Raw genomic sequence first — 115,803 nt, 5'->3', positions numbered from 1 at the left:
CATCCAAACTGACAAAAAGTCAATGAAGAGGAGACATAAAAAAGAGAGATAAAGATTAATTTCTTTATTTGACATGTTTAATTTTCTTTTGTGATTTAAAGAGCATTAGTTACAAAATAAAACAATCTTCTTTATTTTGCCCAATGAATTGTAATCTCTTCAGAAACCTGCCCTGCACAGATCCACCTTTGCACTTCTACTCTAAGGATTACCGTCGGAATCCATCAAGGTGATGCATTCAAGTCTTTAAGATTAAGTTAAATCATAAAATATATTTCACTGCAAAAAGGAAGTTAAATGATTTAGTAAATAATATTCTGTATTTGAATTAAACATTTTTGGAAATACCTCAAGCATCACTTCACTATAACAAAACTGCTTGTTTATATTTGGTTTTATGGCATTCTATTGAGTTTTACTAAAAAAGATGTGAAAGATATATTTGACTTAAAAATCTATTGACACGGTGACATTCACTAATTGGGTATAGCGCCTTTGCGCTCTGCTGCACTTACTGTTCTTACTGTACTGCTGCCTCTTGGCCAGGTCTCCCTCGAAAAAGAGATTTCATCTGAAGGGACTTCCTGGTAAAATAAAGGTTAAATAAAATAAAATAAACTTACCTAGTTGTATCAATAAACATTCTGCAAACAATTAATATGAATAAGCACTAATATCTACATACATTCCAAGTTGGAAAAATACAGTTGGAATTTCCAACTATATTTTTACTTCAACTTTGTTATTTAGTGAACGAGCTGTCTTTGAATGCACCACAATGTTGTTTACCGTGGCCATTAAACGTCTTCTGTGCGCACAATGGCGAGACGGCGGAGAACTTTACGGCTGCGCTCGATTTAGATAAACATCGGATTATTTGATGCTCTTCTATCCTGGCCTGATTCAAATTGATCGTTTCTGTCAAAGAAAGTAAGACCGAAAACGATGTAAATCATTAAATCGGTATTTGTTCCACATGCTTTCACAGTTAATATTTTCTTATATATATATATGTGTTGTCTTGAATCGTGAACTGTAACGCGTGGTGCAATGAAGGGGGCTGTGGGGCTGTGGTTTGCTAAAACTAGTGCGCTCTTATTAGAAACATTGTGGTATGTGTTTGATCTGCTCTGATCAGTTGCCTGTTTTTTCAGATGAAGCTGATCTGCTGCTGCGGGGTTTTGCTCCTCCTCATCCTCGCTCCCAGCTCCTGCAAAGGAGGAAACATCTTGGTCCTCCCTATCGAGGGCAGCCACTGGATAAACATGGAGTTTTTAATAAAGTCTCTGCACTCCAGAGGACACAACCTGACTGTTATGCGCCCCAGCAACAGCTGGTACATCAGGGAAAACTCATCCTATTACAGCACCTTCACAGTTCCTGTTAAGAGGAGCTTTTATCAGGAGTTCATCACCAAAATCATATTTGACATCATCCAGTTTGAGCGGGGAGCTTTACCTCTGACCAGCTTCTTTGGTGCTTCGTTTGGCATGTTCAGCACAGCCCTGGAGATTCACAGGGCTGTGAGTGAATTTGTTTCAGCCATGCTGGACGATGCAGAGTTGATCAGAACCCTGAACAACACCAAGTATGATGTGGTTCTAACTGACCCATGCTGGGGTAGTGGAGCCATTTTGGCCAAATATTTAAACCTCCCTTTAGTCTTTAATGTTCGCTGGATAATATCTGAAGAAGGTCATTTTGGCATTGCTCCTTCTCCATTATCATATGTTCCCATCACAGGATCTGGCAACACTGATAAGATGACCTTCTTTCAGAGAGTTAAAAACAACCTTTTATATTCTATCGTCCGAATGAACGATCTGTCGATCACTAAGCGAGTATACCAGCCCCTTTGTGAGAAATATCTAGGACCCGATTGTGATTTTGATATTTTGAAGATAAATGCTGATATTTGGCTGATGAGAACCGATTTTGTGTTCGATTACCCTCGTCCCACAATGCCCAATGTTGTGTACATAGGAGGGTTCCAGTGCAAACCTGCAGAGTCCCTCCCCGTCTCTATGGAGGAGTTTGTGCAGAGTTCTGGAGATCATGGAGTCATAATCATGTCTTTAGGGACTTTCGTGCCTGAGCTTCCAGAAGATCTGGCAAATGAGATTGCTGCAGCTTTTTCTAAGCTCCCACAGAAAGTCATCTGGAGCTATAAAGGCAACAAACCGTCCACTCTGGGTAACAACACTTTAGTTGTCGACTGGATGCTGCAAAAAGACCTCTTAGGACATCCTAAAGTAAAGCTTTTTGTGGCTCACGGAGGAACAAACGGACTCCTAGAAGCCATTTATCATGGTGTCCCAGTTGTGGGGTTACCCTTGTTTTTTGATCAATATGACAATCTGCTCCGCCTGGAAGTAAAAGGAGCGGCTAAAATTCTTACGCTGAGTACAGTAGATAAAGATGACAACTTCCTGAAAGCGATACAGGAAGTCCTGAATGAACCTTCCTACAGGCTGAACATGCAGAGACTCTCCAGGCTGCACAGAGATCAGCCGATGAAGCCCATTGAAACCGCCATCTTCTGGATGGAGTTTGTAATGAGACACAAAGGTGCTGCTCACCTGAAAGCTCAATCCTACAGAATGCCCTGGTATATCTACCACTCTGTAGACGTAGTCCTCTTCCTGTCAGCAGCAGTGCTGCTCATGCTCACAGCTACCGTCATGTTTATCAGGTGTTTATGGAAAGCTGTCTGTAGACGTAAAGTTAAAGCTGACTAAGTATTTACTCTATGTAGAGGTAGCGTTCCAATAACTATTTTTTTATATATTTTTTTACACTTTACAAGCATTATTTCATGCTTATACTCATAAACTCTACTGCAACCTGGTTTTGGTCATATATTGGTAAATAAGAAAATGTATCTTTTTTTAAGTTGCTTATTGTAATCTAAAATGCCACACACTGAATCTGTATTTATTTCATGGAAGTTATTAATTATTTTGTCCAATAAACATGTTTAGCTATTTATATAATACATCCTAAGCTGCTTTTTTAATTTGTTTAAAAAAAAAACTGCATTGATCATCTGTAGCTCAATAGTAATCAAAACATTTTAGCACAGAAAAATATATTTTACTATCTACTTATTTAGTCATTATGTGCAGGTTATGAATGTCACCCATCACATTTTAATTTGGGCAGTGTTTATTCTTTTTTCTTTTGCATTAGAAATGTATTTAATAAAACTATACCAGATTAACATTGAGATGCAAATGCAAGGTTTTCCCCAAGCTTTTTACCATTTTTTCACATTACAACCCCAGATGTACATTTATTTCAAATGCATTTAAATTGATATGTCAACACAAAGTAATACATAATTATGAAGTAGAGGAAAAATTACAAAAAAATTGGAGCTAATTAGAGTAAAGGCCTGATTATATTTCTGCTAAAACCACAGAACAAGGGAAGGCGGAGCTACATTTTTGTCTGAGAGAGCAGGGAAACAGATTGACAGCCAAAGTCAGATTCAATCTGTGAAAATATCCATTTCAGTAAGTCAAAACAGAGTGACAGTATTACTAATAAATTATAATTTATAATTGTTTTATAAGAGGACAAAACAATCTTTTCCAGCAAGCCTTGTCTAATTATTCACTGGGCTGCCATAAAATAAGTTTTGCACCCAATCATTTCAGTGACAACAGATTACCTTATCTTAAAACAGCTACTACACCTTTGCTCGAGTGCAGGAAACGCTCCAAAGTCAAAGTTGAAGTAATCAGCTGAGCTTCTTTAAATAGGGAGTTTTCATCTAACTGGTTTGAAAAGCTCAGCTGACTTTAGCTGTCCTGCATTGTACGGTAAGCAGTGAATCCGAATGATGATCAGTTAATCAGAACCAATTGGGTTGTAATAAATCTGGTTGCTATGCACTGTAATCGGTCCAGATTGTATCCTATATAATCATATGCAACTATTTGTAAAGTACTTTAAGAGGAAACATTGCGCTGTATTATTAAACTGCATATGCTCCTAGTTTTTCTAGCTATTGGATGGAACGCATTTCACCAATGATCACATAAATCTCACTGATACAGAATAATTAAATAATCAAAAAGAAATTCTTGTGGCATGTTAAACTAATGCATATGAATATGGTTGCTCGTCCCTTTCATTTATTACTGGATGCTACAAATATGCCCATCTTTTTTCCACTGAAATGTTGTTCCCTTTTTTTGTAAAATATTCACAATCTCGCTAAATTAAGGCGCGTCCTGCAGTTTTATCCGCCACTAACTGTGTTGAACTCTTGCACAGTTGTGCAATCATTGCTGCACTTCTTTTCTCTGACACTAGGTGTCGCCATGGAACGCAGTATTATCGCTCCTCAGCAGGAACTGGTGCAAAGATCCTAAACTTTCTCCCAATTTTGTGTTATCTGCTGTTCTTCTTTCGTTGCATTTTCACGTTTCATTGACTAGTTGGACCGAACGGATATTTTAAAACAAATCTCTTAAAACAGATTACCTTCCTAAATTCGACAGGAGTCTGTTAATTGTCACATCCCTGGGTCTGTTAGTGCTTTTGCTGTCACACACAGGGTTATGCTTTCCAGAAAGTGACTGGAATAAAGACTTAAATACGTCTTCCTTATGTATTTAACGAGAATTTTGATGTAGCACACTGGTAACAACTTTAATTTGATCCGGACAAACAAGACTAAATGTAAGTATTATATCTAATTATCTTATATTTGTATATACTGCATAGAACCAGGAAAACATTATCGAGCATGTGCAGATCCCCTTCCTGCCTAACAGCCATGCATGTTAGAACTGATCCATGCGGTGCCAAACCCAGTTATGTGTCAACATGTGTTTCCACACCTGGTCACTGCTGAAGAATACGGAGCCCCTCTGATGACATGGTAAAAAAAAAAATTTAATTGTGGCCACGAAGTAGTATTTCGTGCGCACGAAGTAGTATTTCGTGGCCACGCAATAAGTTTAACGTGCGCACGAAATACTTATTAATAATATTAATATCATTCTGGACAACTGGACAACAATTAATATCATTCTGGACAATTAATATCAATATCTGGACAACTGGGTAAGCAAATCGAGCGCGCCTTCTCTAAGGTCTAAGGCGCGCTCGATTTGCTTACCCAGTCGGTCTCCGCCAGTCACGTGACATTTGTTGCTATGACGCTATTTTATGTGGAAAAGGCGTAGTGTAAACTACGGTGGCTGAGAAGTGCAAAACACATTTACAATTCAAAAACACATTAACAAATAAAAAACAAAATAACATTTGAAGAAACAAAATTATATTTTATGAAACAAATGTATTTTTGAAAAAAAAGTTAAAATTTTTAAAAACACATTTACATTTTAGCATACAAATTTACATTAACAAATAAACACAATAACATTTGAAGAAGCAAAATTATATTTTATGAAACAAATGTATTTTTGAAAAAAAAGTTAAAATTTTTAAAAACACATTTACAATTCAAAAACACATTAACAAATAAACACAATAACATTTGAAGAAGCAAAATTATATTTTATGAAACAATTTATTTTTGAAAAAAAAAGTTTAAATTTTTAAAAACACATTTACATTTAAGGAAACAAATTTACATTTTAAATAAGTTAGATTTTAGGTGAGAGAAAGTTTCATTTTAGAGAAAAAAAAAATACATTATAGGGAAACAAATTTACATCAAAAAAAAAATTGACCGTTCGGAAACACTTGTACAAGTGCAAAGACAAAACTGCAAGTGGCAAAACACATTTACATAGCCAAAAACAAATTAACAAAAGACGGCTACACGGAAAGGGAATGTCCCAGTGGCCGGATGTGACGTCACGATTACCCTGACTTGTAGTACAAACAGCTCAATCTGTAGTCCTCCTGCTTCACGTGAAAAGTCAGCGGCGATTTTAGATGGAAAGAATTGCACTGAAGCTGTTTTTCTTAAGTTTACGCTAACCAAACAATGTTTTCAGCCAATTTACACCATTTTGTTCTTCATGCGGACGGTCTCTGGAACTTTTACGGGACAAGGACCAGGTGGCAGGACCAAGCAGCAGGACCGGGCGTATTACTGGCCGGAGCCACTATTATTTTGTCATGTAGTTTTTTTATTACTTTTCTTTGGTATTTAATTATTTTTTGGGTATTTTTCCTGCCGTTTTTCGGCAAATGCCTTATTTATAGTACTTCTAACTAGATTGTTTTATATAGATATATATATATATATATATATGCTATATATTGTGATGTTATCGCTTAATAACCTGTATCAAAATGTATTCTTTATGGGTTTCTTTTTATTGTGATGTTATTGCTTAATAAACTGCATTAAAACTTTTATAATATCACATTTACTTGATGGAACGGAGTATTTTATCTGCGAATAAGTGGCCTCGGCCGGCAGCGGCCACTATCGGCCTCTCAGATGGCAAGCTCTGCCGGCAGCGGCTCTGCCGGCAGCGGCCACCATCGGCCTCTCCGATGGCAAGCTCTGCCGGCAGCGGCCACCATCGGCCTCTCCGATGGCAGTCTCTGCCGGCAGCGGCCACCATCGGCCTCTCTGATGGCAGGCTCTGCCGGCAGCGGGCAACAACGGCCACTCCGATGGCAGGCTCTGCCGCAGCCACTGCCATGAATTGAGCTCGGCCCTGCTGCTTGGTCCTGCCACCTTGTACCGTGTCCCGTAAAAGTTCCAGAGACCGTCCGCACGAAGAACAAAATGGTGTAAATTGGCTGAAATTTGCTCCACAATATAGGCAAAACATTGTTCGGTTAGCGTAAACTTAAGAAAAACAGCTTCAGTGCAATTCTTTCCATCTAAAATCGCAGCTGACTTTTCACGTGAAGCAGGAGGACTACTACAAGTCAGGGTAATCGTGACGTCACATCCGGCCACTGGGACATTCCCTTTCCGTGTAGCCGTCTTTTGTTAATTTGTTTTTGGCTATGTAAATGTGTTTTGCCACTTGCAGTTTTGTCTTTGCACTTGTACAAGTGTTTCCGAACGGTCAATTTTTTTTTAGATGTAAATTTGTTTCCCTATAATGTATTTTTTTTTCTCTAAAATGAAACTTTCTCTCACCTAAAATCTAACTTATTTTAAATGTGAATTTGTTTCCTAAAATGTAAATTTGTTTGCTAAAATGTAAATTTGTTTTTAAAAATTTTAACTTTTTTTTTCAAAAATACATTTGTTTCATAAAATATAATTTTGTTTCTTCAAATGTTATTTTGTTTTTTATTTGTTAATGTGTTTTTGAATTGTAAATGTGTTTTTAAAAATTTAAACTTTTTTTTCAAAAATACATTTGTTTCATAAAATATAATTTTGTTTCTTACAATGTTATTTTGTTTATTTGTTAATGTAAATTTGTATGCTAAAATGTAAATGTGTTTTTAAAAATGTAAACTTTTTTTTCAAAAATAAATTTGTTTCATAAAATATAATTTTGTTTCTTCAAATGTTATTTTGTTTTTTATTTGTTAATGTGTTTTTGAATTGTAAATGTGTTTTGCACTTCTCAGCCACCGTAGTAAACAACCGCAGCATAGCTAAACGAAGGACTAAAGGCCCGTTTACATAGCAGCCTGTCCAAGATAAGTCATTACAGTTAACATAATACGGAGCCCCTCTGATGATATGGTAAAAAAAAAATTTTAATTGTGGCCACGAAGTAGTATTTCGTGGCCACGCAATAAGTATAACGTGCGCACGAAATACTACTTCGTGGCCACGCAATAAGTTTATCGTGCGCACGAAAAACTATTTCGTGGCCACGCAATAAGTTTAACGTGTGCACGAAATACTTATTAATAATATTAATATCATTCCTGGACAACTGGGTAAGCAAATCGAGCGCGCCTTCTCTAAGGTCTAAGGCGCGCTCGATTTGCTTACCCAGTCGGTCTCCGCCAGTCACGTGACATTTGTTGCTAAGACGCTATTTTAGGTGGAAAAGGCGCAGTGTAAACAACCGCAGCATAGCTAAACGAAGGACTAAAGGCCCGTTTACATAGCAGCCTGTCCAAGATAAGCCATTACAGTTAACATAAACCTGAAAACGGGCGGATTTATTGATATTATTAATAAGTATTTCGTGCGCACGTTAAACTTATTGCGTGGCCACGAAATAGTATTTCGTGCGCACTTTAAACTTATTGCGTGGCCACGAAGTAGTATTTCGTGCGCACGAAATACTACTTCGTGGCCACAATTAAACATTTTTTTGACCATGTCATCAGAGGGGCTCCGTAATGGAAGCAAATCGTTACCATATTTAAAAAGCATTTTCAGAAATGCTTTTTCATTTTAACAATGTGGCTGCATTGTTTGACTCCTAAATGAAATTAGTCATCAATAATCCTGTTTGCATTTTCATTTTCTTCTTCAACACTGCTCATCATTTTACTTAATTAAAATGAAAAAGAAAAAGACATTTGAGATTTATTTTTCAAAATGTACCCCAGCAAATACATACCAAAATTCAATTTTAAATGTAAAATTTGAAAATGAAAAAGCATTTCCAGAAATGCTTTTTCATTTTAAGAATGTGGCTGCATTGTTTGACTCATAAATTAAATTAGTAATCAATCATCCGATTTGCATTTGTATTTTCTTCTTTAAGACTGCACAATTTATGCCATAAACAAAGAGAAAACACGGCAGACATTGCTTTTTCGTTTTCATGGTCTGCCTGCAAAGTACTGTCCATAACTCGAAAATGAAAAAGCATTCTGAGCGGCGGGCGCAGCAGAGTGACGTCAGCAGCCGCTCTTCCTCAGGTCCTTGCTGACCGGAACACTGAAGTTATAAAAAAACAAAACAAGAAACAAGTAATCTAGCCTGTCTTCCTCAGGCTAACTTTAAATTACAAAAAAGTGTATATGTAGTTTTTTATCTAAGAGAATTAGAGTAATTACCTTGCTTCTTTGATAATTATACTTGTTTATTTGCTCATCAATGTCTTACCCTATTCATGACAAAAGCTGATAAATATGAGACAGTAAACCATTTTCTATAACCTTAAGTAAAACGTTAGATTTCACCTATTTTTAAAATGATATCATGAAACTAGAAAATCTCGTCATGGGTTAAGATGGGATTTAAACCAAGTCTCTACCACTTAAGACCAGCTGCTATGGAATGTAAGCACCATGTGAAGGCTGAATGCAAAGTTTAGGCTCAGTTACATTTAGTAACGGTTGTGAATTACCTTCTGTTTCAACTCAGAAGCTCTGTTATAGTGCTTGCATGCAAACCTCAACATTTCTATAAATATAATTGTGAAAAACAGACTAGGATTTACAGCTTATTCAAGTCAGATGATCAGATGCAGAGATCAGCTATTAAGGATCGATTAATAATAAAGTTACTTTGTTTCTTTACATAAAAAAAAAAACATAAACCCTGGTTAGCTGGACCCTGACCACTGCTGGCAGCTCTGCGCTGTTGCAAAAAGAAACTGTTTGCCATCCTTTTGTTTTAATATCATAGCAGACACCTTAGAATTGAGTTCATGGAGTTAAAGAAAAGGCCACATTCACCTATCTAGATTAAATCCAACATAAAAATATAAATAAAAAATATCTGATCAGTTATCATACTATGGTTTGTTGCCTAAGAACAGCTAAGTTGACCTTAGACTGTTTAAAGTGTATATATCTCATTCAATGATGGATCCAACCCAGAAGTTACTTGCCAGGGTTTCCACACTGACCTGAAGAATCATTTGATATATCTCAAATTAAGCTGATAATAGGGGTCAAATTTACACTGTGCTACTTCAATGAAGCAAAGAGTAATGCAGTATATACTAGCTAACAGGTTCTTTTTATTTTTAATTTTATGTATATGTCCCATGTTCTCATTTCAGATGAATGCAGTATATAGCTGCGGGGCGTTGCTCTTGCTCGTCCTCCTTCCCTGCAGTTGTGAGGGTGGCAACATCTTGGTCTTTCCTACTGAAGGAAGCCACTGGATAAACATGGAAATCCTTCTGCAAGCTCTTCACTCCAAAGGACACAATGTCACTATTTTATATCCCAGCAAAAGCTGGTACATCAAGGAGAACTCCATACATTATAGCACAATATCAGTCCCACTGGAAAAGAGCCTAATAGATAAGGAGTTTTTAAAAAAAATCTTTAATGAGTTCATCAAATTTGAGCGGGGGGACTTATCTTTCATCAGTTTTCTCTACATCAATCTAGGCATTCTTGACAAAATTATTGAAATTCACACTTCTATTAGCGCATTTGTTTCAACCCTGCTGGATGACACAGAGCTGATGAGGAAATTAAATGAGACCAAGTTTGATCTGGTTCTAACTGACCCATGCTGGGGTAATGGAGCTATTTTGGCCAAATATATGAACCTCCCTTTAGTTTATAATGTTCGCTGGTTAATGCCAGAAGAAGCTCATTTTGCCATTGCTCCTTCCCCCTTATCCTACATTCCAACCACAGGATCTGGCAACACTGATATAATGACATTTTTTCAGAGAGTTAAAAACACCATTCTTCATTTAATGACATATATGCAAAGCAGGCAGATCATTAAGGGAGTATACCAGCCCCTTTGTGAAAAATACCTCGGACCTGATTGTGACTTTGATATGATAAGGAATGATGCTGATATTTGGCTGATGAGAAGCGACTTTGTGTTCGATTACACTCGTCCCACAATGCCTAATGTTGTCTACATGGGAGGGTTCCACTGTAAACCTGCAGAGCCACTTCCTGACTATATGGAGGAGTTTGTGCAGAGTTCTGGAGATCATGGAGTCATAATTATGTCCCTCTCAACATTCGTGGAAGAACTTCCAGAAGATCTGGTAAATGAGATTGCTGCAGCTTTTTCTAAGCTCCCACAGAAAGTCATCTGGAGCTATAAAGGCACCAAACCGTCCACTCTGGGTAACAACACTTTAGTTGTCGACTGGATGCCACAAAAAGACCTCTTAGGACATCCTAAAGTAAAGCTTTTTGTGGCTCATGGAGGAACAAATGGAGTCCAGGAGGCGCTGTGTCATGGAGTTCCATTGGTGGGTTTCCCAATGGTTTTTGATCAATATGACAATCTGCTCCGCCTGGAAGTAAAAGGAGCGGCTAAAATTCTTACGCTGAGTACAGTAGATAAAGATGACAACTTCCTGAAAGCGATACAGGAAGTCCTGAATGAACCTTCCTACAGGCTGAACATGCAGAGACTCTCCAGGCTGCACAGAGATCAGCCGATGAAGCCCATTGAAACCGCCATCTTCTGGATGGAGTTTGTAATGAGACACAAAGGTGCTGCTCACCTGAAAGCTCAATCCTACAGAATGCCCTGGTATATCTACCACTCTGTAGACGTAGTCCTCTTCCTGTCAGCAGCAGTGCTGCTCATGCTCACAGCTACCGTCATGTTTATCAGGTGTTTATGGAAAGCTGTCTGTAGACGTAAAGTTAAAGCTGACTAAGGAGTAAGGAAATGTATGTATAAAGATGTTGCCTATAGGTAAAGCTCAACATAAAGGAATATTTTGAATTTTGTAATTCAAATTTGGCTTTTGTTCTAATAATATTTAAACACGTTAATTTTTTTTTTTTTTTTTTTCACTTATATTGTAAATAGAAATACCCTTCAATCAAGTGAGTATCCTTTTGGTAATGTTCAATTTACAAACTTTCAAATCTGCAAATCATGCATGTTTTTAAAGGGATTGCCATACACAGTTATACAAGTTATCAATACAACAGTTAACAATGCAAACTGTGAAATATGTGGTAAATTTGTGCATTATGTGTTTAATCTCAATACGGTCACTAATGTACAACCATACTCAGCAAATAAAACAAGTTCCAATCAGACTGATGTGCTTTATGGGGATCTGTTGACATTTTGTTAACCTCCAGAGTGGTTTGGAGTCTAAGCAACCAAGATGACAGTAAGCTTCTATGAATTAAAAAATAAAAGGCAGAAAACCTCTTCCTTCTGATCAGAGGTTGGTTTCTACCTCAAAAAGATTTCAAGATCGTTGCTGTCTTGTTTACATGCACAGGTAGATGGTTTACTTTAAAAGTACAAAATGCTTTAAGCTTGCAGAACACATCATTGTATGAAGTACAACATGTTCATTGAAATGGTTATCCTGGAAACTCTCCACACATATTAGCAAATCCTACTGCTATAATAATTCCACCCTGGCTTCCACTTCTCACTCCTCTGCATCGCAAATAACCAGGGTTACCTTCAAGCAATTCAGACAAACTTTTTGTATTCAAAATAAATGCATTATTAGTATTTATTTTGAGTAAGTATACGTTATTAATATGAAATACATAAACTTGCATTAGTAAAGCTTGTTTAATAGATTTTATGCTAAAATTATCTTTAAAAAAGTAAATAGCAATTTGTTTTGTAATAAAATCCCATAAATGTTCTAATTTTGAAGAAATATTTTTGTGAGTGTTGGGATAGTCCGAGATGTTCAGGAGTCATCAGGAGACTCTCCAGCATGTCTGGGTCCGCGCTTAGGGTGTTTTACCGGATATTTACTGAAAACCTACACATACAGAAGATACCTTCATTTTGAATCACTTCATCTGCTGTAGCATTAACTTCATGTTATCAGAACTGTGAGTTACCAGGCTGACAATATGCCCTAAATTACAGAGGAAGTGGGTGCCACCCAAATTTTAATAAACTGGCCTCAATTTGAATAAAGTTCTCAAAAAAAAAAGAAAAATAAAATATGAAAAGAACATAAACATGTTAGGAAATTCCAGTCAAAAAAAGAAATAGCAAAATTTCTGAGCAATTTAGAAGGATTTTATCCAAACAAAACATACCAGTCAATTTCAAACACAACAACACACTCAGAAAAAAAATGGTTAATTTAAAAAAAAAAGGACTGCCAAACCTAAACTGAGCTGATTGTTTTATGCCATCCAAAGCATTGAGCAATGTTCAGCCTCCTAGATTGGAGAAGCCAAACAATGACAATACATGGCATTGGAAGCATGGAAGAGCAAGAAACTCTGGGACACACTTTTAAACACCAAAGTGTTTAGATTTTGGACAGAGAGGACAAACAGTTTGAAAGAGGAGTGAAAACAGCCTTCTTTATTAAAAGAGGAGAGAGGGGGGAGGATTACGGTTTCAGCTTCCAACATGAAACTCATTCCAAGAAAATTATAAAAGCACTCCCAATATGATTTAAAAGACCAAGGATATAGCCCATATGTAGAACAAAAGGCGCATATTTGATTTACTTCTGACTTGCAATGTGTGCATGAGAATGGACCTCCAAGCAGTTTACATCAGCGCTCAAACCACATATTGCTCTGGTGCGAGCCAACAGATTTACAAAACTGCTATGTCAGTGTCGAAACATCTTCAAAAAACTGAGCGAGAAGCTCATTGCCTTCCAATTTGAACCTGTTTGTGGTTGACATGACTCGGATGACTAAGAACTTACACATGTCCATTATGATTTGCACTTTTTTTTTTTAAACATGACCAGAAGCGTGACAGAAAAATTTAATAATCATGACCCTGATTATCATCTCAAAATACATTACTTAGAATTACAGCTTCGACCAAACTGCCAACAGCCACAACTTACTCTTTAATTAGGGTGGATAAACCGGTTTTGCACATCTTATCCATTGCACATTCAATCCTTGCAGATCACCCACAACACGCCCACTCATTGCAGGTGCTTACATGCAGTTTAGCACTCCATATTTGGCTTCTTTAAAGGTCAGTCCCTATGTGCGTACGTTTTAGCACCAAGTTTTTATCTGCAGTGCACAACAAGCCCTCCCCCTTCCTTTTTAGTTATTTTTAAAAGCTTTTCTTGACAAGGTTCCTGTATTTCAAGACCTGCCAATATTATACAGAGTAAATATTTATTGGCTTTATTTTTACATTTTGCAAAATATTCATATCTGCTGCACTGAAAAAAGGGACTTTTCGTTCCTGTAAATATCATTTTGCAAAATGACACCTTTTATTTAATGTGTTACTTAGAATTCATTTGTAATTCTTTATCCACAGAGAGACAAGTAAATTTAATAAATCTTACCAAATATAAATAGTATTAACAAAGCAATTTAAATAAGTCCCTAACTTAACAGATATAAGTAAAATGTACTTTGATATTAGGAGTAAACTTGACATTTCTTTGGTAGGCTTAAAACTTTCCTTTTTGATAAAGCTTATAGTTAAAGAGGCTCAGGTTATCCTGAGCTATCTCTATAGTTATGCTGCTATAGGCTTAGACTGTTGGAGGACATAGGGACCCCTATTTCATCATTCTGCTTCATTCTATGTCTATTCTTCCACTCTGCAGAATCTGTTAGTTCAATCTCTAACATTATGCTCTCTCTGCTTTTTCTCATAGTAGCTTCGCCTCATCTGTTCCTATTTGGCTGTGACACCATCCTGGAGAGAAATATCAGCTGTGCTGCTGCTGTCAACACCTTTGTTCATAGATGTTGGAGATCAGCCTGTTTTTCCAGTGTAGCCCTGTTTCTCTGACTGGCGGGATGTGCTCTCTTCTCCCTCTGACATGGGAGTTGATTCAGAGCTCGTCTGCCTGGCTGTGTGTTTACTGGACGGGGCCGCCTTTTACAGTTGCTTTTTGTATCTCTGCCTATGTCTCCTTGAACCCGAGTCGGCCTCGGCAGATGGCCGCTCACACCGAGCCTGGTTCTGCTGGAGGTTGCTTCCCGTTAAAGGGGAGTTTTTCCTCTCCACTGTTGCTACAAGCATGCTTAGTGTGAGGGATTGCATCCAAGTCAATGAGTCGATGCAATCAACTGGTTTTCCTTGATAGAAAATGTTGAATCAATTTGACTGTACGATCTGGTGAACTGTAAAGTGCCTTGAGATGACATGTGTTGTGATTCGGTACTTTATAGATAAGCTGAATTGAATTGAATTTTCTTACTTGTCCATGTTTAGGTCAGAAATTGTTGGCTGCATGGTGGTGTAGTTTACAGTATTGTTGCCTTGCAGCGAAAAGGTTCTTGGTTTTAAATCAAGGTAAAAAAAAAACTACTTTATTTGTTTGGAGTTACTAGACTGCTCTATGTAAACAATATTCAGAGAGAACATTGCTTTCATGGTTGTTGTCTAACTCTTTTCTACCTGCATCTATTACAGGTGCTGGTCATAAAATTAGAATATCATGAAAAAGTAGATTGATTTCAGTAATTCCATTTAAAAAGTGAAACTTGTATATTATATTCATACATTACATACACACTCATATATTTCAGATGTTTATTTTGTTTAATTTTGATGATTACAAATGACAACAAATGAAAATCTCAAATTCATCATATCAGAAAATTAGAATATTGTGAAAAGGTTAAAAATTGATGGCCCCTGGTGCCACACTCTAATCAGCTAATTAACTCAAACCACCTGCAAAAGCCTTTAAATGGTCTTTCAGTCTAGTTCTATAGGCTACACAATCATGGGGAAGACTGCTGACTTGACAGTTGTCCAAAAGACGACCATCGACACCTTGCACAAGGAGGGCAAGACACAAAAGGTCATCGCTAAAGAGGCTGGCTGTTCACAGAGCTCAGTGTCCAAGCACATTAATAGAGAGGCGAAGGGAAGGAAAAGATGTGGTCGAAAAAAGTGTACAAGCAAGAGAGATAACCGCACCCTGGAGAGGATTGTGAAACAAAACCCATTCAAAAATGTGGGGGAGATTCACAAAGAGTGGACTGCAGCTGGAGTGAGTGCTTCAAGAACCACCACACACAGACGTATGAAAGACATGGGTTTCTGCTGTCACATTCCTTGTGTCAAGCCACTCTTGAACCACAGACAGCGTCAGAAGCGTCTTGCCTGGGCTAAAGAGAAACAGGACTGGACTGCTGGTGAGTGGTCCAAAGTCATGTTCTATGATGAAAGTAAATTTTGCATTTCCTTTGGAAATCAAGGTCCCAGAGTCTGGAGGAAAAGAAGAGAGGCACTTCATCCACGTTGCTTGAAGTCCAGTGTAAAGTTTCCACAGTCAGTGATGGTTTGGGGTGCCATGTCATCTGCTGGTGTTGGTCCATTGTGTTTTCTGAGGTCCAGGGTCAACGCAGCCAATACCAGGAAGTTTTAGAGCACTTCATGCTTCCTGCAGCTGACCAACTTTTTGGAGATGCAGATTTCATTTTCCAACAGGACTTGGCACCTGCACACAGTGCCAAAGCTACCAGTACCTGGTTGAAGGACCATGGTATCCCTGTTCTTAATTGGCCAGCAAACTCTCCTGACCTTAACCCCATAGAAAATCTATGGGGTATTGTGAAGAAGAAGATGCAATACACCAGACCCAACAATTCAGAAGAGCTAAAAGCCACTATTAGAGCAACCTGGGCTATCATAACACCTGAGCAGTGCCACAGACTGATCGACTCCATGCCACGCCGCATTGCTGCAGTAATACAGGCCAAAGGAGGCCCAACTAAATACTGAGTGCTGTACATGCTCATACTTTTCATGTTCATACTTTTCAGTTGGCCAACATTTCTATAAATCCTTTGTTTTTATTGGTCTTCAGTAATATTCTAATTTTCTGATATGATGAATTTGGGATTTTGGGTAATCATCAAAATTAAACAAAATAAACATCTGAAATATATGAGTTTGTATGTAATGTATGAATATAATATACAAGTTTCACTTTTTAAATGGAATTACTGAAATCAATCTACTTTTTCATGATATTCTAATTTTATGACCAGCACCTGTATATTAAACTTTTCTCTGTTCTTATGCTCTGTTCAAGTACAATATGTTGAACTGTGAGCTTACAAGGTTGTGTAATACAAACAAACCTGATTTGCCTTAAACATACTTTGTGTTGGCATTACAAAACATGACTGGCTTGCGCAATTGCCCTCATTCAGGCTGTTAAGAAACTCAGAGAAGTCAGCTTCTGCAGATCAGTTTCAAAAGTTTTCTAAACACATACATGTACTCTTCCGACAATAAAAACTACTTGCCCCGGGCGATGGTTAACATCAAGCCCTGATACATATATACACACACACATATGGTAAATGGTAATGGTAAATGGCATGTACTTATATAGCGCCTTTATTCAAGTTAGGAGACTTGACCAAGGCACTTTACACTACATTCATTCACCCATTCACACACACACTCACACACTGATGTTGGCAAGCTACATTGTAGCCACAGCTGCCCTGGGGCTCACTGACAGAAGCGGGGCTGCCGTACACTGGCGCCACCGGGCCCTCTGACCACCATCAGTAGACAATGCAGGTGAAGTGTCTTGCCCAAGGACACAACGACAATGAAAGTCGGAGTCGGGGCTTGAACCGTCAACCCTTCGATTTCATATATACATATATATATGTGTGTGTGTATACATATACAAAAGTATACACATACACATATATACTGTACATACACACAGCAGAGACACAAGTGGCAGCATGGCTTGTTAATGGTAGACATTCAACTAATGCTGATGCTTTTTGTATAGTGTACAGTATGTTGTAAGTGTATGTTGTAATTTCTCTGATTCTCTGAGGGACAGAGTTCCGTTCCTGAGATGCTGTAACTCTTCTCACATATAAAGCCTTAAATGGCCAAGCTCCATCTTATATAAGAGATCTGATGTTCAGTATGTCCCTAACAGAGCACTTCGCTCTTAATCTGCAGGTTTACTAGTGGTTCCTAAAATTTCTAAAAGTAGAATGGGAGGCAGATCTTTTAGTTATCAGGCTCCTCTCCTGTGCAACCAACTAGTTTTAGTCCGTAAGGCAGACACCCTGTGTACTTTTAAGGGTAGGCTTAAAACTTTTCTTTTTGATAAAGCTTATAGTTAGAATGGCTCATGTTATCCCTAGCTATCTCTATAGTTATGCTGCTATAGGCTTAGACTGCTGGAGAACATAGGGACCCCCATTTCATCATTCTGCTTCATTCTATCTCTATTCTTCCAGTCAGCAGATTCTGTTAGTTCGATCTCTAACGTTCTGCTCTCTCTGCTTTTTCTCATAGTAGCTTTGCCTCTTCTGTTCCTGTTTGGCTGTGATGCCATCCTGGAGAGAAATATCAGCTGTGCTGCTTCCATCAACACCCTTGTTTATAGATGCTGGAGATCAGCCTGTTTTCCAGTGTAGTCCTGTTTCTCTGACTGTGACTGGCTGGATGTGCCCTCTTCATCCTCTGACATGGGAGCCGGCTCGGTGCTTGTCTGCCTGGCTGTGTGTTTCCTGGACAGGGCCGCCTTTTATATCTGCTTTTTGTATTTCTGCTTCTGTCTCCTTGAACCCCAGTCGGCCTCGGCAGATGGCAGCTCACACTGAGCCTGGTTCTGCTGGAGGTTTCTTTCTGTTAAAAGGGAGATTTCCTCTCCACTGTGAATTGGCGCTATATAAATAAACTGAATTGAAAAAATTGAATAGCAGTGTGTGCCGAGCAGCCAGCATTTTTTACCTGTTATATTATCTTTATAGCACAGGGTACGAGGCTGCAAAATAGGGGGTGGTTTCTGTTCTTTGTGGTGGGAATAATTACTCATTGCCTGAGCCAAGACCTGGTGTGTGGAAGCATAGGTCAGAGAGGAGCGCTGCGGCTATAGATTCTTAGGACTCTTCTGAATCGGATATGGGAAAAGGGGATCAACACAAGAGGGCAACATATTAAACATTTAAAAGATGTGTAAGGTCTGTTATGAAGTAATACAGTAAGATTCTCAAGAAGAGCATCCACCCTTCTCCAGTTTATACTTTGGTGCTTTTTTAACCAAACACTCTAAACTTAAATCATATAGGCAGCTCTGTAAAAATTTGTCTTAGCAGAAATTAAATGCACCCTTAGTCATTTTAATTAATTTTTTTAGGGAAAAACCAGATCACCTGGAGAAAACCCACATGACAATTTTATACAAAAAGATTAAGAAAAGATTAAGGGGGGATAACATTAATGGAGAAAGGTAGAAGGGATGAGGATTAAGGAGAGAGAAAGGGAGAGCAGAACAGAATTAAGGAGGAGATAAAGGGAGAGAGGGATGGAGGGTAAAACAGAGAGGAAAAAATTGCGAAAAAAAGAAAGAATTCAACTGTATACTGAGTTAGAAGGGACGAGGTGATGCGTATACAGGGTAGCAGTACTGTTGTAGCAGCTGGTAGAAGGCCTCGGTCATATCGAAATCTTGGCCAATATGCATAAATATATATCTGATTAGAATACTGAAGCCAACTGCCACAATAATCTTTGTCAAGACTTTAACTGAAAAAGAAGGCACATCATCATCTTCCTCAGTCTCAATTTGATAATCTATATTAAGTACTTCATTGTCACATTGAGATTCCGGTGCAGTATTTAAAGAACAAGGTTCAAAAGATATGCCAGGATTTTGCTCAAGTGTATCCCCCAAACAATCAAAAAATGTATCTTCATCAGACTCTGGTGACGAAATGTCCAATAATGGTCTACCTGTTGACTGTTCAAGTACTATCAAATTATCAGATGTGCCAGGATTTTGCTCAAGTGTATCCCCCAAACAATCAAAAAATGTATCTTCATCAGACTCTGGTGACGGATTGTCAAATAATGGTCTACCTGTTGACTGTTCAAGTACTGTCAAATAATCAGATGTGCCAGGATTTTGCTCAAGTGTATCTCCCAAACAATCAAAAAATGTATCTTCATCAGACTCTGGTGACGGAATGTCCAGTAATGGTCTACCTGTTGACTGTTCAAGTTCTATCAAATTATCAGATGGTGTATCCAAGATTATCAAAGCTTGTGGCTCATGGTTTTCAGCCACACTGGGAAAAGTCTCCTCTTCTGGGATCTCCATTTCTGTTGCAACATTTTGCTGATGTTCCTTAATTAATTTATCATACAGGTTTTTGTAATATTCTTTTTCGTGCTTTTCATTCAGTAGCTTTGCCTCAACATCAGCAATTTTATGTACAAAAGAAATCAACTTAGAAAATATGTTGTTTGCCTCTTCTAGTGAAAGTACATTTTTTGCATTCACATCATCCTTTTTGTCATTTGTAGCTAAAACTGCAGGTTTATCTGATTGGTTTTTCACTTGAACTGTCAACTTATGTGTATCTAAAGCTTTATGTGCACCTTTGGTGGTTTCATTTATGGAGGATCTTACATTTTCAGCTAAAGTTGTCCTTGGATCTTGTTTCTGCTTGAGGTTCTCCAGCTTTGTACGTAATTCAAAGAAATCCGCTTGTAATTGATCATATAGGTTTTTGTAATACTCTGATTCGCTCTTTTCATGCAGTAACTCTGCCTGAACATTAGGAATTTTATGTAGAAAAGAAATCAACTTAGAAAATATCTCGTCTGCTTCTTCTGCTGAAATTACAGTTTTAAAATTCACATCATCCTTTTTGTCATTTGTAGCTGAAACTGCAGATTTAGCTGATTGGTTATTCACCTGAACTGTCAACTGTTGTGTATATAAAGCTTTAGGTGCACTTTTTGTGGTTTTATTCACAGCACAGCTTTTAATGGTAGATGATCTTGAATTTTCAGGCAGAGTTGCCTCTCCAAATTTAATATTTAAAGGAATATTATCTGAATTTAACAGATTCTGTTCCTGCGTTCTGTTCTGTTTAAAATTTTGCAGTTGAATTTCAAATTCAGTTAAAGCTGAGCTTAGTTTATCAATCGCCCTCCCTAAATTGACACAGTCATTACTGCCAAATGAGCTCTCATCTTGATATTTAGATAATTTGCTTTCAAACTGTGTTTTGAAGTTATTACACCTCTTGTGCATCTTCAAAATTGCAGCTTCAATTTGAAGCAAATGGTCTAAGAAATATTCCATTTTAAACGTGACCTTAAAAACCGAATCTGAACGTTAATATGAACTAAATTCAAATTATCACAGCTGACTTTGAAATTAATCTGCTACAATATGGTTCAGATGGCTTAGCTTTTAAGCAAAGGTATCGCCTTGTAAAACTCCCTTTTGGCTACTTCTTTAAATAAATGTGTCTTATAATCACAAACTTTCTGAAGCAAAAAAATGCCTGAATCGTTTCTAATTCTTTCTAATGAATCCTTGAAGTTGTTGTTACCTGTACAAACTCTTACACAGAAGTGAAGGGCTTATATTTCCTATGCTGATGATGTCACAAAGAGTCACATTCTCACCCCGCCCATAGAATTCTTTTCCCCGCCCACAATTCCTTTTTCTATCCGCCCACGCCTTTTCATGGATATGCCTCAGAAAAGCCCTGCCATTTAAATCCCATATCAAAGAGGTTTCTAGAATTTTCTTCTTTCATCTCCAATTATTGCAATCATCAGGAAGTCCACAAACTGTAGTTAAAAGCCTTCAGCTGATCCAAATTGCTGCAGCCAGAGTTCTGATGAAAATTAAGAGAGATCATATATCTGTTATCCTAGCTTATCTTAATTGGCTTTCTGCTTTCTGTTTGATCCAGAATAGAATTAAAAATCCTCCTTAATTTAATTAATTTATTTATTTGACAGGGACATTGTACATTAAAAAGCATTCCTGCAAATGCACTAGAATTAGCCAAAAGGCTGTTTTCCATCTCTTGTCCCTGGACAGATCTTAAAATTATCTACCTAAAAAAAACAAAGCATTCTACAATGAAAAATACAAAAATAAAAAAATAAAAACAGCTATAACTCCTCAAAAATGATTTAAAAGTACAGAATAAGTGTTCCCTGGACTACAGAGGTTCATAAAATAGAAAAAAACATTGAAACTATGTATATATACATATATACACAGGGGTTGACGTTAAGGATTTTCGGGCAAGTGGCTTTCACATATCATTTGCCCAGAAACAATTTTTACTTGCCCAGTATAATGTTTAATAAATATAGTTCGGAATATTAGTTTTTGTATATATATCAATGAAACATGTTTGTTTTTTAAATGTTTTTTTGTAATTCAGTAAGTTTCCAGGTTCCTGGTGTGTATGTGCATGCGTCAGATAATGAACTCAAGCCTACATTACCGTGTTAACATGCTTTTCAATCCTTCCTGCACATTCTTTTCAAACTAAACTTTGCTTTAAACTGTTGTGTGCTTGGAAAAATATAAATTGTAATGTTAAAAATCTAAAAAAAAACTTGACAGGTTAAAAACTTACACTAATACTACTCACCAATTTAACATGTTTAGCTCTATAACATTTAAATGCACCACTCCAATGTCTAAGAGAAAATAATGTAATGAAATTTTTTTAATGCATGACCACTGTACAGAAGATTGCCATATGATAGAAATATTTACACTGTGCGCATACAATTATTATTATTATTTTCCTAATCCCTTACTGATCATTTTTAATCTAGCGTGTATTATAGTATAGATTAAATTCATCATCCAGCTGCTGCTCTGCAGAATTCTCTCCCCAAGAGCTGAATCACGCCATCTAGCGGAAAATCACGCAGCTTTTTCAAATCACGCGAGAATGTGTACATAACAACAAAAATGGAGCCAGCAATGCTTGTGGGTCGTTTTCAGCGAATGTCGGTAATTCTAAAGTAATTTTGAGTGATAAATAATTTTTTTGCAATCATTGCACTTGACCGGCGGGCAAATGCAATGAAATTTGTACTGTACAGTCATGCATTATCATGCTCATATATTTGTGAACATTCTCACATTTTTTCTCTGTAGGGGCTTCTGGTAATTAGTGGCTATTACCAGGCTAGGTTTTGGATCCTGAGAGCAAAGGCACCCAGGAGGGGCCAACCCAGGAAATCTGTCCCCCACCGAGGGATGAGGAGAGACCCGAGGAATTCCCCCAGCTGCCACAATGCCGAAGCCCCCAGGAACCGCGGGGATAAGCAGGCAGCCAGCCACCCCGCAGCGGAACCGGCCATGGGCCCCGGGACCTGAGGCCCCAGGGGCACCGTGCCCCCTGGTGGCAGCCCCGACCGGGCCCCGGGGGCCAGGCCCTGTGAAGCAGCTGCCAGGAACAAGCAAGCACCTGCCCGGGCATCTACCCCCAAACACTGAGCACCACCAATGCACTGGCGGGCCAAAGCGCCAGCCAGCGAGGGGAGAAGGCTCCCCTCGCTGGCTGGCGAAAAAGAGTAATGTAGTATTAACTGGCAAACAGATTCTTTTTATTTAAAAAAAAAATAGCGGAGACTTGAGAGAAGACTTAGCGTAGACTTGAGAGGGAGCTGTTCAGACCCAAACCTGACAAATAACAAAAAAACACATTAAAATACAGTCTCAATCACGCCGTCCCACCCTAGTGCTCCCAATTGAAACAGACAGACTCTTCAAAAAAAAAAAAAAAAAAAGCACGGATGCACATTCACACATAACATTCACATCCAATATTCCCAGGACCAAGGACCCGGCAGTGCTGGTGCCTGTTCCTGGGATTACCAGATGACCCACTAGGTGAATAATTTACCTCAACTTAACACAGCAATGAATTAATAACAACAAGAGTGAGCACAGATTTGGGAACTAGCCAATACACAGAAATATAACTGGATGTATTACTAATGTGCATCTAATGAAATATAGTCAATTAGGATTTATTCATAAAGTTTTTGAATAAATTTTAGCTGCTTATATTTACTTTGACTACATTTATTATATACATAAAGTAGAGGGGAGTGGCAGCCTAGAGGAGGGGAGTGGAGGCCTAGTGGTTAGGGCATTGTGATTGGTATCCTGAGGATGAACAAAATGAATGTCACAATTTATTCTGGCAGTTGATTTTTTTTCTGTCTGAATGTACATTTAAACTTTCAACACAACTCTATGTGTAATACCTCAACAACAAATAGGTTTCTAAAATGTGTCAAAGTCAAACTTGGCAATTGAAGCATTACTGAAAATGATAAACTTTCTGTCAACTCTCAGTTGAATACATGGTTTGGGAACAAGAAATGTTTTTGAACTATGAACTTTATGAACTTTTGTGGCCTGTCTGAGTTGTCAAGCGTGAATGTTTGCTAGACAACTGTGTATTCAGCAATCTTCCTTTTGACTGTGCAGGCCATAATATAACATTTTTGTTAAAGTAGAAAATAATTCCAGTTTTATTGGTTTGTTTTAATTTTCTAATAAACGGATCTGAGATCTTTATCAGTCAATCATCAAAAGTAACACAAATAATGTCTTGATGTCTCTCTGTTTGGTTACTTTTATAGTATATGTTTAACCTTCAAATTACATTTATGAAATAAATGCACTTCTAGTTATATTGGTTCTACTTTCTGGAGATGCAGCTTAAAGGATTTTAATCATTTGTAGCTCTGAATAAAAAAACAAACAGAAGAAGATAGTTATTTTATTCTTTAATTTTCTAGATGCAAGGTTGGTGCATTTTTTTTCTGTGTGTGTGGGAGTATGTGTGTTTTAAAAACCCTTCTATCTGGTTTTGGTAACTGTAAACAGCAGCGTTAAATAAACAGGAAGCTTCTGAAAGAAGGGCAGCAACAGATACACTATTAAAAGAATTCAAAGCAATTACTGGAGCAAACTGTTGAAGAAAATATTAACACATTTTTTACATTTACGTTACATTTTTAAAATAAAAAAGTGTCTCAGAGACTGCTTACATTTTTCTTTTGAAATATGATAAATACATTTTCTTACAGAGTTTCTATATTGAGACACTGATAGGACAGTTCCTGCTGTTAGGCAGTGACTTCTTTTAGCATGACTCACCTGAATAGATAAACATGAGAGGTAGAGAATTATTGTTTAGGGTGTGACCAGACCTGTTTGGGTACCATCATTTTCAGTCACCTTAGATAATGCTGGTTCCTTACAACTGAGTCTAAGCCTCAGTAGGTCTCAATAGGTGTTCAGCATGGCATCTTTTTCTTTCTTTTCCTGTTTATCATTTTAAGCTGGGTGAGTTCTGCTCATTCTTCAGATATTTTTCTACATCTGTTGCTGCCATGAATGTTTGAAATTAGTAGTTGCAGCTACTGCCTTGAGGTTTTCCTGTCTGAACGTACTTCCCTTTAAGAGGCAGGAACTTTATATTACAACTCATGCTCAGACAAAGGAAGTCTTTTTTTTCTGATCTGCTGGTGTGAATGTTATCCTTCACAGCCATGTCCTATGCTATGACTCAAGCTGAATTACTGATGTTTTGACAGTAAGTTTTGACTTTTTCTTGCATTGTGTAGCTTAAGTATGAAATATCATGAAGCTCAGTTTATTCTCTGCTCTGCATCATGCAGTACATTTATGATCAGTGTTTTTACGGAGTGTTTCTATTCAGCGCTAGTGTTTGAACTGTTAAACTATTAAACATAGGCAGCTGTTCACATTTGCATTCTTTATGTCACATGCCGTGCAGTGTTATGGAAGAACATTCCTATGCTGCAGCATGTTTAAACTTAAAATTGCATGTAGACTGCTTCACTGACTGTGCAAAGTAAAAACAGGATGGGACAGCATAGTCCCAGTGCTCTGTCGTGACTAATGTTCCCTGGAATAACTTGAATATGTCAACATAAAGTTAATGAGTGTGGGGTAACAGCGAAGTATTATGCAGTGGTGTTTGACTGCAGTGCATTAGAGCTTGTATCGTCTTGTTTAATTCTCAAATCTGATGCAAAATCCTTTGGATTGGACGGAAGTCAAATACAATTGAACTTTTGTTTCAGCTTCACGTTTGAAATCTTCTTAAAGGTGCTTTTTTGTCCCAACATGTTTTCGTATGGAAACAAACTCCTGACATAGTTAAATGTTTGACTAATGTGCAAACTGTGTCCTCGGACAAACATTTTGAAAGATACTTTAGCATTATGTAGCAAAGCACTTCACAAGGATTTAAATTTATTTTTTTCATGGCACACATCTGTTGCAGGGCTTTTTCTTTTTTTTTGTAAGTTTGTTTTTATAGTTTCTGCGCATCATATATAAAAAAAAAAAGGCTTTACCACATGTGCCAAATTATTTAGTTCTACCAAAATACAAAAAGTTGGAATCCTATTGACTTTATTAGATTAAGACTCTATCTGATATCAAAGTGACAAATTGACCATTTGTGATTTGGGATTGTGTAAATGTCACAGTAAATGGGTTTGTGCTGAATGGATAGGTTTCTCACTTAGGGCTGTACATTTGATAGGTTTATTAGAACAGAAAGCCTGCTAAAATAGTACCCCAGAACAAGCAAAGGTCAAGTGGAAAATGCTGCAGATGCTTCTGGCAGTCACAGCCCTGCATATATGTAGGTGATCATTGAACCAGAGCAGTAGATCCCAGGCTAAAGAGGCACAGGGTGAGAAGAAGGGCACTGACCCCATTCGACTAAGGCATGCTGCAATCTCCCACCTTGTTTGCCAAACTCTTGCAGTTTCTTGGCTCAGCAAGGAATGCTGTGAGAGGCTCCATGTGCTACATACGTACACTTAAAGGTTGTCCAAGAGAACTCCCCTGTACAAATAAAGCATATTCAGTGAAACTGCAGGACATTTTTGCTCAAATTTCCAGGGATAACAACAGCTCTGTAATTTTTGTTCCTCTGTTTTCTTTCCTTTTAGGTTGCGTTGATTTTAGAAGATTTCAGGATGTATTTCCAGCTGGCTTCCTTCGTTTATCTGTTCTATGTGATCCCTAAAATTACATATGCTGGCAAAGTTCTGGTGTTCCCACATGATGGCAGCCACTGGGTGAACATGAAGGTACTTGTGGAGGAGCTGCATTCAAGAGGACATCATGTGACCATCATCCGGGCTGGAGACAGCTGGTACATCAGTGAAACATCTCCACATTACAAGGCCATCACAGTGAATGTCGAGGCTGGGGGAAACGAGGATTTTTATCGTCTCTTTGTCTCTGAAGTTATAAGAATTAAAAGAAGCAATGGGTCTGCATGGACCCGTTTGGCTTTAGACATGGAGTTGAAAGACCGGTTCTTTGAATTACACAAAAAGGTATGCGAGATGCTCCTTCATATTTTTGAAAATAAAGAGTTGATGAAGACTCTTCAGGAAGCCAAATATGACGCAGTTTTAACCGATCCTGTAAATGGAGGAGGTGTGTTTCTGGCTCGCTACCTTGGCCTGCCGATGGTGTTCAATGCCCGCTGGACTGTTCATGGTGAGGCACATTTTGCTATTGCGCCTTCTCCTCTTTCCTATGTTCCTCTTCCACCATCAGAGCTTACAGATCAAATGACTTTCTTTGAAAGGGTGAAAAACATGATTTTCTACAACATGAGAATGCATCTGTACAAGCAGGTGACTGCACCACATTATTCTCCTTTGTCTAAGCGCTATTTTGGCCCAGATGTGAACTACTTCTCTCTATTCCAAGCTGCAGACCTGTGGCTCATGAGAGTGGACTTTGTGTTTGAGTTCCCTCGTCCGACCATGCCAAATGTTGTCTATATGGGAGGGTTCCAATGTAAACCTGCAAGACCTCTGCCTCAGCACTTGGAGGAGTTTGTGCAAAGTTCAGGGGAGGAAGGAGTCATCATCATGTCTCTGGGGACTTTAATTGGAGAGCTTCCCCATGACTTGGCAGATGAAATTGCTGCTGGCTTTGCAAATTTACCCCAAAAAGTTATCTGGAGGTATAAAGGTACCAAACCACCCTCTTTAGGGAATAATACAATAATGGTAGACTGGATGCCACAGAATGATCTCTTAGGGCATCCGAACACTAAACTTTTTGTAAGTCATGGAGGAACAAATGGAATATACGAGGCTATCTATCATGGGGTTCCAATCGTGGGCATTCCTTTTGTGTTCGATCAAGCTGACAATCTCTCAAGACTCAAAGCTAAGGGAGTCGCTAAGATTTTGGATGTGTCGGATTTAAATACAGAAATATTTAAGAAAACCGTGCAGGAAGTTCTGAATGAGCCATCTTACAAAATGAACATGCAGAGATTATCTGAACTACACAGAGATCAGCAGGTGAAGCCATTGGATCGAGCCATCTTTTGGATTGAGTTTGTCATGAGACACAAAGGTGCTCCGCACCTCAGAACAGAGTCCTACAGAATGCCCTGGTACTCCTACTACTCTGTAGATGTCATATTGTTTTTGATAGCAATTTCTCTACTTGTGTTGTTGGTTTTCTCTTGGTTGTTGAGGCACTGCTTCACGTTATGTTGTAAAAGAAAAGTGAAATCTGACTGAGTAGGGCACATATCACCAGGGGGGATTTAAAATGAGGCAAAACTAGGCAGTTGCCTAGGGGTACCAAGTTCCTGGGGGGGCATAAAACTCTGTTTACATGTAAGGTTAATACTAGTGTTGCACCGATACCGATACCAGTATCGGACGGGGCCCCGTTACTGCCCTAAAATGGTGGTATTGGTATCGGCGAGTACCAACAAATAGGGCTTCGATACCATTTTGAGAGCCATAAGTTTATTCAACTATTGTCACCCACTCCTGGTAGGCAAGAAAAAATTCTACTGGATTCACTTTGTATTAGATTTTTTCCTGCTTCACAAAGGTAGGCAGCAGCTTGACAAAGCCATAATGGCAATTATTTTACATTATTATGGTATCGGTATCGGCCGATACCACACAACCAGGTATCGGTATCGGGGCCAAAAAATGGCATCGGTGCAACACTAGTTAATACAACTATTCCTTATTTGTGAACATTAATTATGTTTTTGATAAAAAAATCCTTTCGCTAAAATGCCAGCAGAAGGCTTACAATATTTAGTGTGTGCCCCCCCCCACCTCAGAAAGGTCCAACCAAACACATAGCAGCAAACTATTTGAAAACAAACAGTGTTGCCAACTTAGGGCTTTTATTCACTATAATTAGTGACTTTTCAGACCCCTCTTGCACTTATATTTCAAAAAAGTGCCTAGTGCAAAATCTAGTAACTTTTTTCTGCTACTGGAGACTTTGGCAACAACATATAAAAGCGCAGAACTCTGCTCTCCAGAGCAAGTAGATACGTAACCCTGCCTCCTGCTCTCCTCTATTTTGTCTGCTGCAATGATTAATGCAGCTATTATTTAATCCTAATGGAAAATGGAGAACATATCAGGAGATCATGTCTTGTCTACAGTGAAAAGAAGGACTGTGTTATTTACTTTTGCAGTCACCTTTTTGGAAAAACAGGAAGGAGCAATCAGCTAAGTGAGCTTAGTGCTTGAAAAAAATTCTTTTGTTCCTTTTGAGACAGCATGAAAAGTCAGCTGAATACAAAAATTAGAGAGGAAAACAACAAGAAAAGGGACAAGAAGAGAGGGACAAAACGCAGAACATGTGAGAAGACAACATTATGTGTTGTCGTCTCAATTCAGAGGGCCTCCTGCCTGTCTTTGTCTAGGGCCCCAAATTTCCTAAATCCATCTCTGCCAATTAGGCATAACATTTTGTCAAATGACTGGTTCTATACCCTCTCGTTCTTTTTAAAATGTGACTTAAAAGAACCAAGCATTTTCCAAGATAAGCCTGTATTAAGTGTCATCGCCTGAGGTCAGTTTTCTTTATGAAAAACCTCTTTACATGAAATGGCAACGTTGATTGGGTGGTTAAGCCTAGGATCAGTTGTAGCATGTATGAATGTGAAGTTGACTTGTATGCTCAGTTATATTATCTGGCTCCATCTGTTACAAATGATCAAATTAAAGAACTACATTGAACTGATGTCAAGACTGTGGCCAGCTAAGGCTCAAAGATGCATGTGCAAATATATACGTGGGTATAGGGGATGAGTTACTGCTGTAGTATAAGGTTTGAACTTCTACATGGAGCTATTGTTATCAAAAGTTACCTTACCTGTAGTACAGACAGATTTCAACTCACTCAGAGTTTTAAGAAAAAATAAACAAAAAATTATGGCAATGGAAAAAAATTCCCTTGTTTTGGCTGATTTCCAACTGTACATGTAAATATATGTGGAATACAAATATGTGGAGTCGCTAAGATTTTTGATGTGTCGGATTTAAATACAGAAATATTTAAGAAAACCGTGCAGGAAGTTCTGAATGAGCCATCTTACAAAATGAACATGCAGAGATTATCTGAACTACACAGAGATCAGCAGGTGAAGCCATTGGATCGAGTCATCTGTTGGATCGAGCGCCTTTGTGTCATGAGACACAAAGGTGCTCCGCACCTCAGAACAGATTCCTACAGAATGACCTGGTACTCCTACTACTCTGAAGATGTCATATTGTTTTACACAGAGTTTTGAGAAAAAAAAAAATAAAAAATTATGGCAATGGAAAAAAAATGTCCCTTGTTTTGGCTGATTTCCAACTGTAAATGTCAATATATTTAGAATACAACTGTATATTAGAGATAATAAATGTATGAACCTTAACAAGAAACAGTTGTTTATTTTGTTTTTCATTTCTTAGTTTAACAATTTTTGTGTGCTATAAGATGTCCTAACTTATCTACCACCCCACTGTAAAATTACATCTCTCTATTACATTTGTGGAAACAACTGATTATTACTCAAAGGATCTCACATTTGGAACTAGTGTTTTCATATAGAGAGGTGTCAGAATCCACATGGCATCAAAGTTTGCTGCCTCAGACATTCATAAAGAAGCAGTACTCTCTAATGGCTTTGGTTTCTTCCAGAAGCCTACCGCATCCTGTTAAAAACTGAAAGTGGTTCAGAAAGGGCATGAGGAGCGCAACAATTAGTTAGTGGTATTATCCTGGTCTGTAAATTCCCATGATCCCTGTTCAATAATTGTGAATGTGCTGGACAGACAAATCCAAACATGGTGGCCCTACCACAAAATTTAGAGGACTGAAATGATCTACTGGTAAAATTTTAGTGAACGACATCAGGGCACACCTTCAGGGGTTCAAAGTATTAGGCAGTTGGCCATGATAGTATGTCTGATTATTGTATGTATCTGCTTATTCTTGTCTTATCTTATGTTTTACTGCAATGTGTTGACCAACATACATTTGTGTTTATTAGCTTGGCTATCTGGTGCAATAAAATTACACTGCAGGACAAAGTCTGTCTTTAATATGAATGAATGCTCATTTTTATTTGACCATGAAATTCAAATGTGAAATTATCAGTAAAGGTTACATTAACTGCAGGGTCATGGTTCAAGGTAGCTAATATGCCAGTAGGTGGTGCTCTTTACCAACCCATCTGTTTCTGATACTGGTAGTAGTTGTATTCAAATCAAATTTCGATTTGGCAACATGCATTTTTTTTTTACCTACTTTGAAAAAAAATTGTTGGTATCAGACATTTCTTTTTTACCATGCTTCAACGGAATGGTTTTAAGATTAAAATCATGAAACAGCCCTGGCAAAAATGATGAAACCCTTAACTTAATATTATATTGAACAAACTTTTGGGGTAATAACTGCAATCAAATGCTCTTTGCAAAGATGCTCAATAGGCTTTAGGTCAGGGCTCATAGAAGGCCACCTTGTATTAGTTCAATGTTTTCCTCTTAGACATTCATGGATGTTTTTAGCTGTGTGTTTAGAGTCATTATCCTGCTGACCTGAGACTGGGCAGCACATTTCTCTCTGGAATCCACTGATAGTCTGGAGATTTCAATGACCACTGCAGAGATTGAAGACACCCTTTACCAGATGAAGCAAAGCAACCACAGAACATAACAGAACCTTGTTCATGTTTCACAGCAGGGGCTCTATTCTTTTCTTGATATGCTTCATTTTTTCAGCTGTGAACGTAGAGCTTTTTGTCTTGGCAAAAAGTTCCTTTTGTATCTCATCTGTCCATAGGATATTCTACCAGAAGCATTGTGGCTTATCAACATGTAGTTTGGCAAATTCTTTGGTAGTCTTCAATTTTGTCCACGTTTGCTCAAACAACGACGGATGGTGAGATCTGACAGTAATGTTCCTTTAGCTTGAAGTTCACCTTTAATCTCTTTATTACCATTCACGTTATCTGTCTCTTTGATTTATGTTCATATGTCCTCCTGCTCCCACGACCAGGCTGGTTGGTTGCAGACCTTTAGACCTTATATTTCTAAATAATATGTGCAACAGGTCACAGGAACATCAAGCTGCTTGGAGATGCAGTTTGATCTTTATCATGCTAGTCCATATCTTATTTCTAATCTCCTGAGACAACACTTTCCTTCGCTTCCTCCGGTCCATGTTTAATGTGGTACACACCATGTCACTAAACAGCACAGTGACTACCTGTTGCCCCGTATTTAGTCCCACTGACTGATTACAGGATTCTAGAAATGTGCGATTCTAATAAGTGGACAAACCTTGATTTGACATGTCCCTTTGGAGGTATTATTTTCAGTGTTTTCTAGGGGTACTGTCATTTCTATCCAGGCCCGTTTCATTGGATTTTTGTTTTTATAATTGTGTTGAAGCAAAGTTGAAAAGCAATGTCTGAGTTTCATTTGTTCATTTTAATAGAATTTATATTTATCCTTAATTTTGTCAGAGTCAAGTAATTTATTTGACCATTGTTGGTTTTCTTTCAATAATTGAGGGTACCAACAATTTTGCACACGTGTGCATAACAAGAAATATAACTGTTAGGGATTTCTTTTTTGTCTGCCTTTTGTCAGATTGTGTTTTAAATTATGCAACTAACAAAATATAAGACACAGCCCAGACTATTATGTACAGTTTGGGAATAATTATATTATCTAAGAAAAAAAAGACAGAAAGCAACATTTTTGTTCTTTGTAGAATGTAGACCAACTTTGAAGTTGGTATTATATAAACTTTGAGCGAATGAGGGCTTCTGTTCTATTCCATTAGTGACATAGACAATGTATTTAGTTTGGTCAACTTTGAACTGTCTTATCACTTACACATGAACCTGTAAAGAACCTATAAATAGACCTGCACAGAGTCCTTTTCGTTGTTGGACCTGAAACAACGAGCTCCAGTACAAAAGCTGTATTTTGAAAAATACATTTTCACGGGCAGCCAAGTAGGTAAACTTTTTCATCTTTGTGAGTATACTTTTGCTAACTTTATGTGATGTATTCTAGTTGATTCGAAGTGAATCAGACTGCTGAACTGAGACATCTGAGCAACAACTGAGTTAATATTTTGCAGCCAGAGTAATAGAGCAGTAAAGACTTTGTTAAAAATTGCAATTCTTAAACATTGTCATGAATCACAAATTATTTTTTATATATTGATTTTTAGTTTTTGAAAGTTCAAATGTAAGTATATGCTAAATTGTGAGATGTTTATGTTTTTGCAGCTTTAGAGAAAAACATGAATTGGATCTGGATTAGTCTAATCTGGTTCTGTCCACTGGTGGTTCATAGTGGGAAAGTGCTGGTGTTCCCGGTTGACGGGAGCCACTGGGTGAACATGAAAGTCATACTTAAAGAGCTGCATTCAAGGGGACACCAGATTGCTGTTGTGCGACAGGTAGACAGCTGGTATATTGAGGAATCCTCTTCCCTCTACACTTCAATTAATGTCAACATTAAGTCTGGATTTGATGAAGACTTCATAACATCATTTGTGACAAAGCTGCTGAAAATCCAGCGAGAGGGAAAGTCTGCCTGGACTCGTTTTAAACTGGAACTGGAACAAGCCCAGTGGATCTCACAGTTTCATGTACAATCTTCCAAAGGTCTTGAGCAATTTTTTGAGACCAAAGGGCTGATAAAGTCACTACAAGAAGGAAACTATGACCTAGTTCTTACAGATCCTGCTTTTCCAACAGGCGTCATACTTGCTCATTACCTCAAACTGCCTCTTGTTTTTAATGCAAGATGGACCAGTCACAATGAAGGCCACTTTGCAATTGCACCTTCTCCTCTCTCTTATATTCCAATGTTTGGCACAGAGTTTTCAGATAAAATGTCCTTTATTGAGAGAGTCTTAAATGTAATGGCATTTGCTTTAAATGAATGCCTCTCTGCATGGACTATTATACCACATTATAAAGCCTTAATTGCAAAGTACTTGGATTCAGATGTAGATTACATATCCATGTTTCAAGCTGCAGACCTGTGGCTCATGAGAGTGGACTTTGTGTTTGAGTTTCCTCGTCCCACCATGCCAAATGTAATCTATATGGGCGGGTTCCAGTGTAAACCTGCAAAGCCTCTGCCTCAACACTTGGAGGAGTTTGTTCAGAGCTCTGGAGAGCATGGAGTCCTCATCATGTCTCTGGGGACTTTAATAGAAGATTTACCACGTGATTTAATTGAAGTGATTGCCAAAGTCTTCGCAAAATTACCTCAGAAAGTCATTTGGAGGTATAAAGGCTCCAGGCCGGACAATCTGGGAAACAACACTTTACTGGTGGACTGGATGCCGCAGAACGACCTTCTAGGACATCCTAAGATTAAGCTGTTTGTGGCCCATGGTGGAACAAATGGTGTTCAGGAGGTTCTTTATCATGGAGTTCCTATATTGGGCATTCCTTTGATTTTTGACCAACTTGATAATCTGTTCAGAATCGAAGTTAGAGGAGCTGGGAAGAATATTCCACTCTCTACTCTGAATGAAGACACTTTCTTGCAGGGTATACAGGAGGTCCTAAGTGAACCCTCCTACAGGTTGAACATGCAGAAACTGTCCAGTCTGCACAGGGATCAACTAATGGGACCACTGGACACAGCAGTTTGGTGGATAGAGTTTGTTATAAGGCACAAGGGTGCTGCTCACTTGAGAACTGAGTCCTTCAGACTTCCCTGGTACTCCTACCACTGTATAGATGTGATGTTGACCTTAGGAGGGGCTGTGCTGGTTAGTTTTGGTATCTTTGTAGTTCTACTAAAATCTATTTGGAATTTATGTCAGAAAAAAAAGAAGAAACAAGAATGATAAGAAGTGCAGTTAAATAATAATCAGACCGAACAAAATACTTTTAAATTTAGAATTACAGAGTTTTAATCATAATGACCTAGATTATGTCATTTTTGTTTTTAATGGAGCGTTGTTTTTTTTCAAATGATTTGAAGAAACCTGGTCTGGTCTGAATAAATTACCTTCTTTTCCTAAACCATCTTAAAATCAGTTTTGTTTTGTTGTTTCTCTTTACCTCATAGGTAGTTTTAAAAGATGAATTTCTATGGAATACCATAGATAATCCCCTTGAATAATAAAAGATTCTTCTTCTTGTACAATATTAAAGGAATAGTACACCCAAAACATGATTAGCCTTCATTTTCTACTCACCTCCATGCTGAACAACACTCTGGAGTACTTTTTTGATATCTCAAATGCATCTGGAGATCTGGGAGACTTCTTGCTGTCTGCTGACATTCAAATAATGGAGGTCTATGGCGCCCGAGACAGAAAGGTCCACAAAAGTCCACAAAAACTTGTCAATATTCCTCCATACTGCTCGTCCAATGTAATCCAAGTGTCCTGAGTGGGTAGCATCCAGAATTTACTCGAAACGAAGTCATTTAGAACGTTTTAGAGCCTAAACAGTAGTGTATAGGATTTCCTAATAGCGCCCCCATGCGCGCTCACGATTCTACGGAAGCCGGCAGACCAAACCAGCGCATTCAGCTCGGCAAAGAACTCATGCTCTTCCTCAACACTGAAGTCCTCAGACATTTTTCTTTCGTTGTTTCTTTCTTTGCACAGGTAAACAGCACATTTCTTCTTCTACGCTTGCATTATCGGCAGACCAGACGCTGAATGCGCACTTCCTTCCGGTTTGGTCTGCCGGCTTCCGTAGAATCGTGAGCGCGCATGGGGGCGCTATTAGGAAATCCTATACACTACTGTTTATGCTCTAAAAACATTCTAAATGACTTCGTTTCGAGTAAATTCTGGATGCTACCCACTCAGGACACTTGGATTACATTGGACGAGCAGTATGGAGGAATATTGACACGTTTTTGTGGACTTTTATGGACCTTTCTGTCTCGGGCGCCATGGACCTCCATTATTTGAATGTCAGCAGACAGCAAGAAGCCTCCCAGATCTCCAGATGCATTTGAGATATCAAAAAAGTACTCCAGAGTGTTGTTCAGCATGGAGGTGAGTAGAAAATGAAGGCTAATCATGTTTTGGGTGTACTATTCCTTTAAGAATTAGCAGGGCATTGTAGACAAAAATATTCACACACCCAAAAAAAAGCAACACAAATACTTTATCATAAAGAAAATGTTTATTTCTTTTGTCCTTTACTCAGGACTTTTTTATTCACTCTGAAAGGTGCACCAGCAAGTTTCAGGGACAGTGCACACAGTATTGTCAGTAAAAAAAAAAAAAACTTGATGAGAAAAACTTTAAGTAACTAAAATGACTTTTAGCTCATGATAAATCATCAACTGTCAACAAAATATTCTGCAAGAGTGAAGAACAATAGGTTGAGACACAACATGCTGTAAATATTTGCTTTTTCCTAAAAAAAATTCTAATGGTGGGGTTAGGGTTAATCAACCAAAAAGGAATAAAATCCCTCATTGAAACTCTGAAATAAATTTTTGGCTCTAACAAAAAACCTCTGCAGTGTCAGAAAGTGAAGGCAACACAAAGCATAAAGACAACAACTTCTGCAAAATCATGCAGAAAGTCTCAATGTTGCATGAAAAATAGACATGAAAATGGCCTTCTCTGAATTTAAGGAAGTAATCTGCTTGTGGTATCTGCTGAAAACAAGGAAATACAGAATAAAATGCTTTAAAAAGACACTTTAGTTGCCTTTTTTTTCCTTGAAGCTACACTTTTTATAGAGTATTATTTGGGTAAGAGAACATTTAGGCTAATTTTTTATGTAATTCCTAAAATAATTCTGATATTTCATTTATTTATTTATTTTTTATCAGTCTGGTAAGTTTTAGACCCTCCTACAGTTAAGAGATGCAAAGCAGCCGACATGGGGAGGATGTTGGTTTGTCAAATGTCTCGTAAAATGCAAATTAAAGCCTTCTTGTTTTGAGCCAAACAAGCCTTAATAGATACTGAAGATCTCTGAGCTGTAAAAGTCAACCAGATAAACAAATTAAGCAATCCATCATTTTCAATAATCTACTTTGTTTTGTTTTTTTGCTTCACGTCTCAAGACTCATTCAATCCGTTGATTATTCTGCTTCGCTTTAATGTAAAAAATGTAATGTTCTACTGTTGCAGAACAATTAAAAAAGGGGAATGTCATCTTAGATGTACAGGCAGGATAGCAGCGTTAGCTCCATGGAGGGAAGGGAAACGGGAAAAGAAAAGGAAGGGATAGTTAGTAGGTTTATTGGCCATCATTTCCAGAGACCTCATATTTTTTTTGAATGCACAAATAATGAAAAAAATAAGTAAATATCATTTTATATTGTCTATTTTGGGTATATCTTATGCTAAAGATTAGCATGCTAATATGTCATGACACTATAACATCTTAAACATGGTCATTTTCAATCCACAACAGTAATTTCCATTATTATACATATTCATATATAATATAATATTTATGTGATTTCATTATAACCACTATCAGTTAATGTTTCTATACACTTTGACAAAGTAGGAACAAATATAAACATTTCCAAAAATACGTTGGATTTTCTGAAAAATGACCCAGTTTGACTGTAGTTTAATCGCACATATATAGCTACATACAGTTTAGAAAAAAAAGCTTGATCAATATTCAATTTTAAAAAACAAAAATATGTGCAGCATTTATAAAATTTTATAAAAACTGTCAGTTATTGTGTTTGTTATCCTAAGATGGGGAATGATCTGCCATTTCACATAAAAAATAATAATTTGTTCTCCTTTTGTTTCTACAACTAACCTAAATGATCTCTAAACATAAAAACAACAACAAAACCAAAACAACAATAAAACTTTTTGTATTTGGGCAGGTATACAGTGAGGCTTTTCTTCATGAATGCAACTTCTTTCCCACAGTTTCTGGAATTTATAATATAAATTTTTATTGCGGAAGGTATTTATACTTCTTTGGATTTTTCCCCAAGTATTTAAGATTTTACAACTTTAACATCAGTATATTATATAATGTTTTTTCTATTCATTTATATCAGCACTAAATACAAAATAAATGGAAACAGTGAAAATGGAAAGTTATTCATTTGTATTTAACCTCAACCACTATAGTACCGCTAAATGGAATCCAGTAAAGTGGTTGCCTTCTGCTTAAATAATTAAGTAAATGTGATGTACTTTTGTGTAACTTGATTTTAGTATAGATACAGCTCTTCTTTGAAGATACTTTGTTAGAGATCATCAATCTTTAGGAAGACCAAGGATTATGGTCTGTCATCAGAGGTACACACACAGAGATAGTATGGCTTAAAACCAAAGGTGTCAAGTAACAAAGTACAAATACTTTGTTTCCTTACTTAAATTAAAATGTTTGCTTTCTATTCTTTACTGGAGGAATTATTATTTTCTATGTTCTCCTCATAACATTTTAAAAATAGACTCTTTAGAATTGTTTCATTTAATCTCATATTCGTTATGGACTGTTAAAAAAATATAAACCATCAAAATGATTTGTCTCACCAAGACCATTAATATATTTGTGGTTCGACTCGGTACTGCAGCAACTTTTTGTTTGCCACATACCAAAATAGATTGTTTTTCAAGATGATGCAATGTTAAATTTGCCTCTGTTACCATTAATTATAAAACTAAGAAAATTAAGTATAAGGAAGTTATCATCTAGAATTGTAGAACAATTCCCTGCATGACTTTTACTTTTATACTTAAAGGGGTTTTAAAATGTTTACTTTTTAAACTTTTACTTGAGTAAGAAAATTCAACTAAAAGGTTTTTAAAAAGTAAGATTTCTAGTGCTATTTGAGTAATAAACATAAATTCTTTTTACACCCCTGTTTAAAACAAACCTTACCGAGATACGATCATATGGAGTAAAATGTTCTGATCAGATGGAATAAGAACTCACCTTTTTTAATATATCGTTCTCATAGCCAATCACAGAGGTAACTGAACCCTTTTAATTGATTCCTTTCTTCAGCAAGGACAGAGCTAAAGGATGGATATTAAAGATATGTCTAGATATTCAAAGATCATGGAGGATGAGTACAAAAAAAACTAGCAATTTTTTCACATCTTTAATTATATTACTTTCCTTCTACTTTTTAACATTTGTGCTTTTAACCTGACCAAACAGCTGGGTGGAAATACTTTTTTCATGTGCAATTGTCAAACAGAGCTATTTGGTCTCATTTCGATTACAGCAAAAAAAAAAAAAAAAAAAAAAAAAAAAAAAAAATTCCAGAATTTCCCCATTGTGGGAAAATAAAGAGATTTTCTATTCTATTGTACAGCAAAAAAAAAATAAATAAATAAAACAAAAAAAAAATTATATATATAAAGAAAAGAGAAGCACCAAACATATCAATCCACAGCTTGATTTAAAAGGAGGGTCCTGCACTGATGAAACAGGAAGGGAAACCTCGGGGAAGGATATTTGATTATTCTTATTCCTGGTTAATAAAAAAAAAAATCCCCAAAGATTATCTTTGAAAATAATTATATATCCTCAATGATCATCAAACACACTGTTTATCTATAATTATGTTTTGCATTTTTCTGAAACAAAGAAAATAAGTCCAGTTGCCAAAAGTTGAAGTACATATAATGACTACGACCTGGATGATGGAGAATTTTCAGACAAAAAAAAAATTATTGAAATGTCCCAAACTATCGGGATGGGGGATCCTTTTTTCTTGGTATTTACAGTGTCCATCAAGGAGAGGTTAAGTCTGCTCAGGATGCTCTGGTCCTTAGTGAGCTCATCCTGAGCACAGTGAGCTCGGCTACATCTGTATCCTGCATGTCCACCTCCTGTTTGCAGCTTTCTCTGATTACATACACAACCAGACCCACACAGATGAAAATGAGGAGGATTATTCCTATTACCTAGAAAGAGACAAGTAGGATTAGCCAACAAACACACAAATGAAGCTGCATGAAGAGCTTTCATTATGTTATGATGACAGACATGTCTAACATAGTAATTACTTTGGAACCAAAAAAAATGTCCCTCCACTCTCAACACAACGTCAACAATCTGTGCATATTCAACTCACCTGAGAAAACACAAACAGCCGCTGTGAGCGGAGCATTAATTCCTGTGTGGTGACATCTCCCTCTCTAATTGGTTCACACCATTTCTGTGGAGCTGCCTTGTCCACAAGCACAAATCTTCCCTCCCAGTCTGTCATAGCGCAGGCAAAGTACTGGCCATCCAGGAACAACAAAATCAGCCAAATGACGGCGGGAACAAAACTGGAGAGGGAAACCATTTCCCTGCACCAGGCGCTGCACCTGCATCCTTGGACAATTTGCATCAAGGTGAAGGCCATGACAGCAGGAATGATGAAGAATGCTGAAGAAAAAGCTCCATTCCACGTAGGGTTGCAAGGGCACTCAAACTCCAGCTCCACGAGCTTCTCTAGTCCCATGAGGATGAACCCAAAAGCCACATTTGATACCAGAGGGCTGTTGCTAAGTTCATTTTTCAGCCTGCTAAGCCATTGTTGTCTGCTTTCCATACTAAACTGACTGAAGAATGAAGTCAACCGCTCCAAAAGCCCAAAAGATAGTCCTCCGTTGTGAACACATTGGCAGTCTTAGTGATGCGTAATTAATCTATCTAGGGGTAAGTTTTACCCTGAGGCAAAATGCCACACTTCCACTCTGATTGGCTTTGAACAAAGGAGGGTGTGCCGTGTGCTCTGACCTTTCTCTAGCTCATTGGTCTCTGTGAGATTTCAGGTGGGGTTACATTTTAAATATGGTCTTCCGTAGATAAGGGAGGAAGGGCTGTAAAGTGGAGGGAAGTTTGTTCTGTTGTGGCATAAACAAATGTTCTTTTAAACAGTTGTGCAAATAATCATGCCAGAAATGTACTTATTAACCTAGAAGCAAACTATAGGCTAAGGAAATCAAAATACAGCCTAAATGAAAAAAGGAAAAATGAAAAGAATGAATAACAATGTTAATAAAGACTTTTCCTTGACAGCAAACTAGAGCCAGAGTCACGTTTCATGTTTGAGTGCACAAACTTTGTTGTTAAAGGGGATGCTGAAATGTTTTCTAAAGAAAAAAAGTTTTTAATATTAGAATTCCAACAGATTGTCAAAATAAAAATTTTCAGACATACATGGCATCAATTATTTTTTTTCTTCTGTCCTTTTAAGCCCATTTGAATATTTAAAATAATAGTTAGCTATGAAATTATATATATTATTATATATTAGGTATACTAAGTGATGTCAGCCTTTCTGGATGGATGGATGGATGGATGGATGGATGGATGGATGGATGGATGGATGGATGGATGGATGGATGGATGGATGGATGGATGGATGGATGGATGGATTCTTTCATTCCTATACTCATCATCTCTTGTATACTTCTGTTTTGTTTCTAAATGTTCATGACTCATTTTAAGCATAGTCAAATTAAGTCTAAAAAGATATTCCAATTATTGCATTTTCTCTTGAGTGTCTAGGCTTTTAACATGAAAAATAGCAAATATCAAACTAATTACTGTAAAATACAGACCTAGACAAATAAATGGAGTCACTGGCCCTCAACAATATAATTCATTGTCTGTGGCTCTAAATAAAACAAGCACTTGTTCTGCACACCTAGAATATTTAGGAAGACTTTATGAACCTGCAGATGTATGTGTGGACATGTGGTTGCATGTGAAAAAGAATGAGGTGTAAAATTTGGTGATAAGTCTTTGGAGCTTCCATTTTTTGTTATAAAATTGCTGTGTTGACCTTCATCTGAAAAGCAAGGGTTAGTTGGAGCTTTGCCATTGGATCTTACCAAAGTCATGCCCTTTGTCTGCTTATTGCCAGCAGATCTTTTGACTTACTGTATCTGACTCTACTTCACATGAATGGATGGAATGAGGAATAACAAGAAATGTTTAAATCTTTTTATCTTTTCTTAAAAATGTCTAAAAATATATATTGTAATTTAATTATATACTTTTTTAGACTCGACAGGTAGGGAATCCGTTACACGTTAAAATTACACATTATAAATAAATCAAGTGTTAAAATACTGCCGGTCTATTCAATTAAATAATTTAGAAGATAGATCATTACACAAGAGACGGCTGTTAGAGATTTACACTAACTGGCCGCATGAGGGCGCAGGTGTAGCAGAACGGAATAGGGATTGAAGAGGATTACAGGAGGCCATGTTCATTTTAAGAAGGAATGCAAAATGTATATGTTGAAAACATGCAAGTGATGATATAATTCACAAAAGATCCTCTTGGAGAGCTCCAGATTATCATCATAATCTCGTTGCGAGGAAATCCGAATCGTGTGTTTGAGTAAAACTTAGTTAAAATCCCAGCATTCTAAGTATCATTTGCTTTTTTTGAGATAGATTTTGATTTTGCAACGCACTCTACAGTTTATTTTATTTTTTAACTCAAACATCCTTCGGCTATTTGTTCCGTGTTGTTTGAAATACGTATTAAAATGGAAACTAAACAACAAAAAAGTCCCAAAACTGAGAAAAATATCAGCTCCTACCATCTATAAATAAGGGGGGGAAAGACGGAGGCATAAAACTGAGTTCACAAACATCCTTTGCATAGGTGCGCGGCTGCAGTGCGCGCGCCGCTGGTGAGACTCCCTGTTCATCTCCAGTCCTGAGCGCACTGGGCACGCGCGGCTCTCCGTCGCTGCCGTTGGTTCCCTACCAGCATCTGTTCCTCCGTTGGTATTAAAAATAGACCGGTGCTGATAACAGACTTATGTTTCGCCTTCACCACCCGCCGTCGGGAATCGTTTTGCGCGCTACTCTCATCTTAATCACCGAACCGTGACCGGTGGGAGCGCAAATGCGCATCGTTTTGCGCATCTCTGAATCTTTGGAACCTCGCCGTGGACAATCCCCCTGACATCCAAAGACATCTTCCCTGCAATCCCAGCAAGGCTTCTTCGATGCCTATGGCCGTAGATAAAGTCGGCTGGCCTCGTCCCGGACCTTTCACCCACGGCTGCCCTCCAAAAGGTCTTTGAATCAAGGAGGCATCTCGGGATTTTTTTTTTTTTTTTTTTTGGATCTCCTCATCAGACTGTTTTTGAAGAACCCGGTGATATGCTGGGCCCATCTCTCTAAATCTCGTGATCAATAGCCTGCACCATCTCTCCTCCCACATTCGTCTGACAGAGACCCTCACCGAGCCCTAATGATGCATCCGAACGCGTTGATGCTGGCGGTGGTCCTTCTGCGCAACTTGATGCTGCCCTTCTGCTCGGCTCAAAACGGTAAGGACACAGTTTTGACCCTGGGAGGAATGTTCAGACACACAGGGAAAGTGATTTCTCCTGCCTTGAGGACGCCCGAGTAAAATGTTCTAAAGAGGATTTGATTTCGACGGCGTTAAGCCTCCAATTTAACGCTCCTCCACAACAAGGCCAGTTACTACGCTTGATTTGTGTGACTGACTAATCAAAGTTCAGGAGAAATTAGAAGAGGTGTGACAGTTTTCTTTTCTCCCTATATTTTTTGATCAGAGTTGAAATGTTAGAAAATAGAAAAAAACATGGTGAAGATGGATGGGAACAAGTTTTTAAGCTGTGCACCTGTGTTATTTCCCAATACCAGTCACATATATTAATACTATTAACCCTAAACCTGCATGAGCACAAACTACTGCATAACTACAAAGCAAAATTGTATATGATTTTAATTTGTAAAGATAAAAATATAAAAGCATAAGCTTTGTATATTTCTGTTACTTAGATTGCAAAGAGGCGTGGGTGGGATTAAAATAAGAAGTATGATAATAAGCTATGAGGAATAAGCTTACAGATAAATAGAGTCCACCGGTGTTAAATGTAAATTATATAAAATAAAAATTCTTCTCAGACAGCTTCAGAAATTTGTTAAAGAACATTAGTAAAAAACAGCATAAGCAGGATGGGGAACACTGAAGCTTAAATCTAAAAAAACTAAGAAATGTAAAGAATATTGCTATTTCAATTTCAATTCAGTTTATTTATATAGCGCCAATTCACAACAGGTCATCTCAAGGCACTTTAAAGTTCAACCAGATCATAAAGTCAAATAGATTCAAAGTTTTGTATCTAAGGAAAACCAGTTGATTGCATTGACCCATTGACTCCAATGCAATCCCTCACACTAAGCATGCTTGTAGTGACAGTGGAGAGGAAAACTCCCTTTTAACAGGAAGAAACCTCCAGCAGAACCAGGCTCAGTGTGAGCGGCCATCTGCCGAGGCCCATTGGGGTTCAAGGAGACAGAAGCAGAGATACAAAAAGCAACTGCTGCCCTCTGGAAAGAGGTTCCGCAGCATCCGCTGCAGATCCACCAGGTTGTGCAACAGCTTCTTCCCCACTGCCATCAGACTGTTGAACCTTTGATCCACAATCCGAACTCTGCACCTATTGCACATTATCGGGCATCAAATGCTGCTGAACTTTTAACTTTTAGCCCTTTAAATTGTTCATCTCATTGTATTTTTCAATAACGCATTTTTTGCACAAATGCCATTTTGCACTGAACCACTGCAACTTGCACACTGTCTCTTATCCTCTGCACTGTTCACACTTTGACCACTGCTGCACTTTTTGTATTTTTCTATAACTCGTGCCATTTGAAATATCAATGCAACGTTCATAAGCTGTATGTAACGCAATTTCGTTCTGTATGCACCCTGTGCATACAAAATGACAAATAAAGAAGTCTAAGTCTAAGTCTAAGTCTAACTGTAAGAGGCGGCCCCTTCCAGGAAACACACAGCCAGGCAGACTGGTAAGATTGCACTGTTGCAATCTTATCAAGATTCAACCATAATAACTCTACAAATCTGTCCACTGTGGGAAAGGTGCAACATGAAAGCCTGTGTAGAAGTTTGTCACAAGTCTTCTTACACAGCTGCTTCTGTATTTTAGATTAAACGTTTTTTTCATAGTCACCATGGTAGGACACGGTGGTGGCAGCATGATGCAGAGAAGATTTTTTTTTCTTTTGCATGGACAGAAGATGATAATAAGTGGGAGGATAGAAGGAGGTGATTAAAAAAGATAATATTACTGGTCCCAGATGTTCTTCAACCATTCTAATGAGACGGGGCTAGTTCACGGAAGAAATGCCAGCCTCTGGTAGAGATGTAACTGGAAAGATATGGAGCCGGAATATTATTTGAAATTAGTTTTACTAAGCATTGACCCAGAGGGAGTAGAAGGCTTATGCACATTCACACCAGACTTTTTAGATTTAAATTAGCACAAAAAACAAACAATTTTAAGAAACATGTAACTTTTTCCCCCACTTTCAATTACAGGTATTACTTGTGATCCCAATATTATTAATTAGTGATCATGCTTTTCATATTTGAATATAAGCTATTTAAAATAGTTATTTGAACTTTGTAACTTTTGTTTTATTATATGTGGCAAACATGATTGTTTTTTGTTCACAATAGTTTATATAGGATAGTGTTGGGAGAATAACCTGTTTGAGAGGGTGAATAACCGAGGCAGTAATTTGTCTTATTTGCTCTGCGTGGACCTTCCTCGTCCGGCTAGTGCATATAAAAGTCACAGCATTTCACTCACTTCTTTAGAGTGTCTAATTTTTCTTTTCTTACAAGTTTAGGAAACAGGGGTTTTGAAACTTGCCAGAGAGTGTCCCTAGAGTGGCTGCTTATGATCACCAGAAGTTCCCTGTGCATTAATCATAGCAAAGCATGGGAGATTTGACATGACAAAATATCAGCAACATGCTGTTGGGTATTCCAGACTGTCCTTCTCTGATACAGCATGTCCTTACTTAGAATTCTGTTGAATCACACCACCCTCTGGGCCATGCACACCAATCAGCAGCCATTCATGAAATCAAAGTGGACTGCTCAGAATTGTTGCTACGTTTAAAAAGTTTTAATTGCAACACCTCACGAGGGAATCAAAACGTCACAGGACAGATTTTGATGACAGGTTTAAGGAGATTTGGGTATTTAATTTGCAAGTATTCTTTCATTCTAACTGATGCACTACTGCTTTAATTTAAATGATAATCCTAGTAAAAGACAAGGAACTAACAAGCGTAATGGACAGAAGATGGATCATCAACAAAATTGCAACATCTATGCTTAAAGGAAAATTCTGGTTTTTAAACACTTTTAGCCCATTTTCTGTAATGTCCAGGATGAAATCGAATGATCGACACCAAAATTTTGACAATTGGTCCTGTCTCTGCTATTTGGCTCATGCAGAATCCCCCCCTGGCTGCTTCAGAATGGCTTCCATAGTGCATGTCCGATAATGTCCTTAAAACAACCTTAAACATTCTTTTTTTAAAATATGCTACTCACCGGGTCGTCAGCGCTGTTCAATGACGTTCCAAAAAAAGTTTCGTGAAGAAAAACCGTTCCTGTCTTGTTTTATTTAGCATTTTGTAAATCCCAGAACTATATTTTCCGATACATCACAACCGCTTATAAACTTCCGCTTCCCATTCGAATCTGAAGCGTTGCACACTCCAGACCACTAGTTGGCGACAATGTCTCTATATACTCCTCCTCAGTATATTCCGGTTCAAAACGGTATCCTCTACCGTCAAACTCAAAGTCCAATATGTCCTCCTCAAGAATCCACCTTTCGTATTCCATTTTCAGAGTTTTTTAAAGTGTTTAACAGAGACGTTAGCACCTCGACGTCGGAGTACACAGAGTGAAGCGAAAAGACTAAAACTGTGTAAACAGGCCCCATTTCCGTTTCCGGTGGCGGAGGGATATTGACTATTCCAACAGAACTCAATGGGATTTACAAAATGCTAAATAAAACACTACAGGAACGTTTTTTCTTTACGAAACTTTTTTTGGAACGTCATTGAACAGCGCTGACGACCCGGTGAGTAGCATATTTAAAAAAAAGAACGTTTAAGGTTGTTTTAAGGACATTATCGGACATGCACTATGGAAGCCATTCTGAAGCAGCCAGGGAGGGATTCTGCATGAGCCAAATAGCAGAGACAGGAGCAATTGTCAAAATTTTGGTGTTGATCATTCGATTTCATCCTGGACACTACAGAAAATGGGCTAAAAGTGTTAAAAACCGGAATTTTCCTTTAATATTGTAAAGATTTAAACAGCAGTAATATAACAAAACATGCATACTCTCGCTTTAATTTCTTTCCCCATTCCTTATTAATTTCAGTGAAGAGCTTTAAGCGTATGGAAGTAAAATAGGTGTCATGTGGTTCTGGTTTCCACTCTCTGTGGTCCAGTTTGCACAATGGGATTGCATGCATTCATAAATACATGAAGTCACCAGATCTGTTATTGTTTTGTCTCTTCTTACACAGAGGAAGATTTCATTAAGTGAATCGATACTTCATTAATGTCAGCCTCCAGTGGTGAAGTGATAAACTCCAGCTAATGTGGAGAACCAAAGAAATTTCTCCAATAATTGCTCACCTTGCATGATGGACCATTTCATTTGTCTCTCCCAGTTCAGATTAAAGGTAATCGCTGTGCCACCTCTTACGCAATGTGAGGTTTTGCTGTGATATGACAGCATTCAGGCAGTGAAGTGGGGACAATAATAATTATAAGTGCATGAGATTTAATCACTGTGTCTGGGAAGCTGAGGGAATTTGTGCCAGTTGCCTCTTCATTTTCAGGAAAAAGTAGGCCCACTATAGGCAGCCAGGTTGTGCGACAGATATTTGGAAGACTGTGAATTGCATCCGTCCCTTCTGCAGCGTTTCTATTTTTACCACAGAGACTGAGCTCTGAGAACTGTGGCTTTAAGGTCCTTTTGTGAAAGTGAATCCATTAACTCTTAATGGATGGCCTCCCCGTGCACAGCTGCAAGGCTCTCTAAAGACTCAACGGGTGGATGTGAACTATTTAGGATAAGAAATTATGTGATATTTATGCACAAAAATACTAAACAGTGTTAAGAAAACAGCTGGTGCTGACCCAGAGTAGTACCTTAAGAGTTACATAATTTCTCCCTACGAAGGATGCAGCCTACTCTGCATGCTTTTGTGCTCTCCTTGTCTCTGTGAGTCAGTGTGTAGCCCACATTAAAATGACAGCTGGAATAATTTCCAGGACGCGTCATGATTGTTTTTTTTTCAGGTTTGAAATGTTGATGGGTAAAAGGCTGCATTTTGATTTGTTGTGAGATTTTGCCGTTTCAGGTTTGCATTATTTCTATGCATAGTGTGAAACATTTCATAATAATCCTTCTTTGGGGCTGGAAATAGGACAAGGTGACGGATTGGTCTGAGTTGAAATCCATCAGAGTCCTGCCAGATACAACTAGTAAAGTGCAAAGCTGTTGACAAAATATAGCTGCAAGTTCCAAAAAAAAAAAATTTTCAATTACACAAAATTTTATACTTTTAAAGAATATTAAGGAACTCGGTGGCATCAATAGATATTAGTGCTGCAGGTAATAATTATTAATCTAATATTCTATCAACAATTTTTTTGTAGAACAGATTAATGATCTGTCAGCAACAGCTGATTATCAGAGATTTATTATTTTGAGTGATTTGAATGGCTTGTACTAGGGCTGCAACAACGAATCGATAAAATCGATAAAAATCGACTTCTAAAAGCGTTGGCAACGAATTTAATCATCGATTAGTTGTGTTGCGCGATTAATGCGTCATCCGCCGCCGCCGTCATCCCGGGGAAGAAAAAAAAATATGGCGGAGCGAGTCAGCGCCGCAGTTGCAGTGTTGCCAACTCAGCGACTTTTCAGACCCCTCCAGCGACAATTTTTTTAAAAAGCGACTAGCGACAAATCTGGCGACTTTTTACGGTGTCACTGGCGGCTTTTGGAGACTCTTACGTGAAAGCATGTATCGTTCCTACTCTTGTCCTCCAGCGGCAGCTGCTGCCGTGGGGCGCCTCCCCCATCCCAACCCCGTTCTCCCTCTCCCACAGGAATCCCTCTCAGCGCTGCAGTCAGAGCCGCAGGATTTTAGTGAGGAGTTTACCCTCAGCGTCCAGACTGCAAATGAAGCGCGCATGCCCCGGGATTGACGGCGCAAATTGATCACAATAATTAAAATAGCCTGCGCTTTGTAAAGTGAAAAAAGTCGTAACATGCAACTTTTGTAAAAACAAATGAACATGGCACGGAAGCACCACTGTTATGACGCAGCACCTTCAAAAGAAAACACGTTGGAGCCTTCAATGGCAGTGAAGAGAGCTCATCAGCAGGATGAGTAACCATGTTTGTTTGGTTTTAAAGTGGGGAAACGTAAGTTAGTTTCTCAGGTAGCTCATCTGGTGCTTTCCTTAGCTTGTTAGTAGGTTACAGACAGTGATAAGGTTGGCTTCTTATTTTACTTTTAATTTCATTTGAATAAGCTTAAGCAGCGTTTATATTTTCTTTATAAATAAATTAATTTGCAAATTATGAGGGCAAGGCTTTTAAAGTTTAAATCTTCTGGCAAAGATAAAGTAAAGAAGATCCTGCAATTTATGGAAGTAAAGCAGAATAAAATCCAGCAAGATCAGTAATATGTCAATTAATTATCTGCCACATTCCCATGTAAATATCTGTCTTTGGAGGATGTGTTTTTTTAGCACCCCTAGTTCTCTCATTTTTATTCCAAATACAATTTATAATTTGAATCACAGGGCTATTTTTATCTCTATGGTTAAATATTTTCTCAAGTAGCAACTTTAACTGCTATACTTTCCTGTCTTAAAAGGCAGAACTCTTCTAGTCTAAAAAAACCTCATTTGTTGAAATGGGGGGGCCTATTGTTTGAACCCCTTAGGGGCTTTAAAAAACAAAAATGCCTGTCTCTTTTTGCGCTTTATGAAACAAAGTACCCTATATTTTGTGGATGTACAGCTACATTTCTCATGTAAGTTTGCGTAGTTTTAACACAAACATTTATTTTTCATATTGCACCAGTACAGTTAATGAGAAACCTGTACTTGTGTGCTTGTTTGTTCTGTCTAAAATGTTTATTTTGGAATAAAGAGGTTAATATAAAAAAAATATTTTGTGTCCGATTCATCGATTAATCGAAAAAATAATCGGCCGATTCATCGATTTTCAAAATAATCGTTAGTTGCAGCCCTAGCTTGTACATACATGGTGCTTTTTCTTTTTTTTCCAAGTCAGCAGACTTGACCAAAGCACTTTACACTTCATTCAGTCATTCACTCATTCACCCACTCTAATGGTTGTAAGCTGCATTGTAGCCACAGCGGAAGTAAAGCTGCTGTACACGGTTGCCACTGGGCCCTCTGACCAACATCAATAGGCAATGCAGGTGAAGTGTCTTTCCTGAGAACACAAAGATACTTGAACCAACAACCCTTTGGTTGTAGGGCAGACTCCTGCATCTGTTTTACATCCCAAATGCAAAATGCATATCTTTTTGTACTAAATTACTGTATTGTTAACATGTCTTTAAAGAAATAGCATTTTTTTAAGAATCTGTGCACTCCTGTTAACGACTACTATTATGTGACAGTTATTTTAATAATATGTTAATGGTGATTCATTTTTTCAGCCCTGATTGAAAGGTTAATCATAAAGATGTAACGTAGGAAACTACAATATCAAAAAATTGTTGTTGTTTATTTGATAACTTCTTTTAAAAATGCATTTCTATTATTTCTATAGTAAATATAAGATATACTTCAAACATTTTTTAGTTCATCTTGATTGTGATCACTTACAGCTGATGAAACCCCTTAATTAAGGCTAATAGAAAATTAGAGGGTGTGTAAGATCTATAAGAAAATGTTTTTAAAGCAGAAATATTATCCTAATCTACAGTATATGTTAATATTAATAGCTCAGGGATCTATTGTTTGCAGTGGTGGACTTTAGCACAGAAACTGTTAACTTGTGACACGGCAGAGGTGTTAAGAAAGTCCAGCATGCTTCATTAACGCTTTAAGCTTATTTGCATTGTTCTGGTGCTGCTCATGTTCCTTTGGAAATACCTAGAGTTTGTCTTTGGGGTTTATGTCTAGTCAGCTTATTGGCAAGTCAAGTAGCCCTACTATGATTTTATTGGCAGTGGGGATAGGTTCCATTGCTGCCAGAAAATAAAGCAAGCATCTAATTTATAATTTGTCCGTCAAATAAACTATTTTTGATCATTTGGCTACAGTAAAGTTAATAGTATATATCAGACTAAGTCTTTAAGAGAGATGATCCTCCAAGGTTCAATGAATAAATCTCCTTTGAAGCCAGCCCCCCCAAAAGTAAAGCATTTTTTTGCTGTACTGCCAGGAATGTATTAGCATCTACAAAGGACAACATTTTACCACCATGTAGTATCCAATCAATATACCTATACAGTGCAGCAGAATGTCTATTATCATGTTTCATGCAGGCCATCGACAAAGATTTATCTGAGTCTGGAAAACAGGCTGTATAAGCTGAGCCAAACTCTTACACTGAGTCATGGCTGCCCACTGCGAAATCTGATACTGCCTGCACTGATTAGGAGCGGAAGCACCAAATACATATTACACACTAAAGAAAAACAGTCATTTGTGTAATTATCTTTTTTTTGTTAGGCTTTATTGTTCTTTCTGTCCCTATTCAACCTTCTTCATAATGATATAGCTAAACACATTACAGCTAAGGCTGCTCTGCTGGGACAGAGATGACCTCTACAAGGACTCAGGAGGTTCATTTTAATTTTTGTCGTGCTTGGCATTTAATCTTGCGATACACAGTAGCAGGTGGCTGTTTTTACCTACTATGACATCCGGTGCATCTGTGTTGTACTTATACACAAATAATGATTCCTAATAGTACATTTAGAGGGGGAAAAAATCCTTTACCCGTCTAAATGCAGTTAATTTTTTATGCTTGTACGTTGCCAGTGATCCCTCTGTCTTAGCTCTAGAGTTTTTGCAATAATTTGCTGAATATCTAACTTTGACCTAGAAAATAGAACTATGAGGATGAGGTTAGGATATTTCTAACCTTCTCTGGGGTTATTTGGATTAAAATCTCATTAAACCACATCCTTCCATGTCACTATCTAAATACAAGGTAAAAAAAAAAAAGATGAAACAGAACAGCTTAGCCCCATTGGACCGTTCTCAGAAAACTCCAGTTTGGAGGCATCGTTTTGTTTTAACTTTGAATGGGACAGTATGGACTCCTACAGAATTTCACAGAGTTACAGCATTTACATAAAAAATCTGAGAGAAAGAAATAACACAGCTGTAACCATATAACCTATTGCATTCATTTCATTGATTTTCATGCTTGAACATCAGCAAAAATTCAAAACAAACAGCTTATCGATCAGAATATCAGAACTCTGTGCTGTTCTGCTTCTGAAGAAGCTATGAGCTTAATGGAATTCCTTCTTGATAAACCTCAGTACAAATAGCAATTCATTACCATGTGAATATATTTATAACAAAAAGGTAGAGTTTTATCTTGTTGTTTTATGTAAAAAAACTGATAATGATTTCTTTTTTGTAAAAAAAACACATAACTGCATAACTTAAAGCAAACATGCATAAAAAGAAGATCAGTTTCATTATCAGCCAGATTTTCTAGAGCTTTTTATTAGGAATATTATCCTTTTTGTAGAATATTATCCAAGCTGATAATGGCTGGTTAATTAGTCAGGCTATCTGCTCGGGAATAGCCTGCAGTTAGCTCCCCCACTACTTCTAAGCTTACCAACCCAGCCATCCATGACTTCTATGGTTGGACTCTGTTGGTTTCTTACAGCTAAATCCGTCTGTGTTGTTTTAAAAGGAAAAGAATGGGAGCCGTATTTTTGTCAGCTGATCAGCTGTGTGCAGAAACGGGGGGACATTATGTCATTGTTTGATATACTGTATACAGCAAAAAAACACAACAAAGAAACTCCAGTGGCTTCTCTGGTGTCTGATTAAAAGCATTTCAGACCATAGCGGTGGTATAACAGAGAAATTAAGCTGTTATGAACTTTTTTTTTTTAAAGAAATTTATATAACTTTCATAAAACAGGCTTAAATCGGAGGCAACCAGAGTTTCTGAATGTGACTGAGAATGTACACACTAATGTTTGTATACCTTTATGGATATAGATAGCCCCATTACTGTAAATTCCAGCACAAAAAATTTAATTCCTCCAGTACATTAAAAGTAAATTCAGTAAATCTCTTGACTGAATCAATCAAAAATAAAGACTATATTACATAGAATTATTCATTAAAAATTTTCACCCATGATGCAAAAGGACTTTTATTGTCATGTTTTGTATTTAGAAAAATCTCAATTAATGCAGTGCTATATTGATCACATTTTGCTGTTTTTATTTCCTTTTAAGTTATGTCAGTATGGGTTTGCAAGAATGTGTAACTTGGGTGATAGAACTGTCGCAAATGAGAAGATTACAAGGAGAAAATTCAAGTCTTGACAAAAAAAAACCCCAAGAAGTGTTATAATGGAGTTGATGAAAATATAAAACGTGTGAATGGAAAGAAAACAAGCTTATTTTCAAGTTACATAACTTGAGATCATGTCTTTCCAGCAGATGGAGAGCAAAGATGCAGCACTTTTGTTGGTTTTGCACCTGATCATCATTAACTAAACCATTTTAGTGAAATGCTGTTTAACCTTAGTGAGCCGATAGAATCAGAATCAGATTTATTGCCAAGTAGGTTTGCACTTAAAATTAATTTGACTTGGTTTTGATGGTTCAGACAAAGTAGATATATATACAGAATCTATAGCTATATAGGCCTGTCACGATAACAAATTTTGCAGAAAGATTAATTGTCTCAAAAATTATTGCGATAAACGATAATATTGTTTGAAGACCTTTTTACACTGATTTAATGGAAATGACGTAATAATGCATGCATTTTCCTGCCAAAAATAAAACGAGAAATAAAAATTAAATGGACTCTCAGTCTCTCTTAACTTAAAATACACTTGAATAAAAACTAAACACGAGATAAAACCACAGTGGAAATAAAAACGTATATACAAAATATCATGTTTGTGATATGTATGTTTTCTGGGGAATTCATACTGTCTATCAAATGTCTGCAAAATTTTTTGAAATGCCGGCTTTTCAACAATATTAAATGGGAGCATCTCTTTAGCAATTAAATGAACTATGCTGTCTGTGAGCGCGCGCCACTTTGCGCCGTCCTTTTTGTATGCTGCCTGTCGATTAATTTCAGTGATGGTGGACTGTCGCAAACTTGAAGACACAGACGGGCCACCGCTTGTACTTTTTTTTTCCAGCTGGACAAACTTTGCTGGGTGGTTGTGCTTTAGGTGCACGTGTAGGTTGGTTGTATTGCTGCTCTTAGTTGCTACTGTTTTATTACAAATGCGACATACTGGCTCGCATAGGTTCAGCGGTTCGCCTCTGTCATTTGGTCTGAATCCAAAATACTCCCACACTGCGGCTGTTAAGCTCGGCTTTCAAACCAGTTCCATTTCGAGCTTTCCCCCCCCAAACATAAGATGTGGGTTTTTTTTTACCTCGCTAACTCCTTACGGGGCTCTAAAGCTGCAGAAGTACAAAATGATGCGCGCTAACTACCTGATGCGATAGTCCACTTCTCCTCCCTCCTCAAAAATGAGGAAGGGGAGGGGTCAGTAGATAGCACCGGAGTTAAGCCTTTTCATCCAGCGTCATCAATAGAAGGAGAAAAACACAGCAGAGACGATATAGCCGATAAATGAAATGACTTGGATAATTTTTATTTATCGTGCGATTAATTGATTTATTGATTATCGTGACAGGCCTATAGCTATATACAATATAAAACATACAATATATAGTACATATCTATATACCATATACAGAGTAGACTGTGCATTAATGTAATGCAGGAGGTCTGGAGATGTTGGTGTAGTATCTAGGTCCTGAAACGGGGAGGGAGAGAAGCAGTGTCAGTGTCATGATAAGGCTGGTAGCGGATGGGAAGAAACTGTTCTTGTGGTGTGAGGTTTTGGTCCTGATGGGCCACAGCCTCCTGCCAGAGGGAAGTGACTGAAATAGTTTGTGGCAGGGGTGCGAGAGATCAGCCGCAATCTTCCCTGCACGCCTCAGAGTCCTGGAGGCGTACAGATCCTGGAGAGATGGAAAATTGCAGCACAGCCCTGAAGGGAACCAGAGCTGTGAGTCAGGGACATGTTTTCCCAGCTTCACGTGCTGCTTCCTGTCAAGTAGGAAGTCTGTGATCCAGACTCCTGAAGCAGAGCTGGGATGATTGTATTGAAAGCAGAGCTGAAATCCACAAACAGGATCTTGGTTTAGGTACCTGCGGAATCCAGGTGCTAACGTCGCTCAGGTCTGCAGCGTTGTCTGCAAACCTGTTGGCTCTGCAGCAAAACTGTAGGGGGTCCAGGAGGGGGTCAGTGATTTCTTTCAGGTGCACAAGGTACACAAAGGACTTCCTAACCACAGAGGTCAGGGCGACGGGTCTAAAGTCATTAAGTCCTGTAGACCCTGGCATCTTGGGATCAGGGATAATAGAGGAAGCAGTTTGGCACATGGCATGTCTCCATTAAGGTGTTAAAAATGTCTGTGAGCACTGGAGAAAGCTGATCAGGACAGTGGTTCAAGGTAGATAGAGAGACAGAATCTGGTCCAGCAGATATCAGGGGGTTCTGTCTTTTGGTCACAACAGCCCCTTCCTGCTTTTCTATGTAGGGTAGCTGGAGGAGGTGTCATTTTCTTTCCAACTCGTACTTTTTGACACTCTAATACCCAATTTACACTAGCCTTTTGAAACCATGCTGAGAACAGTCCAAGCACGGTAATCGAGATAACAGTTGAGTGTAAATGGAAGGCAACTGAACTGCACCGTGCCAGACACAACCAAACGGTGCTAAATCTAGTACTATCATCAGTAGGGCTCGGCAAGGTTCCTCTGTGGCTCGGTTCTCTGATTACAAAGAGCACATGGACAGACTGCGTCCTCTCTTAATTTCGCAGGTTCTTCCGTTGTATCCGGCTTTGCAATTCACAGATCTCTTCACCTGTTCACAACATAAACTTCTCAGCTTTTTAACAGTAAATGGCATCAAAAGAGCGTGGTGCGATCTAGGATGATGCTGAGATTGAGGCTCTCATTGACATTTGGGCAGAGGATGCTATCCAGGCACATAAGTTTCTGAATGTCATGGGTGCCGCCAATTTTGTGTGCGTCAATCCCACATTGAGAGCTGCAGTATTGTAGACCACCAATAGGAGGTGAGGAACTGTGCTAGCATGACGTGTCATAGGAACCAAGCTTGGCACGTTAACTAATTCATGCTCGGTCCAAACTAGGGACAGATCATTTTCAGAGGGCTAGTGTAAATAGGGCATAATAACCCAACCAGGTTAGTTAACTTCAAAGCCAAGACTGATATGTCTGATGGTATTTTCACACCAGGTATGCAGTCCATTCCTTTTTGTAGATATAAATACAGAAATTGGCGGATGTTGCAAGTTCAATTAACCATATCAGGACCTTTAGCAAACTCCAGAGTGGTTTGTTACATTGCGAACGTAATCCAACAAAGTTGTCAGGCGGCTCTTTGTAAAGAGTAGGTTTTACAATGGAGCTATCAAAACGATTTTCAAAATTATTTGATGCATTTCTAAGATAATTTAGCATAAAAACAACTGAGAAACAAACTAACATAATGAAAACCTGTGTGTTTTCTAGTACCTTAGAATTTGTCTTTATCCTTGGAACCCACACCCCCGTATACAACTAATCAGTACTCACACTGCAAGTGTGGAGGTAGTGACAGATTTAAGTTTTGCTTCAAATTTGTTTAATAATTAATCAAATGAAGAATTGAACCCCTCCTTAATTATGCAAATATTTTCTTAGCTTAAACTGAGAGGTTGGGCCCTTATAGTTAAGGACATTCATGCAATAAAAGTGTTTTTTTTCAGGGGAAAAGTAAAAACGATCAATGTTTCTCTCTCTCTCTCTCTCTCTATACATCTTTATATATCAACTTATTATCATAAAGACTCTTCTTGGTCTTTCTGTACTTTTGGTTAGTTTTGTACTCTTTATTAGTGTCAGACAGTTTCTTTTCATTGCATATTTTAGAAGCTAATGGGACCAAACAATTACACACAATAAATGGGTCCCTAATTCTCCAGTTTGTGATTACATTTCCGGAGAGGTAAACATATGGCTGAGACACACGCAGCAACATATGGCGCACAGAAGATCTGTAAACGTGAGACAGGGACTCCAAAAACCACAATAAACATCAGAAATAAATTAGATATAAAAAACATAAATTAAAGATTTTTAATTATGAATAATTAACTAGAAATACAAGTAGAACAAGGGGGGGAAACAAATCCTTGACTTCTATTAAAGCAGAGAAATGATTAAAAGGAATTAAAAGAAATATAATTTTTACCAGGGAATAACTGACACTACTTTGAGAGTACCTATTTGGATCACCACTTTACAGGTGTCATACTGCATTGGGTTTATTACAGGAAGGAGTTTAATTCCTGCTTTGTTAAATTTCCCCATAAGGTCTTAAAAAAACAAACATAACTGTGTTGTGCGTTGCTGTAATTGTAGTTCCTCAACCTTCTTTAAAAGATTTCCAATAATTAGCTGGCTTGTCCAGCATCTATTGAACAACAAATAACGAAGAATGAATTTTGAATATTGAACAGTTTCATGGTGACATGTCTCTAATCTGAGATGATATTGTTAAGACACCAATCAGGCCAGGTACTTTATAACACAGCGAAATTGGTCATTTTCAGACAAGGCACGGACACTATTTAGAATTAGGATCTGATATTTTATTTACGAGAGGGTTTCCTACCTCCGCATAGCTGTGGGGGGACGGGTTCTGACTGTCGTTTCTGCTTATGTGCCAAAGAGCAGTTCAGATTGCCCACACTTTTTGGAGTCTTTAGGGGGGGTGCTGGAGAGTGCCACTCCTGGGGACGCCCTTGTTCTTCTGGGGGACTTCAACGCTCACGTGGGCAATGAGAGTGAGACCTGGGGAGGTGTGGCTGGAAGGAATGGCCCACCTGACCTGAACTCGAGTGATGTTCTGTTGTTGGACTTCTGTGCTCATCATGGATTTCCGGTGTGGGTTGGACTCCGCCATGGTTGCCCTTTGTCAACGATTCTTTTCATAACTTATATAGACAGAATTTCTAGGCACAGCCAAGGTGTTGAGGGGACCTGTTTAGGTGGCTTTAGGATTGCATCTGTTATTCGCAGATGATGTGGTTCTATTGGCTTCATCAGGATGTGATCTATAGCTCTCACTTAAACGGTTCGCAGCCGAGTGTGAAGCGGCTGGGATGAGGATCAGTGCCTCCAAATCCGAGACCATGGTCTTGAGCCGGAAAAGGGTAGAGTGCCTTCTCCGGGTTGGGGATGATGTACTGATCCCCTGGTGGAGGAGTTTAAGTATCTTGGGGTCTTGTTCACAAATGAGGGGAAGATGGAGCAGGAGATCGATAGGTGGATTGGTGCGTCGTCTGCTGTGAAGTGTGCACTGTACCAGTCTGTTGTGGTGAAGAGAGAGCTGAGCCAAAAAGCAAAGCTCTTGATTTAGGAATGTATGTTCCTACCCTCATCTATGGTCATGAGCTTTGGGTCATGACCGAAAGGACGAGATCCCCGATACCAGCGGCTGAAATTAGTTTTCTCCATAGTGTGTCTAGGCTCTCCCTTAGAGTTAGAGTGAGGAGCTCAGTCATCCGGCGAGGACTCAGAGCCGCTGGTTCTCCACATCGAGAGGAGCCAGTTGAGGTGGCTCAGGCATCTAATTAGGATGCCTCCTGGACGTCTCCCTGATAAGGTGTTCCAGGCAGGTCCCACAGGGAGGAGGAAAGGGGGAGACCCAGGACACGCTGGAGGGACTATGTTTCTCAGCTGGCCTGGGAGGGCCTTGGGATTCCCCCAGAGTAGCTGGCCCAGGTGGCTGGGGAGAGGGATTAAAGGCTGAAGCTGGTACCACCGCGACCCGACCCCGGAGAAGCAGAAGAAGATGGATGGATGGGTTTTATTGCTTATGGTTTTTATTTAATTGGTTATTGAAAAATAACAATAGTCCTGTTTCATGTTAGGCTTAATAGGCTTCATAATATGTTTCTGCAGTGAAAATTAGGACTGGTAATTATGAAAATAAATATATAAATAAAACATCATGTATGCTGCTTTTGTTTCATAGATATCAAAGATTATTTTTTTATGTCATCCAGGGGTCAACCTTGCTCCCGATGAGCTCAGAATTTAATCCAAGTTTTCTACTTTTCCAGTCTACTTGATTTGTTGCAGGTAAAACTGTAATTTATGCTGATTTGGTTTTTAAGATAGAATAATTTTTTATGTCGTCCGATGATGTCACCATCCCAACAGAAGATAGTGCTGCACTTGTTTCTTGATATTAAGTTATCGCATAACACAACATGGCATTCCTATGCTGGTATTGAATATAACAGTTGGTGGTTTAACTTATATAGTGGTGGAAATGATTGTTACACAATATTTAGTACCTTATCAGCATCCTATATTTTTCAATTTGGATTTGCCCCTCAGCTTTTCCTGTCAAGGTCTCGCTGTTGGCATTTCACAATCAAAGCACAGGTAAAACATGACATTACAAACTGCTGCTGAATTTTTCTCTATGCACAACTTTTGAATTTGCTTGGGGAGACCATTATGCATGGAAAAGTCCTTCCAGGATTAAATTAAAACCACTATTTCTAAAATCACAGAAAGAGCTTCCATATTTCATCTTTCTGAAAAATGTTTCCTCCTTATCCCATTTCAACTGAAAAGAAATCCCAACTAAAAAGAGTTTCTAATTGGTTGCCACAATACTATTTTACAGGAAAGTTAAGATGTTTCAACACAGCAATCCGCTTTCTCCATGCAGTACTGCCCTTCCCCACTTAGTTTGAACAGGGAAACAATGAAAACCCAACTTACTTGCTGCCGACACTGTGTTGGGTCTGAATGCACCTTTATGCCTCCTCCTCTGTTTACAGTCTAATTGAATGTAAATTACTTTGTTTACTTTTCTCTCAAACCATCTATCTGCTCTATTCAAAATATGGACATTTTGCTCCTGAAAAGTGTCCTCTATTATTAAGGTGTAGGTGCACAGCTGATTCTTATCCTGAGGAGCGGACCCTTTTTTTGGAGAGTTTATCCAATAAAGAACACACCACTCACTTTGGTTTGGAACATTTTGTTCCTCAAAGGAACATTTTTGCAACATTTTGTTCACTCATCATGAATAGTTTTTTCTTAAATTCAAACAGAGTGGTTGTGTGTGCAAATTAGTGCAATGAGGACTCTCTGCATAAGGTTAACCAGGAGAACTTTGCCTAAAAACCTAACCCTTCCACCATGCATTCAGAATTGCAGATATGCAATGCACACCAACCGAGCCATCCATGTTTTCCTAAAGAAAACTCTATTTATTAGATCAGACACCATTCTTCTACCACACTGTTAGCCAATTAGGATTCTCGTATGCCTATTATTGGTGCTACAGTAGGCAGTAGACAGGGTTCTGCATGGACAGCCTGCAGCAGTGTAGCCTTCAACGCAGCCAGCTGAGGTGTGCGATATATTCTGACATCTTTCCATCACAACCAGCATTAACCTCCACATGAGTCAGTCACTGGCTTCTACATGCATTAGTGAGCCATGACCCCATCACAATGTTGCCTGATCTTTACTGATCACTGCAGAATAAGAAAACCCCAACAGAGTTACAGATCTGGACATGCACTGACTTATTGAAATTAAAGCATTATCTTGAGGATGCATGATACCAGCTGGTAATATGCCCTTGCCAATAAATTGTGCAATAACTTTGATTTCAACATTTGAGCTGTTCTTTTTTTTGTAACTATACAGAGTTGATCTGCTTCTATCTGATGACATTTTCTAGTAAAAAAGGAGCTATCAGCTTTCCACCGTGGCTTGTGGTCTTTACTTATTCTCTGGTTTTCTTGAGTTTTCTCATATCAGTGCCATCAACTTTAAAAGTTAACATCATATCTATGGTCTGGTTTCAGCTGTAGCTTATTGATATCATGCAGTTGGTCTACGTTTTGCACTATTAACATGCAAAGTAAACTAAGAGGAATGTATTTAAAGTGCAACTATATTGAAGGTTTTTCATAAGCCAATTACACTATTTTTCCTCACTGGATGTAAAAAAATCTACGGTAATAGTTAACATTCTTTTTTACACTTAAATAATTCTCTTTAAATTGCCAAACAGCTGCTATTGCTTCTCTTTCCTCGGTTTTATGGATTACTGACAGCTGTCAGTTTAAAATGTTTTTGTAGCAATTGTTTTACATGCTGTGGCCATTCTCCCATTTATTTAAAGCTTTGTCATGCAGATACTGATGTGTTTGAAGTTAGCATATAAAAAAAAACACATTTAATTAAAATTGTTCATGTATTCCACATGTGAGTGTGATAGAGATTTAAATTTGTTTAACCTAGTTATATTAGTGATTAGCTAAGATTACCATCATAAAAAAAAAATACATTATTTCTGTGTTCTAAGAAAGAACGGTGCCAACAGTTTCAATCCTGAATGCTTTCTGATAGATGCTGAAAGTTTGAAAAGATCCAATCTTCTGTAGAGAAGTCAGAATTTCTTTACCTTGCAAACAAGATGAATTGTTGCGAGATTTGGCATGTACATAATCAGCACGAAGAATTGTACTAAATGTCCCTCCCTTTTGCAAACACTCTCTACATGAGGCTTTCCAGATGGATATGTGTATATTTCAAATTTAACTACATGCATCAATCTGGTTTATGCTAGGTTAAAATTCCTGACATCTACTTAAAGCCTTAATCAACCTAGAACATGTTTAAAAGTGTCACAGGTAGTTTACAGTTTCTTTTTAGTAGTTATTAAAACTCAGAGCTTCCTCTGACTTAAAGGTACACTATGCAACCGGTGTTGATTTTCCAGCGAGGCTCCCCCCAGAGGGCGAAAGTAAAAGTGCACTGTCGTAAATATGCACAGCTGTTCTCCTGGTTTCTCTGTCAAGCCAGGCGCGGTTGTTTTGAGCTTAGCAGACAGGCGAACGCAACGAATGACTAAGCATCTGACGCACGTGACACGCCGCAAACGCGCTGCTGCTGGAGATGGAAAAATTGAATTTTTGCTGCTCGACGCGCCGCATCAACCAATCAGAGAAGCTGATCTGGGAGCTGGCAGGGAGAGAGACACAGCGCTGATGATCAGAGCGCTATCATCACTCCTCTTAAACAGTTTATTGACGCCTAAATTAACTTAAAATGCAGAAATCTGCCGGCAGAATATGTTCGCTTTTATTATCCTGCTGCCTGCAGTTTGGATTATTTAGATGAAAAACACCTACCAGCTGCCGCGGTGAACCGCGAGGACGCGACCCGGCCAGAGGCTGCTGATGAAGGGATTCCTACTGTCGGCGCACCGCTGGTATGTGGGGGTCTGAGCGGCTCCGACAGAAAAAATATTGGAAGGCAGGATGATAATCTGAATGAACTGACTGCACTGATTATGTTTTCAGGTGTATTTTCTCACTTAAAAACATATTAAAACTACTTTATTTCTACTGATCACAGCAAATATAGCTGCAAGGCAGAGAAAGGATAGTGAAGCTCCGCCCAACGCGCGTCAGAACTAACTGGTACAAGCAGTAAAAATGAAGCAGCAGACGCGATTTTGCTGCTTTTGCTGCGTCCGGTGTGAAAGCAGCACTGCACAAAGATCGCCACTGTGCTAGCAACGAGCATGCTTTTAACTGGGGGGTGTAGCAGTTCTCGCCGTAAAGCAAGACCGACTCTCGCGAGACTTCTGAGCCTGTGGGTGCGGGTCGGTGCTCCTGCAATTGCAAGTGCGGTATTTCCCCCACAGACCACCAGGGCGGCCGAGAATACCTTTGTTCAACCTGAAATGACTCATTTAATCATCCATAACGTTATGGAACACATTAATTAACTGAAAAATGTTGCATAGTGTGCCTTTAACATAGCTCACAATCACAATACTATTCATAGCTGATTAAAGGCTGAGTAAAAGTTGCTCTCTGAGGTGTTGCACAAGCTGCATCTGAGCAACAGTTCTGGCATTTATACTAATGCTGAAGCTGATACAGTATTTTCCAAACACACAGAGGGCAGTCCACTAAAATCAAATTTCTCACACACCAAAGATCGCTGCATGCCCTATCAAAAGCACTGCTTAATCAACCTGATTCGGCCTCTTGCAAATTTTTAGACCAATGAAACCCTTTCGTAAAGGATATGAAAAATATACTTGTCTACGACTTTGGACTTTAATTCATGGGCCAATCTAACTTTATAACTCACATTTATTTTTCTTCTACATTTCACTGTCTTTCTCATTTTTCTGTTGTTCTTCTCCTTCTTTTCATAAATATAAATTATTGATTGTTGTGATCATGTCTTTTATGCTGTTTAAAGCAAAATTTCGGAGGTGTATTATTTTGAGCAGCAACAATGCTAAGGGACCGTGTTCACTGCCAGGGATCACAGAATAAACAATAGGGTAACTGTTCTTCTGAAAGAAAAAGGAGACAAAAAGGACAAAAACTCCAAATTTCAACAAAAATATTTTGATTAATAATTAAAATACAATAAATAAATACAATAAATAATAAGAACAATATTTTGAAGGTGTTTGCTGTGCACAGTATTAAGCAAGCTTGATAAAAAAATAAAAAATTACAAAATTAAAATAAAGTTTTCCTTCCTTGGCTATGCTTTGCACACATAGCAATGACACTAGCCAAACCGGTTAAGAAACAAAAATTATTCTTTACCTGTTACAAAAAAAGTCTGAAACTGAAAAGTGCACAAAATTATTCAATCACACAGTGTTCTGAAAGTGCATTGTCCTCTATTCTGCACTTTAGATGAATGACTGCTTAGGTGCCACTGGTGGTAGCACTGTATCGATACTTTTGAAAATGAGTATTGTATCCGGATACAATGTTTAAGTATCGATACTTTTTTGAGTATAGATACTTTTGACAACCCTAATTAAATGTATAGGGGAGGATTTTATCGAATTTTTGAAAAGACCCACCCTCTATATTTTTGAAAAAAAAAATGTACATGCACAACTCTGTATCCACTTCCGAGAGGGAACGCATATTAAACGTGTGCACGAGCGCATTTCATGCAGGCTTACTTTCCAAAAGAATATCTGCAATTTTTGAGTGAGTGAAAATGGGGACGAGCACTAAGGACGACATTATGTAAATATATCACCAGAATGATTGACAATTAGGAGGACCACTTATTTAGATGATCCATCCAGAAAAAGAACATCTTCCATTATTCCTTTAATATGGGCTAAACTTTGGCTGTTTCAGGTCAGTTATGATTAGGGGTGTAAATCACATCCATCATGGCGATTCGATTCAGTATCGATTTCCTGACCCAACGATTCGATTATTTTCGATACTCAAGAATACACCACGATTCGATTCGATTCGATTAATCGATTAATCGGTTATTTTTTTTTATTATTATTATTATTTTATTTTTTTACACCTTACAGGCTAAACAAAGTTTCAAGTTTGAAATAAATCAATGAAAGCTGTAATATCATTATGCATTTTCTTTAGAAACAAGAGCAAATAACAGAAGTAGAAAAGTTGCATCAAAAAATACTGCAAAAATACTGCACAATATCAGTGTAATGAGTTCAATGCAATACCTCGGCTCCAGAGAAACTGTCCAACATATTTTTTTAGAATATAATAAATATACTCAGGAAAGAGAGATGTTGCGTAGAGAGTTAGACAGGAATAAAAATAAACTAGATATAAGGAAATTGTTTCAAAGGTCATCTGGGGATGTAGTTTTTGGTAGTATTTTTAATTTTCTAAGAAGAACGGGTATTTTAGGGAGAATATAATAATTTGTCTGGTCCATACTCCATTCTGGAAGGTGGCGGTAATGCACCTATAAGTTGTTTGCCAACCGCCATTAAATAAAAGAAGAAGAAGAAGAAGGCTCCAGTGTCGACGTCACCGCCCCCTTGAGAGACGCTCCGCTGCACCTCTCCCAGATTGTAGCTGATAGCAAACAGTGCACCAGACAGGAGGCCGGCTTGTTTTGTTTTTATGACCAAAATTGCGGAAAACAACTCGTGAAGTTCGACCCGCTAGAAGAGCGAGGTGCGCGAGAACGCTGGGACCCTTTTTCCAGCTGAATCTCCGCTCTTTTTGCCCCATTGTCCCTCCGTCGTCGAACTAAACTCGCCCCCACTTCCTCATCGCCTCGGCCGTATCTAGACCCACAGCGTGTAGCACAGACCACACTTCAATACTGAGCATAATTTAAAAATGTCTGTGTCAAGCTTGCTGCAACAAACTGCTGTAAGAGTATAACCAGGAAGCGCGGTAGGAGGGCAAAATAGGTTTAGCACCACCGCAGCACGGGAGGGAGAATTACGCCCAGGAGCAACTGGATAAAAATAGACCGGAGGAAAATAAAAACATGATTCGATTATCTTGCGGACGTGTCGATGCATCGGATCGTCGGCTTTTGGATCGATGCATCGATACAAAACGATTATTATTTACACCCCTAGTTATGATTACCAGTTACTATGTGTCAACTGTAATAAAATATCTGAGATATCTAATCATTTCTTGTCCTTTGATAAATTTGAAAGGTTTACGAGGCAAATTCCTGCATCCGACACAACTGTCGCCCCATCTCAATCATTGGCTATGCAAGCTTCCTTCCACCAGGATGATGCTGTAGGTCAGGGGTCACCAATTAGAAATCAGCGGGGTCCGAATAAAGAAAATCATCAACCAGTAAAGGTCCAGAGACATTTTTAATGATCTGTTACTTTAAACAGAATTTAACACTGAAATAAGATAAGGTTTTTATGCATTCACGTTATAAATTAAATTTTTAAATAAAAAAAAAAAAAGGAATTTTTTTCATTTTAAAATCTAAAGCATTTTTTGAAGTAGAGAATGACAATTGTTAAGTTTGGTATATAGACAATTTCCTGATTCACATATTTTTTAAAACACCTGAACTGACTTTTTCTTTTTTTTTCCCGGCTTAATGAGAGCTGTGGGCTTTATGCTGCCCTGCAAGGCTTTAAACCTGGGTTTAAATGGAGACTAAGCCATTCTCAAGCACATATCAAGGGGCTCATTCTGAGCCTGGACCCATATTTATTTTTTGATTCTGTTCATGGTGGAAAACCCTGCTTCACAGCAGCAGGTTGAGCTAGACTTACTCTAAATGTTCAGGCTCCGCTCCGGCCAGGCCAAGATCAGCTATTGCAATCGCACCAAACAGGAAAAAGAACGGCTAGAAGATCTGGCTTGTCAAATTAAAATATAGTTAATATAGTATATAATAATATACTTGCCACCTCTAGAACAAGAAAAACATTTGTCCCCTGTTGAAGACCTCCGTTTTAAGAGGTTAAAGAGGTCGTTTCTTTTATCAGACATTGCAATGAGTTGAAGACACAATTTAGATGTGAAGCACCCCTTTTTAAGTCCGTCCCTTAATCCTGTTAACGTGGACTAAGTCTGTTCCTGAGTGGATTTGACCTAACAGAATTACAGCGTCAAAACCAGTCCAGTGACTGTTTAGAAGAACCGAGAAATCCGTTATCACTACGGATTTAAAAACACAAAGAAAAGAAAAACTTGTTAAAAGGTTGTTTTTTTTTAGATATTGAGAAAAAGTTGTGAGAGCTCGAAAAGCAAATATACCTCCTTTTTTTTGTAAGAATGGTTGAATTAAATAGAATAACCATCCATAAAACTACAAAAAAAATTGCACAAAAAACAAACAAAATAGTATGTGTCAACAACATGCAGGTATAGCAAAGAAGCACCCATATTCAACACGAAGCAGGCCCCATATTTCAGTTCATCCACCCTAGGGGGTTTCCTGCCCTCTGCTTTCTGTGTGTGTGTGAGTAGGACTGGGGACGGACATCCAGGTTGTAAGCAGGCAGCTGACTCACCCAGAGGCTGCTTGGTGATGGTGTGTGGCTTGTTGTCAGACCTCAGGGGAGCTCTCTACTCTACTTACACAGAGGGTAGGGTGGGGGTTTGGAAGTGGGGGAGGGGGGTGGTTGAGACTGGACTGTCTATTACTTTTATCCGCCTTCAGACTGCAGTTCTATTTTGTAATATTACTGTGCACAACTTAAATGGGAGTGGAGTGAACGTGTTAGGGCAGATATGGCGTCATGAATAGACATAGGTTGACTACAAATATGAAGATGGACTAATTTTTAGGTCAAACTAGTCCTCCGGTTAAACGTTCTTTTAATAAGCTACAAGAGTTTTAAGTAATTCTGCATGTTCTTTTAATTTGATGGTTAAAAAGTATCTGGAATTTGATATTCATTTAACATCACAGCCTTGCTGTCTGGTTCCAAGCTATTCTGTTACCTCAACACTGACTAACAGCAGGCTGCCTATAAAAAAAAATATTCTTTTTAATCTCAGTGCTCCACTGATTTTACTTGCATTGTTTCAATTTTTTTCACACAAAAAATATTGAGATCATAAAGTCGGAGATGCAGTCCTGCTAGGGTTTTTTTTTTTTTATAATAGTGTAACCCTGTTTTTTTTCACCCCACTCCTGTTTTAAAGCCAGTTAAAGGGTATCAATGTGCAAAAAATAAAGAATTCTAGAATATCTTATTATTATTACTTTTATTCTAAACAAAAACATCAATCACATCTACATAATGATATTACAATTCTATTATCAAACACACACTTGAAAATATTGTAATCAATTTTACATTTTTGAAGACATGTAATCCTTTTGATTAATTATTTAATTTTATAATTAATAACAAACACCTTATATTCTATAATTGAACCAATAGTTGTATTTAAAGTTCCAATAACAAGGAAGTTATGCCAATTCTTCAACATTTTAGTTCATAAAAAGTTAACTGCATATTTATATTTTTTAGTAGCTAGTTACTTTGATTGAGCAGTAACTAACTACTATAACTAGTTAATTATTTTAAGTAACGCTCCCAACACTTCTCATAATTCACCAAATTTTTCAAATCAAAAATTTACAGTTGCACCTTTTTTATATTTCATGCTCCTTTTCATTTATTATCATTATTTCCCCCATTTATTTTTTAAGTAATCTAATATACATCTTTTGGTAATTCTTAACTCTAACCCCCAAAAAATAGAATTAAAACTTGTTTGGAACAAACTAAAAAGAGACAATCACATCTGTTTGTCAGCTGACAGCATCTCTGGTTAAGACAGGCTGAGTTTACTTCTCTCCTGTCCATAAGTTACAGAAGTCTGTCCAAATGCTCCACTGCACCATCTTCTGTCATGTTGCTTCTCCCATAATGATTCTGAAATGAACGAGCACCGGCTGGCTGCTTTGTGTTTTGTTTTCACTGTCTGTGCAAGCTCCCTGTTTAAACAGCACAGAAATTGGTCCGCTCGCTGGCTTGGTGCTGTCTGCCGTTTGCATAGCTTGTATTTCTCTAGAGTCTTTCTTAGCCTGAATTTGAATTAAGTCATCTGTTGACTTTTTCTCTCATCTAATTTGACTTCATCTGAGAGGACGTTCCTGACCTCTTTTGATTAGCGATAATATTGTAATTATTAGGCCTCAATGACACATTAGTGTGCTAAGTGTCACAACATGGCTTTTTCTTTTGCTGTAATCATTGCAAATAGTTCTGTAGTAAATTCTTAGTGGAAGTGAAGCTGTTTTTTAACTGTGTAGGTGGGAAGGCTTGTATTTGCCCTGCAGGGCTGTGTGATGGGCTTGATAGGCCCAGATGTTAGTGCAGAAAAGAAACAAATGCTAATTACTACCCATACCTCCAGGCAATGCACATAGATGCCTACATTGTAAGCAACTAATGCCGCTCTCCTAGATTCATCTCATACCTGGAAATGTATCTTCTCTAATCTTTCTTAATAATTTTTCTTTCCTGTCCTTAAGTTTTAAATCTGTTGAATTGCAGCAGATGTGTTTTCTTTATTATAAACCAGGGGTCTTCAACGTTTTCGAGACCAAGGACCCCCAAACTGATTGCGAGATGGAGCGGGGACCCCCTAATTATATATATTGTATGAAATTGTGTTATATCAAACTGGTCCTATAGTCACTCTATTACATATGGAGTCATGTAACGAAAGTAATTTCTACCTGGGATTATTCCATTTATCTATTTACTACAGTTTATTGAATTCATGTTAATGTGGACTTAAAGACATTTTAATTACTGCAAAAAATTGCAGGAGGGAATATAAAAAAAGTAATCAACCAAGACTTCCGCGACCCCCATGCAGTACCTCCGCGGACCCCCTGTTGAAGACCTCTGTTATAAAGCATCCCTTACTTCAGGGCCGTCACTATCATTGAGGACACAGAGGTCATGTCCTCTGTATTTTTGTGTTTATATTTTGCCTGAACTCTCATATATATAAACTGTAAAAATAAACTACACTGAAACTGAATGTAGGAAGAAGATCTAGGTGTAGAGCTAATAGAACTGGCAAGATTCTGAGGCAAGGGCTCAAACATGTATGGCTGTAAGCCTTCTACACCAAACCAAGCTTCTGCCGCCCTGGTGTCCTCTTCCACACTATCTTCGTGCCTGTTTTCCTCCTCTGAAAAAAAAAAAGTATGACGGAGGAGACCGTCATCCGCCACAACAACCCCGCCCTATTGATAAACGACCAATCACATTCACTTTATTTACTAGTGTAAAGTCATGGACCACTTGGGAGAATTTACAAATGCAACGGTTGGACCAGTCGCTTCCCCATGACTTTAAGAGCTAAGAGTAATATGACCATCTAATAAAATACAAAAAAAAAAAAAGAAGCTCAAGGATCTCGGCATACATGCATACGTGCACCGTCAACACGTACTGTCGCTGTGGTAACTGCCACATGATGCCCACAGATGCCGTTAGGGAGTCCGTCAGTCACTGGAAGAGGAGCACATCAAGCTACACATGCAGGTGAAGAACAGTTCAAGTTCTTGATGATGGTGAGAAAAAAAAAAATATAAAAAAAGTTATAAAATGAACCCCCTTATAAATCGCCTTTTATTGTTGCATCTTGATCTTGATATTGTTGTGGATTGATCCAAGTCTCTTTGAGTTGCTGTTGAACAAACGGACTGTGCCACTGTGGGGTCTGCAGAACACGCCGAATGCCTTCACTCCACCGCACCAAAACAATAACATCATCCCTCCCCCTCCTTTACATCCGAGGCATAATAAGTGCTCTGCTTGAGTTAACTAGGTAGAATAGATAGTCATGATGTTGTTTTCATTTGAAATAAGCTGCTGATTCAACTGTTGATGGTTTAAGAGTTTAACTGAATGCTAATGCTTACTACAGACCGAACGAGACACGTGTTGCCTAAGCTAACTGCTACATCGTGAACTAACCCTGTCTTTGTTTCAGTTGAACCAGAACCCCTGGGGCCAGCTAAGCTAACGGGTCTTTCAGCCTCATAATAAGTAATGCATTCCTGAGTCATTATTCATTTTTTACTATAAACTGAATGAAACGTAACTGTTTTTTGACTGCAATTAACATTTCTGCGTCAGGGTTTATTCACCTTTTATCTGCTGCTTTTATAAAAGACTTTCAAATGCACCTTAAACTTCGAACATCCCTCAGACTTTGAACAGACTCTTAAACCCCTCTTCCCCTTTTATTTCTTTAATTTTGCTCATTCTCAGTAGTGTTTAGTGTTTGCTTAGTTATTAGGTATAATACTGTGTGATTTTAGTTAATAAAGGTACCATTGTATTTTAACCCGTGGTCTTTCGTGTTGGTTTTACACAGTGAACAATTTGTCACTCAGGCTGGATTCACTCTTCTTATAGTAGCATCCGAATGAATAGAGACATATTAATTTGGTTGGTGATTAATAACGTTGTTGATGGCCATGGCCTAAATTACTAAATTGGTGAAAGACAACAGCCGGATTCAGGAGTCAAACCCTTTAGGTCAGCGGTCCCCAAACATCTGAGTGATGTTTTATTTTGAAAAATATAAAAAAATGGTGGTATTCCCAATTACATCAGTCGGTGCAATGACACAGGTTAAGACTCATCCTATCTATAACATCCTATCTTTGGAAGCGGGATTTTCTGCGGTTACAGCAACCAAAACAAAGCTACGGAGCAGACTGGACATCAGGAGCACACTTCGTCTGTCATTTTCTCCGATTACGCCTCGATGGGACTGGCTTGTTTTATTTTTATGCTGTTTGTATTTGATTTTATGCCAGTCATATCATTTTACTGAATCAAATCCCCCCCCCCGGCCGGTCCGTGAAAATATTGTCTGCAATATAGCGGTCCGTGGTGCAAAAAAGGTTGGGGACCGCTGCTTTAGGTAAGAGGCTAAAACCCCTGGTCAGTAAGCAAATTACAGTTATAATCATTCAACTGATATTAAATAAATAGTTTTTTGAATTACCTATTAATTAACTATAACTCCTTATTCTAGTTTTTTAATATATTCATATTCGGACGGACAGTCGGACAGATAGATATTAAAAACAATAATATTGCCTATAAATATTTATCAATATCAATCATTATCTTTATTAATATTATATTTTATTACAGTCATTTAAATCATTCATTTAAAACTTACCTAAAGATTATAAGGTAATATATTCACCTTATGTTTAAATTAAATGTTGTTGGAGTACCTGAGCTTTGGTTGCATTCTGTTCTTCATCTATTGGGTCCATTTAATTGATTGACCCCCATTCCAAGAAAAAACCTGAATTATTCTGTAAACATCTTTTACCAGTCTGACTGAGGGTCAGTCAAGCCTTGGCTCTAATTCATCCTAAAGGTTTTGTTCTGTAAGGTTGAGGTCAGGGACTGTGAAACTCATTCAGTTTTCTCCATACCAAACTTTATAAACATGCAGCGAAAGAAGCAGTTTATAACATCAATTCATTTTTCAATCCATCATCTCAGTTAATTGGTTGGGTTATATAACCCAATACTTTTAGCATTACAGTTTATCAATTGCATTCCATTTAAGTCTTATACAATGTAATATTATTATAATCAGCAACATTTAATGAACCCTGAAAGTGTAAAAGCAAAATTGATACAGTCGACAACAAAAAGTAAGAACCTTGACAGACTGGCAGAGTCTCAATCTGATGAGTCCAGATTGTTCTTTAAATGTTTCCTCAGGTATGTCTCAATCTACGTAGACATGTACAGTTTTAGCATGAGCTCATAAAACCCTGTGGGGCATCAAAACTCTTTGTCTTCATTGGACTTAAATTATTTCTAAACTTTAGTCCCCTAGGCAGTTTTCGATCCGCAAAAAAAAAAATGAATAAAAAAAATGTGGTATTGTAAAGATTCGAAAATCAAACCAGATTTAAAAAAGTATGGTGACAAAAATGTATTGATTTTGATCAATTTTTAAACGTAGTGTTATAAATTATGAGAACCAGTGGCAGCATTCTTACTGTGGTACATAACTCTAGCAGCCCTTAGCAGCTGTGAGTCCACAGCCTTATCTGTTGCTTTGTTTATGATGCATTACTGTGTGCAGTGCTAACAGATGGAAGAGTGCCGGTAAGCTGCTGTATTGAGACACAATGCAGAGACTGACCCGCTTGGGACCACAAGCTCTTTGTTCCAATTTTCTCTAGAGCAATTCAGGCCAGAGTTAAGGCGCTATACTTTTCTGATTTACCTAAGCACATGTGGTCACAGCTGAGAGGCTGCAGAACGGTCGGAGGAGACTGTCTGTGGTGCAGGTGATTTGTCATCAGATGAGGTTCATTAAGGCTGGCAGTGTGTTGTTGGGCCAAGCACTGATGTGGAAAAGGGTCATGAATCAGGCATCGACCAAGGATGGGTTTGGTAATACTGTTGATATTGCATATTGATTTCATAGAAGGGTTAAGGATGCTTTTATTAAATTCACAGCAATTACAAATATTCACACATTTCTTTTTCTCACTAGATGAGAGTCAAAAAACAAGATTTAATGCATCTGTGGGTTTCTTTACTATTGTGCATCAATGACTATCTATTAGTTATGAAACCCCCACTCCTAAAGTCCAGCTTATCCAAAATATAATCTGGTTGACCTAATTTCTACCGTTGCTGTCACACTCTGATATGGACAAAATGAGATTACAGTGAGCTTATACAATTATATTGCAGTATCTGGGAACAGCTTTGGATAGGAAAAAAAAAATGGAAACCATCTTTTTTCTTCAGATCAAGTATACTTCAATGAACCAAAATGTTTTATGGTGCTGATTGTTGAATTGATAATGGGTCAAATAAGACCATGGCCATGAATTAATGTGTTCAACCTCCAGTGTCCTTCTAGAGTTCATTGGCATGTGTGCTGTATGAGTCTCTGACTCCAAATTGCCTTAAAGTGTGAAAGTAGGTGTGAAGGTGTTTGTCTGTCTGTACATATCAGCTCTGTGACAGACTGGAAACATGTCTACACTGTAACTCACCTCTCACCTGGTGTGTTCTGGGACATATTCCAGAACACACCATCCTTAACAGCACAGTTAAGGAAAAATTGCATTTGCACAGAAAGGACTATTAAGTATGAGCAGAAATTATGAAAAAAAAAACTACTAGATTGGAGGTGTGAAAACATGTCTGAACAGTTGCAGCTAGTTTAAGTGTATAATACTTGTGTAATAAAAGTGTTAAATAACACTTAAAACAACAGTTTTATGTTATTTGTACAAAGCAAAATGAGAAAATTTTACATAGATTTCACAGACTGTCGCTTTAAATCACCCACAGGTGAGATAGATGCTGCTCCTTTAAGGCTCAGGTATATATTTGCAGAGACCCTTTTCCAAGCTAGTTTTGTAATTAATATGAATAACGTTCCTATTTAAACTACTGCTTAAGTTGTACAGCATCAAATAAGATTTCATTTTAGACACGAGATCTCAATACAGAGAGAAAAAAAATTGCCTGCATCAATAATTAGCTGTATAAGAAAAAAGTTTCTAGAAAATAGTCCATCATCATCAAAAATCCTTTAGAAAAGTTTTCCCATTTAGAAAAGTGAAAGTAATAAAAAAGATGTTAGAGATAATTGCTATGCACAAGTCTGAAGATAAGTATTTTCAGACAGTACCAACACCACTTGTGGACTATGCAGAAAGGATGCGCGTGACCAGCCTGACTGTGACCCCCCCTGGCTGGGTCTGTGTCATCATTTCTATTGCCAAATCCAGTCCAGCAGGCTAAAGATGAAAGGCTTACATTCTTTAGTAGCTTTAACGCTGTGAGGGTTTCTATTTTTAGCTGGGAAAGGGTTTGTCTCTTATCGTAAGAAAACTGTAAAAGTCATATTTTACTAAGCTCACCAAGAATGCACAGCAACAGGTGGTGGAGGGGGGATGTAGAACTCCTTTCTGTTTTAAAAAGTTGGAAAAAAGCTCCATTCATTTCTGCATTTTCTTTAGCATCTCATTTAGAGGGCTGGAAATATGAAGTTGTTAACTGTTACATACTCTTTATTTATCTGTTGACCTTTCACATACAGCTCTGTCTTGTTAAACCAAAGTGTAATTTTAAATGGGAGGAGAAAAAGCAGGGAAATTGTGATAAACAAGAAAGTACTACTGTTACTATTTAAAAAAAAAATACATGTTTGATTTGAACTTGAACACTAACTAACCTTTTCTTTTTTTCTCCTATCAATGACGTTGAGGCTTGCTTCTTTATTATTTACCGTTAACCTTTCTTTCATTTTATGTACTTTAACCCTATTTAATAACCGTCTCTTTCCCTTTGTCTCTCCATGCCTTCCCTCTTCTCTAATCTTCTTTAACCCTTTCCTTCGCGACCAACATTTCTATAATCGTTTTTTGTTTTGTCTATGTTACAATGTCTTCACTGAGAGCAAAGTGGAACCAAAGTCAAATGTCTTGTTTGTATGCATGAACCAGGCAAATGAAGCTGATTCTAATCTGATTCTGATCTTGAAACACCTCTCCTCTCCAGCTGGGTTTGTGAAGTCGCCACTGTCTGAGACTAAGCTTACTGGGGACACCTTTGAGCTGTACTGCGAGGTGGTCGGTAACCCCACTCCGGAGATCCAGTGGTGGTACTCAGAAGTCAACCGAGCCGAGTCCTTCAAACAGCTGTGGGACGGAGCTCGCAAACGCCGGGTGTCCATCAACACGGCCTACGGCACCAATGGGGTCAGTGTGCTCGGCATCACTCGTCTCACATTGGAGGACTCGGGGACCTATGAGTGTCGAGCGAGCAACGACCCCAGGCGCAATGACCTCCGACAAAATCCTGCCATTACCTGGATCCGCGCCCAGGCCACCATATCAGTGCTACAGAGTGAGTGGTCTATTTGCTGTAAACATTTACAAATCCTACCCAACCGTATAAGATCCCTACCAACACCCAGAAGCCACTGTTCTAGAGTAATGTTATGCCAGTGGTTTCATTTAATCTTTGGCTACATCCTAATGTTTTGCCTGTGATTTCCCTAAATCCCCCTGAAAATGACATAGATGACCACAAACCCAGGAATCCTTCTCTAGTTTTTATCTGGTTTCTGTTCCCTCTCTTACCAAATCTATGTGTCCTTTTACGTTCTTGTTATCAGATTTTTTTTCCTCTGTATCTCAATTTCATCCTGTTTACTGTTCCTAGATTCATTTGTGATCCTGCTTTCTCATCATGCTGTGCCTCTTTTGTTGTGTTGATTGTTTTATTTACTTCAAAGCCCTGCCTGCTAGCTAAATGCTGTGGAAACCTAGTGGTGCTTTGAAGTAATAGTGCTTTTGATTTAGCTTTTTCACTTTGGGCATGGTGTAAATGGGACTATAAGAAGACACAAGGAGGGGATCTATTCGGGTGTGAAACAGTGATTCCTGCTGTCAACTTCTTCCTGATAAAAGCAGACACTTACTGCTTTCAAATTTATGTGTGGTAATCCAATAAAGGATAAAACCACATGGGTGCCTGGAGCGTCTGAAGATTAAATTTTTACTTCAACGTAACACCCTCTTTGGAGCTGTCGGTGCAGTTTGTTACCTTGTGCCTTCTCAGCCATTAAGTGTGTGAGTGTGAATCAGTAATGACATTATATCCCCTAACCTTTAGCTCTACATACACACACATATTCAACTGGACCCTTCTAATCTGTGCATGCTCCAGTGCTCTGCCCACTGGAGCACAGGGAAATGTGGAATGTTGTTAGTCATAGTAAAGCTTTGAGAAATTTAGAGAACTCTGGTCCTTGCTGAATTTGGTGATTGGGCAACATTTATTTTATTTTATTTTTTGTGAGTGCTGTGCAATTAACTGTCTGGCCAATGCAACTCCAACGGTCTCATTTACATATTATATAATCCCTCTCTATTCCGAATGTACTCCCTCACAGGGTTTTGTCATTACTGAAAAAAAAATGTTTGAATATACATGCAATATGCAACATATTGCATGTGTATTACAGGCTATACATAATAGTTCTATATATGTATAGTTTGCAGCTTGGAAGACTTGATTAACACAGGATGTCTCTTTTGTATATGTATTTTCATCATATTGCTGTGTGAATATGAACAGCTCTGTAGAAGAATTCAATTAAGGATACATACAGTATATAAACCCCATAAATGTTAGTAATGACTAAAAGTGTACCTTTAATTTTCAAGTAAATTATATTTCTTCTTTATGCATGCATGAATTATATCTGCAAAAATTACTCTCTTCATGTTTTTATCTGCATGGTTTGCTTTCAAAATATTTTTAGTGAGAAAATATGACAAATATGACATAAAATTCGCATAAAATTATAAAGCACAACCCTGAAACTTTGAGAAACATACATACAGTGCTGTTAACACAACATGTGTAAAACAAAATATTATTTTATTCAACAAAACAGGAAATTACGTGGGCATTAAAAATGTAAAACAGTATAAAAAAGTATTAATATTATTAGAGTTCAATGCAACAGAAAAATGTACAATAATGCATGTGGCCCCAAAGTGAAGGTAGGCTAAATGTAATCAGTGCCCCACTCCCACAGACTGCCACTCTGGTTCTCTGAGCAAGGACCCTTAACCCCATACTGCTCCCCGGGGATGGGTTAAATGTAGAGGTAAATTTCTCCAATGTGAGGTCAACAAAGTTCAAAAAAAAAAAAAAAAAACAACAACAAAAAATGTGCTTCTGTTTCTTAAGTACCTGCAGAATTAAGCCACTTGGTTACTGGCTGTTAGTTGGCATATTTAATACAAACTACAATATTCAAAATATTTCTAGTTTACTTGCAAAATAAGGAACCAAAATGTTGCTATTAACTTTCATTTTATCGCTTTAATAAGTGATTCCAAATTTGCATGTGTTTAACAGAGGCCTTCTGGCTTATTTAGCTTCTCTTCATTGTTGATTGTTACAACAGACACCTGAGAAACACCAGATCAAAAAGGGGTAGGGTCCAAATTCTGCCTTCAGGACAGTCTTTTTTATAGCATTCATCAAAGATTCTGGTCTATAGTGACATATTAGCAACAAACAGTTGCTTAAACTCATTATTATTTGTTAAATGATTTGAGCTTTGTGACATTGTGTAGTATCTTTTTAGATGTAGTCATTTAGAGATGGGTCAAGTATTTTCATAAACAGTAGGCTTGGTTAGCAATAATTTGGAACTAGGTTGTGGTATTTAAATAATCCCCAAATCAGTGAAATTGTAAAATAAAAATACCCTGTACACCATTAAGTAAACATGTTAAACTATTGATACAACCAGGGTGGATCCTTCTTTCATGCCATTTTCACCAAAAACCTTACATTTTTTAATTTCACGGTTGAAATCTATATTAAACGGATCAGGCCACTTTGTTCTTCTTGTTATTTCCAAACTTTAATGAATTTGTATGAAACCTGTCCTGATTTAATGTTTGTTGCTGACCGGAGAAGGGGTCAGTTTGGCTTCTGCAGCCCATCTGCTGAGGTCCAGCATGTGTGTAGAGTTAGTATTATAAAATATCTTGACTGAAATGACGGGGTTATAGTAGCTTCTTTTCTGATGCCTTTCTATCTTTTCGAACCAGTCAGACAATTCCTCCTTTGACACTGCCCAAGCATTTTTTAACCATTCTCGATATACTTGATCAACAGGGATCTTCCCAACTTTGCTACCATGCCATTGGCAGATTTGCAGTTTGTGCAACTAACTGCTGAGAGGTATACAATAAACTGGCTGGTGAGCGTATGAGAAAATTACTGGAATTTATTTTCCAGTGCATTGGAAAATTATCACACTTTTTGCTCCAACAATGTAACCTTCCATCCAAATTGCCAGTGGACCGCTGTGCCATGTTGCTAAATGTTAATTTATGTACCTCACGTTGTGTTTGTACCCATGTCTCAAAGATGCTATTAATAGCAAATGTTGCTCTGCTTTGTAAAGGAGAGTGATGGGAGGGGGGCACATATCCCCTTAGCTACTTAAAATCCAAATCTATAGGAAGAGGGTGAGGTGATTGCTAAAAGAAGTCAATTGTCAGTCAGCTAGTTCCTGCTGTAGCCTCCCATTAGTTCCCTTTTGCTTTGCTTGTGGCTCTGCAGCAGCAGGCAGTAGTAGGATTATGATGCTTCTCCTCTCTGCTCCTCCCCTCGGGAGCTCCGTTGTTGCCATGGTTGGCCCGCCCTAAAGAAAGGGGGAGGGGCAATGCGGAGGAGGCCTCCTGCTCACAACTCAAGGCAGAGCAAAGGGCACCTTGCTGTCAGATGACACCCTTTACGTATGTGATGGTTATGTTTCATAAGCAGCCTGAATAGCAGTGCTGTTATTTCATCTTTATTTTAAAATTAAAATCTCTCATGAACCAAAAGACCTTGTTTACATAACCCCATGTAAATTATATTCAGCCAAAAAAATCAGATTTAGTTAGTCACCATCCACATCATAACAGTCAGTATCTATAAGTGGCCAATGCAAAACCTAATGAAACATTTTTAGGTGGATGCAACATAAAAAAAGCTGCAGCAGCTCTTGATGCATCACAGATGCTAATGTTCAGCTGTGCAGATGAGCTCAGCTGCATTTCCTAAAAAAGGCACAGTGGCGCTCAGACTTATGTTTTTCAAAGAAGGTAAAAGCACACAGTTGCAAACTAAAATGAAATTGGACATGTGGCTAAAAAGAAAAGTTCTAGCTCTTGAAAGGCCACCTATTATTTAACTTTAAAATTACAAGTGGTGCTTAATCACTAAACAGATTATCAAACTGTTCTTTAACAAGTAATCTTTGAAATGAACCACTTTACTGTATTTAAAGCAGAATATCAATTAATATCACTGCTTTCACTTCAGAAGAGTGTGCTTTCAGCTGCTTATTTAAAAAATTTTTACTTCCTCGTAAGAAACATAAATTTATCCTAGCCTTTTGTTAGCCAGCTGACCAGCAGTGTGAAGCAATAGCAGAAGCAGGGGCCACCACGGTATAGACTTTACTCTGGAGAAGACTCCGTTCACTCCTGCTCTTTCTATAGCCAATCCAATTTCAAACACTCTTTATAAAAGAATATTATAAAAGAATCTCTTAAACAACCCATCCATTTAAATTATTAGAAGAGCAGACATCTCTTTTATCTGCCAAAAAGTCCTGTTCTAATAAATATGCATTATTCAAGGTACCGCATTTCTGTTTTAAAAAGTAAATGTAAATCTGAAGAATACATGCACTTAACTATGCCTTTTGTTTATTTGTAGGTTTGACTTCACTTCATAGTCTCCCTCCTACACAGATCATTTAAAAACAGCACACAGCCTACAGCTACCACACCACAGCATGGGAGGAAGAATTAGAACATCTTCAAGCCTGAGTTCTGGTATAAGATTTGACTTTTTCTCTGTTTTCCAGAACCAAAGATCAATGCCTCTGATCAGATCATCCTGCCACTGGATGCAACAATCAAACCTGTTACTCTTCATTGTAATCTTACTGCTGCTCATACCCAACACAAGGACAGCTTCTGGATGAAGAATGGGAACGAGATCCCAAACACACGGGCAGACCAAGGGACATCGTTTACATCGTTCAAGTAACCATAATCCTTTGAACGCACTTTTTACTGTTCCCAAATCCCCCACAGTTACTGCAGCACTTTCAGATCAAATAAGACCACTGTGCAAGCAATGAAGGAGCAGAGGTAATCTCTGTCTCAGCAGGGTGGGAAGGCATTCTTTGGGATCAAGACCTTGCATAGAAACATTACAGTATACTGATTAGTTCTCAGCTGGAGGTGAGAGAGGTGAACACAGCTGCATGCATGCTAACTTGGGTTTGTTTTTCTGCTTGGTTAATAGAAGGTATGAACTTTTAATAAGTGGGACACAAACCTCTTTTTAACCTATTATAGGGACCACAGTGATGGGTTGTTGGTTTGAACTAGAAGCTACATGGAAATTACTATGCACAAGCACAACTAAAATCTACATTTAATTAACTGTTTTGTAAGGAAGATGTTTTTAAAATCAGTTCCTACTCAAAGGTATAGGTGGTTTACATTAAATTTAAAATCACAACACAATTCTCAAAATACATTGAGGCTTCATAATACCTGTAGATCTATCTTAAAATAAAGATAAACAACCCCACACTGTCATTTGCGTGAAGTAATAGTTCCCGCTGTCACATTCTATAATCATTGTAGCATAGAGCTACTGTCGGCCCCCATAGACATACCACAGATTCTGTCTACCCAGAAGATAAGACCAATTGGTCACTTCCTTGTCACACCACATCAGTGACTCTGAACATTACAGCTAAAACGCCTGTAGCTCCCTTCCCTGCAGAATAGAGGGCTGCTGTTTTGTAATATCCAAGTAAAAGGCCAAGATTTTTGCTCTTGTGGCCTTGTGAGTCCTTTAGGTTTTCAATGATTTAGTCAGAGCTAATATAAATGCTGTAAAGTTGAATTTAGATGTCTCAATTTTAGTGGACCGCTTGCAGTGCAAATAAAAATTCTGAAGTCATTCTTTTATTTTTTTTTTCTTGCAGAATCTCTAAACCTCGAGCCGATGATTCAGGGGAATACATGTGTGTTTATACATTCGAGAAAGCGCCGAATGCAAATGCAACAATTGAAGTTAAAGGTAAGTTCTTTCCCAAGCTAAACAGCCAATGTGTTAAAAAAATGCCCTGTTATTTACTCCCCAGAGTGCTGAACTGTATGCAAAATATGCCAACATGTAGTTAGATTCAAGTCATAAAGAAAGCTGCCAACCTAAACCTGTGTGAAGAGAGTCCTGGTTGACAAAGATGTTTTGAATCCAGTGCAGTGATGACAGAGAGATCACCTGAGGCTGTTGTCACTCTTGGCTTATGTGAGACAACATGCAAGCAAAATGGACAGGGAGTGCACATGCTCTATAAAATATGCAAAGAACAAGATCTACAAGGAGAATTTCATAGGAGCTGTGACCCAAAAATCAAGTGTTATGGTTTAAAGAGGACAGGAAATACAAATGGTTGTGGCTTGTAGAACAGGTAACTTTCATGATACATCCATTTGCTGTTGCTGTTTGAACAAACTGTAGCAATGCAACACATGACTTGGACGGAACTGAAAGAAATGTGTAAGCATTCCTTGTCAAGGTGCAGAAGAAGAATTATGCTTGTGTTTTAGAAGAAACCAAACTCAACTAGCAATTTTAGGGCTGCAACTAACGATTATTTTGCAAATCGACTAATCTGTTGATTATTTTTTTCAATAAAAGAAGATATTTTACTAAATTAAGCCAGGTAAAACTACAACTTTTCCACTTGAGGAGTCCTGGATAGAACTGGAAACGGACAAAAACATTTTTTTTATTTTAAATGCAAAATGTACATACATTTTTTTGTTGTTGACAATTTTGATATACATGCTGCTCTAACTGGATTGCTCTGTCAGCTAACTATCAGCTCTGCACTCTCCATACTCCAGTTAATGATTAATCGATTACTAAATTAATTAATGATTATTTCAATAATCAAATAATTATGATCAATCCGATTAGTTATTTTAGCCCAAATCAGTTTGTTAAATTATTATCACTTCTGTGAACTGCTAAGTTTGAAGTTCTTGATACATACGTTTATATAAAGTGTGGTTTGCTTTTGTACGAGGCTTGTAAAATTACCTTCTGCTACAATTACGGTCTTTTTTATCATCTAGCTACTAGAGGACATCTGCTTTTTGTCCAGTCTTCTTACCATACAGCTTAAGCTTATTCAGACTGGATGAACAGTGTTTGAACGCTGAAGTAAGCATTCCCTACCTTGGTGTGGTGTGTTAGGGGAACAGAGAAATGTTTTTTTCCTTTAGACACGATTTTCTGCATTTTGCATGAAAAGTTTAGAATTTTTTTTAACCTCATCTGCTTGGAGCACCTTCTTTATATTATTACTGATCCCCCTACATTTTTTGTGGAGTACTTTCAAAAATGGGCCTTTCTAAAACTTTTATAAAATATTTTTGGAGTGACAGTTTTCCCATTGAGATTCTTCCAATTTAATTGTAGGTCTCTGTTGCCAGAGAGTGAGCACTGGCACTTCCTCTACTACTGTGATTAATGTTCTTGTAAATTTATGTGGATAGCTACTTATTGCTCCATGAGATGTTGGGATATTTTCAATTAACAAGTCAGCTGTTGTGGGCCTATACAACTACCTACCTTGACAAGGACATAAGAAAGTTCTGGCTGTATTGATCATTTAACAAAACACATGAAAATATTTAATTAAAAAGTGACCTTTAACCTCTTTAAAATCTTCTATAAAATAGTTTTTCTTGCACAGTTGTGCTGCTCAGTGCTGCTTCTCAGGGATGAGCAGAGCTCCTTGGGATGTTTAAAGCCTCAAATCTTGTTTTATAACAGTATTTATTTAAAATATTTCCACAATTTAATCTCTAATCAATCTGCACTGTTACTCTACAAAAATAATGTTTATTGCTTAATGTCCTTTAAAAGACTTTAAGGACCTTTAAAGGTATAGAGGACGATCTTTTATTTCCGGGTGGATCATCTAAATAAGTGGACTTCCTAATTGTCAATCATTCTGGTGATATGTTTATGTAAGGCTATCCTGCATGCTCATCCAGTTAGCTGTGTTTTTCTGCGCATGCGCACTTTCAGCCGCATATGTGTGGTGATCTACAGTTTCAGACAGTCATTGAAACTCACCTTCTTCACCACGGTTCTTTAAAAATGGCTGAGGGGCGTAAGAAAAAAAGTGTATAAGAAAGCAAAGCAAAGCATTACTGGATTTGCTGTCACAGTGGCCCACTGTCACCATAGGATGTTGCTACCTAACAGAGGCAACTACTAACAAAGATGGTGTAGCATGGTGAAACAGGGGGTTACGTGACCAACGGAAGAAAAAGCAGTGATCATCTGTCCGAACGGTCAGTTAACTGAGTTTGCTATAAAGTCCACTATATACTCACCGCTGTATGTGGATACAGTAAGCTTGTATGAGCTATGAGAACAGCACATTTTAAACAGGGTGTGCACTTGGAGAAATGGGCTCGTTCATGCTCTTGCACGAGCATTTTTTTTAAAGTTAAAAGGGCAGGTCTTATAAAACATCCTCCACAATACCTTTATGTGTGTTAAGGTAAAATGGCCTCCATATGAATACAGCAAAAAGAATAAAATATAAATAAATCGTTTATGAATTTCCTTTAACTTTATATTATTTGTTTTGATTTATCAAGTATAATTAGGATAAATTACAAGCTTCTGTGGTTGTAATGAGACAAAATATAAAAAATGCTCACAAGGTCTCTTTAATTTTTGCATATATCTCCTTTAAAATATTACATGTCAGGTTATAATATCCATGATTAAACTAGCAGGATTTGAACCTGCGCACTCTGTTTAACAAGGACTAAAACACGTCACCTCAAGCCATGTTTTCATTCAAGCTGACACTGATGCCTTCAACCTAAATAAGGAGTCCTCTGTGAGAAAAGGCAGGTCAAACTCTCTTCAAGAGAGGATTGCCTGGGTAGTGCTTAAGCCAATTTGCAGCGGCATGGCTGTAGTGCATACTGAGCCCGGCCCTGCTTTCTTCTTCACGGCTGTCTTGTAGCGATGCCTGATTGCGTAACATGGATGATGGCTGTGCATGTTGCTTTCACTGTATTGTCAGATGACAGTACCAGTCACCATTCTGTTGTTTCTGCTGTGGTTTGACCGTTGAGTCTTGCTATCTGTACCCAGTGGGAAGTTTTAGTATTTGAAGTGTCAGTGAAGGACTTTCTAATGACATTGACAGAAAAGAAACAAACTAAAACAGACTAATGTTGCCATAAGCAGGTACAACTGCTGGAACTAATGAAAATCCTTTTTTCGTCTGTCGCTAAACTCTTGTAATTTTGTAGTTGTGGTTTAGATCCTATATGACCCAGGTAAGCAAGCCCACTTTTAAGCAAGCCAGCTTTCCGCAGCCCTCCTGGCAGCAGTTCACTGAGATCCCTCGCCTACAGTGTCCTTGGCACACTCATCCTTGCAGGACACAGCTCAGAGGCAACAGATGGAGGGTTCTGTGATGTTGTAGGATTAAGGCTCTGAATACGGTCCCAACCTTCTCTGTGGCATGAGTGGACTTGATTGTCTTTGATAGGAAGCTTACTGCTGATACATAGTTGGTCCTGTCATGCGAATCAAGTCTTATTTTACGGCAAAATACCTATCCATGGCAATACAAAATATGAAAAAGATAAATCATGTTTTGCTGAACTTATTTAAAGTAGCATCTTTTTTAATATGTGGTAAGTAAAACAGGCTTCCTGACACATTTCACCTTGCTTCCTCTCACTCACCCCGCTCAGATTTATCCCACTTTCCCACAGTGAGGATTATGGAAATTAAAAATCAGTCAGGAGTGTGAAATGGAGGTTTCTGCCTGTTTTAGCACCACTCAGAAGGCTGTCTGTGGGCTGTCAGTCACAGAGATGTCACAGCGAGGATAATGCATGAATACTCGTGGCCACTCCCCTGCCCAGGGAGCACGTGTGCACCATAATTAGAGAAGAGTGATGTCACCAAAGTGCACAGAGCCCTCCTTACCTCCATGCACTGTTAAAACCTTCTCCCCCGGTTATGGTGATGTCAAACATTAGAGAGTTATTTTTATTCTATTCCTTCAATAAGGTGTATCAATGTTGGCACAGAATGTTCTACTGAGAGATTATTACGGCTTTTCTCTAGATAAGTTATTATCCTCATAAGCAGTCTATTGTTTTTACTAGGAGCCAATTTATGTTTTTTTTTTGTAAAAAAAAAAATCTATTTGTGAGAATGATACTCTGAAAGTGAACATCTGGAACACATGTCATCTCAAGGCACTTTGCAGTTCACCAGATCATACAGTCAAATTGATTTAAAGATTTCTATCTAAGGAAAACCAGTCGACTCATTGACTCGAATGCAATCCCTCACACTAAGCGTGCTTGTAGCAACAGTGGAGAGGAAAAACTCAATTTTAACAGGAAGAAACCTCCAGCAGAACCAGGCTCAGTGTGAGCAGCCATCGGCCGAGGCCGACTGAGGCTCAAGGAGACAGAACCAGACATAGAAAAAGCAACTATAAAAGGTGTCCAGGAAACACACAGCCAGGCAGGCGAGCTCCAAGCCAGCTCCCATGTCAGAGGATGAAGAGAGCACATCCAGCCAGTCACAGTCAGAGAAACAGGACTACACTGGAAAACAGGCAGATCTCCAACATCTATAAACAAAGGTGTTGGTGGCAGCAGCACAGCTGATATTTCTCTCCAGGATGGAGTCACAGCCAAACAGGAACAGACCAGATGAAGCTACTATGAGAAAAACAGAGAGAGCAGAACGTTAGAGATTGAACTAACAGATTCTGCAGAGTGGGAGAATAGAGATAGAATGAAGCAGAATGCTAAAATAAGGGTCCCTGTGTCCTCCAGAAGTCTAAGCCTATAGCAGCATAACTATAGAGATAGCTCAGGATAACCTGAGCCATTCTAACTATAAGCGTTATCAAAAAGGAAAGTTTTAAGCCTAGCCTTAAAAGTAGACAGGGTGTCTGCCTCACGGACTAAAACTGGTAGTTGGTTCCACAGGAGAGGAGCCTGATTACTAAAAGATCTGCCTTCCGTTCTATTTTTAGAAATTCTAGGAACCACTAGTAAACCTGCAGATTGTGAGCTAAGTGCTCTTACAAATGGAGGATTTTAGATTATATTCTTGATTTAACAGGAAGCCAATAAAAAGCAGTTAGAATAGGAGAGATATGATCTATCTTTCAAATTTTCATCAGAACTCTGGCTGCAGCATTTTTTATCAGCTGAAGACTTTTAACTACAGTTTGTGGACTTCCTGATTTGTAATTTTTTACTATCAGGAAGTCCACAAACTGTAGTTAAAAGTCCAGCCTTGAAGTAACAAATGCATGGACTATTTACTCAGCATCACCCCTGGACAGGAGATTTCTAAATATTGCAACATTCCGCAGATGAAAGAAGGACATTCTAGAAACCTCTTTGATATGGGATTTAAATGTCAGGTCCTGATCAAAAACAACACCAAGATTTTTTTACTTTATTATCTGAAATCAGTTTAATCCCATCCAAATGAAATGAATGACAAATCAGCTTCTTTTTCAAAGACTCTGGTCCAAAGACTATAACTTCTGTTTTGTCTGCATTCAGAAGCAGAAAGTTAAGAGTCATCCAGGTTTTTATGTCTTCAAGACATACCTGTGATCTATGTAATGGGCTAGATTCTTCTGGATTTATAGACAGATGTAACAGGGTATCATTTGCAGAAATATTTCTGCTTTTTTTTCGGTAGGGAATCAGTGGTATAGGCATATGAAAAATTAAAGTTGTTGTATTACAACTACAGTTTACAGCATATTTTAATGAGATTTTAAAGAAAATGTTAACACAAAATGTGCTTGGTAGTGGATTGAAACAAAAAGCATTTTTTTCTTTTTACATTTTCTTGACTCTTACTTGTTTTGCACATTTAGAAACTGACCATTTTTACCCATCGTTCTATCCTGAAAGGCTAAAGCCTATTCACTTTGGATGGGCAGTAAATCCAAGCCACAGGTTATTAAGTAGATATAGGGCTAGAATTTGACTTGGCTTTTAGTATTAAACTGTAGAGATGCACCGATCCAATACCTGAACTGGAAATCTGCTCAAAAAGTTGCTAATTAGCCAGATCAGATATCGCCAATATCGGATATCAGAGGTCCAATCCAGTGCACTTTACATGGAACAGTTATTTATTTCTGCTGCTTATTTGTTAATAAATAATATAACGTAAATTTAGATCTGTGTTAAAGTTACCTTTTTGAACAATGTTTATATGAAGGCTAAAGCCTTCACTGACATGGCATGTTATATTTTGAATTCATTCAACAGCTGAATCGGATCGTATCAGATATCTGCCAATCTGGTCAGCACAGGTATCAGTATAGGATCAGAAAAAAACAGGATCGATGCATGTCTGGTAAATTGCAGCTCTGGCTGCATGATTTGGGTTTTCTGACCTGACAAAATGTGTACCTCTACATTGGCTCTGCAACCTTCTGGTTTTCTGCAACCTTCAAAAGCTTTTTTCCAGTATTTAACTATATCTAACTTCCTTGGTATTTTTCCAGCATCACATTTCACCAATTGTATGGTGCGTTAAAAGTGTCCATTACTGAAAGTTTTTATTTTTGATCAGACATTTTTCCCATTTGAGCTGCAGATCTCTGAGCTTCTATGGTTAATGTTGCCCTTGTGGTTGTAACATAACATGTAAAAATGTTTGGGGGTGTAAATATGTTTTTTAAGGCAGCACACATTACTGGCAAAGAAATATGGGAAAGTGATCACAAGGATTCACCTTGCAAAGCTGTTGCTGCAGCAGCTGAGGGAGATACAGAGCCTGAAAAGAACTGAGTGCATCTGAAGTCTGAAAGCTGAGCAGAGGCAGCCATGTTATAGTGAAACACATTATACTGCTTTCCCATTCATACTGGCTCCTTCGTCAGAGCTCTGTCTCCACATCCTCAGGAGCCTCACATTTTCCAAGAGGACTAAGAAAGGATGTGCTTTATAATTCCTCTTCCACTATTGCTTTTGAACTGTGACCTGTCCTCCTTTGTTGAGAGCTTGAAAGCTTAATTAGTATTCCTTCATCAAAACAACTCGCTATGTTTTTGTAGGACATTCATTTTAGCAGACTTTTTTATTAACAGACAAGAGATAACGGATACATCTGCAGTATTCACTTAACCTGTGCTGCATCCACATCTTAAAGTAAAATAAAAAATTGAAAGAGAAACAAAGTACAAAGGCATTTTATGGGGATATTTTAACCTATGGCTGGAATTAAAATCTTTCTCCCTATGGCTTTTTCTCTAGATAATAGTTTATCTCACTCCTGTTTTCCTTTCCTAGCAAAGCCCCACATCACCGGCCACAAGCGAAGTGAAAATAAAAACGAGGGGGAAAATGCAATGATGTACTGCAAATCTGTCGGTTACCCACATCCAACTTGGACATGGCGAAAGGTCGACGGAAATTCCTACAAGGTTAACTTTGAATGATTATGACACTAAACATGCATACAGATTCTTAAACTCAAGGAATGTGACTTTGTAAATGGTCACTATTTTTCAGGACATTGACAACTCCACAGGACGCTTTTTTATCACAAGCAGAACCAACTATACTGAGATCAACATACTGGACCTGGATATAACTACTGATCCTGGAATATATGAATGCAACGCATCCAACGCCATTGGGAACACTGCAGAAACCACGATACTACGAGTGCGCAGCCATCTTGCACCACTTTGGCCTTTTCTGGGGGTGCTTGCGGAAATTATCATCCTTGTAGTTATCATTGTCGTGTATGAGAAACGCAAGAGGCCAGATGACATTATTGATGGTAAGAAAATCTCTTCTGTTGCAAGGCATTCTGAAGTGTTAAATAATAACCTGAAAAGGGAGTTTTCAAATCGAATCAGTTATTATTTTAGGTTATTTTAGCTGGTGAAAAACTCTTTGTTTTTTTCCAGTAGACTCTGTTAGATGTGCCGTAGAAACCGGCTTAGAGGTGCGGACTCTGGAGATCTGGAGAGATCAGATGACTTTCAATTGATATTCCTCCTCTGTTTTCTTTTTTCATTTAGAAGTAACAAAGCAGACCCAATGGACTGTTCATTTAGGTCACATCTTAAATGCATGCAAATGTGACCAATATCATTTAGAGTTGGGAATGAGGCCAAGCTCGCCCTGGATTGAGTTGCTGTTTGTGTAGAGAACTAGCAGCAGTTAGAAGACAGACGGAATAATTGTCAGCACATGTAGTCCCAATATGTAACTTAATTGGTCACTATTCTTCTCCCCTTTCCCCTTCCTTTCATATGGAACCATATACTAAATGGGTGGTAAGTGAGAGATCCTGCATGGTTATGAAGATCTGTTTTCAGTTTGTATGTTTTTCCTTATCAGCCTCCAGCCCATTTAAGATCTTTATTATCTCTGATGAGAAAAAGCTTTGAATTTAAACTGACATTTCCATTTCTGTGACGATGACCAGATGACAATCTTATCCATTTATTCACTGTAAATGTAATGTAATAGGTCAATATTTTGAAAGCTGTTCTTTGACTGTGATATAATCCAGATATGATTTTAACCAGACACTATACTATTGAAGGAATTTCCTTAAAGTGAAAAAATTCAAAGATTTCCAAGATTTTAAACGTGAATTTTAGCACTGCAACTAACGATTATATTGCAAATCGATTAATCTGTCGATTCTTTTTTCAATTAATTGAATAATAATCGGATCGCAAAAATGTTCCACAAAGAAGACTATTTACAAAACTAAACCAAGTAAAAATAAAAATGTTTCCACTTGAGGAGTTTTGTATCGACAATATTGACAGATGAAAAAAATAGTTTTCTTAAATGCAAAGTGTTACTTTTTTTTTTTTTTTTTACAATGTTGGTATAATTGCTGCTCTAAGTTTTCAGCTAAAGGGATGTTTTAGAACTTCTCTACTCCAGTTAACAATTAATCGATTAAAAAATTAATTGAGGATTATTTCAATTATCGACAGATCACGATAAATTGTTTAAGCTGTAGTGAATTTATCTCCAAACTAAGTTGAATTTGTAACAGTTAAGACAGATGTTACCTCCCGTTGTCCAAGCACAATTCGTAAATGGTTAATCTAGATTAGTAGATTTTGGATAAGTAAATCTAATAAGGCAGAACTATTTAAAATGTCAAACCTCTGTGAAATTAACAGGATTATCTGCCTTGATAAGAGTTAACCTATTATCTGTACTTTTTTGGTAACCTTAATCAAAATATTGATCAAGTGGGATAACTAAGTAGGACAAAAAAGCTTAATCCATTCCATAGTTTAACCTGAAAGTAAGTACAACTGTCTAATTAAAATAATTTGCCTTCATATGCCTATAAGTTGTGACAACTGTGCTTGTATCTGGAAGCAGAAACCTAAACCTGGTACCTGTTTTCCACCAAAGCTGTAAAACCAATATTTTCTACACCTAACTAGCTCACTTTTTCTGAATGTTGCTGACACTGCTATTAAACTTTTTTTAGAGTATGCAGAAAGCCCGAAATACATTTTTAAGCAAACTGTAGCTGCAGCACACTGTTGAGATTCCCTAAAAAAATCTCTCTAGGGAAACAATCCACTGGAAGTTAGATGCATCTTGGAGCATCGAACCACACCACTACCATCTTGTTTAACAATCGTTTTCTGGAATGTCATGATACTTTTAGGTGAAAAGTATACACCTTCCATTTTCATCTTGTCAATCCGTTAAATATTTTACCAAAAACCTTGGTAATTTTCAAGATGGCTTTCCTTTCAAAATTGCACACGAGCCTTTGTGATCTTTGATCCAGCTGTTTTTAGCTTCAAATCATCCAATATATTTTGTACTTGAAAGTATCTATAAGCTTGTTCAAATGGTTCACAGACATCACATAAAGTAAATGTTATAAATCTTTGGGTTAACATTTTAGACATTTATAAGAACTCTAAACATTGAACTGCTTAGTGGAGACTATTTTATCCAATAAAAACTAAAGAAAAACAAGCTCCAGCCCATCTTAAACTAATATCCTCTCAGATACTAAGTCTGTGCTCCAGTTATAACTCTCGTTGTCACAAATATAATTTGCAACACAGATAGAGTATAAAGTCAAGATTATTTGTGTTCTACATTGAAAAAAAACAAACATTTTCTATTATATAATATTTTCTTTACACAAATTCAACTCCTATTTATCTTCCTAACAATTTCTCTCCCACTGGTAGAAACTAATCCGTTCCTCCAGTAAGCGCCTTGGTGTCAGCGTGCAGTGCAGCTGATTGTTTAACAACACTTTAGACTGAAATGGCTTTTTCTAAACATTTCAGCACAGTGTAAAAGGGTGATTCTCAAGCTACAGTCATATTTGCTCATGGCTTTTTTTCAGAAAAACCGAAGCATATTATTAGAAATATTTTGATTCGTTCTAATTCATCAAAATGCATAGAAACAGTAACTGACAGCGGTTGCAATGTAATTACATGAATATTATATAATGTATATTATGTACGAATATTATATAAATAGATATGTTAATGACTGTTGTGGAAATTACAATGTTTAGAATTTTCTTTAAAATCTCATGACGTATTAGCATGCTAATCTCTGTTTTACAGTTAAAATACACTCAAAATACTCTAAATTAAATGGTATCTTTGTCATTTGTACATTTAAAGGAATATGAGCAAATAGGGAAAAAGAATATGCAATGCTTGGTATTGATGACCAATAAACCTACTCTTGGTTTTGCAAAACTTTCCTTAATTTTGTTTCTTATTCCCCTTCTCTACATGGAGCTAATGCTGCTTTCCTGCTATTAGCTTTCCTCTCATAAGACAACTATTGTGGTTGCAAGTACGCAAAGGTTAAAAAAAAATTAAAAGGTACAGTTTCATGGTACAAATGACAGTGATCCCGAGGGTCATGGGTTCTTTTTATGAAAAATATAGAAAATACCAATATATCTTTAAAACACTTTATATTTATTCATTAAAATAAGGAATTTCTGTGCTATTGTCAATAAAGGTCACGCTGAATCAAATTTCATTTCAGTCTTATAAGGGACAGAGATTCCAAAACCCACCCAATGGGCAAATAGCAAAAACACTCAATATAAAACAACTTTTTATATAATACAAATAGTATTACATCTTTCATAATTTTTTGTAAGTTTGTCTGTGTTTCCAGGACAGGTCCGGCAGAATGGATAAAAAAATGACAAACATGTTTTTTCTTATTTCTGTCTGGGACACAAATAGTTTAATAGTTAGAGAATAACCCAAATACAGAAATTCATTTTCATATTTACCATACATGTTTACATTTTTTTAACATAGTATATGAACCTAAATCAAATGAAGCATCGTTTTTTTGCTGACCTTTTGAATTTAAAATTCAAAGCTTAGACAATTTTTAGAGCGGCAAATGTTACGTGGCAAACTAAATATGTAGGTTTAAACCCCTCTTTTTCTCCTAATAAATAAAAGCTTTTTTTTATTTATTTGTTATCCTAACCACTATCCTATAGTTTTTGTATGTATAAATATATTTACAAAGAGTCAGCCTTCATGAGCTCCACAAGGTTTTCAGTCAACTGAAAACTTGAAGTGATTAAGGTAGGTTATATTTGCCATGTTTAAGTCATTCAAATCAGGCTGAATCCCAGCTCACAGCCTTCCTCAAATCTCCTTTTAGCGTGCACTGTTCCCAGCGGTTTTTGCCCATCTGGGTGCGTTATAATTTCAGGTCTCTTGATGGCTTAGCTGTGTTGGAACAATTTTTTTTTAAACTCCAGTCTAAGGCAGGCATCTCCAAAGTCGGTACTCGAGAGCCGCTGTCCTGCAGGTTTTAGAGGTTTCCTTGCTCCGGCATAGCTGATTTTAATTGAAAGTTGATTAACAGGCTTTTGCTCAACTGCAATCATCATAATCAGCTGTGCTAAAGCAGGGAACCCTCTAAAACCTGCAGGACAGCGGCCCTCGAGGACCGACTTTGGGGATGCCTGGCTTTGATGCAGAGGCTGATGTTTCTGTATCAGCTGTTAAAATAAAAAATTTTGCTGTGTGATGAATCTACTATTTAGTAGGACACCAAAATATGTTATTTGATAAAGTGAAATCACAATTGATGTTTTACATATCTGTAGTTGGACTAATATCACACAGTAAACGCTGTTGTTAGTGCGCTTGCAAAGGCATAACAGTGAATTTGTGTCGTATACTACACATCCAAAGTGTGATAAAGCTGCTAAGCCGACAGATTTTCCTCCTCTTGACAGAACCATATTTTCTTGTTTTGGTCTAACATTATAACAGCCATAATCTGCTCCATTTTAATACCATGGAATGCTGCTAATGCTGCTTATCCCTGACTAATAACTGCATGGAAAATAGTTAACCTGCTGACACATTTCATTTGTTTGCAAAACACCAACAACCCTACATAACCCAAGACTGAAGGGGTGTGAAACCATTTTATTTCTTCTTTTTGAAAACCACCAACAACTTCCAGCATCTTTTTGTTTTTTGTTTTCCTGAAACACTGTATGAATATCACTTATTTCCCTATTTTAGTACACAGTTATAGGTTAGGTCTTTGACAACTTAGATTGTTGCTTTATACAGATAAATGTTAAATATCAACATGGTAATAAGTCCCAAGTCTATTTAAATATACTTAATGTAATTGAAAGATGGCTTTAAGTGAGCCATCTGTAGCACTCCTACACAATGTTTCTATTTGAAATAAACAAGAATCCCATGAGATTTAGATGTTATGTAAGGTTAAGATTATAATGTTTGGCATGCAAGATAGTTTTTTTTTTTATTTCTAGTCCTGGTTCTGTAGAAAATGCAAAATACTGAATGCACAAAAGTTTTATTTACATCCTTTTTCCAGCCTTCGAAAACTTGACTAAAAAAAAAACACATTTGAAGTCATTTTCTGCAGGTATTGTATTTCTGTTCTATTTTTTTCTCCCATTATGACATTGTGTTTCTGTCTCGTTTCTTCCCATGTCACAGACGATGAACCAGTCGGACCAGCGTAAGTAAATAATAGCTATACTGTGAATTAGATTTGTCTTAACCTACTGCATGATCTTTGATTTAGTACGGTTAAGTTACTAATAAAACTGCTTTTATCCAAGGAAAACAAACTCAACAAACAACCACAAGGACAAAAACATACGCCAGAGGAATACAAAATAAGCAATTTACCCAAGTAAGACTGTGTTGAAAGGGATTTTTAGTAGGGTCTAAGTGTACGATATGCAGAGGATAAACCCCTAACCATGATTTTCTCCCCACAGATGAGACGGCTTAACTGCATTTTTTGACGACATGCAAGTATCAGAGGTTGACAAAACTCCAGGCAGTGTGGAAAAATAACCCATATCCTGTCTCATTCTATGAGCAACAATATCAGCGTAACACTGGCAACAATAAGAACTTACAGTAATGGCTGTCTTAAGCATGCCTTATCCAGTCTTAGATGGCAATTTCAGGATGATGAATATTGACTAATGCGCCACAAAGGTGTACGCATTTCCAATGTGCTGTTGATGTCTCCTTTATTAATTTGAACATGTCCTCAACCGAGGTGATCCCTTTTGTATTACATATCATGTACACTGCATGCAAGATTATAACGCAATAGGATACTCAGAATAGACTTTTTCTGTTGTTATCCCTCGTGTGGCTTTTTTTGCATCCAAACCACATGTTTTTTATGGAGTCATCCTCATATATATATATATATATATATATATATATATATATATATATATATATATATATATATATATATATATATATATATATATATATATATATATATATATATGTTTTTATTGAGATTTGTACAGCATATCATTGTCATTAAATTATATGATTTGTGAAAAGAAGTCTACTTTTAACAGAACTTTTATTGTGAAGCAAGGGCTTCAACGTCAGGCAGTATTTAAATTTAATTGAGAGTGCTTACAGAAAATGACTACTGTGTGTTTAACTATCTTAACAAAAAGGATATATGTATTATTTCTATTTTCTTTCCAGAGTAACTTAGGTGTCTTGTATATGTTGAAGTATGAGTGTTCAAATGATAGGAAATCTGTAAAAAAAGATATTTTTTTTATAATTCCCAATTTCAACTCATTGATTTTTACTTTCTATTTTTTTTTCTCTCTTTAACTGTATAGCATGGCTATAATCCTATGCAATATGTATTCTTAAATAGATATATGGAGGGCAGTTTGTTTTACTCAGTGAAGCTTTAATCTTGTGGGATCACTTGAAAGCTGGCATAGATTCACTGCTGTAGCTGCATGACTCCTCTTTCAATACGATGTATCCATGTGTGTTGCGGTGGAAAAGGACCTGGATTATGGGATGTGAACTGAGGGACCAGAGCATATAGCCACGATCAAACATATGAGTGACCAATATTTTTTTTCTTAATAAAAACAATATAAAACAAAAACTGTCTTCTATTTTAATTTCGAAAAACCCAAAGGGAAATGTATTATCTGTGCTAAAAAACATAAACTTGGAATGATAGCTTTGGAATTATATTTTAATTTCACAAGTAGAACGGTCAAGAGGATCGAACTGACGACACGGACTAACTAGAAAAAGTTTAGAACATCAAACATTGGAACTTGCTTTAACTTCCTGCCATCAGCTGGTGGTAAGATATTTCTCAGTCTTCCAGCAGTTTTTCCAGTTCCTCCTGCACCTTCTCTACAAACGCAGGGAAGCTGGGATCCAGCAGACACACACGCAGGAAGGCCTCCATATCACCTAATGCAGATGAATTGTGCCTATATATGTTGGGGAGAGCCAGAGGAGCTTCTCCCATGAAGTGCTGTGGGATGCAAGGAGAGATATTTAAGTCAATCCAAATGTCAGAATCTACGGCTGCATCTAAAAATTATTTCCAAAAATTCTGTAATTCCATTAATAAAGTGAAGCCCATTTAAAGATTAAATAAACAATTGTGGAGTACAGGCAATGCTGATAATCCAGAAATGTTTACTATCGCAATCATCAGGAAGACTTTTGATATTGTCCATATTTGCTCCACAAAAGCCTTATAGGAGTCTGCTAAAAAAGACTATTTACAGAGAGCTGTATCCAATCATCATGAGAATGCAAAGTGGAAAAATGTTTGGCTGATCGTGACACAGTCTGTTAAAGGTTTGGAGGAGCAAGACCATGTGCACAACTGCTGCATTCCCAGGGTTACTCCACTCCAAACCAGGGAAATTTAATGCATTGCATCATAGCTAGACTAAAAAGAAAAGTAACTAAACAGTCACGCCATGAACCAAACTCCTCCTTTTCAAGTGACTACAACTGTTATACTTCATCTGCAACAGAGAAAAGGTAAAGAAAGTTATTAAATCAAACACCTGTTCAGAATGACAGACCAAAGCCTCCATGTCATTTAAGTGCTGCTGTGGTATTTTTTTTCTTTTAAGATAAGCAGCTTTCATTCCCAGTATTCAGATAGGTGAGCACCTGATTCACTGCAGTGATTACTTGGTTGTGTTTATGTACAATTTAAATGTTCTGAGAAACTGAATTATGTATTTCATTAATATAATCTGAAGGTTAAATATGTAGAATGGTGAACATGAGATGGTTAAAGATTAATGTGCCGGAGTTTTAAGATTTCACACCTGGGTTAGACGCCTGATGGACACAGCACCTTGGGCAGCTCCAGCCTTTCCCTGCCCAGTTTCTTCTTGACGTGACTGCTGCCAGAAGATAACAGAAAGAACATTAAAGAAAAAAAGATTTGACAGACAGTGCAACAGCACAGAGTAGGGAGACCAATCAATGACCTCATTACTAATTGAAAATTTTCCACCCAGTGGAACCAAGTCCTTTCATCCTCTCCACAAACTTCTGCACTGTCTACCCATAAAGGTCAATTGTAGCACCATGGCCGAGTCCGTTTCTCTCTTAATCCTTCATGTTTAATGACTCAGAGCAAAGAAAAGCTTGGTGTTTTCATTTGAAGCCAAATTGTTCTTAATCAAATTTTTAATGCCACTTAAAAATATATTGTTGAGCACAAGCATTTCCTTTTACAATGAATATGCTGAATGAAATTCAGGGGTTTAAATATACGGCTGATATTTTCATAATCGAAAATACATTTTATAGTCATGTTCAGTCAAATAACTCCATTAAAAGCAGTTTTCCTACCGTCGGTGTTGGGTGGGTTTTAACTTAATCTCCTGCAAAATCTGGGATTATTCAGTAATTTTTGCACATATACTGTCCCACTGAATGTCATCCCTAAATTTAAGACAATGTAGTAAACAGCTCCTCCTAGTGAATACATTCTGCTACTGTTTATTGGGAAAAATCTTCCACCTCTAATGTAGTGAGCATCTATAGTTAAGAGTTTACAAAAGGGAAGTTTTCCCAAATAAAAGAAAAATAAAAGGGAACATATCATGTTAGTAGTGTGAGCATGCCAGCAGTGTTTTTTTTTCTTATCTTCAACCTTGTGGTCAACATCACTGCGTTTCCCTTGGTTTTGGAATTTGAATGGCCCTACAAAACTAAATGTCAGAGTAGCGTTTATTTAGATTTACTGACAGGTAAGGTTAGTAACCTGTGCAGCTGGTGGGTCCTCAGTGGGGGGCTGATTTGGATGTGTAGCAGAAACTTCCACAGCGGTGACAGGAACATACTCCATCAACTTTTCCATAGCCCGTGAAGACTGATTTAGGGCCTCTGCTGTGCTGCTCCCAGCAAACTGCATCCTCATCATGCAGTTCTCCCCCTGCAGAAGACCACATATTTGCCCAGTGTGTCTCCATCAATCAGTCATCGAAGGAAAACATCTAAGGTTTGCATAATTTATTTTCTTAACCTCTAGCTTTGCAAAAAATAAAAACAAAATATTCTAAAGTTGGTGCATACAGACAAAAAAATACATGTATAAACAACAGTAATAATAATGATCCAATTTTGATTGTCTACTGATTATTAATACTTTTTTTTGCTCACCTTCACTGTAAATCGAAACATCAGGGTATCATTTTTGTGCTGCACCTTAAGAGAATTTGAGCCCTCATTCAAAGAGATTGTACCCTGAAAAGTAAAGTAATAAAAATATATTTACAAACAGAATTAAATATATTTTTTTTTATTTGGATAGGTTATTATTTTTCAGTGAGATATTGTGGACAAATTAAAATGTTTATTTGTCTTAATGTTAGTACAAAAAGAGACAAAGAAGGATGTTTCCCAAAACTGTCTGCAGGGGTCTCTGTTTACTCAGTAACATCAAAGCTCCATAGTTGGATTTAATCATTAAACCCCTGAGTTAAAATGAAAAACATTAACTTTACAGTATGCTATTTTGAGGTAGATCCAATGAGTTTTTTCCTTTTTAATTCATTATCCTGAATTACAAAACTAGAAACTATCCAATCAGACTGTGGTGATATTTGATTACAGAAGTATTCAAATTTAACGTAAAAATTCAAATCCCCTGTTATTCTGTTTTCCAGCTAAATATCACATTTCCTTTAAGATCTTTTCAGAGCCAAAGGTTTAACTTCTCTGTATGTAATATCCCTAAGGATTAACTGCAGGAGTCTATAATAGAGCACTCTATCATCCTCAATGAATGCTCTCTGCAGCCTGACCTGAAAATATGTATGACTTGTCAACCTAGCACAGCAAGATAGCTGTGTCTCCTGCCAGAACATTATAAATCAGACTGAGTTGTACCTCAACTGTTATCTGTAGGTCAGAGGAAATGTTCTCCCCCAAGGCGAGACAAAACTCGTCCAAAAATAGTGGAGAGATTGTTTATAGAAACAAAGAATCACTCATAGCTCGGAGGGATTTTTCAATCTGGAAGACATCAAGTACAAAATCCTCCAAATATTAAAGTCGATAAAGTTACATGCATTTATGCAAAAAAATGTGCCTAGAATGATACCTTTTGTTTAAAAATGACATATTTCTCTGTACTGTTCTTGAACCCAAACAGAATATTTGGCTTTGCCCATCTGAAACAGTCAAATCCCAACAGATTTGAGCAGAAATGTCACACTCTTCAGCAGAATATTTCATAAAAAAAACTAATTAATATTTATATCCAGTGCAAGGGGACGAGAGGAGCAGAATTTGGAACTTTGCTTCCAAGCTTTACTTAAAACACGAAATCAGAGACGGGTATGTGGTTCACAGCTGGAGCCTTCAATAAATTCCCTGCAGCTTTTGTCTAATGTGATGCAAAGAGGAAATTCAATGTCTGCAGTTTTAACTGCTTTGTGCCAAAGTGTAAAAATGCATGTGATTTCTCTTTAGAGAAATTCTACACACTAAAGCATACAAAAGCATTTTAAAAAAAATATTTCATTACACCAAAGAAATCTACTTAAGATTGAAGCAATAATATCATAAATGACCCCTCACACCCCCACTATGGACTGTTCTCCTTGCCGCCCTCTCAGAAGAGACTTTGAAGCATCCGATTCGGTCCAGCAGATTCCAGAACTGTTTCTTGCCCACTGCCATTAGACTGCTGAATGTTATGTAAATGGGTTGTTTTATTGTATTTTATTATATTTATTAATAAAAAACAAACAAACAAATAAAAAAAAAAACCCTGAAATGTTAGAACTGTAAATATAGAGTCATATGTTTATATTACTGTTTTGATGTATTTTTTACTGTTTTCAAGGCTGCACTAAAAAGAAATGCAACTGTCTTTTTGTTTACATTTGTGTACACAAAATGACAAAATAAATCTGTCTAAGTCTAAAGTCTAAGTCTAGTCAGAGAAATTAGCAGAGTTAGATCGATGGCTATTTCTGATGTGAGCTTTAATGCAATAAATTAAATTACTTAATCTTTTCTTAAAGTTCAAGAGGCTATTTTAAAGAATCATAATTTAAAACACAAGCTAACCATAATTAAAAAGACAATTAAGCACTAAGGGCCGGATCTATCAAAGGTTTGTGTGTATAAAAACGTGAGCTATTTCACTGCGCACACTAAAAAATGTACAAACTGATCTATCAACAGCGTTCTAAAAGGATTTGGTCTTTAAAACGTGCTAAATAGCGCCTCTTATCTATCCATTTAGTACTTTTTCTGCAATGAATATGCAATATGGGGCGTTTACACGCAAAAGTGCGTCTTGTGGGAGGAGAACATGTAAATATATTAATTTAGCACTCGCAAAGTGATTTATCAAACCTGAAAGCAATTTTGCTAACGGTATCTGACTCTATATTTAACACGTTTCAAAAGAAGGTGCAAATGGTCTGTATGCGTAATTGCGCACACATGGCAGCGGTTATTGTCGCAAGAAGGGGACATCGAAATGAAGCAAGGAGACGCAGAGAACGCATTTTTTCACTCCGTGTGAATATTTTTGGAATGAACGAGGAAACGATCATCAAAACATATCGTTTATCCAGCAATGCCATTTTGGAACTGTTGGGGGAACTCCGAATGGATTTGTAGCCAGCCACAAGGAGGACCCACGCAATACCAGATATCACAAAACTCCTTGCAACATTGCACTTTTTTGCATCTGGGATCTCCCAATCTCGTTTTTCAGAAGTGCTGTCCGACGTTCTAAATGCCATGTCGCCCCGACGCCCTACCGGAGAACCCCGACCTCTGCGCCTGTGGAGCAACATGCCAATGCTGCGGGGATGCGTACGCGCAGTCATCTCATCCACAGTCACTTCTTGTGAGCATTTGGTATGTGCATTTTTCTACAGGCCAACACAAAACACCTGTTTTTGTTTTGTTTTGTTTTTTACTGCAGTGAAGTAGAAATTCAGCCACATACCACCTTAGGGAATAAAGGTTGCCAAAGTTTTATATATATATATAATTATTTTATTTTTTTGGAGGGGGTGGGGGTGTCACTGTAAGATTTAAATTTCTTAATGCACTAGTTTGTACAAACTACAAACTACTTTGCCGCAAACCACAAAACGTGCAAAACCATAATTTAAACAGGGCGTCTCCAACAGTTTTGCACCTGCCACCAGTTACGCAATCGCTCTTGTTAAATAACACGCAAACCATGGTCCAGCCCCTCGCGCAAAATTCCAGTTTGCGAGCGCATATTACTGCACGCAAAATTAGATCTTGATAAATCCGGCCCTAAATCTTAGAAAGAGGAAGTTTTTTTTTCAGCTTTGGTAGCAGTCGCAATACACTGTTTTGATGCACTGCCTAGAAGGCCATTGAGTTTCCAAGTACTATGAGTTTAGATACTTTGGCGATGATGTCTTTGGTCAGAATGATGCACTCTGATTGGCCTTAATGCAGCCACCTTATAGAGATTTTATAAAACAATTAAAGGCACACTATGCAACATTTTTCAGTTAATTAATGTGTTCCATAACGTTTTGGATGATTAAATGAGTCATTTCAGGTTGAACAAAGGTATTCTCGGCCGCCCTGGTGGTCTGTGGGGGAAATACTGCACTTGCAATTGCAGGAGCACCGACCCGCACCCACAGGCTCAGAAGTCTCGTGAGAGTCAGTCTTGCTTTACGGCCGAGAACTGCTACACCCCCCAGTTAAAAGCATTCTCGTTGCTAGCACAGTGGCGATCCTTGTGCAGTTATGCTACGTTCACGCAGCAAAAGCAGCAAAATCGTGTCTCCCCCACATACCAGCGGTGCGCCGACAGAAGGAACCCCTTCATCAGCAGCCGCTGGCCAGGTCACGTCCTCGCGGTTCACCGCGGCAGCTGGTAGGTGTTTTTCATCTAAATAATCTAAACTGCATATTCTGCCGGCAGATTTCTGCATTTTAAGTTAATTTAGGCGTCAATAAACTGTTTAAGAGGAGAGATCATAGCCTCTGATCATCAGCGCTGTGTCTCTCTCCCTGCTTCAGCTGCTCAGACGCGCTGGGCCTGCTGCTCCTTTGCTGCGCCTTGACGCGCGTCAACCATTGACTTTGCATGTAAACTCGCTGCTTCTGTCGCGCCAGCTGCGGTGTGAACGCAGCATTAGTCATTCGTTGCGTTCGCCTGTCTGCTAAGCTCAAAACAACCGCGCCTGGCTTGACGGAGAAACCAGGAGACCAGCTGTGCATATTTACGACAGTGCACTTTTACTTTCGCCCTCTGGGGGGAGTCTCGCTGGAAAATCAACACCGGTTGCATAGTGTACCTTTAAAGTTCAAGGAGAGCTGTTCTGAACAACTTTCCTGAGCTTTCAATGGGAGAGGATTGAAAGAAGATGAGTGCAAACAATGTGGATTAATTCTTGTATTCATATTACCGCTGCATGTTTTCTTCACATTTTGAACTGGGACTGTTAGTGATTACAACTTTACTTACCAAGGTCTCTTGCCCTCGCAGCACCAGCAGATGACCAGATTCAAACATGGTCATGATAATTGGAGGTCCACTGGGTTCTTGCTCAAAAACCTGCACAAGAAAAAAACAACAGGTAAATAAATTATAAATTTTTAAATTGCCTGCCCCTTCTTTATCTCTACAAGTGGCCAGAGTTGCTCTTCTCTGTATTTTCTGCTTTTCTCAGACTGCGAAACTGGATCTTCATTTCTGCAGATTTTTCTAGCATTACAATGCTTCAGATATCCTGGATATCAGAAAGTACTTCAACCATATTTGGGTATAAATATGAACAAAAAATGTATCTACATTTTTGTCAGTAAACAGAAGCAAAATACTTTCTTTTTTCTCCATATGTAGTTTTACGGATAAAAACCAGCTCTTATATCATCAAAGATGATCATCATAAAACAGCTTATACATGCTTTTATATAGGTATTTTTGTGAAGTATTTGATACATTTTGTATGAGTTGAAATTAATTAGACCACATGTGAATTGATCCAGGTCCGGGCTAAATGACTAGACTGTATCTGCTTAAGCCAAAGTTGATTCTACTTCTATCATCAATACATATAAATTAATCAGAATAACACAGAAAAAAGGAATTTTATTACTTGTATAATGTTATATTTTATACAGAACCTTATATATTGTATGGATTCAATAGGGCTTTTGATACATTGTTTGTTACTTCTGTTTTATTTATTATCATTATGACGTACAGCTAATGAAAACTACTCTAATGGAATTCATTTCGCAATGTTTCTTTTCCTCAATACGCACCAGAATTTAAATTGTGTGTATAAACCTTCATGTGGATGTAGCGTTAGCAACATTAGCAGTTTGTCTGAATTTGTTTAAGGTCGGTTTCCTGATCTTTCACACAATATGTAAAAATGCCCACAGGAAGCAACATTTCAGGTATGCAGGTGAGTCCCTGACTGATGCAGTCACTCACTCTTGGTGGAATAAAAACAGGAGTGGTGATACTAATGCAGACTAATGTTAGCATCCTTCCATGATGACGTAAATATTTAAACCTAGACATAGACAAACTTTATTGTCCTTTTGTATGCACAGACTGCATAAAGAAGGAAATTCCGTTGCATACAGCTTACATGAATGAGACTGTAGCTGAAATAAATAATATTACAATATGAAGTGCAGTGGTGTTATGATGTTTCATCGCAAGGAGAAAAAAAATTGTGCTCTCTTCATCATAAGAAAAAGGTAACAGATTTTTAATTTTTTCAGTATAATATGGGAAAAAATATATTGAAATAAAATTAAAAAATCAGTTAACTTTTTTTTTTTTCCAGTGGTCCTAATCCTCTTCCATATGATCCTTACTACACTAACAAGAAAAAAGTCTGATTTCCAGGTGATACTTTATTTAAGTCACTATTTATTTCCTTATGATCTTTCCTTATGAAATTTCATTCTAATCTAATCAGTTTTTCCAGTCATGTTTCATGTATTTTTGTTCATGAGCCCCCTATTTTCTTGCAGGATTTGTATCTTCACATATATAACAACTAATGATTTTTTTGCAAATTGATTAATTTGTCGATTCTTTTTTTCTTTTAATGGATTTATCATTGGATAGCCAAAGGTTCCTTAAAGATTTTCATGGAAATAAACCAGGTGAAACTAAAGCTTTTCCACTAGAGAAGTTCTGGATAGAGCATATTGACAGACAGAAAGGTTTTTAGTTTTTTTATCATAAATGTGAAATTTTATGTTTTTTTTTTAACTCCAGTTAACGATTGATAACTAAATTAGGTTACAATTATTTCAATAATTGATTCAACACAATTAATCCAATTAATTATTACAACCCTAAAGTTTATTATCATGTATATACTGTAGAGGGAAAAAAGGTGTATGGGGGATCAGTTGGACTGATGCAAAAAAAAAAATTATAATCTGTTTGGGTATCGGACTAGAAAAACAAAATAAAAAACAAAAAAAGAATCAGTCCATCTTTAAAGTGTCAAAAATTTGCTAGACTGATTTTGTAGAAAAAGTAAAATATGAATATATAGAAAAGATACAAAAAATGAATATTTTACAGTCAAAGTTTTAAACTATGACCAAAAAATATTCATATATTTCTTTAAATAATTACATCCGCAGTTATTTTATCAGCTCTTCATAAAAATCCAAATTAAACATATAATATGAAAAACTTCCACATTTCTTAAGATTTGCTTTAACATTTAAGTAAGCTTTATCTTGACCAAAAATATACTTCTCTAAAGTCTAAAATGTTGAGTGGTCCTATCAATAGATTATTATTCTAGGTTAACCTACAGTACACCAAGAATAATAAATTAAAGATATTAAATGTTAGCATCTGCAGCTGTTAGCATAGTAAGCATATAATGCTAACTCAACTTTAGCTAGCTTGAAACTAAAGTTTTTTCCTTTTAGCCAGCATACTGCTAAGTTTAAATTAAACAGAATTTGGTTACCTTCCATGATTTTGGTCCTTTATTAGGTACAAAGCACCCAAAGCGTCTTAAAGTCGAGGTTAGACTAGGTGCCATTCTTCAGAAGAGAGTACTTTGGGGGGCGTGTCTTCTCCCACACTTTTTGGCGCTTAAATGACATAAAATTCAAAGGACCAATATAAAATAAAAGATACATTGACAAATATTATTAAAAGAATGTTGAAAATAGTTTATATATATTCATTTTTATATATGTATTTATATATTATTATATATCTTCATTACAGACATATTTTTTTCATTTTAACTGCATTTTTCCTGTTTTTATCCGTTGACATTTGTCATGTTCCTTGACTTTAATTCAGCATTACGTCTTATGTTTTTTCCTTCACATATATAGAACTTTATCTCTTAATTTAACATTTTGCTCATTACAAACCTTGTAGGTATATTTTTGTGTTAATTTAGCAAAATATACAATATATATTCATGGCTATAATTCTTTTTTTTTAGTCATTCATTTGTGCACTCAGTTAAACTAAAATGACTTAAAAAAAAATCTGGGGATAAAGTATTATATATAATCAAAATCACAAACAGCACATTTTTGGGGGAAGTTTTATGTGCTGTATAAAATCAACACAGAGAGGAACTCATAGGCAAGGGGAAAACCGTGGGTAAAATATGTTCAATCTGAAAAACTCACACGGAGAGAAAAGACAAATAGAAGAAATTTATTGATGCAATTACTTTAGACTTTGGCGCTCAGACCTCGGCAGGAAAACATAGCGCTGAATTTTGATTTATTTGCATGAACAGGAGGAAAGAATAGGGCTGTTTCCCCCCCAGGCCTGAAACTGGTGGTAGATAGATAGATGAAGTTGGTCAGTCTGTAGACTGCTGGTTAGCGAGACGGTATGCTGAGCTTTATGGGGAGATCCAGTGGACTGTATCAGCTGATGCTAGAGCTTCACTCAGGGACCTCGAAGATGGAAGTCCAGCTTGGATAACACAGGTTGAGAGAACCTGTCAATGATGACCAAGCATGAAGCGACAGTGGAGAGGAAAAACTCCCCGCTGGGAAGGAACCTCTGGAAGAACCAGGCTCAACATGGCAGTCTTCTGCCAGACCGGCTGAAATGAGATGCGGAATGCAGTAAGAGTCTGTGAGGAATGAAACTCTGAAGAAGTTTTAGCTACGATGGTGGACGAGGGGCTGGAGGTGGATTGAAATGGGGTCTTCTGAATAAAGTCAGACACAGCGCAACCACCTCCTGCCCACTAGGTAGCAGAAAAGTTACGGATCGGAGGCCTTTTAAGATGAACTTTGGATGACGATTGGCTGTGCCGTAGGCGGATGAAGGCGAGTAATCAGTTTATTCAGTTGAACTTCTCACAAGGCTCCATTTCTCCACCATGAAACATAGTGGTGGCGGCATCATTCTTAGGTTATCATTTAGGGTTAAGGGTCTTGCTCAGGGACCCAGAGTGCAGGCTGTGGAAGTGGGGCTCAGGACGTCTGGATTCCAAGCGCAATGCCCTAACCACTATGCCGCCGCTCCTCCTAATGAGAATACATTTAAATAATTCTAAAAAAAAAAGTGCATATATATATATATATATATATATATATATATATATATATATATATATATATATATGTATTTATGTATATATATATATATATATATATATATGTATTTATGTATATATATATATAGAGAGAAAGAGAGATAGTGGGATATTAGGGCTGAAACAAAGATCAGGTCAACTAATTTAATAATCGATTAATCGTTAACTGGAGTAGAGAGAGAGAGAGAGAGAAAGAGAGAGAGAGAGAGAGAGAGAGAGAGGAGAGGCTAAAAACCTAAAAATTGTCCTACAATCAGTATATTTTGGACATTTTTTGATATTTAAATATAATCAGCCACCAATTCAAAGAGTCTTAATCATTACCTTGTATTTTGTCCTACTGAAGCTCCTTGATATATTGCAATGGGTTGTTGTTCTATCTAAAGATGTATTTCGGGGCAGTTGTTGCCATTCAACCCTTTATGCAGAGTATAGCTGTCAGGTTCCAAAACATCTTTTCCACAGCATCACCGATCTTGACAGCAGTAATTGTGTGTTGCAGATAGTAAACGGTGTGTTCCTCCAAAGGACTGTCAAAATGTTGCATTCTGGTTTAATTAAAACAAATACTTTGGGTTGGACAGTATTTAAAAAGCATTTTTTGTGAAATTGAATTGACTAACCCTAACCCTGATAGGTGACTTCTGTCTGCATGGCCACTCAACCTAAAGGGCTTATATACACTTTTGATGATTTTCGTGGGGGGTGTGTATCATATAATGTAGATCTAGTTGGGCACCCATATTGATGTTAATTTGATTTTCCCACTTCATAATAACAAAGCCACAACAAATTTCAGAATATTCAAAGCTCTTAATGTTTGTCAGGCACTCTTCTCCAAATTTGTCTTTAATAATAAGAAGAAGGAGAAATAATTAAAATGTATTAAGCCTATTCACAAAAAAAAACTTTTAGAAATGATTTGGCTTTTAACTTAGGAGTAAAGCAGTTTTAAAAAAAGACTAATCAAGTGGGAATGCTTATGCATTCCCACTTATTGTTTTTCTGTTTCTCTTTATTATTATCAAACGGGAATGCTTATGCATTCCCACTTATTGTTTTTCTGTTTCTCTTTATTATTATTATCAAGTGGGAATGCTTATGCATTCCCACTTATTGTTTTTCACTTTTAATTTTTCTGACTCTAACTAGTCCCGCAGTTTTCAACTGATTTCAACAATTTTGGTATCAAAACGTTCAACTTGTTCAGGAGAATTCGGCTATGTCTTTTGGTAAAGATATTTTTTGTAGTTTTCGCGATATTCAGCTTTTTCTGCGTTTTTTTTGTCCCATTGAAATGCATGTAGAATTCTTAGATTTCAGCAAAATTCAGCTAAACCTTCAGCATCTTTGACCTTTAACTACTTCAGCATACTTTCAGCTAGAAACACCATTCAACTTTTAAAATGTTTCCGTATCTTTCTGCTATTACTGTTTAACTCGGCTTTCTGCTAACTTTTACAGTTTTGCTTCAGTGAAGCTTCAAACTTTAAAAGAAAATTTAAAGATTTTCAAATTTATAATGGAAGTCTATGGACGGAATGTTCAGCTGCTAGAGTGTGCCACTCTAGCGTTTTCAAACATTTCACTCATGCCGAACAGCTTCAACTCACTCGCTCATTTTTTACCCTATCTGGATAAATTTTACATCAAAACGTAGGGATTTTTGTCAGGATTCAGGAAATGTAACCCTCATCTGTGTGGCATTTACGGTTTTCCGACAGTTTGGCCCAGAGCACGAAGAAGTCCACACTTCTCCAATAGAAATCCAATGAGAGCTCTCTGAAAATCCGAACTGAAAATAAAAAAAAACAGACTTTTTCGTATCGCTCCCATTTGGGAACCGTTTGACATAGCAACACGAGCCTTGTGGAAGTTGTTCCTCAGACCTTCCTAGCACTCACATTGAAGGAAGTGTGTCGATATCTTTTATCGTTTAGCTAGGAAAAAGGTTTGTTTGGGGGTAACAAATCTGTCCAAACCCCAAAATCAAGATTTTGACAATTATACACTTTTTTACATCGTCACCACGCCTAGACGAAATATTGTAGAAATATGAAAGTTGCACCAGTTGTAGTCCAAAGATGGCTGACGCTCACGGTGAAAGAATTTTTTGAATACCTAATACGGTTTTGGCTCACCGCTCGTTTGTTCGGAGGGAAAGTTTTGCTTTTGAGAGTTCTGCTCTACCATTGTGCTGCATGTTATTTAATGAGACCAGCAAGATTTCTCAAACCTTTTTATTCCTCCTTCCCATTAAGGTTGTGAATGAGCTACATCCATGACAGTTACCACAATTGGAGACAAAGGATAGCTCTCGCTTAGACTGAAAGAATTTTTTAGATACCATTTACGGTTTGTCTTCAGCACTCGTTTGTTCGGAGCTGCTATTCCCATTCAAAAAAGCCTGAGAGGAAAGGAACAAAAGTGAAGCGCATGTCTCTCTGTCACTGACAGGCTCGTTAAGCGTTGTCAAGGTAACCGTGCTTCAAAGAGATTTTACCTCCACCACTTTAAACAGCACATTTTAATCTAATGCAGGGAGACAACACTGATTTAACATTAGGAAGTGGATACAATATGACTACTGGCAATGACCCTTCCCTTCAGACGCAACCCTGATAGACTTTCAAAATAAGACTCCGAGGACCCTTCAAAATAAAAGCCCCTAAATTAAACTCATTTTTTTTTTCCCAGCATATGGCTCAACATTATGACCCAAACTCAACCACTTTTTTAAAAATGAGACTCTAGGGGGTTTTCAAAACACAACCCATGGAAAATTTCAAAATAAAAGCCTCCCATTGCCACTTTATCTACTGCCCTAATAACAAGGGAAAAGAGTAATTTAACGATTGGAAAGTCATCAAGTATCACTGCTGGGTCTGACCCTTTTCTCAACACACAACCCTGCTAGACTTTCAAAATAAGACTCCAGTGACCCTACAAAATAAAAGCCTCTGTATTATACTCGCCTATTAATTGATGCAAATGGCTCAGCATTATGACCCAAACTCTACCAACTTGTTTCTATTAGACTCTAGGGACCTTTTCAAAACATACCCCAGAGCAAATTTCACAATAAAAGTCTCCCATTTACGCTCTAATACAGCATCTATTCACCCAATAACATGGAAAACCAGTGATTTCATATTTGGAAATGGATTCTATATCACTGCTGGGCATGACCCTTCCCTTGACACACATCCATGATAGACTTTCAAAATAAGACTAAAGGGAACCTACAAAATAAAAGCCTCTTCCTTACGCACACTCATTCATTGTGCCGTATGGCTTGTAGCTATGACCCAAAGTCAACCAATTTCTTAATATTACACTACCAAGGCCTGTGGACCACACACCTCAGTGCATATTTCTTAATCAGGTTCTAAGATTTATACTGTAATAAGGCATCTGCTAACCTTGTAATATGCAGCCTACGCCTGCCAATGGTGCTTTCATTACCACAGCGGCTCGTAACATGCAGGTTCAATTTTTTTTATAAATTCAGCTCCTTAAGTGGTATTAGCTCTCTTTCTATAAGCTTCTCTCTCTGTCCTTCCTCTGCTTCTCATGGTCAGTCTTGCACATAGGTTTGTAGATTTTCAATCCTCCAAGGATGACACTGTTTTTTTATGCTGATCAACCGACACATTTTAAATAATTTTCCAATTGTTTTGCCAAGTCTTGACATTTCCACATATGATTTCAAAATGTTAATACTTATTCAATACCATCGTCCTCAACATTTTACTTCCCATCCTTAAGCTACTAATTTTTTCTTCAACCAGATAAGATTAAAGTTTTTCTTTGTAATTTCTTTTCTACTTCAGCTAATTTCATACTTTTCAGCCTATGTTGTGAACTTTGGCTTCATTCTGCTCTGTTTCTGGACAGGAATTAAGCTTTTCTGTTTGCTGCTATTCATAACACACCTCACATCTTTCTGGGCAGTAGGTGGCCCCCCTTCAAAATTTCTTTAGAAATTTTTCTAGAAATTTGGGAGACATTATATTAAGAACCTTGTAGTAAACACATTCAAGACATTTTTTGATATTATGTAGCTCATTCACAGCCTTAATGGGAAGGAGGAATAAAAAGGTTTGAGAAATCCTGCTGGTCTCATTGAATAACATGCAGCACAATGGTAGAGCAGAACTCTCAAAAGCAAAACTTTCCCTCCGAACAAACGAGCGGTGAGCCAAAACCGTATTAGGTATTCAAAAAATTCTTTCACCGTGAGCGTCAGCCATCTTTGGACTACAACTGGTGTAACTTTCATATTTCTACAATATTTCGTCTAGGCGTGGTGACGATGTAAAAAAGTGTATAATTGTCAAAATCTTGATTTTGGGGTTCGGACAGATTTGTTACCCCCGAACAAACCTTGTTCCTAGCTAAACGATAAAAGATATCGACACACTTCCTTCAATGTGAGTGCTAGGAAGGTCTGAGGAACAACTTCCACAAGGCTCATGTTGCTACGTCGAACGGTTCCCGAATGGGAGCGATACGAAAAAGTCTGTTTTTTTGAATTTTCAGTTCGGATTTTCAGAGAGCTCTCATTGGCTTTCTATTGGGGAAGTGTGGACTTCTTCGTGGTCTGGGCCAAACTGTCGGAAAACCGTAAATGCCACACAAATGAGGGTTAGATTTCCTGAATCCTGACAAAAATCCCTACGTTTTGATGTATAATTTATTTCAATTGAGTGAAAAATGACAGAGTGAGAACAATTTGTTCGGAAAAACCAGAACAGCTCAAAAGCTAGAGCACGCACTCTGACAGTTGAAGAATTCCGTCCATAGACTTCCATTATAAATCTGAAAATCGTTAAAATTTCTTTTAAAGTTTGAAGCTTCACTAAAGCAAAACTATAAAAGTCAGAAAAAAACTGAGTTAAACAGTAACAGTAGAAAGATACGGAAACATTTTAAAAGTTGAATGGTGTTTCTAGCTGAAAGTATGCTGAAGTAGTTAAAGCTCAAAGTAGTTGAAGTTTTAGCTGAATTTTGCTGAAATCTGAGAATTCTACATGCATTTCAATGGGGCCAAAAATCGCACAAAAAGCTGAATATCGCGAAAACTACAAGAAATATCTTTACCAAAAGATATAGCATCATTCTCCTGAAGAAGCTGAACGTTTTGATACCAAATTTGTTGAAGTGGGCTGAAAACTGTTGAAGTAGTTTAACGACCAAAAACGTACGGAATAATAATAATAATAATAATAACTAGAAAAAGCTGTTTCGCAGAAACAGCAAAGTGGGAATGCTTTTTTTGCTGAATGAAAAGAGAAAAATTAGCTAAAGCAACTGTGAGAAGGAAAAGAAGCACAAATTAGCCGAGGAACATATGAAAATGTGAAAGGAAGTCATCAGAAACTTCAAAGTGCAGAAAACAATTGAATCATCTGAAGATTTTGTAGGGTAGAATCATCTGGCAGTAAAATGGCAGAAACAGACTCATCTTAAAAGCTGCACATCCAAACCATACATGATATCAAAAAATGTGTTCAACGTGGACACTAGAAGGGTCTAAATGTAATGTCTCCCAAGTTTCTAGAAAAAGTTCTCAAGAAATTTTGAAGGGGGGCCACCTACTTTCCAGAAACATGTCAGGCGTGTTATGAATTAGCAGCAAACAGAAAAGCTTAATTCCTGTCCAGAAAGAGAGCAGAATGAAACCAAAGTTCTCAGCATAGGCTGAAAAGTATTAAATTAGCTGAATCAGAAAATAAATTACAAAGAAAAACTTGAATCTTATTTGGTTGAAGAAAAAATGAGTAGCTCAAGGATGGGAAGTAAAATGTTGAGGAAGATGGTATTGAATAAGTATCAAAATTTAGAAATTGTGGAAATGTCAAGACTTGGCAGAACAATTTGAAATGATTTAAAATGTGTTGGTTGATCAGCATAAAGAAAACAGTGTCATCCTTAGAGGATTGAAAATCTACAAACCTATGTGCAAGACTGACCATGACAAGCAGAGGAAGGACAAAGAGAGAAGCTTATAGAAAGAGAGCTAATTTCACTTAAGGAGCTGAATTTGTCAAAAACTTTAACCTGCATGTTACGAGCCGCTGTGTTGATGACAGCACCGTTGGCAGGCTAAGGCTGCTTGTTACGAGGTTAGCAGATGCTTTATTACAGTGTAAATCTTAGAACCTGATTAAGAAATATGCACTGAGGTGTGTGGTCAACAGGCCTTGGTAGTGTAATTTGAAGAAATTGGTTGAGTTTGGGTCATAGCTACGAGCCATATGGCACAATGAATGAGTGTGTGTAAGGAAGAGGCTTTTATTTTGTAGAGTCCCTTTAGTCTTATTTTGAAAGTCTAACATGGATGTGTGTCAAGGGAAGGGTCATGCCCAGCAGTTATATAGAATCCATTTCTAAATATGAAATCACTCGTTTTCCATGTTATTGGGTGAATAGATGCTGTATTAGAGCGTAAATGGGAGACTTTTATTGTGAAATTCGCCCCGGGGTATGTTTTGAAAAGGTCCCTAAAGTCTAATAGAAACAAGCTGGTAGAGTTTGGGTTATAATGCTGAGCCATTTGCATCAATTAATACGTGAGCATAATATAGAGGCTTTTATTGTGTAGGGTCACTGGAGTCTTATTTTGAAAGTCTAGCAGGGTTGTGTGTTGAGAAAAGGGTCAGACCCAGAAGTGATACTTGATGACTTTCCAATCGTTAAATCACTCTTTTCCCTTGTTATTAGGGCAGTAGATAAAGTGGCAATGGGGGGCTTTTATTTTGAAATTTTCTGTGGGGTGTGTTGAGAAAACCCCCTAGAGTCTCATTTTTAAAAAAGTGGTTGATTTTGGGTCATAATGTTTAGCCATATTCTGGGAAAAAATATGAGTTTAATGTAGGGGCTTTTATTTTGAAGGGTCCCCGGAGTCTTATTTTGAAAGTCTATCAGGGTTGCGTGTGAAGAGAAGGGTCATGGCCAGTAGTCATATTGTATCCACTTCCTAATGGTAAATCAGTGTTTTCTCCCTCCATTAGATTAAAATGTGCTGTTTAAAGTGGTGGAGGTAAAATCTCTTTGAAGCACGGTTACCTTGACAACGCTTAACGAGCCTGTCAGTGACAGAGAGACATGCGCATCACTTTCGTTCCTTTGTTCTCAGGCTTTTTTGAATGGGAATATTAGCTCCGAACAAACAAGTGCTGAAGACAAACCGTAAATGGTATCTTAAAAATTCTTTCAGTCTAAGCGACAGCTATCCTTTGTCTCCAATTGGGGTAACATTCATGGCTGTAGCTCATTCACAGCCTTAATGGGAAGGAGGAATATAAAGGTTTGAGAAATCCTGCTGGTCTCATTGAATAACATGCAGCACAATGGTAGAGCAGAACTCTCAAAAGCAAAACTTTCCCTCCGAACAAACGAGCGGTGAGCCCAAACCGTATTAGGTATTCAAAAAATTCTTTCACCGTGAGTGTCGGCAATCTTTGGACTACAACTGTTGTAACATACATATTTCTACAATATTTGGTCTAGGCGTGGTGACGATGTAAAAAAGTGTATAATTGTCAAAATCTTGATTTTGGGGTTCGGACAGATTTGTTACCCCCGAACAAACCTTTTTCCTAGCTAAACGATAAAAGATATCGACACACTTCCTTCAATGTGAGTGCTAGGAAGGTCTGAGGAACAACTTCACCAAGGCTCATGTTGCTACGTCGAACGGTTCCTGAATGGGAGCGATACGAAAAAGTCTGTTTTTTTGAATTTTCAGTTCGGATTTTCAGAGAGCTCTCATTGGATTTCTATGGGGGAAGTGTGGACTTCGTCGTGGTCTGGGCCAAACTGTCGGAAAACCGTAAATGCCACACAAATGAGGTTTACATTTCCTGAATCCTGACAAAAATCCCTACCTTTTGTTGTAAAATTTATTTCAATTGAGTGAAAAATGAGGGAGTGAGAAGAATTTGTTCGGAAAAACCAGAACAGCTCAAAAGCTAGAGCACGCACTCTGACAGTTGAAGAATTCCGTCCATAGACTTCCATTATAAATCTGAAAATCTTAAAATTTTCTTTTAAAGTTTGAAGCTTCACTGAAACAAAACTGTGAAAGTTAGCAAAAAGTTGAGTTAAACAGTAATAGCAGAAAGATACAGAAACATTTTAAAAGTTGAATGGTGTTTCTAGCTCAAAGTATGCTGAAGTAGTTAAAGGTCAAAGATGCTGCAGTTTTTGCTGAATTTTGCTGAAATCTGAGAATTCTACATGCATTTCAATGGGGCCAAAAATCGCAGAAAAAGCTGAATATCGCGAAAACTACAAGAAATATCTTTACCAAAAGATATAGCATCATTCTCCTGAAGAAGCTGAACGTTTTGATACCAAATTTGTTGAAGTGGGCTGAAAACTGTTGAAGTAGTTTAACGACCAAAAACGTACGGAATAATAATAATAATAATAATAATAATAAAGAAAAACAGAAAAACAATAAGTGGGAATGCTTAAGCATTCCCACTTGATAAAGAAAAACAGAAAAACAATAAGTGGGAATGCTTAAGCAAAACTAAACGAAAATATTTTCGTCAACGCACATTTTTCACCCAACGAAAACTAGACGAGACGAGATGAAAATCCCCACTAATAAACAATAACTGGGAGTAAATCAGAAATATTTTTCGTTGACTAATAAAGACGAGACGAAAATGCAGTTTGGTAAATAAAGACTGGACTAAAATCTATGGACATTTTAGTTCACGAACAAAGACGAGACGAAAATTACATATTATTATTTTATGGTTTTTTCAAATCCTATCTCCTGCTCCGCCTCCTCCTTGTCAGCTCCCACACACCCACTTTCAAACCAGGAGCGGGCGGCACAGAGTAGCCTACTCTGGGGCTCGGGAGAAAGAGGAGACGTAATCTATGGACACATTTTCACTTCATTGAAGTGGAGAACAAAACCAAATGCTTGATTTTAGTCGAAGGGAAGGAATATGGCCACATTATAGCTGGAAAAAACACAACCTGAAGAGACACGTCGCTGTTCAACACAAAGACATTACGGTAAGTTAACAGAAATATTGGTGGTGGTTGTTTATAATGTAACATTAATCAACAGCTATAATGAGTTTTATAAGCTTCTCTCTCTGTCCTTCCTGTGCTTCTTATGGTCAGTCTTGTACTTTGGTTTGTGGATTTTCAAGCCTCTAAGTATGACACTGTTTTCTTTATGCTGATCAACCGACACATTTTAAATCATTTCAAATTGTTTTGCTAAGTCTTGACATTTTGACAATTTCTAAATTTTGATT

General features: G+C 37.6%; 7 protein-coding genes across 11 annotated transcripts; 5 read left to right on the top strand and 2 right to left on the bottom strand.

Moving 5' to 3' along the window:
- The first annotated feature begins 822 nt into the window (after positions 1-822).
- Positions 823-2,988, top strand: LOC119797921 (UDP-glucuronosyltransferase 2A1-like). Its single transcript, XM_038307188.1, has 2 exons — positions 823-930; positions 1,155-2,988. Exon 2 carries the CDS (start codon positions 1,155-1,157, stop codon positions 2,736-2,738), a length of 1,584 nt encoding a protein of 527 aa, XP_038163116.1. The 5' UTR covers positions 823-930; the 3' UTR covers positions 2,739-2,988.
- A 780-nt stretch (positions 2,989-3,768) lies between these two features.
- LOC119797933 (UDP-glucuronosyltransferase 2C1-like) lies at positions 3,769-11,856 on the top strand. 2 transcript variants are annotated; one of them, XM_038307207.1, is made up of 2 exons: positions 3,769-3,824; positions 9,879-11,856. In XM_038307207.1, the coding sequence occupies exon 2, from the start codon at positions 9,879-9,881 to the stop codon at positions 11,463-11,465; it is 1,587 nt and encodes a 528-aa protein (XP_038163135.1). In that variant the 5' UTR covers positions 3,769-3,824; the 3' UTR covers positions 11,466-11,856. The 2 variants fall into 2 exon arrangements, with proteins under 2 accessions (XP_038163135.1, XP_038163134.1); XM_038307206.1 differs by lacking the exon at positions 3,769-3,824 and adding an exon at positions 4,662-4,689.
- A 12,889-nt stretch (positions 11,857-24,745) lies between these two features.
- LOC119797931 (UDP-glucuronosyltransferase 2A2-like) lies at positions 24,746-28,278 on the top strand. Its single transcript, XM_038307205.1, has 2 exons — positions 24,746-25,128; positions 26,525-28,278. Exon 2 carries the CDS (start codon positions 26,552-26,554, stop codon positions 28,127-28,129), a length of 1,578 nt encoding a protein of 525 aa, XP_038163133.1. The 5' UTR covers positions 24,746-25,128; positions 26,525-26,551; the 3' UTR covers positions 28,130-28,278.
- Positions 28,279-32,737: 4,459 nt separating this feature from the next.
- LOC119797922 (UDP-glucuronosyltransferase 2A1-like) lies at positions 32,738-34,931 on the top strand. Of its 3 annotated transcripts, none has more exons than XM_038307189.1 (2): positions 32,738-32,880; positions 33,160-34,931. In XM_038307189.1, the coding sequence occupies exon 2, from the start codon at positions 33,174-33,176 to the stop codon at positions 34,740-34,742; it is 1,569 nt and encodes a 522-aa protein (XP_038163117.1). In that variant the 5' UTR covers positions 32,738-32,880; positions 33,160-33,173; the 3' UTR covers positions 34,743-34,931. The 3 variants fall into 3 exon arrangements, with proteins under 3 accessions (XP_038163117.1, XP_038163119.1, XP_038163118.1); XM_038307191.1 differs by having other exon boundaries at positions 32,738-32,884; XM_038307190.1 differs by having other exon boundaries at positions 32,738-32,902.
- Positions 34,932-39,581: 4,650 nt separating this feature from the next.
- On the bottom strand, positions 39,582-40,927 carry LOC119797918 (calcium homeostasis modulator protein 6). Its single transcript, XM_038307182.1, has 2 exons — positions 39,944-40,927; positions 39,582-39,773 (listed from the first exon to the last, which is right to left on the bottom strand). Exons 1-2 carry the CDS (start codon positions 40,406-40,408, stop codon positions 39,621-39,623), a joined length of 618 nt encoding a protein of 205 aa, XP_038163110.1. The 5' UTR covers positions 40,409-40,927; the 3' UTR covers positions 39,582-39,620.
- Positions 40,928-42,518: 1,591 nt separating this feature from the next.
- nptnb (neuroplastin b) lies at positions 42,519-95,538 on the top strand. Of its 2 annotated transcripts, none has more exons than XM_038307200.1 (9): positions 42,519-43,159; positions 74,924-75,271; positions 79,818-79,998; positions 80,958-81,052; positions 88,375-88,508; positions 88,597-88,870; positions 94,095-94,104; positions 94,208-94,281; positions 94,370-95,538. In XM_038307200.1, the coding sequence occupies exons 1-8, from the start codon at positions 43,081-43,083 to the stop codon at positions 94,266-94,268; spliced, it is 1,182 nt and encodes a 393-aa protein (XP_038163128.1). In that variant the 5' UTR covers positions 42,519-43,080; the 3' UTR covers positions 94,269-94,281; positions 94,370-95,538. The 2 variants fall into 2 exon arrangements, with proteins under 2 accessions (XP_038163128.1, XP_038163127.1); XM_038307199.1 differs by having other exon boundaries at positions 42,520-43,159; positions 94,083-94,104.
- rec114 (REC114 meiotic recombination protein) lies at positions 94,894-105,080 on the bottom strand. The gene is made up of 6 exons (XM_038307201.1): positions 104,903-105,080; positions 102,409-102,498; positions 98,085-98,168; positions 97,687-97,857; positions 96,740-96,817; positions 94,894-95,922 (listed from the first exon to the last, which is right to left on the bottom strand). The coding sequence occupies exons 1-6, from the start codon at positions 104,975-104,977 to the stop codon at positions 95,758-95,760; spliced, it is 663 nt and encodes a 220-aa protein (XP_038163129.1). The 5' UTR covers positions 104,978-105,080; the 3' UTR covers positions 94,894-95,757.
- Positions 105,081-115,803: the final 10,723 nt, after the last annotated feature.

Source organism: Cyprinodon tularosa, unplaced genomic scaffold, assembly GCF_016077235.1.
Source record: "Cyprinodon tularosa strain WSP-4 unplaced genomic scaffold, ASM1607723v1 ctg602, whole genome shotgun sequence".
In the NCBI taxonomy this organism is placed as follows: Eukaryota; Metazoa; Chordata; class Actinopteri; order Cyprinodontiformes; family Cyprinodontidae; genus Cyprinodon; species Cyprinodon tularosa.
Note: the sequence above shows the minus strand (reverse complement) of the source record. Positions and strands in the feature narration are given on the sequence as shown.

Excerpts from the sequence above, each read along its gene's own strand:
- LOC119797921 (XM_038307188.1), top strand. The coding sequence starts at position 1,155 with ATGAAGCTGATCTGCTGCTGCGGGGTTTTGCTCCTCCTCATCCTCGCT.
- LOC119797933 (XM_038307207.1), top strand. The coding sequence starts at position 9,879 with ATGAATGCAGTATATAGCTGCGGGGCGTTGCTCTTGCTCGTCCTCCTT.
- LOC119797931 (XM_038307205.1), top strand. The coding sequence starts at position 26,552 with ATGTATTTCCAGCTGGCTTCCTTCGTTTATCTGTTCTATGTGATCCCT.
- LOC119797922 (XM_038307189.1), top strand. The coding sequence starts at position 33,174 with ATGAATTGGATCTGGATTAGTCTAATCTGGTTCTGTCCACTGGTGGTT.
- LOC119797918 (XM_038307182.1), bottom strand. The coding sequence starts at position 40,408 with ATGGAAAGCAGACAACAATGGCTTAGCAGGCTGAAAAATGAACTTAGC. Across the intron at positions 39,774-39,943 it reads GGCTGTTTGTGTTTTCTCAG|GTAATAGGAATAATCCTCCT; the intron begins GTGAGTTGAATA and ends GTCTCTTTCTAG.
- nptnb (XM_038307199.1), top strand. The coding sequence starts at position 43,081 with ATGATGCATCCGAACGCGTTGATGCTGGCGGTGGTCCTTCTGCGCAAC. Across the intron at positions 43,160-74,923 it reads CTTCTGCTCGGCTCAAAACG|CTGGGTTTGTGAAGTCGCCA; the intron begins GTAAGGACACAG and ends TCTCCTCTCCAG. Across the intron at positions 94,105-94,207 it reads GATGAACCAGTCGGACCAGC|GAAAACAAACTCAACAAACA; the intron begins GTAAGTAAATAA and ends CTTTTATCCAAG.
- rec114 (XM_038307201.1), bottom strand. The coding sequence starts at position 104,977 with ATGGCACCTAGTCTAACCTCGACTTTAAGACGCTTTGGGTGCTTTGTA. Across the intron at positions 102,499-104,902 it reads AAGGACCAAAATCATGGAAG|GTTTTTGAGCAAGAACCCAG; the intron begins GTAACCAAATTC and ends TTTCTTGTGCAG. Across the intron at positions 98,169-102,408 it reads TGCGAGGGCAAGAGACCTTG|GGTACAATCTCTTTGAATGA; the intron begins GTAAGTAAAGTT and ends TTTACTTTTCAG.